The sequence below is a fragment of the Amphiura filiformis genome, chromosome 4 (assembly GCF_039555335.1).
Source record: "Amphiura filiformis chromosome 4, Afil_fr2py, whole genome shotgun sequence".
NCBI classification, from domain to species: domain Eukaryota; kingdom Metazoa; phylum Echinodermata; class Ophiuroidea; order Amphilepidida; family Amphiuridae; genus Amphiura; species Amphiura filiformis.
In genome coordinates this window covers 48,783,809-48,927,987 of record NC_092631.1, presented here as the reverse complement: position 1 = coordinate 48,927,987, position 144,179 = coordinate 48,783,809, and the positions used below count along the sequence as shown (strand labels likewise).

Below are 144,179 nucleotides of genomic sequence, written 5' to 3'. Positions count from 1 at the left end.
CTGAAGCATGTCTTTCTGATATCAAATAATTTTCATTTTTGAAAATCACAATATAATACAAATTTTATGACAAATTATAAAAATTTGATATTTTTCAAATTTTTGATATATAACAGTCCTCGGTAAATTATATAAATCTAATGATATATTATTAAAGTGTATGTAGCAGGGAGGAAAAGCCGACGGTCAATTGAAAATTTAGACCTTTCATATTGAAGATATGGATTTTTTTCCCAAAAAGACCTAATTTTTTTTTGTGTTTTTTTTAAAAAAAATAAATTTTCAATTGATCGTCTGCTTTTCATCCCACCTACATACACTTTAAGTATAAATCATCAGATTTATAAATTTTACTTCAAGTACTGTTAAATATCAAAAATATCAATTTTTAATGATTTGCCATAAAATGTGTATTAAATTGTGAATTTCAAAAAATCAAAATTATTTGATATCAGAATGACATTCTTCGTATTCAGAATGCAATTCGATATGTCTGATGTGCTCTAATGTTCCAAAATAAATACTGTCCAAACGTTCATACCCCAGCCCTTAAGCTTATAAACGCCAAATATCATTCTATTTTGGGCTTTAGCGGATATAGTCTGTATACCTTCCTCGAGTCAGTAATTTAGATATTGTTTTGTATTGTATCTCTAAATGTAATGATGAGAAGTATATAGAAGTATACATTTTCAGAAAGGAAATGATGCAAGGAATCCAACTAGCATAACAGATTCCTGCAAAAAGTGACAGTTTTTGAGAAGATCTCAAAATTTGATTTTACTTTACCGACTCGAGGAAGGTATATGGATTATATTTGCGTGAGGAACACTGTTTGCTCTCCATGAGCGACGAACAAATATGGCAAATAGTGTTACACAAAAGGCAGTTTTGAGTCGGTTCTCTTTGGTTATATTCCCGTTGATTATCATCATTTACTGATCAACTATGCAATGCAGCTGTTACAAGAATGCATGACAATCTTGAAATTATTTTAAAAAAGTAGGAAATGTCGTTTTGGGTTATCAGACAAATGGTATTTTGTTACCCTTTTGACCTGACTTTGATCAGCTGATTAATGCTTGACCTGAAATGAGTCAACTGAAAAAAAATAGTACAAGCAGGGTTCGAATTTGGCTGTTTCGCATAGCAGTTTGCTCCACATTTTGAAGTAACTGCCACCCAATTTTGCATTTGTATAGCACTTTTTATAGTGCTTTAGTATATGGAAGTATCCTGATTATGATGAATTAGCCAAAAACTGCTACACACAATTTTTAAACGAATTCGAACCCTGAGTACAAGTGATATAGGGACCTTGCAAAATTGAGTCGGGATGACTCTGAAATGCGCACCTCAGTTGGTCTACATAATCATTATAATGTGTTCTTAACAGGACTTGTATAAACTATGTACATGTATACCCACGTTTCTTTCAACTTTTCAATGGATTCTGATCAAATGGAAGCATATTACCTGCTCAGTTTTCTTAACCTGATTAGTGATGCTAATTATGCTAGGTTTAACCTGATTAGTGATGCTAATTATGCTAGGTTTAACCTGATTAGTGATGCTAATTATGCTAGGTTTAACCTGATTAGTGATGCTAATTATGCTAGGTTTAACCTGATTAGTGATGCTAATTATGCTAGGTTTAACCTGATTAGTGATGCTAATTATGCTAGGTTTCACCTTATGATGTTACATTGAACATATTACATGCACTGGCATATGAATGCAATTGGGCAAATAGCTCTAAAATCAATACAGTTATGAATTGAACCGGACACCTGTCATGTCGAACCACTTGATACCTCCTAAAAAAATGACAGAGGTGACGTTACGGCTGAAATGGATTAATAGTAGAAGTAATCAAACAGCTTTCTTACCTGCTATTTTGAGTTTCTTGCAATACAAAGGCTGCTTGTTTGCATGTAAGATATTAAAGCAAATACTTATTTTAAAAAAACAGGACAAAACAAAACAAACATTATATAGAATTGCAGATTCATACGTACTGGTAATAAAATGAAAGTTATTAAATTAAACTTCATCACTACTTGCTCACCAATGTCATCAAGTGTGACGTCACTTGATCAGGTTGGTCTCTAGCCATTTCCAAGAAAACATCAGAGCTATCAACATCGGCTGACGATGAGGAAGTTCCTTGAAAGCACTCCCGGTAAGCGAAATAAACAAGTAGTGTTGAAATTTAATTTAATTACTTTCATTCAAAAACATTGTTTATTTGGTGGAAAGTCCATGCAAGGTTTGCTGGTGTAACATGAATGATATGGTCATATGTGATGCGATCAAGCAAAATCAGTCGGAACTCGGAAATTTAAATTTTCAGTTTTTTATAGGATAGTAAAAAGCATTTACAAAGCTGTACATGTATTTTGAAAATAAACCATTGAAATAGAACAACCAGTTCCAAAGATATGAGCAATTAAAGAGTTTCCAAAACAACAGGAAACAAAAGGAAAAATTTCCTTTGTTTGGCTATATCTCAAAATCAATATTTTGTTTTTGATTTTGATTTTGTTTGATCGCATCACATATGAGAAGCATAATGCTTTGATTGAGAGTTTAACTGCTTGAAGGCCACCGACGTCTTTGCAGGTGTTATTGGAATTATTTCCATTGTTTTCAGTTCTCTGCATCAACTTTCCATTGTCAGGCTTAATCTTCCATTAAAGTGATATAAGCTTTGTATGAATTTCAACTGGAGAAGCCCATTTTAAAGTACCGTATTCATTCCATTAACTGCCCATGCCCATATAAGCGCCCACCCAGTGACTTTAAAGGAAATTGTGATATTATAAGTTTATTAGCTACCCATGCAAATCTGATGATGGATGAATATCTTGAGTGTTTTTAGTATTGTATAGGCTTAAACAATAAGTGCCCACCAAAAATGACTTTGTTAAGTGCCCTGGGCGGTTAATGGAACGAATACGGTAAGTTGTGAACAGACTGTACCCATTGTAACTGTACACTGGATCTGCTTAACCTTGCCAACTAGGGTTACTTAATTCATTAATTAATTATTACTTAATTAACTATTACTTAATTAAGAGGGTGTGTAGGCCTATTGGTTGTAAGTCAGTGTTTTAAAATCCTACCTTATCATTTGATAGTGCATATGTGATACAATCTGATCTAGTTAGACCAGAATCAGGAATACTGAAATTGAGATACAGTCCAACCTCTCTTATCCGGCCATGATGGGACCAAGCACTGTCCGGATAAGTGAAAAATCTGGATAAGTGAATTACATGTAATTCTGCATTGACTGGCCCAAGTACTGAAATTGTGACAACAAATATTGTTTTAACATGTGGTAATAAACACTAAAAGATGGCTTTAGAGTGCTTTATGCAACACAGATATGCCATGCTAAGCTATATATATATCTAGTGATATAAAAATCTCAACTTTTTTTTAGAAAAGTGGGGGGATGAGGCTGTGGATCACGAAATGCCCTTTTAAGGCAAAGCAAAGCTTAAAATGACATTAATTAGTCTTAAGAAGTTATGACACAAACCTGTTTTCCACTAAATCACTGAATTCCGTTTTCTTTACCGGTAAAAACGGAAAACCTTGGTCTCCACCTGCTGGGCAATAGCAACTCAATTGTCAAAATGGTTAGCTCTGGTCTAATTTGATTAAATCGTGTCACAGTTTGAGATGAAATGAAATGGTTTTGTCACAAAAATGTAATTAATCTGTAATTTATGTGAAATGCTTTTATGAAAACAGTATGGGATTAAATCAGGCGGCGAATGGCATGATCGAACTGGCAACTTGTGAAACCTCCCGGCCGTATGGCATTTTCCATATACTCGGTTAGTTTTGTGGGGTTCATTATCGAACCCCAACGGTTTTAGCATGTATTTATATTATTTATTAACATAGGCCTATTTGTTTGTGATATTTCAAGCGTTTTGAAATTTCAAAATAATCCCATTCAATTACACGGTTGACTATGAAAATTTACTGAATTTAGAGAATGCAAAGCGACCACCACCTGGGATTAAATGGCTCAAAAATGGTCATCTGTTTAATATATATATTCATGCACAACAAACCCATTCAAACTACTTTCTCTTAACTGTTAATTGTTAGCTATTGATGTAGGCCCCCAGGCTTTATCATTGATGTGTTGCCCCAGGCACGTAGCCACACTTTTGTTCATCCGGTGCAAATGAAATTTTCGTCCCGCTCACATTCATTTCTACTTCAATATACTATACTAGATAGACATATTTATATATTCGCCATCCGCATTTTATTTTTAAATTGTCCTGTAATCCTGGGACTACAATCTCCTTTGTATTTCTTGACAGAATAGAAAGTGTTCAGATATATAATCGTCGTTGGGCAGGAAAAACCTTCTATGTTCTTGTGGCCCCTGAACATGTTTAAAACAGAACTGCCAACAGGTTACATAGGAGGTTTTACTTTAAACATGTTCAGGGGCCAATGACACGACGTAATAATACATTCCAAAGTTTATAACTCATCTCCAGCAACTACTCCACCTGCAACCAATGGGCTATTCCAGTTGAAATTCATACACCCCTATGGATGACATGACCTTAATCTTCCACTCAGGGAGTGTAGATTTCAAATGGAATCACCCTTTCAGTAACCCTGTTTGAAATTCACACTGTGTGGAAGATTTAGATCATGTTTTCCATAGGGGTGTAAGCATTTAAACTGGAATAGCCATGTGCCCTTTTTCCCATCATCGTCAATGCTTCCTGTGCATAATCATCCCACTCAGGGAGTGTAGATTTCAAATGGAACCACCCTTTCAGTAACCCTGTTTGAAATTCACACTCTGTGTTGGAGATTTAGATCATGTTTTCCATAGGGGGTGTAGCATTGAAACTGGAATAGCCTTGTGCCCTTTTTCCCCATCATCGACAATGCTTCCTGTGCTGCCCATCTTAGTAACCTCATCAGTCCCACCTTGAATTCAGCGCAGCATTTCAATTGAATGCCCTCATTGTTTTGGTACAAATAATGATGAGTTATGACACGATTTATGACCACTACTGCATTTTTATTACGTTTGTTTTTTATACAATTATATCAGGGCATTGATATTTTATACACAATTTTCTGTTAATATTCAATCTGTACATAATTTTGCACATAACAACGAATGAGGATGAATATGCAACTGTTGTAGTCTGTAGTATCACAAGGTAACCTATTTATATGCAGTGGCTTGTTTTTTTGCGAGCTATGCAGCAACTTCTCTGATGAACGGTGATCTTAATTTTCATTTGTGTGGCAAAATAGCTCTAACTGTTAAAAAAAAATGGGTGTGTGTGATAATAATTGCATATAACACGGCATAATGCATGATGATTATAATGCATTATGATAACAATGTTTGGCTACGTATTGTTGAGATTTCAACATGTGATTACACAAACAATTGGCTATTCCAGTTGAATTCCACACCCCCTATGGAAGACATGATCTTAATCTTACCCACAGGGAGTGTGGATTTCAAATGGGGTTAGCTGATTGAGTGACTCCATTTGAAATCTACGCCCCCTGTGTGGATGATTAAGGTAATGTCTTCTATAGGGTGTATGGATTTCAACTGGAATAGCCTTTGTATAACACATCATACATAGCTATTCACAAGGTTAAGCTTACTATGTGCAGTGGAAGTAGATGCGGTATGTTTCTTACTTGCTTTATAACTCCAGTAACAAAGCATTCTAGACAATACAAATCATTCCTTATTTGTTTCATTTTTACATGACAAACAATTTGAGACAAGTTTCGTTTAAAATCAAAGCATTTTTTATCAGTTTTTGGCCTCTGTGGAGCCAACAATTTACTGCATCCACTTCCCCTACATGTACAGTGAGAATCTGTTGAACCACCTGACTGTGAAGTTGGGATGGTGATGGTCCCAGCGCTAGTTGCCAGTGAAGTGTAAGAGTGCATCAAATCAGATTTGTGTATAGGACTTTTTATAAAAAAATGTTGGTATCGAAAAATAGAGCAGCATTCAGAGATTTTTTAAGCAAAAAAGGTTAACATTTAATTACGACTGTCTTGACACTATAAACAGCAAAACAATTACAATAACACAGTTCATTATTTGTAAGGGTAACAGTTATATTATTTGTATATTTTATTTTGGAGATTGATTTAATTCCAGTATTAACACAAGAAAATATAGTATAACAAATATTTTTGGTAATATTCTAAGTAATTTGGATATTTCTCAACTCTAATCATGTAAATAAAGAGTCTATGAATTATATAGTATGTAAACCTGTATAAATATGGTACTTGCATAATAAGATATGATTTTATATGAACAAACTACGCATTAAGATACATATATAAGTCGCAAATTAATATATTATATTACCCATCATTGTACAAGTGATCAGTGTTTACAATAAAGTGATTAGACTTCCGAGTCTGACCTCGAAATAGCCATGTGAGTAATGCTATGGTAAATATGCCATATTGAGTTGTTATGCATGGGGTCCAAACGAGTGGATATACAAACAAGTATGAGGGCGCATCGTTTTTGCCCTTTCCAAAGCTAAAAGTACGAAATTCAAAAATGCACAAATAAGTTTCATTTAGTAAGATCTCTTGGAGGAAAGCTCAAATTAGTGAATGCAATAAAAATAATTTTAATATATTGCTTGGAGAAACAATTTTAGTGGATGTAATGCCATCTTCTTCTTTTTTTCAAAACTAGGTATAGGGCTGATAAAATTGATATAGCATCCTATTGTAGAATACTTAATGTAGTAGGTGATTTTATGGGCAAATGCGCCCGGCTCCATCATGTCTTGTAGTGGTAATGTGCAGCCAATCTGTATAGCATCCATGTAGTGTATCCATATGACGCAATTATAAACATAAGTAAAACTAGAACTTTTTTCTTTATTTTTGTCCATTTTTGTTGTTGTTTTTTGGGTGTTTTTTTAAAATAATATCATATGTTTGGCATGTAATTGTTCATGACTTTGACAATGTGCTATGATTTTGCCAATGTTGATAATGTTCATGTAACTTCAGATGAGTAGCCTTTCTCTGTTCTAAAGCATTAAACAAAATGTTTTTTGGTTCTTTTTTTTTTGGGGGGGGGGCATTTTTGTATCAAATTGTTGAAAGGTGATAATTAACAATTACTTCTTTTGTGTAATGGAATGATGATGTTGTTGAATAGGATATCATGAATTAATATTGGGCTATTCTACCCTCTATGGAAGACATGACCTTCGTCTTCCACACAGGGAGTGTGAATTTCAAATGAGGTTAACTGATTGGGTGACTACATTTGAAATCTACCCTCCCTGTGTAGGAGATTAAGGTATGTCTTCCATAGGAGGTGTGTGGATTCTCATCAATGGCAGGTACCTGTGCTTGTGTGGTGAGAATTAAAATAGATCCTTGCCATGCGTTTGACAATGAACCACTTAAGTTGTAGTATTGAAATCACCATTTTAAAATGAAAAAGACTTCTTTCTTGTATCATGATCATTTGCAACTTGTCTCCCTTGCTGTGATCGGGACATTTACCCTCCCCAGACTTAAGCTTTGTCCTTCCCCATGTCGGAATGAAAAAACATCACACAATTTTGGGTGCCAGATTTGCCAATGCCAGATTTGCCAATTTTAACCCCCCCCAGATTTCATTCCCCTCATTGCCCCCTTGGAGAAAATTCTTTATGCTGTTTCTCTTCTCTTGTATTACAAAATGTGTCTTTTCTACATTACAAACAGATGCATGGGACATAGATAGAATGGGTAGTGGATAGAATGGGCATTAGATAAAAAAAAAGACCTCTTCAGTGTGTTTCCATTTGCAAACTATTGTCTAGAAAAAGAATTTTGTTTTTCAATACATTGTTGATCCAAACAGCTTTATTGTGTGTGTGTAACGCCACAAGCATAGGTACCCATTGAGTGACATTGGATGCTTTAGTGGTAATGTATGTATTCATCAGGGCCAATGACAGTAAATGGGCCCTTCCATTTGAAAACCACACTCCCCTTGAGGAAGATTTTGGAATTCCAACCAAATTCCAGATCCAACAATTTTTTTTCCAAAAACAGTAGAAAAGGTTTGGAAGATTTTGGAATTCCAACCAAATCGAGACAGAATTGTGTGAATTTCGACTGGCGTTACACATTTTTAACCAGTTTAAGCTGAATTGAAACATAAAATGCACAAAAAGCCACCTGGATTGACCACTATAGGTCAACTAGTATTGAGATATCTTCCACAGGGGGTGTAGATTTTAAATGGAATAGTCCTATTCTGAACAGAAACTATTTTCAGTGTAACGGTTCTTGACTAACAGACAGGGTTGCCAAACCCCCGATTTGGTAGCCCAATTGGGCGACTTTTGAAGATTTTTCCCGCGACTTTTGACAATGTCCTGTCCCATAGAAACCAATGGTTAAGAAAAAATTTGGGGGACTTTTCAACATTGGCTCCCGCGACTTCCGACAGTTTCCTGTCCCATAGAAGCCAATGGTAAAGAGAAAAATTGGGTGACTTTTCGGTTATTTGACCCGCGATTCGGGCTGAAATCTTTTGGCAACCCTGCTAACAGATGATTTATATCCAAAGGTAAATATAGATCATACAGAGTAAATGTATTGGGGCTCGTACATGTTACCATGGTTTCTTGCGAATGTTAAATTTTATATATATAGTATGAAATGAATATAAAGTATTGAATATGAAATTGTGTACAAAACACTGGTTATTATAATTATGTAACATTGCAGGCTTGTCTGATAGCAAACCCTAAGGGTAGTATGATTGTGTGATTAATTTCAAATTTTTAAATATTAAGATATTAAGAAAATATCATGTGAATTACCTTGATTTTTTGTATATAATAGACACAACTCGCAAGAGCTTTATTTGATTATTGCAAGTCTTATTAAAATGAAATTATTACTGTTTTATTTTTTATAATGGATGCATAGAGGTAGGGTTAACTAATATAGCAAATGATAGCAACACGCAAGGTCAGGCGGCAAGTCTGAAACAATTGATTACTGGTATTTTTTATTATAATTTCTTCCGTTTTGTTATTGTTTTTCATTATTCTTCCATATTTGAATATTTTGTTTGGGATGTTAATGTTTTGGAAGGACAAGCACAAAATTGATATTTGAGATTTTCTATAGGGCGGGTGGGGGCTTTATGGAATTTGGTGGGGAAGGTGAGGCAAAACTATACTTAGTTCTGCTTATAGACGAATCCAATTTCACACATTCCTACACCTCAATGGCAGCCATAGCTGGGTCCCCGTCGGTTCCATCTCACCTAAAATGTGAAATGTTATGCGGCCTTGGAGGGTATTTTAAACTGCATTCTATCACCTGTGTTACACATAGACAAAAGAATGATGACAGTTTACAACACAAAAGAATCTAACATCAAATTTTTATCCACACAATTGGGCAGTCGCAACACCGGTTTGATGCTGCGGGGACCCAGTAATGGCCGACCAAATCCTGACCATGACTTGGCTCATTGGATTCGGCTTCATACTTGGCCTAAATTAGCCAGGTTTTTGTTACTGCATAGTTCATACATCAATTAAGTCCCATCATTACACTCATGAAAATTCACAAAAGCGCGCATCAGCATGCACTATGCGTAGGTAGGTGCTACACCCAGCTGTGCACTAGCCATTCTAATGAACCAAAATATTGTACCTATTATAAGCCAAACAAAGTATGAACTCATTCCAGACTTTCATCTGACATGTGAAATAATTGCAGCATACTTTCGTCACATTTTATAGATGGCAGCATTAGCGCCAATCCGGTTTGAAATGTGGGGGATGCTATCGGCCATGATTGTCAAAAAGTGGCTGAAAAGAACAAAAATGGGTCATTTACCAAAGCGGGGGGGGCACAGCTCCTGTGTCCCCCGGATTGATTCCCATGGATGAATATTGCTCCATTTGTTATTATTTATAAATATCAATCCTAACCCTTTTTAACTCACTTCTTACTCTAATCATTGCTATCAAATAATATGAATCGGCAAACTATAATAGCTTATAAATTATAATAGCTTCACAAAAAGGGCCTTTGAATTAAATGCCCTGCTATCTGAAATTTGCAGTAATAAAGTTATTGTGTATGAAGGTATAAATTTGTACAAATGCATACTTTGATTCAAAAATAGCATACTTGGTTATTCCAGTTGAAATTCATACACCCCCCTATGAAAGACATGACCTGAATCTCCCACACAGGGGGTGTAAATCTCCCACATAGGAAAGTAGGTAGATTTCATATGGTTGGAATTTATGGATTTTAATTGGAATTGCCCATTCACAGCTCAAGGGTTCTTGAATATATAGTGTATACCAACTTAAAAATGCATGATGTATAAATATTCATAAGATAATTTACATAATTGACTATGCAGGTTCACGTTGTAGTACATTAAGTTTATGCTATGTAATGTACATGTCGCATGAAGTAATTATTTGTCAAAGTATTATGCACATCAATTTTTTTTCTAACACAATTTTGATTTTCTTTTCTTGATGCTATAGCTGATACACATGTATGCTCTGTAAAATTTATATATTATAAAAATCAACTTAATTTATTGTATTATTCCATGATGAAAAATCAAATGTGTAACCATACTTATACGAAACAAAATATATGTACTTACAATGATTGTATGATGATAATCAACAAATTAATAAAAAGTTTCAATTCTATCTGGAAGATAGTGCAAGTTGCATTATTTTGTAGTGGCAGTACATACATGTAAGGGTCATTCAAAAAGTTCTGCCTCCATTGTCACATTTCCGCTATCTTACGTGCCAGGATATTGAAATTACCCATGCCTATACTCTTAAATCTTGGCTGCAAAATAAAAGTTATTTGATGCAAATGTGATTTTTGGTTGTTTAGATATGTTGGCTAAAGCAAATATGGATTAGGTACATCGGAAATGATTAAAAACTGAAGCCAAAAGTTTAGTAAGCATCGTACTGTAGCTTTGGATAATCTGCATAAAAATGTTTGTCCAACTGCTTTCTCAGGATAAACATTTTGTTCCTATTTCAGCTCCCTGACATGCCTTGGGACTTCAAAACAAAACAAAATATGTTTTATATGAGAAGAAAACATAAATGGTTCAACAGACACACAAATGTTCATTTGCCAGATTTCAACTAAACCATGTTTTAAGGGTAATTATCAAAAACTGTGCATACGGCTGATTAGATTTTACTTACGAACCAATAAATGCGACTTGAACCAAGAAGTGCTCACCTGATCAAAGTTAACCTGTGGAAAAAGGTCAATATGAAGGATATTATGAACATGTATCGATTTTGTGCAAAAGGGTGCAAAAGACACAATACCCAGTAAACTGTACTATCAGCAAGCAGTAGATATTGATTAAAGGAGTATTTTGTGATCCTGGCATCCCTTTCTGATGACATTTTTCAGTATATATCCACACAAAAACTTATTCCCAAAATTTCAGTTGATTGCTAGTTTGCATTTACATTTGTGAGTTATGCATGATTATGTGTATTACACTGCTCCATAGACAATGTGTTGTAATGTAGCCAGAGGTTTCCAGTGGCATAAAAACCTCAACTTTTTTTAAATAGAAAAGTGTGGGGGGAGGGGGGGGGTGGGAGGCTGTGAATCACAAAATGCCCTTTTAAATTATTTGAGCAAAAATAAAGCAATTGAATCATTTTCAGAAATAAAGCTGTAGTGATTTCCACATTGATGTGGGCAACCTTTTAAATCAAAATTAGCCTTTCTTTTCAGACTGTTTCTGATGTATTCGCTATAACCTACACATCTTTTAAAACAACCAAAAATCATATTTGCATCAAATAACTTATTTTATAGCCAATATTTTAGAGTCATTTCAATATCCCCAGATGTGACGGTGGAGGTAGAACTTTTTTGAAACATCGCAACAACTTCATTATATCACCATGTAGGAAGCATGTATTGATAAGTATTTATCAACATTTTATTGGCATGTTAATTAGCTAACTTGCATAATTAATAAGTATCAAGGTCAAATTTTTCACAAAAATGTAGCTCATCAGCCGAACATCATACAAAGTTCATAGACATGATGCTGATTTGATTTGCCGAGTACCTTTTGGTTTGGACAGAGTTATGCCATTAAAGCCATATTTTAACATTTCCATAAAAAACAGATTATAGTATTTCTTTTCCATAAAATATGTGCTGGTGATAAACAATTTCTAAAAGTTTAAACTGACTTTCAGCACTAAAATTCCATATAACCTTGAATTTTCAATGTGTGGCACACATCTTTATCAGAAGAAATCCCATGATGTTGTGATGGGTGATTGGGTGTAAGCTGAGTGAAAAAAGGGGGTCATTGGGTGGCATATTTGCCTCAAAAAAGGGGGTCTATTGACAGGCAAATGATGCGTACCAATATATGGGAGTGCCCCCCCCCCCGGAAGTTTTCAAAGAGTAGGCCTAGGCCTATATGATTTGTAGAATGAACTTTTGCAAAGCATCAAAGTGTTATTTTTTAGGGGCTGTGCAATAATTATGTGTACCCCCAGGGTGGTGAATTCTCAAAATGGTCTGCCAAAATTGCCTGCCCCCCCCTTTGACGTGCCAAAATTTCTTTGCCCCCCCCAACGCATGCAAGATTTTGGGAACCTGAATTTAATAAAACCTTTTAATATAAATAAATTGCCCCATGCCCGGGATAAATTGTCTTATCATATAATAGAAACCATCAACATCAAGACGCTGACTTCAAAGGGCCACTTCAATATTTAACCATGACTTTGCACATGACTCCCCCCAATGTACGGTATGCGACAACCAGATAATAACAGATATGGTGAATTTGTATGTGAAGCGACAGATCACAGATAAAGATAATGCGAGCGTAGCGAGAGCAAGAAATTGAACATGTTCCTAACGTTTTCATACACCTTTTTAGGGCGTAATATAGAAATGGTGCCCAAAATATCTGTGCCAAAAATTGCTTGCCCCCACCCCCCTTTCGACCTGCCAAAAATCGCTTGCCCCCCCCTGTCGACCTGCCAAAAATGCTCCCCCCCCTTTTGGCCTGCCAAAAAATCTTTGCCTCCCCCCAATAATTCACCACCCAGGGGGTAGGCCTACACATAATTATTGCACCAGCCCTTTATAGATAATGAAAATCGATTGTCTAATCCAGTTCAGTTCAGTTCAGTTCTGGTAATAGTATACCACGAGCTGTCCATAAAGATCTGAATTCATTCAGGGCGCACACCACTAAATAATTGTCCCATTGAAATACGTGTAAAAACACCAGTTTTATTTGCTCGTTTTGAGGCCTTTTCGGCACATTCTGAGAAATTTAAGGATAACCAGTCGATTGCAAATCGATGAAAGTTTAACATATGTTTCAATGTATGGGTAGTCTTCCGTCTCGTTTTCCCGGTAGGAGCCGCGAAACAGCGCCCTCACTGTTTTTGACATGCTCTCATGACTGTAAACCCGTTTCTGCCCATTTTTAATACGCGGACCTATTTTCTCGATAATTATAAAATGCGACTTTTTAGTGATTCAAATTCATGCACAGGCTTTACACTTTTATTTAAGCTATAATTCGCTACTCTTTCTGATTATTAGTCCAAAGAGCAGCCCATTATACCTCAAAAACTTTCTGTATTTTACCGGAACTCAGTAGGGTTGCACAAATGGCGCATTGATTTAGTGGTGTGCTCCTTCAAGGGTTTCTGATGTTCATAAAATTTAATTCTTTTATCTTTTTCTTGAAATATAAAATGTTTTGAGTAAAACGCTCGAAACAGAATTGCTCTGTGACATTCACTTCAAGAGAAATTCCCTTTCAAAGTTACATGGTGGATTCCGAAAATAGGCAAATTTTCAACATTTTGACCATTCATGCTTACTCTTCTATATTTGCATTAAATTCCAATTCTCTAGATAGTTTTTGACCTTCCATCTGATGAAATTCGGTTTTAAATGAGAGTAAATCACGTTTCACAATTGCATGGGTCTACTGTTAATGATTTATAACAATCACCCCCCCCCCCCGCCCATACAAAACCAAGATTTGGCAGCTTTAAACGGCACGCACCGATTTGTCACCTTAAGCCCAAATTGCTTTAAATCCAAGAAATCTTGTTTTCACACAATTTGTGGCAATTTCTTGAACTTTGATGGCCTCTGGTGGAATAATCTTAGCGCAATTTGCATCTAAAACGCATTAAATATATTCACTAACATATAAACTATCTATTTAAATCGAAAAAACTGCAATTTAATCAAAAGCCATTTCAATTTTGGCTGAATCTCTGAAAAGCACGGTTTTACTCCTAGGCCCTTCGAAGGGCGCACACCACTAAATAATTGTCCCATTGAAATACGTGTAAAAACACCAGTTTTATTTGCTCGTTTTGAGGCCTTTTCGGCACATTCTGAGAAATTTAAGGATAACCAGTCGATTGCAAATCGATGAAAGTTTAACATATGTTTCAATGTATGGGTAGTCTTCCGTCTCGTTTTCCCGGTAGGAGCCGCTAAACAGCGCCCTCACTGTTTTTGACATGCTCTCATGACTGTAAACCCGTTTCTGCCCATTTTTTAATACGCGGACCTATTTTCTCGATAATTATAAAAATGCGACTTTTTTAGTGATTCAAATTCATGCACAGGCTTTACACTTTTATTTAAGCTATAATTCGCTACTCTTTCTGATTATTAGTCCAAAGAGCAGCCCATTATACCTCAAAAACTTTCTGTATTTTACCGGAACTCAGTAGGGTTGCACAAATGGCGCATTGATTTAGTGGTGTGCTCCCTTCAAGGGTTTCTGATGTTCATAAAATTTAATTCTTTTATCTTTTTCTTGAAATATAAAATGTTTTGAGTAAAACGCTCGAAACAGAATTGCTCTGTGACATTCACTTCAAGAGAAATTCCCTTTCAAAGTTACATGGTGGATTCCGAAAATAGGCAAATTTTCAACATTTTGACCATTCATGCTTACTCTTCTATATTTGCATTAAATTCCAATTCTCTAGATAGTTTTTGACCTTCCATCTGATGAAATTCGGTTTTAAATGAGAGTAAATCACGTTTCACAATTGCATGGGTCTACTGTTAATGATTTATAACAATCACCCCCCCGCCCATACAAAACCAAGATTTGGCAGCTTTAAACGGCACGCACCGATTTGTCACCTTAAGCCCAAATTGCTTTAAATCCAAGAAATCTTGTTTTCACACAATTTGTGGCAATTTCTTGAACTTTGAAGGCCTCTGGGGAATAATCTTAGCGCAATTTGCATCTAAAACGCATTAAATATATTCACTAACATATAAACTATCTATTTAAATCGAAAAAACTGCAATTTAATCAAAAGCCATTTCAATTTTGGCTGAATCTCTGAAAAGCACGGTTTTTACTCCTAGGCCCTTCGAAGGGCGCACACCACTAAATAATTGTCCCATTGAAATACGTGTAAAAACACCAGTTTTATTTGCTCGTTTTGAGGCCTTTTCGGCACATTCTGAGAAATTTAAGGATAACCAGTCGATTGCAAATCGATGAAAGTTTAACATATGTTTCAATGTATGGGTAGTCTTCCGTCTCGTTTTCCCGGTAGGAGCCGCTAAACAGCGCCCTCACTGTTTTTGACATGCTCTCATGACTGTAAACCCGTTTCTGCCCATTTTTTAATACGCGGACCTATTTTCTCGATAATTATAAAATGCGACTTTTTAGTGATTCAAATTCATGCACAGGCTTTACACTTTTATTTAAGCTATAATTCGCTACTCTTTCTGATTATTAGTCCAAAGAGCAGCCCATTATACCTCAAAACTTTCTGTATTTTACCGGAACTCAGTAGGGTTGCACAAATGGAGCAATGATTTAGTGGTGTGCTCCCTTCAAGGGTTTCTGATGTTCATAAAATTTAATTCTTTTATCTTTTCTTGAAATATAAAATGTTTTGAGTAAAACGCTCGAAACAGAATTGCTCTGTGACATTCACTTCAAGAGAAATTCCTTTCAAAGTTACATGGTGGATTCCGAAAATAGGCAAATTTTCAACATTTTGACCATTCATGCTTACTCTTCTATATTTGCATTAAATTCCAATTCTCTAGATAGTTTTTGACCTTCCATCTGATGAAATTCGGTTTTAAATGAGAGTAAATCACGTTTCACAATTGCATGGGTCTACTGTTAATGATTTATAACAATCACCCCCCCGCCCATACAAAACCAAGATTTGGCAGCTTTAAACGGCACGCACCGATTTGTCACCTTAAGCCCAAATTGCTTTAAATCCAAGAAATCTTGTTTTCACACAATTTGTGGCAATTTCTTGAACTTTGAAGGCCTCTGGGGAATAATCTTAGCGCAATTTGCATCTAAAACGCATTAAATATATTCACTAACATATAAACTATCTATTTAAATCGAAAAACTGCAATTTAATCAAAAGCCATTTCAATTTTGGCTGAATCTCTGAAAAGCACGGTTTTACTCCTAGGCCCTTCGAAGGGCGCACACCACTAAATAATTGTCCCATTGAAATACGTGTAAAAACACCAGTTTTATTTGCTCGTTTTGAGGCCTTTTCGGCACATTCTGAGAAATTTAAGGATAACCAGTCGATTGCAAATCGATGAAAGTTTAACATATGTTTCAATGTATGGGTAGTCTTCCGTCTCGTTTTCCCGGTAGGAGCCGCTAAACAGCGCCCTCACTGTTTTTGACATGCTCTCATGACTGTAAACCCGTTTCTGCCCATTTTTTAATACGCGGACCTATTTTCTCGATAATTATAAAATGCGACTTTTTTAGTGATTCAAATTCATGCACAGGCTTTACACTTTTATTTAAGCTATAATTCGCTACTCTTTCTGATTATTAGTCCAAAGAGCAGCCCATTATACCTCAAAAACTTTCTGTATTTTACCGGAACTCAGTAGGGTTGCACAAATGGCGCATTGATTTAGTGGTGTGCTCCCTTCAATGCAATTCGGGTTAAGTTTAGGTTTAGGTTTATTTTACCCGTAAAATGTACAATAACTACACTTTTACGTTGAAAAAATAAAGTTCATCAAGCTCAGGCGAGGCATTGATTTCAACTTAAAGGTGGGTATAATTGTACTGACTACTGGAGTGATTGTTATTGTAGGCCTAAATTTATTTATTAACATCAAACATCATGGACATATGCAATGCATGGTCATGATGATGGTTATGGTTAAGCTTATTTATCTTGCATGGGCATGATGGCATTATATTACTGTAAAATACTGTAAACCTACAGATATAGAGCATACATTACTTAGACTGCAATGTTGACAAGGTGGAGTTAACAATGCTTATCATGACGCAAATTTCATCCACAAAATGGTGACAAAAGGCTCAAAAGCAAATCGATCAGCAGCCAATCATAGTATACACAAACTGACACTGTGCCTGGGCCCCAGACTGGGGGAGGGGGACCCAAGTTTCATACTTTACACAAGCGCACGACCGGAAAACTTGGAAAAGGTCCTTTTGCTTTTCAGAGAATGTACGCAATCACGTTTTCAATTACCGAGTATTGTTTGGCTTAGCCTTATGTAAGGCGGAAATTATTCGGCTTTTGTTACTGCATGTGTCAATATAGTCCCAACTCATGCTCGCGTTAATTCATGTAAGTGTGCGCTAGTCACGCATTACGCAAATTAATGCACATCTAGCGTAGGCACTGTGCCCATCAGCGTGCACGCCATATCAATACGAAGTGTTTATGAGTCTTTTTATTTTTTCCGCCTTATAATAAAACCGAATAAACTTCAGTTGGTACATTTAGCATACTGTAAATATTTTATTACGTCCGTGGTCTATGTACATGCTGGTGGTCAGCGATGGAATCGAAGTGGTAATTTAAAGTCTCCTGCCCTTCTACGTGCCGACGACCAATGGGTCGTCCATCTTGTTGTCAAGACCGTTGATCAGCCAATCAGCGTGATTGTTTATCTCTAAGTTATACGCTCGTTTACGCCACAGAAGTAATAAAAAATTAACTTTAAATTGATTGTAGTGTCATACTGTCTTTGTATTTTTTATTTGCATCAGGACCATCACCCAAACATTAGGCTACCATAATGAAAGTTGATTTTGAGTTTCCCGTCACCTGCCCTCACTTCATTTTCTGACCCTCACTTAAATTTATTATTGTGATTTGCCAAAAATAACAATCAAAAATTGGTTATATTTGCAAAAAATGATGAATATCCATACATTTTTAGTGGAAAAATCAAAATCAAAACATCCATTTTGCTACCGACCTTGCAGCCTCTTTTTAGTATACTTTTAAACCTCACTTGGGCTTAACATCCATCTTTGAGTAAGTCAGCAGTAAATAACAACATGTTTTACACTCGCGTTTGATCATATAATGAAAATCGCAAAAATAATGAATAATGAAAAGTTACCTCTCTTGTTTTCAGAAATTATGTGATGGGAAATTCAAGATTGATTGTCAGTAGCCTTAGAAATATTAGGAAAAAAACATGTATTCATGCATTGTAAGGGTGTATTTTTCTCAAAAACCTTTCAGATATCCTGGGGGTAAAATTTGTCACAAAACCACTACAGATAAAATATTCCTGTTTAGGGGTGTTTTTTTGTTCAAGCGCTAATCCAATACCGTTCTAAGGGTACAAAATGTACATGTATACATGTAGGCCCTATATGTTTCGAAAATCTCTGGTCACACATTTCTTGCCTTGTCTTGTCTGGTATGTACAAATCACGCATTGCATTATTTGATACAATTTTCAATTTTCTTTACTGCTGTTGATTTGAAGTTTAAAATTTTCATTTTCTTTACTGCTGCTGATTCAAAGTTTTTAAAAGAATTAAGCCACATCAGGATCGAGCTGTCTTGGTACGTATATATGTATTCCAGTGGTAGCGCATTCCATGCTGGTACCGTCCAGGGATAAAGCGAGAATCTATAACAGTCTTTGTTGCAAAGGATGACATTATAATTCAGTTCATGGATTTGACAAGTAGTGGGCCTGGCTTTTTCCATTCTGTGGGCCTGCCTTTTCCATTCAGTTTTGAAATTTATCCCAGTTCAGGTCACTAACATATATCAGGAAGACTATTTAGTAGAAAAGTTCTTTTTCAGATCCAAGAACTGATACTCACTCAGAAATATTTGATTCCTATCAGGAATCTTGATCACTCTGGTGTTTCTAGATGTTAGAAGATGTTAGTAGAAACACCAGAGTGATAAAGATTCCTGATAGGAATAGAGAGTTCCCGTGTTTTGGGTTACCCGCCATCTTGGAGGGAAACCTAAACTCCGTTTACAATTTTCAGAATACCAACACTCGCGGAATAATTAGCAAATGTTATTTTGTAGAATGTAGCACCAATAGGGTCATTGACCAAATCAAAGGAATGAGGAATACGGCGGTGCGAATCACGTTATAAACACTATTGTAGTCCGTTCCGCTTGAAAACACGGGAACTCTCTATTGAAATATTTCTGAGTGAGTATCATTTTTGAAGCTGAAAAAGAACTTTTCTCCTCAATTGAACTATGAGCGATCCTGATGAATTTCAGAATTTGTTTCAAAAGATATCAGAAACACTGCTGGTGCATCTATTGTCATTCTTCACAAATCTGCCTGCCTAAATCGGATGTTTATCTTTGTGGTCATTGATCGTTGTGAAGTTGTTGTACATGTATGCTCTGTCACTGTCTGTGCACGCATGCAAAAAACAAAAGTCACACAGTGTGAGTACAGTGTGTATGCACATGTAGTTACTTTTACAGCAGAATGTGAAATATTTATTTATCTTTTAATCTGTTTTTAAGTGGAAAAAGAGAATCATTATACCTGTATCATGATAAAACAGTAAAAACAATTTTGTATTGTTGTGTAATTGATGCATTCTTTTGATTTCACAAAGGAATACTTGATAAATTTGATGCTATCATTGATTTACATGTCCAGCCCCTAGTAACAGTGGCACAATTGTGATATACCCTTTCGTTGTTAACTTAACATATCTCGAGGTTAAAACAAGCAAAGTGAACAGAACAAATGGCATTTGAGAGCTAAGACTGCGCCCTTGACGTTGATGTAAGCATCATGTCACAACAGTATTTTCTAACTGCCAAAGAGGGTGCTTTTCACTTGCACAATTATTTTTTAGCCAGGCTGTATATGTACACTGCTGAGCAGTGGTGCACTTTAAAAAAGAGGCAGGCCTTCCCAAAATTGATTGATATGCAACTTTTGATGTTAATTATCTTACATTTTGTAAATATTTATTTTGTTTCTCCAGATGGCTGCAACTTCACTAGTTGATCAATATGGCGAAGATCCTGAATATAATCACCATTCTATATCTTTTGATGATCGGGTGAATGTGTCCTGCCTCTAATGAATTATACTGATGAATTGGCCTTTTATCTCAACCAACTGCGAAAGGAAGAGACACTATGCGACATCACCATCATTGTCAATAGCAGATTTATTCCCAGCTCACAAAGCTGTACTTTGTGCCGCCAGTACTTACTTCTCTGCTATGTTTACTAGCGGGTTTCAAGAAGCCAGTCAATCGGAGATCAATATTAAGGGCAGCAGTGCGGCATTTGAACAATTGCTGGATTTTGCGTACACAGGCGTTATAAAAATGAACACCCATTTAATAAGCGATATCATCAGTATGGCAAGTTACATGCAGTTCAACAAAGTGGTACCTCTCTGCTCTGAGTTCCTAAATGTGGCATACGATGAGAAGTTAATCCGTCTTCCGGATGCTTTCAACGTTCTCAACATTGCCACGGCGCATGAGCTCCCTTCATTCCAGAAGCATGCTAAAAAATACTTGGCTAAACATCTAGTAGAGTTTTCTGAGACATCTGTCTTTCTAAAAGATGCTTCTCCTGAATATGTTGAGAGTGTGTTGATTAGAAAGGATCTGATGCAGTGGGCCAAAGAAGAACAGGTAAATATTGACAGCTTATATGCAAGGACATAATTTTATCACACAGCTTCTATTGTGCCATGTTATTTGCATATTTATGAGCTTATTTACAAACATTTGCTACTTACATACCTTTGTGTGGGAGCCACCTTAATTACGAACCACATAATTCTAGTTTTAAAAGTATCTCTTGTCATTTCATGTCACTTTGACCAGATCTTGAGGGCAGTTGTTGCATGGCTTAAACAGGATTGGGACAATCGTAGACTGTATGCAGAAACATTTCTGAGACTAATCCGCCTTGGTCAAGTTCCATTGGCAAATCTGAAGCAACTGATGGATGCTGATATTCAAGCTATTCCTGAGTGCAAGGAGATGATTGAGGAGGTTGAGAAGTGTCTGGCCTTGAAGGAGACAAGCAAGACTCTCTTGTCATACCAGTTTCCACATCTGTTTGCCTCAAGGGGCAGAGTAAGTATCAACTACAGAATTTTGAGTACCGAACCAGTAGTACAGTATAATGCCATACATGCATAGATCAGCAATGACATTCTTATCTTGCAGGTGTTAGACGTATGCAGTGATTATAAAATGCAGTATTTGGGGGAGGGTGCATATTTAACAATATGTATTTAACAATATATATATGTTTTTAATTGTAATTGCAGTGGACATCTGCTGAACGATCTCAATTCTTTGCTGGTCCCTGGGAGCGTGAGAGGAAGTTTGGTACTGAAGATGATAATATTGCAGTCTGTCCCAATGGAGACATTGCAGTAGTGTCATACCATAATAATAGTGTCGGTATGTATAGTAGTGGAGGGTCGTACAAATCCGATCTAGACCTCAGGCAAGGGATGAATCCTAGAGTGGAACCATGTCCTTGGGATGTCACTGTTAATGCTGATGGTATCATCTATGTGACTTGTGATTGCTATGTACTTATGTATACAGCGCAATATGTGTATGAAGGTAGATGGGTAGCCATGTCTCCTGAAAACAAATCCTCTGAGTCTGAATCCGCAGAGCTACATGGTCTGACAATAGATAGAAATGGTCAGCTGCTGGTAGGTAAAGTAAAGAACCCCATGTATATCAGTAAACATAGACAGGATGGCTCTCACATTTCCAGTATCAAGGTTAACATTCGCCCCATCTACATGGCTTCTACATCATATGACACAATTGTCATCAGTGATCATGACAATGTAAGGATAGTAGACAGCATTGGGCAAGTGTTGCATACTCTAAACACTAATAGACAGGTGTCATTCTGGAATCCTTTTGGAGTGAGCTGCTATAATGACATCATATTTGTTTGTAACAGTGACTTGGGAAACACTCATGAGATCTCATGCTTTTCTCTATCTGCTGAATATCTAGGGTCTATTGCTGTTAAAAATAGGTCTTATGGGGTAACTATCATTGCCAAAGATAACTGTAAACTACTAGTGTTATGTGCGGATAAGGTACTTATGTATGTAAACAAATCCTTCACTTTATAAAATACTGTTGCAGATTTGGTCATGTGTTTTAAATGAGCACAATATTCACAGATTCAAGGTGAACTGCCAAAATTAAGCCATAATATGGCCATGTGGCTTGAGGTGGTCATCCAGGGTTGGCAGTTTCTTTGTTTGTTTTTAGAAAAAAAATCAATTTATTTGATTTAAATTTTTTTTTAGATCATTTTTTTTTATTCCAAGAACTTTTTCTCAGATGTTACCAATCAATCGATATTTGGTCCAGCTTTCGACTCATCCGCACCCAAAACGGAAATGCCACGCCGGTGCGCATGATCAACCTTGCGTGACGCTTGGCCTCCTCTGCGAGATTGCCAGCTCCCAGTACGTGTTTAGTTTGTCACACCATAAAAAGTAAACAAAATTATAAAACAAAACAAAGAACAGAAACCAGCTGTGAAGGAGGCTACATAGCGTCGCGATGTTGTTCACTCCAAAATTCAATTCCGGAAACACCAACACTCGGCCATGGAATTTAAATTTGTCAGTATAATTTAACGATAAATCAAGTGAGTAACTTCTACTCTGCAGACTTTGAAACTTGTTTGATTCCACTGTCTGCGATTGAAATGTACACAACAAAAATGACAGCAATCATCAACAACAAATTGAATTCAGGACTTGTTTTTACTCGACCGTGAGACACATTATCAACTGGAAGTGGCGTGGCACCGACCCAAAGAATATTTCCAAGAAATTTTTCAAATCCCATCCCCCAATGTCAAAAAGAAATCTATGCCACTGGTCACTTTCTTGGGTTAACGTTATTACAACTAGTTCATCAGTTCCTGGATCATGACATCCATGAAATGATGAATACAATGTGAGGTCATCGGCTCAGGTGTATCTTTCTATGGTCTACCCTACAGAGTGGACAGTACACTGCATATACTGATATCAAAGTGGGGACAAATTTGGTAGCTGCACTGTGATATCAAAATGGAATGGTCAAGAAATTATTGATTCAATGAAATTTGGTAACTTGAAAAGTTGTAAATTCCATTAGGGTATAAAATTATATCCCCTAGCCATTATTTTCCTGGCCTTACACTTTCAACCCGCCTGAAGGGAGTTAATGGGCAATGTTTGTCGTGCAAAGGTAAGAACAGCACTGCATGGCAGTCTTCAATTTGGAGAGCAGTATGCATGGCTGTATGCCTTTAACTTTTTTGAATCGCATGAAATTTCATTCAATTATGGATCATTCCTGTTTTTACAAGTTTGGTATCATCAGTGAGTTTGGGGAATTTATAAATGTGTTATGTGCATGTGACCCATGGGTGCCTTCCAGGTCATTGACCCTCAGCTTTTAAATGTTTAAAAACAAAACTGAAAAGTATATTTCCAGTTGAAACTATTGCAATTATTTGACAAAGTTGAAAAAGAATGACAAAATTATGTTGCATAATCTGTTAAGAATTGCCTCCTTTTTGTTCAAATTTACAGGAAGACGAGCTGTGTCTAAGGTCACTTCCAGACATACTGCTTACAAGCTGTCATTGCAACATGCAGCAGGTGCCGGTCACACACATATTTACATAATTATATAAATTTCCATATTAGGGGCTGGTAGTTTCTTTGAAAGGGGGGGTCCTAAATATACTGGGGGATCATAAATATTTGGAAAGAAAATGGGGGGGGGGGACAATATTTGATGACCAACTCGAGTCACAAGATGACCACAGATAGTGTGTTTATTTCATTCAAAAAGACTGATTTCAATTAGCCTGTTTAGGGAGGGTAAGGTTGGGGTCATAAAATTGTTGTTGCCGAAATAGGGGGGTCGCAATTTTATTGACGCCGAACTTTTGTAAATTTGGGACCCCCCTTCTGAAGAAAATGCCAGCCCCTTAAAGCTCAGTGATCTCACTGATTATACTGATTATTTCCCATCACGTTTATGTCAATTTTATAGCTTTTGTAGCAAGGTATTGTGCTCAATATGACCCTCAATCAGATTAGTGAAGATTTTGTTGACATGTTTAAACATAATACAAAATTGTTGCAAAAGTAAATGGATTAATTGTTATGTATTATGATAGAAATATTTCAATTACAAAGTATGGGACAAACCGGAGTTAAAGCCAGCACAATTTTAGTGCCCGCTAATTTTAGTAGCCGAGTGTGTGTAAGGAGAGAGATTAAGAGATGAATTTGGCCATGGTGTAGCTACATGTTCTCCCTCCTTACACACAGCTACACTACGGACGAATTCATCTCTTAATCTCCCCAAATCTCCCCACAAGGATGAATTAATCTCTTACTGTTCTCTCAGGTAAAAAAACACAAAATCTTGGTTGTAACTTTTGCATTTTCTGTGATTTCAAAGATTTTTTGTGCTGGTCGGTGACCAATATATTTAAGCTTAGTGCTGGTCGGGAAGACTGTGCCGGATATGGGGACATCCCTCTATCTCTAAGGACCGCTATCTCTAAGGTTCGCTATCACTAACGTGTAAAGTCTATGGAGATCAGAATCCCGCTATCTCTAATAGAGAAAAGGGTTCGCTATCCCTAAAAAAAGGTCCGCTACTTCTAAGGTTCGATATCGCTAATTAAGGTTCGTTAGTTCTAAGGTTCGATATCACTAATTTTAAATAAGGTTCGCTATCACTAATTTAAAATAAGGTTCGCTATCACTAATTTTGAATAAGGTTCGCTATCACTAATTTATTGAAGGTCCGCTATACCTAAGGTTCGCTATCACTAATTTTGTTTAAGATTCGCTATCCCTAATTAATTAAGGTTCGCTATCTCTAAGGTTCGCTATAACTAATTTCGATTAGGGCTCGCTATACCTAAGGTTCGATATCAATAATCTTACTATAAATAGGCGAATGTTGTATGTGTGTATGTGGTTTATGTAAAAGGCTCCGTCAGTTTCGATCCACATGTCGCCAAATTCATACGGGAGATCGAGGAATATACGGGAAATTGCCTCGACTATATTTGGTTGAAATCGGTCAAGAATTGGCTGCAAAAACAGTGAAAATATGGGTAAAAACAGGGTTTTTGTTATGAAAATCAGTTACCAGCCTGCGCGTCACTGCAGCTGGCAGGCAGCGCCGTCGGCGCCATGAGCGTACGCGCGACTACGCCAATGCGCTACAGAACGGCGCAGAGCCACACGACTTATGCAGCCAGAGACCAGTGGACATGATAATACAGAAAGAAGGAAAAATAAATAAAAATTAAAGGACAAAAAGGTACATGGACGGTTCGCGGGATTATGATAAAGATGAACACGTCCGCATACACGCTCTGAGAGGACGTATACGGGAAAAATATGTGTGTTGTATAAACAACAAAAATCAAAATGTATCTTTTCGATGATTCTACCTGTCCAGTAATTCTTCCTGTTATAGTGAACGCCCCATTTACTCATCTAGCGGGGACCAGCAAGCGCTGGTATCCCATAGTTAAGAAATAAAGGGTAATGTATTATCCTTTACACCCAAATAATGTGTCCGAGGCAGTAAAACGTAAATAATGGGTGAGGCGCAGCCGAACCCATTATTTAAACATTTTACTGCCGAGGACACATTATTTATGCGTAAAGGATAATGCTGCACCCTTTATTTCTATTCTATTACCAGAAAATAGTGCGATTTAAAGAGAAAATATCATTTTTTGGAACAAATATTTTAAGTTGTTTACTTCAAGGGTGAGCGCGTACGCGTAAGTGACAGCGCGTATCGCGGAAATATTGCACGCGTAAGCAAGCGTAATGTTGTGCGTAGAATGTGTTACGGCGTTTGACCCATTATTGCAGAATAATGGGCTCTCACGTGACGTGTTTTAACGAATCACAGTTCGCGATTTTGAATAATGGATCGTAAGAGTAATAGAATTTAAAATAAGGTTTGCTATCACTAATTTTAAATAAGGTCCACTATCTCTAATTTTAAATAAGGCCCACTATCTTTCATTTTAAATAAGGCCCACTATATCTAATTTAAAATAATAGCCAACAGCTATCTTCAGTAGACAGTAATGATTTCACAGAACAGTCGGCTATCGTCATTTGATAGTACTGACTTCAAATAGCCATCAGCTATCTTAACATAGCTGCCAGCCTTTCTAAGTAGATAGCAATGACTTCACAGAGCAGCCAGCTATCTTCAGTAGATAGCAATAACTTCACAGAGCCATCAGCTAACCCCAGTATATAGCATTAACATTGCATAGCATAAAACATTGCATAGCAGCAATTAGCTATCTTCAGTAGATAGCAATGACTTCACATAGATAGCTCCTATTGTCAGCAGATATCAAAGATAGCGGGCCCTATTTTAAATTAGCTAGGCCTTATAGCGGGCCTTATTTTAAATTAAAGATAGCAGGCTTTATTTTAAATTAGAGATAACGGGCCTTATTTTAAATTAGAGATAGCGGGCCTCATTTTAAATTAGAGATAGCAGGCTTTATTTTAAATTAGAGATAGCGGGCTTTATTTAAAATTAGAGTTAGTGAGCCTTATTCAAAATTAGAGATAGCGAACCTTATTTGAAATTAGTGATAGCGAACCTTATTTAAAATTAGTGATAGCGAACCTTGGAGATAGCGAACCTTAGAGATAGCGAACCTTAGAGATAGCGAATCCTAGCGATAGCGGACCTTATTTAAAATTAGAGATAACAAACCTTAGGGATACCGGGATGGTTAAAATTAGAAATAGCGGACCTTATTTTAAGTAAGTGATAGCGAACCTTAGATATAGGGAACCTTCAATAAATTAGTGATAGCAGGCCTTATTTAAAATTAGAGATAGCGAACCTTATTTAAGATTAGTGAAATTGAACCTTAGAAATACCGAACCTTATTCAAAATTAGTGATATCGAACCTTAGGTATAGTGGACCTTTTTTGTAATTAGTGATAACGAACCTTAGGGATAGCGAATCTTAGAGATAGCGGTCCTTAGAGATAGCGAACCGGCGCCGCCGGATATCCCCTACCGGCGCGGCTACAACACTGGGACAAACATAATAAAATGCAATGTAAATGTTGGTTATTAAAATTGTTGATTTTAAAATCAAAGATCACCGACTCCGCTAGCCTTTTATTTTGCTGAGGGCAGAATATAGTGTACCTCTGAATTATTCCCATATGCGTCTTACAAATTATGTGCATGCTTGACAATGCAGGTAGTGCCCACCTAATGCAGCGCATGCAAGCCTTTATAACACCCATGCTAATGACGCAACTCTTCCTTATATATTAGGCATAGTGTATACAAATGCCTAAGGTACACTAGTTTGCCCTCCATGGATGATAAAACAAGATGTGACTCTATGGAAACAGACAGGCAATTACATGGGTGGCTTGAAAACACAATCACCTTATTTACAACAAACAAACATGGGATGCTATATCAAGGGATGATGAGTCCTTATTTCAGTGCATCCTTGACTGCTCTAAATGTGAATATTTGTCCCCCCTCCACCTAGTCTTTGTCAAAGACGACTCACAATCCTTGCCGAGGGGGGCGGAGCGAAGCTTGCGACAGCTCGCCCTTAGCAGCGAGCACCAGATCGCCAGCGGGAGCGGCGACCAGCGATGCCGCGAAGCGGCGACCAGTGAGTCCATTTTAACCATGCTATACTCCTACACATGTTGATAGCTCGCGGGTAGTAATCAGTTTTCCAGTCTGTAACACAGACTACCCTCCACCTAGTGGCAATAATTTGGTGCAAATAGAATCCATTACAAGATGGATGTGTGCTGATACAGGGCTATTTTGGACTGAGGCCAACCTGAATGCTACCTTATAAACTTGTTGTAGACGCTAGAACTATTCACCAGATTGTTATATTTTTTGTGCTGATTATTTATGAAGTGTACTTTTGCTGTGTTTTTATATGGATGTGCTGTGGAAGAGCTGTGACGTGTCAGCGATTAATACAAGGTGTTCCTTTGAAGGAGGGATATAAGTAAAAACAACAACGATGGCGGCTTTGACATATAGTGTTACACCAGAGGATGTTTAAAGACATTCCCACAACCCAATGGGGTTTCTGACCTTGTATGTCTGGCTTTTGTACACATGTGGTACAGTTGATCATACCTTGCATTGGGATTGTGTGGAAATATCTGGTGTTTCATCCTATTATTTAACATTCAAAACATCGAGACTTATGAATAAAATTAATGCAGTGGGACAATATGAATGTTTCCTGTAAGAAAATCAAATATCATTCCTAAGTCTCAACTATTAGCTCGTTGGCTGCAGTTTTAAAATTACCATTTTGTGTTACACACAGGAACTTTTGAGTCGGTGATCTTTGTTTATAATACCTTTGTTATAAATACAACCTTCATACAGCTGTTACAGTTAATGCTGTATTTTTTTCATATGTAGTACAAAAGTTATGTAATTTCTTATTTTTACAAATTGAATATTATACGTCGTGAAATATGTAGAAGTGATGCAAATTTATAAGTCATGCAAATATGTAATGTTGAAATGATGCAAATTAAAGCCTTTATGTACGATCTTTTTAAATTTTTAGATTTTTCTTTTTTTCTTCCAAAATGATCAAATAGTTAATATGCAATCATTATGAAAGTTCCCAATACAATTTGGATGCAAAAAACATTTGGTATTCTTTGACAAATACATCATCTCAGCATTATTTTTCTCAAATAACGAAATTATATCTTGTATGACTAATCTTTAATTAGTCAAATTAGACCCTTTTTGACTAATTAAATTTTAGCAGTTTATGGACTTCAATATTTGTCAAAAATAAAGTCGACTTGACTTGTTTGAGACCTAGCTGTGAGACTTAATTTTCAACCAGTTAGTCCATGTTTTTTATATTTGTTTATTCATTTATTGTTACAAAATAAAAAATAATTTGAAGAAAGTTTCAGTTCATTGTGTAAGTCTGAGTCATTTCTTTCAGTCTGTACATATACAATACATAATTATATTATTTGGGAGTAAAATATAAGGGGACTGGCATGGTCACGTTAACTGGGAAATTTTAGACATTATTTTTTGTCTGCCTGATTAAACTATGTCAGGGAGAGACTTGGTGATCACTAAGGCCTCAGATCCATAGGCTGTTCCTTGTGGCGTGTGCCCTTGTTCCGTGCCATGTGACCTGCCACACAGACAACGAACCGTAGCGGCCACTAAGCAAAACAAAGGTTCGTTGTCTGTGGGGCAGGTCACATGGGAAAAAGTAAACATGGAACAAGGGCACACGCCACAAGGGAACAGCCTATGGATACGAGGCCTTATGCTTAGTGGCCGCTACGGTTCGTTGTCTGTGTGGCAGGTCACATGGCACGGAACAAGGGCACATGCCACAAGGGAACAGCCTATACGAGGCCTAAGGTGTATACGTGCATGTTCTGAGCTTGTGAGCTTGGTAGCATGACCAGAGGGTCTCGACCTGATTAGATTTCAGCACAAAATATGGTAATTAAGTACCCAATTTGCATAATTCATGTGTATCAAGCAAAATACCTTAACATAATGGCCATTTAATGGTGCAAAAAGTAGAAATTTGAAAACAATTGAGGGCTTTGCTGTGGAGCAAATCACACATGGCTTTAAATCCAAACGTGTTTAAAATATTAGGGGCAAAAAACTACAACTTTAACAGAATTGGGTTTGTTTTTTGTTTTTTAAAGTCATAGCCAAATAGGTCAATGCCTTTAATTAGCTTAATAAATAGCCCAAATAGGATATTTACGGGGGGCGTTGAGCACTCGAATATGAAAGTGCCCGTACCTGTGCCTACCGGAGTACCAAAGGGGTCATTCAGTGGCGGCTCCAAGAAAATGGTGGTCATTATGTGTGGAAACGCTTAGAATTGGGTGTCACTGACCGTGAAAAATAACTTTCTGGGCAAAAATTTGCTATTTTTCAGCACAAATTGCTACGAAAATGTAAAAATTTTATAATTTGAGCGCACAAAAAATAACTGTTTCAGTGTAAACTTCTAAAAAATTGGACTCATTTGGTCAGTGTAAGCTGATGAAAAGAGTCATTGATGGCAGATAAAAAGGGGTTTATTCAATTGACAGGCACATGACTGATACAAACAGGGGTCTATTGACCGGCACATGACGTGTGATATGCGAGTGCCACCCCCCCACCCGGATATTTATACTGTATTCTGTCGGTCGGACATCCGGGCTATCTCTAGTCTCGGGCCCAAACTGCATGTGGCTCACGGTTTGTTGTGAACAACAGAAACCGGCTGTGAAGGAGGCTACATAGCGATGTTGCTGGAGTGACCCTCAATTTCGGAAAAAACGACACTCGACCATTGAATTTAATTTTAAGTTTGTTAGTATATAAACGGTAAATCAAGTAAGTTTCTTCCACTCTGAAGACTTAGAAACGGTTGTTTGATTCCACTGACTATTTGCGATCGAAATTTACATAACACCAATGACAGAAATCATCAACAAAAATCGAATGTTTTCACTCGACCGTGAGTCGCATCATCAACCGGAAGTGACGTGGCACGGACCGACAGAATACCATTCACGTTTTTAAAACAGTTTAGAAGGGTAGAAACTGTCAAAAAAATATAAAAAAACTTCAGGATGTCAAAAATGTTGAAAGGAAAAAAACCTTTTTCTACATGTACAGTAAAACAACAAAAATCCAACCTTTTTTCCAGATTAGGGTCTGTCGGAAGAGGACAAGCAAACGCCTTGTTGTGCCTTCAGTGCAATATGAAGTTGTACCCAATAATGAAAAGCGACCTCGTCATAAGTGTCCAATTTGCTAACAATCCATTTTCATTGGCCTAACAACTTGTCCTTAAATTGCAAATCGACAAAAAAACACACCTTATTTATGTTCTAAAGACACAAAAACTGCATGTTTGAAAAAAAAAAAGTTGAATTATAACCTCGTTTAGGCCTATTTAAGCTAAAAATGAGCAAAGGTTCATTTTATTTTTGACCAAAATGTGGGATATTTTAAAAGTTTTAGATCCTAATTCAAAAAATGCCAATTGTGTTTTTGTTCACCATAGCAATTTACCCTAATCAACTTTTTCAAATTTTCAAATAGGCCTATGTTAAAGGTCGGCTTTTTCACTCGTTTTTCACTGGTCCTCGTCGATCTTTTTCACCACCAAAATATTCAGTAGGCCTATTTTATAGACCCGCCGCGCCCTAAATTCTATCTCGAGTCATAGCGAAAAACAAACAAACATCAATAACTATACCAAAGACTTTCCCAATAAGCGTTCTGCTAATTGTTTTCTGTATTTATATTAGGCCCTATACGGTATGCTATCTTCAGTAGATAGCGAAAAATCAAATAAATATATACCAACAGACTTCCCTCGCTCCTGGGGGTGCCATGTGACTTCGTCTCCTCTTTTCGTTTCTTCTTTAACTTCCGATAGCAAAAAGCATGTCCGGTGTTAGGCCTAGGTTAGTTGCAGGTATTGAAAGCGACTGTTATATGTGCAGTACCGCGTGCGGTACTGCACACTTCCGCTCACAGTCCCGCACCTTCCGTCACGCACTTCCGCATGCGGGACTGCACATCCCGACCTGCATTCCCGCATGCGGTGATGCAGGTCGGGATGTGTAGTACCGCATGGGATGTGCAATATTTTTGGTGTATTTCCGCTAGGGGATGTGCTATATTTTTGGTGTATTTCCGCCAGGGGATTTGCAATATTGTTGGTGTATTTCCGTTAGGGGATTTGCAATATTTTTGGTGTATTTCCGCCAGGGGATTTGCGATATTTTTGGTGTATTTCCGCCAGGGGATTTGCAATATTTTTGGTGTATTTCCGCTAGGGGATGGTGTATTTCCGCCAGGGGATTTGCAATATTTTTGGTGTATTTCCGCCAGGGGATGTGCAATATTTTTGGTGTTTTTCCGCTAGGGGATGTGCAATATTTTTGGTCTTTTTCTTGGTTTACCTAGGGATATACTTTTTGCGTCGAACTTTGTAATAATTATAAGTTAGAAAGGTAATTATTTAGGCCTACTTTGAACTACTTATAGCTATAGCTAGTCGTCTATTTCATTTGTTTCTTAGTTTACGTGAGATGGTTACGTGTTTCGACATGCAGTAAATGGGCGCATCCAGATATTTTTGGCCCACCCCCTAAAGAAGACATGGGAAAATCTTAATCTTTTTTAAGATCTGACCTCGTAAACAATGAGGTCAGATCATATAGCCAGCAGTAGTGCATAGAGTATCATGCCTACGGATTTCATCACAGTATTACCTTAGCACGCTGGTAAGCAGCGTTTGAGATGGTGTTAATCGATAGCCGATAACCGATAATCAATGATCAATCAGCTAAAAATAATGATCACGGACTCTCATGTTCAAATGCGTGTGTGTGGGTTTGGGGGGGGTGTATACCCCCTCGCATGTTGATGCTCGCAATTGCTGAGGACGGCTTTTTACCCTAAAGAAGACATGGGAAAACGCAAACTTATTGGGAATCCCATGTCTTCTTTAGGTAGGTGCCGTTAATTTCTGGAATAGCCCACGGTCTGCCCCCCCAACTTCATAATCAGAAGCTTTTCCCACCACGCTAGTAGATGCCATTGTAAAGTAGTGCTAGAGTTGGTGCGGTGGGGAGAATATATAATTACAGATAGTCGATAACCGATAATCAATGATCAATCAGTTATAAACGTTCAGTTAAACCCAAACACGCAAATGATGATCAAGGAATCGCTAAGGATGATTTGCTTCTGGGTAGTGGGGGGGGCGGGTGGGTGGGTGAGCCGGAATCGATAGTCGATAATTGATTATTGACTATCGATTATCGATTATCGATGATTAATTATCCATAATCAATCATTAGTTTATCCATATTCATTGTTGAAAAATGTATAGGCCTCCGCAACCGACAAAACTAGGAATCGCTAAGGATGATCTCCTTCTGGGCATTGGGGGGGGGGGGGGAATTGATAATCGATAATTAATTATTGATTATCGATAATCGATAATCAATTATCATTTATCGATAATCAATCATTAATTTATCCATATTCATTGTTGAAAAATGTATAGGCCTCCGCAACCGACAAAACTAGGAATCGCTAAGGATGGTCTCCTTCTGGGCATGGGGGGGGGGGGGGGAAGGGGGATTGATAATCGATAATTAATTATTGATTATCGATAATCGATAATCAATTATCATTTATCGATAATCAATCATTAATTTATCCATATTCATTGTTGAAAAATGTATAGGCCTCCGCAACCGACAAAACTAGGAATCGCTAAGGATGGTCTCCTTCTGGGCATGGGGGGTGAGGGGAATTGATAATCGATAATTGATTATTGATTATCGATTATCGATAATCAATTATCATTTATTGATAATCAATCATTAATTTATCCATATTCATTGTTGAAAAATGTATAGGCCTCCGCAACCGACAAAACTAGGAATCGCTAAGGATGATCTCCTTCTGGGCATGGGGGGGGTGAGGGGAATTGATAATCGATAATTGATTATTGATTATCGATTATCGATAACCAATTATCATTTATCGATAATCAATCATTAATTTATCCATATTCATTGTTGAAAAATGTTTAGGCCTCCGCAACCGACAAAACTAGGAATTGCTAAGGATGATCTCCTGGGGGGGGGGGGTGGGTGAGGGGAATTGATAATCGATAATTGATTATTGATTATCGATTATCGATTATCGATAATCAATTATCGATTATTGATAATCAATCATTAGTTTATCCATATTCAATGTTTGAAAATGTATAGGCCTACACAAACGCCAAAACGGGATATCTGCATTAATTTGAAAAATGATTTTCTCCAAAGTGCTATAAAAGCACACTCTTTGATCATTTCTATGCACATCGTATCTCTTGCAACCTGAAGGAACGAAATTTGTTTCCGTTTTGAATTTCAACAACTTAACAATGACATTTTTCGTAAAATGAGGCTCAAATATTTTGTTCTGAATTGGAAAATACCTCTTGGTATAAAATGAAATCCATTACGGATTTTGATGGTAAATTTCAAACTTTTTTATATCAATCATCATATCCGTGGGCACGTGGTACTGTATTTTGAAAGCCATCCGAGTTTCCATTTTGACAAACGGATAACAGCAAAAATAGTTTTAACATTGTCATCTATGGAAGAAAAATCACAAAACTGCCTTTTTTCTCAAGAAAAAAAATTGGGACTCGAAAATAAATTTTCTTCAAAATCGTTTTATAAGATCTTTATATATGCTTAATAACTTAAAAAAAAAAAAAAAACGAAAACAAATTATAAGCTGATACTTCATGTAAATGATTTCCCCGAACCCAAACCCTAACCCTAATGCTACTCATAACCCTAATCCTAACCCTGACCCTAATTTCGTGTACAAGTAGGCCTACATGATAAAGAAATAAACAAACTATATTGGAATATTGGACACTTACACAATAATAGCCTCATACAGCCAACTCCGCCTGCTGCTTTCACTTCACTCTTTAATCCCTGTTATGGAACTGTGACAGAAGATTGATATACAGCCTCTCAGAGCGTCCGAACTTTTGTGTCACGTGACCCTGCCTTATAATCGGTCTGCCCCCCCCCCCCCAACTTCATAATCAGAAGCTTTTCCCACCACGCTAGTAGATGCCATTGTAAAGTAGTGCTAGAGTTGGTGCGGTGGGGGAGAATATATAATTACAGATAGTCGATAACCGATAATCAATGATCAATCAGTTATAAACGTTCAGTTAAGGGCTGGGGTATGAACGTTTGGACAGTATTTATTTTGGGACATTAGAGCACATCAGACATATCGAATTGCATTCTGAATACGAAGAATGTCATTCTGATATCAAATAATTTTGATTTTTTGAAATTCGCAATTTAATACACATTTTATGGCAAATCATTAAAATTGATATTTTTGATATTTAACAGTACTTGAAGTAAACTTTATAAATCTGATGATTTATACTTAAAGTGTATGTAGGTGGGATGAAAAGCCGATGATCAATTGAAAATTTTGACCTTTCGTATTGAAGATATGGATTTTTTCCCCAAAACACCAAAAAAATTAGGTCTTTTTGGGAAAAAATCCATATCTTCCATATGAAAGGTCAAAATTTTTAATTGACCGTCGGCTTTTCCTCCCTGCTACATACACTTTAAGAATATATCATTAGATTTATATAGTTTACTTCGAGGACTGTTATATATCAAAATTTTGAAAAATATCAAATTTTTATAATTTGTCATAAAATTTGTATTATATTGTGATTTTCAAAAATGAAAATTATTTGATATCAGAAAGACATGCTTCGTATTCAGAATGCAATTCGATAGGTCTAAGGTGCTCTCATGTCCCACAAAAAATACTGTCGAAACGCAATAAACGCTCATTTTAGATCCCTTAAACCCAAACACGCAAATGATGATCAAGGAATCGCTAAGGATGATTTGCTTCTGGGTAGTGGGGGGGGGCGGGTGGGTGGTGAGCCGGAATCGATAGTCGATAATTGATTATTGACTATCGATTATCGATTATCGATGATTAATTATCCATAATCAATCATTAGTTTATCCATATTCATTGTTGAAAATGTATAGGCCTCCGCAACCGACAAAACTAGGAATTGCTAAAGATGATCTCCAGGGGGGGGGGGTTGGGTGAGGGGAATTGATAATCGATAATTAATTATTGATTATCGATAATCGATAATCAATTATCATTTATCGATAATCAATCATTAATTTATCCATATTCATTGTTGAAAATGTATAGGCCTCCGCAACCGACAAAACTAGGAATCGCTAAGGATGGTCTCCTTCTGGGCATTGGGGGGGGGGGGGAGGGGGAATTGATAATCGATAATTAATTATTGATTATCGATAATCGATAATCAATTATCATTTATCGATAATCAATCATTAATTTATCCATATTCATTGTTGAAAAATGTATAGGCCTCCGCAACCGACAAAACTAGGAATCGCTAAGGATGGTCTCCTTCTGGGCATGGGGGGTGAGGGGAATTGATAATCGATAATTGATTATTGATTATCGATTATCGATAATCAATTATCATTTATTGATAATCAATCATTAATTTATCCATATTCATTGTTGAAAAATGTATAGGCCTCCGCAACCGACAAAACTAGGAATCGCTAAGGATGATCTCCTTCTGGGCATGGGGGGATGAGGGGAATTGATAATCGATAATTGATTATTGATTATCGATTATCGATAACCAATTATCATTTATCGATAATCAATCATTAATTTATCCATATTCATTGTTGAAAAATGTATAGGCCTCCGCAACCGACAAAACTAGGAATTGCTAAGGATGATCTCCTGGGGGGCGGGGGAGCGGGGGAATTGATAATCGATAATTGATTATTGATTATCGATTATCGATTATCGATAATCAATTATCGATTATTGATAACCAATCATTAGTTTATCCATATTCAACGTTTGAAAATGTATAGGCCTACACAAACGCCAAAACGGATATCTGCATTAATTTGAAAAAATGATTTTCTCCAAAGTGCTATAAAAGCACACTCTTTGATCATTTCTATGCACATCGTATCTCTTGCAACCTGAAGGAACGAAATTTGTTTCCGTTTTGAATTTCAACAACTTAAAAATGACATTTTTCGTAAAATGAGGCTCAAATATTTTGTTCTGAATTGGAAAATACCTCTTGGTATAAAATGAAATCCATTACGGATTTTGATGGTAAATTTCAAACTTTTTTATATCAATCATCATATCCGTGGGCACGTGGTACTGTATTTTGAAAGCCATCCGAGTTTCCATTTTGACAAACGGATAACAGCAAAAATAGTTTTAACATTGTCATCTATGGAAGAAAAATCACAAAACTGCCTTTTTCTCAAGAAAAAAAAATTGGGACTCGAAAATAAATTTTCTTCAAAATCGTTTTATAAGATCTTTATATATGCTTAATAACTTAAAAAAAAAAAAAAAAAAACGAAAACAAATTATAAGCTGATACTTCATGTAAATGATTTCCCCGAACCCAAACCCTAACCCTAATGCTACTCATAACCCTAATCCTAACCCTGACCCTAATTTCGTGTACAAGTAGGCCTACATGATAAAGAAATAAACAAACTATATTGGAATATTGGACACTTACACAATAATAGCCTCATACAGCCAACTCCGCCTGCTGCTTTCACTTCACTCTTTAATCCCTGTTATGGAACTGTGACAGAAGATTGATATACAGCCTCTCAGAGCGTCCGAACTTTTGTGTCACGTGACCCTGCCTTATAATCGGTCTGCCCCCCCCCCCCAACTTCATAATCAGAAGCTTTTCCCACCACGCTAGTAGATGCCATTGTAAAGTAGTGCTAGAGTTGGTGCGGTGGGGAGAATATATAATTACAGATAGTCGATAACCGATAATCAATGATCAATCAGTTATAAACGTTCAGTTAAACCCAAACACGCAAATGATGATCAAGGAATCGCTAAGGATGATTTGCTTCTGGGTAGTGGGGGGGGGCGGGGGGGTGGGTGAGCCGGAATCGATAGTCGATAATTGATTATTGACTATCGATTATCGATTATCGATGATTAATTATCCATAATCAATCATTAGTTTATCCATATTCATTGTTGAAAAATGTATAGGCCTCCGCAACCGACAAAACTAGGAATCGCTAAGGATGATCTCCTTCTGGGCATGGGGGGGGGTGAGGAGTCATTGATAATCGATAATTAATTATTGATTATCGATAATCGATAATCAATTATCATTTATCGATAATCAATCATTAATTTATCCATATTCATTGTTGAAAAATGTATAGGCCTCCGCAACCGACAAAACTAGGAATCGCTAAGGATGGTCTCCTTCTGGGCATTGGGGGGGGGGGGGGAATTGATAATCGATAATTAATTATTGATTATCGATAATCGATAATCAATTATCATTTATCGATAATCAATCATTAATTTATCCATATTCATTGTTGAAAAATGTATAGGCCTCCGCAACCGACAAAACTAGGAATCGCTAAGGATGGTCTCCTTCTGGGCATGGGGGGGGTGAGGGGAATTGATAATCGATAATTGATTATTGATTATCGATTATCGATAATCAATTATCATTTATTGATAATCAATCATTAATTTATCCATATTCAATGTTGAAAATGTATAGGCCTCCGCAACCGACAAAACTAGGAATCGCTAAGGATGATCTCCTTCTGGGCATGGGGGGATGAGGGGAATTGATAATCGATAATTGATTATTGATTATCGATTATCGATAACCAATTATCATTTATCGATAATCAATCATTAATTTATCCATATTCATTGTTGAAAAATGTATAGGCCTCCGCAACCGACAAAACTAGGAATTGCTAAGGATGATCTCCTGGGGGGGGGGGGGGGTGGGTGAGGGGAATTGATAATCGATAATTGATTATTGATTATCGATTATCGATTATCGATAATCAATTATCGATTATTGATAACCAATCATTAGTTTATCCATATTCAATGTTTGAAAATGTATAGGCCTACACAAACGCCAAAACGGGATATCTGCATTAATTTGAAAAAATGATTTTCTCCAAAGTGCTATAAAAGCACACTCTTTGATCATTTCTATGCACATCGTATCTCTTGCAACCTGAAGGAACGAAATTTGTTTCCGTTTTGAATTTCAACAACTTAAAAATGACATTTTTCGTAAAATGAGGCTCAAATATTTTGTTCTGAATTGGAAAATACCTCTTGGTATAAAATGAAATCCATTACGGATTTTGATGGTAAATTTCAAACTTTTTTATATCAATCATCATATCCAACAATACATCGTATACCCTTAATGAGGCAACACAAACGATCGAATTTGATGTTGAAATAAACAAAATTTTGGAGTTACACCTTTTTAAAGTAAAATTCATATATTCTCGGCAAAATGAAAAGCAATACTTTTCAGTTCTTCAGTAAATATCAGGAAAACACTATAATGCTTGATATTATATAGTAATTTTGTGTAAGATTTTCGATTTTGATAGGCTTCAACTTGGCCCGCGAGCTTTTTTTATCAACTTTTTAGCTTTTCAAAGTAATATCGTAGACTAATGAAAAATATTTCCTCACTTTCTAAAGCACATCATATCGGGCTATATGTCATAGTTTTGTCAGAATGTCGATTTTTATTGCACCATTTTTCAATTCCGACCACCAATTTTGTCAAAATCAACTCGCGAATGTACCCAAGGATGAATGATTTTGCAAGCCACAATAGAAATATCAATTATTTCTGCTGCTTATATTCTTTAGCGAACTATACTAGTTTGAAACGCAAAAAAAATCCGAAAAAAGCTTACGGACGAAGGTAAGGCCTATAAATATAAAAAAAATCTTGCAATAAAAGACACATGCCTAATTTTAACACCGGGATTTTTTATTTTAAATGTATCCAAGGACCATGTTTTTAACTGACATTACTGAAGAAAGAAAAAAAATGCTTTATATTTAACCGAGAATATTAATTTCATAGCAAAGAGGTATATCTCCGAATCATGTGAATTGTGCCGATTTCAACATGTATCGATCGACTTTTAGGCCGACCATGCGTAACAATAGAAGCTGGTGACTAGGGTTCTGAGTGATAACATCTGCAGACTAGACTGACTAGACCCACACCACACTTCGCCATACATACATTCTCCCAGCCACATTTCCCTAACATAATATGAAATGAAAAAAAAAATTCTGCGGAAATTAGGCAGAGGCGGGGCTCGAACCCAAGCTGCACTGCGCCGCTATCACGTATACCATATGACTAGCGCCTTAGACCAGGTATTAAAAGCGTGTGCAGTACCGCAGTCCCGCATGCGGAACTGCACCTTCCGTCACGCACTTCCGCATGCGGGACTGCACATCCCGACGTGCATTCCCGCATGATGCAGGTCGGGATGTGTAGTACCGCATGCGGTACTGCGACATTTTTGGTGCATTTCCGCTAGGGGATGTGCAATATTTTTGTTGTATTTCCGCTAGGGGATTTGCAATATTATTGGTGTATTTCCGCCAGGGGATGTGCAATATTTTTGGTGTTTTTCCGCATGGGGATGTGCAATATTTTTGGTGTTTTTCCGCTTGGTTTACGTGGGGATATAGTTTTGTGTCGAACTTATTATACTATGTCGACAATATTTAGGCCTACAGCTCAACTTACCTGTACTTTGCCTAACCAGACAGTCCATGCCAAAATTGTTACTACACCTTTACATTTCATCGAATCTCTTTTTGATGTCTGTCATTTTGAACATCACACTTGAAAGATGTATGCTATGTAGAAACTTTATTTTGCAATTTCATAATTTGCATATTATTAGCATATTTGCAAGAAAAAACATGAAAATCAATAAATACCTATATTTTTCACAATTTCAATATTTTATTAGAAATTAAGCAAGTAGGCCGTTTGTTATGACTTGATGAATGAAGCTGTTAAAACAGATTTTGATATTTTTGCTTATTTTTCCTTTTTTGCCCCAAAATGTGTAAAAATCAACATTTTTTGGATGACCTATATTTTCTTTGAATATTTATCAAATTTCTTAATTTAGGTATAATACAGTGCAGAAAAAGATGTCAAAAAATCTGTTAAAACAGATTTCAATAAATTGTTCCATTTTCCATTTTGGGTTAAATACTCAATTTTCATGCGCGGGATATTTGAAACATAAAATGAAAACATGTCCATTGCACTTTTTCCTCGAGATGTACTATAATATCAAGGTTACTAATATATTATAAACCCTTCTTATCTTCACTGATCCATCAGATACCTATTGTTATGAATGATCAATGATAAAAATTCCTTTAAAAAGGAAAGCCAGCCTCAATGTAGAAGAGGTCTTGTAATTAGTTTTGGTCAATGTGAAAGGCATTTTTAGGATCACGCTTACATCCATGTTACATGACAGTCCACCAAACCATCAACGATGAGAACATGTACACTGAAACAGCAGAAAACATTAATTCCTAATCTCATGTCAACTCTTTAATTCATTACTCCAAATTGTTCTGGTCTGTTTTTTTTTGTTTTTGTTTTTTGTTTTTTTTTGTCTTTTCAGCTTTTTACCCACGAAATCTCGTTTTACTTTGCGTTTCATTATTTGTATTCAAAAGAGAGTTTTGGAAAGTCTTGTCCGAAAGGTCGGCATAGTATAGAAAACCTAGCTAATAGTTTCACACGCCTCTTTAATGATGACTATTATATATTCAACTTGACATTGTGACCACTTTCTATTAAAGTTCCAACGGAGAATTTCTCAAGTGGATCGATTATCAATCAATTTACGGAGGATAGTAATTTAATTTAGCATAATGAAATGTATATATTTACTGTATGTCAAAACACGTAGCCATCTCACGTAAACCAAGAAACAAATTAAATAGACGACTAGCTATAGTTATAAGTAGGTAGGCCTATATCACCTCAAAAATAAGCGCAGCTGAAAAACGTTATTTAATGTTTCTTCATGAATGAGCTTTATTAAAGCATCAAAAATCAAAAAACGGAATTGAAATCGGTCAATGCATTGTGACGTAGTGTCAATTTTAAGATGCTCGAAAATGGAATTAAAACCTGCCACAAATGGCTATAATGACAAAATTGGCACATTTCGAGATTTTGAAGGTTTATTTGGACGCTTGCTTGAAAAAGCAGCGTTAATTTAAGTACCACAGGTTAAGTGCCTATCTTTCCTAACTTCGTTAAAGGAAACAAAATTTAAAAATCTATCATTGAATAATTATAATAAATTAACCAAATATACTATTTTAGCAAATTCAGCCAATCTGCAGACAAATTAAAGGTGAAAAAATGACTAAGTTCAGCTAATTAATATGCAAAATTGATGCCAATAGAAAATTGTACATGATATCAGGGTGCGGTGTTTTTTTTGCACACATATGTATACAAACTTATTTCAATTGATAACAAAAAAATACACAAAAAGTAATTAATTATGCAAATTAGCTAATTACAGGTAATTATGTATTCATGGTATTTTTATGTAAATTAGGCATGAGTAATTTTGGGTTTTTTCAATATTTAATGAAAGTCTATTCATTCACCATAAATATGTCAAGTATGAACCTGTTATGATGTTGAATAAAGAAACTGCAATTAATTACTGAAATATAATACAAAACATACAAAGTTTGACATTTTGACGATGTCAGGAATAAAATTTTCATTTTTTTCTGTAAACATGATATGTGTCACCATTGCTCAAAGCCAAATCCGAAAAGTAAAAATCATAATTAATTTACAATGAGACTTTAAATGAACATTTTGTTATCTGGATTAACATGGGATGACAAATGGTAAACGGAAAAGCCATTCCCACTGTACCGCGTATACAAAAATAGTATGGCCTTGGACACACAAAGGCTTAGAGCTATTGAGGTTTGGAAAATTACTCCCTAGAAATCTTTGATATAATGTTTTGTTTCAACTAGTTTTCTCGAAGTGTTTCATTCGTTGTCGACGGAAATAATTTACATGCTAAGACCGATTAGTATATATTTCAGCTAAATGGTGGTAGGTCCCTTTATTTCAATAGGCCTATATTTACTGATTTATGAGCGATCTTCAAAAATCCATAAAAACAGGCAGTAGTTCTTAAACAAAACAATTTTTAATTTTGGGGGGACCCGATGGTAGCCTCAGGAAGGCTCACACACCATATATTAAAAATTCAAACAATTTGGATAAATTAAGCATATGAAGAAATTCATTTATCGACATGGATGTTTTCTAAAATTTGCCAACTTTGAAGCGCGCGCTTTTCAGTTCACTGTTATGCTTGCATGCACAGTGTAGCAGAATTATTGTGCAGCCACTGTTACATACCTACTATAAGTAGATCTAAGTAGGCCTAAATAATTACCTTTTTAACTTATATTATTACAAAGTTCGACACAAAAAGTATATCCCCACGTAAACCAAGCGGAAAAACACCACAAATATTGCACATCCCCATGCGGAAAAACGCCACAAATATTGCACATCCCCTAGCGGAAATGCACCAAAAATATTGCAGTTCCCCACGCGGAAATTACACCAAAAATATTGCACATCCCCATGCGGAAAAACACCAAAATATATCCCCTGCGGAAATACACCAAAATATTGCACATCCCCTAGCGGAAATGCACCAAAACATTGCAGTTCCCCACGCGGAAATACACCAAAAATATTGCACATCCCCATGCGGAAAAACACCAAAAATATTGCACATCCCCAAGCGGAAATGCACCAAAATATTGCACATCCCTGGCGGAAATACACCAAAATATTGCACATCCCCATGCGGAAAAACACCAAAATATTGCACATCCCCTAGCGGAAATGCACCAAAATATTGCATATCCCCTGGCGGAAATACACCAAAATATTGCACATCCCCATACGGAAAAACACCAAAAAGGTTGCACATCCCCAGCGGAAATGCACCAAAATATTGCAGTTCCCCACGCGGAAATACACCGAAAATATTGCACATCCCCAAGCGGAAATGCACCAAAATGTTGCAGTACCGCATGCCGTACTACACATCCCGACCTGCATTACCGCATGCGGGAATGCAGGTCGGGATGTGCAGTACCGCATGCGGAAGTGCGTGACGGAAGGTGCAGTTCCGCATGCGGGACTGTAAACGGAAGTGTGCAGTACCGCATGCGGTACTGCACACTTCCGCGTCCCAAAAAATAGTTCTTAGTTGGGTATGCCGATAAAAAATGTTGCATAAAAATGTGCGAATTACTCAAGTTCTGTATTTATAGGCTTTTCCATCTTTTCTCAACTTGTCAAATTTGTCAACTATTAAAAGTTGGCTTTTCAACTATGGGCTTCGTCGATCTTTTTCAACACCAAAGTTGACTTTCACCTTTTTTGGCCTCTTATCTTTTATTTCAACCATCATTTCGTTAAAAAAAAAACCAGAGTATATTTTCTGTTTCCATTGGCGTAGATTTCTTTTTGACATTGGGGGGATGGGTTGGAAAAAAAGTCTTGAAGTAATCCAGGAATATTTTGTCGACATATGAAGTTTATGGTACAAATGCGCGCAAAGCGCGTGAAAAATTGTGCTAATTTGTATAGCTAAACTTATTAAATATGGTGCAAAAGTGGAATAAATGCGCGTGGAAAAAATTTGCACTTTTGGGGCTAAAAATGGGCAAATATGAGGTGAATTTGGTCAGAAACCCATATTCATGTGACATTTTCGCTAAAACTCCGGACTGAAGTTGTAGATAGGTCATATAATTTCTGAATCCTTATTGTACTTTGGGTTTAAACACATTGAGCAATTTCAAATCCTGGTCCCTGTGTAAACTTTGATCCTGGATATCTAGAAATGCCTTTACCCCGGAAATGTAGGTGATCAGATTTTTTCGTATTGTATTTTGTACCTCACCATCGGAGGTCTGTACCAAAATAATCCAATTGTCAAAATTTGAGGTAAAATTGCACTCGCCGTTAATGTTAAAAGTAAAAACATGTTCCACAAAGGCACATAGAACGGTATGTGTGGTATACCACATTTGGGGCTATCGCTTTTTTGTTACAACATCGAAAACGGAATATATTTTAATCCTAACATTTCAGTGGGATTATGAGAAAAATATGAGCTTTCTTCTGATGCCCAGTTTTTTTGTGTCCGGGGACAGCTTGGCCCCCGTACTGGTTACGCCACTGGAGGCTGCCAATCAGGTCACCCATCTTAAGTTAAACAAAATCCTTTAATACCAAAAGACCTGGAAGTTGTTGAAACATTTGAGTTTGATGCAAACCCATTTTTGTGCATTGCTTGTAAAGTGACAAAAGAGTGTGACTCAAATAAGTTAAATATTTCATCCATTTGTTTTATTTTGTCTTTTGCTGACAATATTCTTCGATATCTACCGCCTTCTTTTCACGAAAGTTTTGTAAAAATAAACAACTTCCAACAAAAATCGAAATTATTTGATCATTTGAAACTCCCCGACGTTGCGCGTTGTTGCTCTTTTTCTCAGGCCTTTCTCTTATAGCTTCTTATCCTAGGGCTGGCACAGCCCTCTATCGTTATCTTTTAACTTTTCTTCCGAGTTCCGACACTCCCCCCCCCCCCTCGGCCCATACTTTTAAAACTTTACATTGACTCAATATGGTAACGATATGAATATTATAACTGGCAACCTGATAAATCTAAATCGATGCATCGATTAAAAATATTTCAGGGCTCACGACTCCGCTAACTTCTTCTTCTACTATTCCAGTCGCATTATTTGAAGTGTTGCTATGCTTCTTCGTGAAGTCTCAATCTTCATTAGGGAGTGTCGAGTGTTCATATACTTTGGTGGGGGTTGGAAAATATAGGAAGATCAAAAATATTTTGGGTCCTAAAAAAGGGGGGGGGGGGAAAAAAATCAGTCCTTAATGGGGGGGGGATTAAAAATTGAGGGTAAAACATGCACATCCGAAAATGTTGCGCGCTCGGTGGTGAGCATGAACATGATGATTGATGAATGTAAAAGTATTTAATATTACATAGTACACTCAAGAAAATTATATAACTCCAATGAGTTAATATAGTTTATTTCACCATTAAACAATTTCTACAAAGGTAAAGCAATGTGGTGGGAGGCCAAACAGAACAGACCTCAAACATTTTGGCCACCCTTATGGTCATTTTTAGCTGACTAGCCTGAGTTAATGAATATATTTTTGGTTTTCTTTTACATGAAAAAGGGGGGGGGGGGGATAAAAAATCCACCCTTTTTTAGGGTAGTGATCTAAATGATGGTTCCAACTTTTCCAACTCCCACCAAAGTATTTATGAACACCGTCAGGAAGCTGACAAGCTCTGGACTGCTATTTCTTAGTGGTCTGATTTATTGGGGGAACGGCAGATTTTCAAGTTGGTGCGCATTCATTCTTTCAAATTGCCCTCCCGGCCGCACCCTGCATTTGAGCCTGAACTTGGGCTAGGAAAAATTTCACGCCGATGCTTGAAAAACATGTAGCCTAGGCCTACGCTGGGCTTAAGTAAAAGTATTAGAATTCTATCATTTCATTTCCAAATTGGACCACCTTCCTTTAACCGGTGCTCCCGAATGTGATCACCCTGAGGGGTGGTGCAATAATTAGGGCCTATAATATAGTGTACCCCCGGGGTGGTGGATATAGTGTAGGCCTATCCACTTTAAGTTAAATCTGTGGCTGTGGGGTCGATGCTCATTGTCACACCGTCAAAAAAAAACCGCATAAAGACTGAGCGTGGCCGCACCGTACAAATCGTGCGCAGCTGCCGCGGGGCCACTTTAAGCATTTAGGGGCCTACACACGCATTGCACTGAAATAGGCCTACCTCATACCTCCAGTTTCCGAGGTCTAGGCCTATTTACTCTGCACTTCTGAGTTGACGATGGGGGGGGGGGTTGGCAAGCCAAAATAAGTGGGGGAGCATTTTTGACAGGTTGAACTTGAATGTGGGGGTCGAGCGATCATGGTAGGTCAAAAGGGGGGCAAGGAACACATACAGTACATATCAAATATGCAAAATATCCTGCTCGCTTCGGCACGGTGATCAAGGAGTAGGCCCTACCGGTAGGTTCCCCAAAATCTTACATAATGGGTGGTGGGGGAGATATTGACACGTCAAAAGGGGGGGGGGCAAATGTTATTTGGCACATCAAAAGGGGGGAAGCGATTTTGGCAGACCGTTTTGACCCGAGGGTACACAAAATTATTGCACAGCCCTTCGGGGGTAACAATATCATCTATTGGAAACAATTATTCCCTGAAACAATAAAGCGACTGTCAATGAAGGCTAAAAATAGGAAAAGCCTTGTGCGTTATCGGCATCGGTTGATATCGGTTATCGATTATTCATGAGCTGGCTGTCACAGAATGAATGGGAATTGAATGAAAATAAAGTAAGCTTACATTGGGGGTGAATGAGTAACTGGCAGGTGAATGTTCCAACGTCATGATCAAGGAACAACCTGTCATCAAATAATTATCACCCTATCCTGCGCTTAGCTATGCCTCGTAAGTTACTAGATCATGACTTTTGTGTGATATTTTCAGACGTTCAGAGGCCAGACATTGCCGCGAGCGTTTGAGATCGAAAACGGAAGCAAGAACTTCACGAAGCCCGGATTCTACGGCCAGTCGACTTTTCGCTGCTTCGGTCAGGGTCAGGCCTTTTTAGCTACCGTACTACCTGGAATTGAATTGCAACTGTGAAGCTGGATTATTTATAATTTGTCTGTATTTTATTAAGAGGAAGGATCGTTTACCTGCCAGAGATAAAGACTTCCATCCCAATTCCATCCAGCATTTAATGATAATTAAGGTCAGTGTCTTGTCTTAGACTTTATATTATAGTTTGATAGTTAGTATTTATTTTTGTTTGTAAATTCATGAATTTATAAACTCATGAACTGTATCATGAATACATAAATAACATGATTTACATTGGATGTATTCCTAGTTGAAACTAAGTATCTTTATTTAACATTATGACGGCCAGTCAATATCCGTCCCTATGTTAAAGGAGGACTGGAGGCATGCTGGCAGATCTAGACTATGATGTATTCCACGATTTTTAAAATTCAATCACATACAGGCATTGAGTTTTGAAAATACTAGGTGTGCAATTAATAGCACTCCTTGAAATGTTAAGGTGAGCAATCAGGTGTGCTATAAACCGCACTTGTGAAGAAGCTAAGGCTCTGGCAGATTTTACCCCGGGGGGGCCACTCAAATATAATGATGTAAGCATGCGTGACCAAAAAATGCGTGAAAAGGGTGTTTTTTCGGTTGGGCACGTTCTGCTGCGTGACGCGTTAAGGGGTCAAAAACGGTGATTTTCATGAAAAGGGGTTGTTTTAAAATCGTTTGTAACGCATTTAGGGTACCATTTTAATCCGCTTTTCAAATCTGCTGAAACTCCGATTCGAAAAAGTTTATTCCAGTGTCGTATAAATGTTTAAAGCACTATGTTATGCAAATATATTTCATGACGTGTTACATGTGATTTAACCATGGCCTCGTACTTCTATGTAAAATACCGTTTAGATTAAAAAACGTGCATATTAATTAATGACGTCATGATTATGATGATGGGTATATAGTTCAGTGGAAACGGGGAGACGAAAATCCGGAATGAAAATATCATATGTATTTCAAAAAGATTTTTAGGACCTTTATAGATTCCTCACATTATTCACTACTCCTGCTGGTAGATTTGCGAGTTTCCCCTTCTCTGGATTACTTTAGGAAATTATATATGCAGTAGAAAGCATGAAAAGGGTCGCTGATATCAGGACACGATAATCAACTTTAGGTGCCGAATTCGGAACCAAATACGATGTGAAAACTGCTTTAACGCTATTGCGTCTGGATAAACTATGATGATAAATTACGCTGAATATTGGTATATTCTCACAAAACTACTTTACGAGAATCCAATCAGATTCATGTAACAAGCTACGAATCTGAATTATTTATATTTTAAAGTGGTACGGTATGGTATACCGGAGGGGGGGGGGTAGGCCTAGGCCTATATCCAGGAGGTGGACTCAGTTTTAGTGTTCAATGAAAAGTTACTAACTTAGTAGGCCTACAAATTTGTTCAATTTGTCAAAATCCATCAAAACTTGTAACGTGGGTCAAATTTAGACAAAAACTTGTTTAGGGGGTCAAAATTAGACAAAAACTTGTTTAGGGGGTCAAAATTAGACAAAAACCTGTTTAGGGGGTCAAATTTTTTGGGAAAGCGCTAAAAAACTTGTTTAGGGGTCATTTTGCTCACAGAGGAAAACTTGTTTAGGGGTGTTCAAAAAAATTTGGTCACGCATGCGTACACTCTCATATTTGAGTGGCCCCCCCGGGGATTTTACAAGGTGAGCTATAAATCACACTCGGATGAACAAGTTAAGGTAAGCCATCCGCGAGCGTTGCACTCGCTCACCTTAAAATTCAAAGCCTGCACATAGCATATTATTAGTTATCTGTTTCATGGTTTATAATATAATATTACTCGAGAACTCTAGCTTCGAATTTGCACACAATAGTTACGCATTCGAAGCTAGAGTGCTTTGCTACGGTGCAATTTTTTGCACCGGAGGTTATTTATTCTATTTACATTAATGTTGAAATTTGGATGAAAGTTATTTCGATGAGTCAACTGTATCTTTTCACTTTTGAGCAAGATTTGCCTAATTAGGGCAGTCTATAATTTTGCTGAAGTGTAATTTTAGCAACATTGTTGATGCAATTGCCTGTCGTGATCGGTTGTGTTTACTTCTGAACTTCCATTGCTTTACACGGTGTCATGCTTCAGCGAATCCGACTACATTTTGAATGCTACGGTCTCTAGCCTAGAATGTGAAGCTATCGGTGAGCAAATTCTTGGCTAGACTTCTCGGGCAAGGTTTATATACATACATTGTTGCTTTTGGCTTTACCTAGGCCAGAGCAGCCGATGGTATTTTATAATTTAAATTAAGTTCCGTTTGATTTAGCTTAAGGGTACTACACCCTCGATAAATTTAGATAGACCTATTTTGCATTTTCTCAAAAACTAATAACACAGACAGTAACAAAAGTTATAATGTATATTATAGGGCACGGAATCAATTACTACACTGGAATTTCAGTGACCCAAGACAAGCCGTTCGTTATTTATGATAAGAAAAGAGGTACCGCTAGAATGTACCTCATTTCCGATCAATATACTGAACCGCTTGTCTTGAGTCACTGAAATTTCAGTGTAGTATTATTGGATTCCTTGCCCCAATAATAAACATAACTTTTGTTACCGTACCAGTGTGTTATTATTTTTTGAGAAAAATGCAAAAATAGTCACAAATTTACTACAGGGGTGTAGTACCCCCTTAAAAAAATTTCTTTAAATTTAAAGTTGAGCTTGAGTTAAATTTAAGTTTACAATTTTTTCTTCTTCTCATACGTGCATCCCTCAAATTTTTGAGTATGTATTGTTGCACAGGCTTAGTTCCAATAATTGGAACTCACTGCTCCGACCGTTCTCAAACGTTCAAAATTTGTAGTTACTACAACTAGCACAGGCTTCACGTGCACAGTTTACCTATGCACGATCCTGGAACCTAGGATTGATTGCAGATATCAGAACCGGGGATGGTCCCCCTTCTCTTTTCGAATAGCTCTCAAAACGTGTCTGAATCAGTGAAGCATGACACCATGCAAAGCAATGGAAATTCGGAAGTAAACAACGTCGATCACGAATCACGATGGGTATAGCGCCAAAAAAAGTTGCTCAAATGAATCCTCGGCAAATTGTTAGCCGAAGATACAGATAAGTCATCAAAATAAATTTTGGTACCGGTAACATTAAGGGGGTACTACACCCCTACCCAATTTTGTGCCTATTTTTGCATTTTTCTCAAAAATATAGCGCATTGGTGTCAAGTAAGATATATGGGCAAGGACTACAACTACTGCACTGGAAATTTTATTTCAGTACAGACAACAGTTGTGGAGTTACAGTCAAAAATGAGGGAAACCAATATTTGATCAATAAATCAATAACTACTTGCTTTGAGTTGCTGAATTTTCAGTACAGTAGTTGTAGTCGTTGCCCTATAAGTATATACATATCTTACTTGTCACCAAATAATTTTTGAGAAAAATGCAAAAATAGGCACAAAATTGGGCAGGGGTGTAGTACCCCCTTAAACTTCACAAAGAATTGTTTAATTGGTGACGATTAAATGACTGAAGTAGTTATAGCTACACACTCTATCTTCTATCCACATCCGCACACATGCACAGTAACTATTGTGTCGTCATGGATAGTAGAAAGATTTCTTGATAAATGATGATCAGTTCAGAGCATTTTCTTACTCAATCACACATCAATTGACAAGATTTCTAGTTAAAATTTGGATCTTTCTGAAATGTTGAATTTGAATTGTTCTTATACAAATTACAAGTTGAATTTTGTATCTGAAAATGGAGGTTTAGTTCGAGTTGCTTTTAAGATATTCCCATTGCTAGTGTATAGTACATGTAGTACCGTACATGAACATGTGTAGAGACCCAATGATGAATGTCAGAGTCTGACACAGACAATGGATTTCTTGCTGTATTATAGTGACTATATGAGCAGCATGTCATTTCAGCATTCAGCATGTCTAGATGATTGACACTTGACGGTATCATTTTAAAATACTGATTTAAAAAAACAAACAAATTTATATTGTAAATTATAAAATTAAAATATCAATGAATTTAAAACTTTAAATTAAAAATGCTGCAATGGAATTTGTATGCAAGATTTTTAGTTCAAATTTGGATCTTTTTGAAATGTTGAATTTTAATTGTTCTTATTATACAAATTACAAATTTTGTATCTGAAAATGGAGGTTTAGTCTGAGACCCAATAATGAATGTCAGCGTCTGACATAGACAATGGATTTCTTGCTGTATAGTGACTATGAGCAGCATGTCATTTCAGCATTCACCATGTCTAGATGATTGACACTTGACGGTATCATTTTAATATACTGATTTAAAAAAACAAACAAATTTATATTGTAAATTATAAAATTAAAATATCAATGAATTTAAAACTTTAAATTGAAAATGTTGCAATGGAATTTGTATGCATCCATTTAAAAAAAAAAAATTAAGTACAAAAATAAACAAGAGCAACAAGATTTGAGGTGATTTTGAGTGAGTAGGTTTCTGACAAGAGACTTGTTTGTCTGGTTAAGTCAGGATTGCCAACAAATGTCAGGCCAAATCACCGTCAAATAATCAAAATGTCACCCAATTTCAAGTCGTGGGAGTCAATGTTGAAAAGTCATCCAATTTTGTGTTTTTAGACCTTTCAGGACTGATCATGCAAAAACATGCATGACCATCAAAACATATTCAACCAATCAATTTCTTGCATCGAAGATGCGGTGTGGACATTACCTTCCATTTGCTGCATTTTAAGTCACAGCAACGCGGTACAAGAGTGGTGACTGTAAACATTGTTCACACCACTCATCATATTCACTGAACAATCCTACCGCTACTACCCTCATCAAAATGCGCTGTCTCCAGAGTGTGATTGGTTGGTGCGTTTTTGTTTTTTAAGATGAAAACAAAAACCAACCAATTTCCAAATATTTTCAATCAGCTGCTGAAATGCGCTATTGTTTTCTGTATATGTCAGGAAATGTTCTAAAACTGGGGAAAATGTTCAAAAGTCACCCAATTGGACTACCAAATTGCGGATTTGGCAACACTGCTGTCTGGAATCACAAAGCTGTTAATCTATAATCAGGCAAATCCCATCTAATACAAGAGTATATAAAAAAATCTGATAATCAGTTTAATTGTCATGGTCTAATGCCATACACAGTGTAATAATCACATCACAGGTCTGTTGTAGGGTCTATCAGCGTGTTTCTACTTTTAAGCAAACGGTTGCGAGTGAATTTGTGTGAATTAAGGGTGGTGCGAGGAATGTGCAGTAACAGCCCCAGCAGGAACGGAACAGGTGAAGGTGAATGCGTGGTAATGCGAGTGAATCCGTCAACCACCTGTTGAGGTGGTAATAGCGGCGAATATGCCGTACCTAACATTCGCCGTAGAAACAGTTCGGGTGACAATTTTGCAGGTGACAGACGCCAGAAGTTTGCCGACTACAAAGTATTCAAAATCTGACCTAGAAGAAGTTGAAGGTCACAAAAACTATTTTCTGGACTTCCACCCTCCCTCCCCACTAAATATGTGGACTGGGTAGTGAGTTGTTACCCTGCATTTTACAGCGCAGTAGAAACAACATAAAATTTCTGAAAATATTTATATGGAAAGATTAACAGAAAATCATTAAAAAAATAAATTCAACAAGCTTTATATTTCATAGATGATACTTGATTTCCAGTAAGGAAAATTTAGGGTGGTTCTTGTCGATTTGCGCAACGAATATGGGTGAAACTTGTTGGCAACCCAGCATCACCACTAGTAATAAGACTGTAGTGTACAATATAGGTAGTAGGTCAGTAGAAAATAATTACGAGGTTATTTTGTATAGGCTTAATTTGTTATTGTTTTCAACACTATAAAATGGATTTGACAAATTATGCATATTTCACCAATTCATTTGAATGTACTTGCAGCATAGCATCTGCAGTATAGTATGGCAGGAGTTTGTGTAGACTTTTCGCTTCTGTTCTGTTTTCTGTCAAGATGGTGCCTGACTGCCAGATTTATTATGTTCACTTCACATTCCACCAGATCCATTTAAAATGTAGTAAAACTTCATTGTGTCTACTTGAGGCGTTCTCTATATACTCTTGTGTATACAACAATACATTTTGAAATTATTTGAATTGTTGTGCGGTTTTCCAAGTATTGAAAGACAATCAGTTAGGCACTAGACCCTAAAATTTACCAGGCCTACTGGGTGATTTAATTGGGATGGTGGAATTCCGACACTTGGGATCTGAGGTATGTTTCCTTCCTCTGCACTTGAACTAATGCTATGGTAATATGGTATACCACAATCCCAGGTCAGTGGTTCTGTTTCCAAATATTAGACATCGGAGTTCCTGGTAAATGTATCCAAGAAATTGAATTAGTCAAAAAAGTTAAAAGATCAGAAACTGACAATCCTGATTTGCATTCTTTCTTAATATTGTATTTCCTGTGCTGTAACACACCATAACACACAAGTGTTTTGCTATTTTTGAGTGTCACTGGACTCCGGATGTCAGCGCAAGTGAGCAGTTGACTGAACATTACTAGATGATACTTAATGATTTACAACATTGCTGTTTTTGAAAAATGGCAATAAATAAGTCTTATCCTTTGAATAATTGAGTTTGATATGTTGTTGTACAATAATTATTTGAATCCTTTTTCTTCAATTTGATCAGGACTACAGCATGATTTTACAATTTTGGTTTATAAAATCATAAAATTGAGTCAAAACTTTCAATAGTGTTTGAAATTGGATTTAATATATACGGTATGTTTGCAACTTTGCACTTCAATTTTACTGTGCTTCTAATGGCCTTTATGATTGTATGCTTTACTTGTGAAGAAAATTATAGAATTTTTATACATGGTAGAGCCTACTTTTTCGTAAAACTATTAAATTACAAATAAAATTTCTGTGGGAAATAATTTTGAAATTTGAGGAAACTTGTTTGTTTTCGCATGGGTGATTGGTTTCCTTGAATTTGAAGTACATATTTTGAATTACACCAGATAACAGATCTGTGGTACCATTAATATATCGCTCATTCTACAAAATCCGGTGCCAATAGCCTTTTTTCCATTCTTTGGTCCACAAAAACTTTGACGAGCATTTAGGGCATCAAATATGTTGTTTTTCTGGTAGAACTCAACGAGATCTACACGGACATATATAGTTTTCCATACTTTAAATGCTTTCTTCAGCCTGATTAACCCTTGCAAAGGCTCAAAATCGCTAAAAATGCGTTTCCACAGCTCAAGTGTCACATCTAACCCTGAATATTTTCTTTGAATAAATGCGATTTCTTTACATATTTGTTGTTTTTTAATTAGATAACGCACCATCATATTGTTTATCAACATTATTTTTTAGTGATTAAAATGTCTTTGTGTAATTCTAAATTAAATTGCACTTTCCACCAAAACGCTGTGAGCTACGTTACCCCTTTTTAACACACGTTATTGGAAAGAAGTAAAACAGAGGTTTCAATGTAATTTGCGGTTTTTGAAAGGAAACACTCATAGGTTTTTAAAAATCACAGTAAAAATCGTGATGCTGTAGCATTTTGGCATAGAAATGTTGTAAACATTGAAATTTCGACCGACCATGTTAAGATTGGTGAGCTACGTTACCAGGATTCTATAGTATGCACTTGTATTACATGTACTTCCTAATAATATGTGAAAGCTACCAGTGGTCGAACCCCATTTATATTAGAATTAACCGACATAACGTTCTAACGTTCGCAAATCACATTAAAAACATTAAAAACCAGTGAACTACGTTACTGTGAGCTACGTTACACACTCATTTAAGCATCTTCAAAACTTCTATGAAATGGTGAAATCTGTTTTACATTTCACTCAAGTGATCTTTAATTTGCTTTTTATGACCTTGGATTGAGTAAAACCAGCCCATTTTATAGTCGCAACGTAGCTCACATTGCATTGAGTTTTAGTGTTAAAAAACATCATGACTTCCTGAAAGAAAAATATGCAAGTGGTGTTGGCAATTTTTTACATCTGAAAGTAGTGATACATTTACTTTTAAAAACACAAAAAGCAGGTCTTTTTGAACAACTTTTATTTTTTCAATTTTTTTAGTGGATTGGCACCGGATTTTGTAGAATGAGCGATATAGTGTGATCCTAGTAATTATATAACTTTCATTTGCTAATCGACTACAAAAGAATTATTTTATCTTTCCCATATCAGTGTTCTTAATTAGCCCAATGTCCTTGCTAGGTAACAGCTGATTAAGAATAAGAATAGTCTTTCATCTTTCATTGTTTGTTGGAGATATATGACGCTCAGTTTGCATGCCTGAATGAACCATGTTACAGCACCAAGAAATGAAAATAAGTGGGAGATAGGAGCCGTTTAGCCCCCAGAAACCCTGAAATGTCCCCTGGTCCCATCTAAATTTAAGCTGACCAGGGGACATTTTTCTTCAGAAACTGGCCCCTGGTCACTATACCCAAACATTCAATTCCATAGCCATTAAGGGGGTACTACACCCATCGATAAATTTGTGTCTATTTTTGCATTTTTCTCAAAAACTAATAACACAGTGGTAACAAAAGTTATGTATATTATAGGGGCAAGGAATCCAATAACTACACTGGAATTTCAGAGACCCAAGACAAGCGGTTTGTTATTTACGATCAGAAATAAGGTACCGCTAGGATGTACCTCATTTCCTATCATATATAACGAACCGCTTGTCTTGAGTCACTGAAATTTCAGTGTAGTAATTGGATTCCTTGCCCCAATAATGTACATAACTTTTGTTACCAGCGTGTAATTATTTTTTGAGAAAAATGCAAAAATATTCACAAATTTACCTCATGGGTGTAGTACCCCCTTAATGCATGATGAACTTATTGGGCCCCTTGTTGATTAGAAGTGGCCCCTGGTTCCATGTTGAATGAAGTGAACCAGGGCCATTTTGTGTAAAAAGGAGCCCCTAGTTCATCATTTCTTATTTTCACCCTTGGTTGTTCATGAGGTGTCCTATTTTAGTTTTTCCTCAGCCCATAATTAGCTAGTTTGAATGTCCTCGTTTAACAATACACACCCTTAAATTGAGCCTGTCGCTTTGTATTCTTTTGTCTGGGTGAACATTCCCTACTTGAGTTCAGTTGAATAAATGCATGTTATTTACTTGTATTCAAGTCAAGTATTACTTTGTCACATGGAGTTACATGTGACATGGGTTTGTATGTAATCAATAGTTAAACTTCAAGTGCTCTTCATTTGTATTCCATGTAATTATTATGGTCTGGAGCATTTTAGAAAATGAATTTATGTGAAAGAAATAGTGACATGAAGTAGTCTCAAGTAGACTTTGGATTGGTCTGGTGGTCCAGATATAATGTTTTTTATGACGGATGTCAATATGTGATAAAAAATTGTTTAAAATATTTGTATAATATCAAGTAAATCAAGTGGTCTACAGTGTAATTCAATCTGACAATGCGATGTTTTTAAAATACAACAACAACAGCAGCAACATTGATTGAGTTAATAACTTAAATATGTTTTATTCAAATCAACAATTCATAAGTAAATGACCTGAAATCTTGGCCTTATTTAATATGAATACACTTTTAAATATATCAAGTTCATGATCAAGTGATTTGATTGCTAGTTACACGGATATAAGAAAACAATGAGAAACTTTGGACTGAGCATTCAAGTAATGATTTGGCACAAATGTGACACAGACAATCGGGTGCTTTTTTTCCATGAGTGTATAATGTATACCAGTATAATGTTTGTAACTATTAATACTTCATTTGATAAGATTTTTTTGGAATGAGTTCCTTCTTCTTTTGGCAAAATTTCAATGAACATTTGGCATTGGCTAACTTGAGTACCCCGGTACAATTTTTACAATCAGTTTTAGTTAACATTTTATACATGTGCTACATTTTTTTATACCTGCAGTTTAAAGGACAGTTGCATTGCATAGGCATGTTTCAGGGTAATTTTCAATTTGCTTTATTTATTTATTTCTTGGTTTGTCATAATGATTTTTTAGCATGCATGATTACAGTAATTCTAAGAAAAAATGCCATTTAATAAATTTGCACCAGTTGGGGAGATCCAACATTTGAACTTAATACCAAGTCTTATTTTGTTTTAATAGCTTTATACATCAATTCTTATCAAATTATGAAATTTGGAGTAAACCCCTGTACTGATTTGGGTCATCAGATATATAGTTATTGTGAATTGATGCTATGGGAATACAAGAAACATTGGTGCTGAATTCAGCAGCATAGTAATAAAATGTTGGTAACATTTTGTGAGTCCCAAGAGAAGTCGAGTCTTATTAATAACAATAAATTGTATGTTATTGGGACCATGGAACTAGGTGAGGTAGATGTCATGTTTTATAATATTCTTTAGAAGTCCCAGGATTCATGTAAATGCAAAGATTGAACCTTATATGGGGTCTGCTTGTCTTTTTTTCATTAAATATGTACAGTCATCAGATCTAGTTAAGGCAGTGGCGTAACTAGGGTTGGTAGCACCAGCATAAGCAACAAAATTTAAGCCCTGTACCCCCGAGAATATCTTAGGCGAGGCAATTCTTGAAACATTTGATTGAAATTTTGGAAAAATAAGGCCTACCACTAATTAATTTTGGTTACTAGAAGTTGAATATCGGTCTTAAGTTAAAATGTTCTTTCAAATGATTTTGTGTAGAAATGCGAAAGGAAATTTTGAAAAGAAAATTATCACTTTCATTACTTGGAGGGTGTAGAATCGATGCTGAATTGGTCAATTTGGCGCCCCCTTAAGGGTAGCAGCCCCCCCCCCCCCGTTATGCCACTAAGCTGAGTTAAGGCCCCCTCTTTTATAGACCTGACCCATTTTTTTTGCTATATGCATGTAAAATCAGCCATTTTGGGGCAAACATTGATTGATTTTAATTGAAAAATCATCAGCAAAGTGAGTAAAAGAAATTGGCATTTTTTACAGATTTTTGTGATCATTATTAATGGTCATTTCAGACATTTGATTTGAAAAAAATAAAATGCTCGACCGACTGACCCTACCTGAAAGGTCCATCCGCCCATATATATAACAGGGCCGCGCCTACTCTTTTTTCATAAGGCTGGACACTTCACAGGTTTTTTTTTTACTTTCAAGTGGTTGGCGACTTGGCGTGGTAAAAAAAACCAAAACAAAATGAAACATACAAACAAAATAAAAACAATAAACTATTAAAAAATCCAACAATGTGTCAACTTTTTTTTAAAAAAAAGATGATTATCTGAAATGTTGTGCTTAAAATTTAATTTATAAAATGTTTAGCACATGTTTTAAAGTCTTTCTGAAATTGTTTCATTTAACCCAAGACTGTTACCTGCCATTAACCATTTAACCCTGTGTTCCGCATTTAATCTAAAAACATTTTTAATCATGGCAATAATCTGAAGAAAGAATAATATATGTTGCCGATATGAATCACATGATGGTATGACTGATAGAGGAATTATTATTTGAAACATTTTAGCAATGTGGTTCCCTTTGGTGTTTTAAGGGATATCTCCACACAAAAATATGGGGAAAATGTTATTATATCTGAGATATTGTAACACAAGATTTTGCCGCACAACATTTTCACAATTTGGAAATTAATTTCTGTTTGTCATATTTGATATGTTTCCTCAAACCCTCATGGAAGTTTTTAAATATTACTCTATCTCATCTCAGATGTCAAAGCTTACATGATACACATAACGACACATACTTAATTTGCAGAACGGCTTGTAGCATTTTTAAGTATTAATTTAAAGCATGTAGTGTAACATTTATTTTGTTAATATAATTCAATTATTCTACCTAATTAGCCCCTCTGTCATTTTCATCGGGTGATTATTAAAATGAATAAAGTCACAAATGGGAATTTCCAGGGATAAAACATTCAAAAATATTTGAAGTCAAATTTATTTTATATAACATTTGATGGAATCATGCTGTAGTTTATATGTATTGCAAAGAGAGTACTTGGACAGTGAGTTGTCACTGAAAACAAAATTGGCGCTTATTAGGGGATGAGCACAAATTGGGTTGAATACTGTAGATGAATAAAAAGTAATAATTTGCAGAAAATAGTGCAGGTGCAACCACGGAGAAACTAAGGCCCTTCACAATTAATTCTTAGTTTCCTGTTTCATGGTTGTAAACCAGGGATGAGGCGACTTTTAATTATTAATTATTAATTATCTTTTATTTTCTTTATTTTAAAATAAGTGGTCGCAACCTACATCAAGCCATTTTGACAAGGAGCATGCATTTAATTATTTTACTACTATGTTTGATTTTATACATAAGTAATGGTACAATTAGGTTCTATGTTTATTCATCATTATAGATGATATGATCAAAGTCAGAAAGTAGCAAATGGTAGTCATTAAAAGTAATTTTTAAAGAGAAAATCCAAAATATAAATAAAATAATTAAATATTTTGCAATTCTCTACTTTGGACGCGGGCGGGAAACAGGAAACTAAGAATCAATTGTAATTGGCCTAATCCAATTAAAACTCATCTAGCTGTGGAATATATAATTATTACAAAATATTTTTATTGCTGTAAGAACCTTCATCCATTTTTGGAGACAATCACATTTATTGTGAGAATAAGGTTACTGCGAAGGTCAAAGAGACTGCTGAGAATTAAATCTTCTGTTTTTGCAATCTTGACAAAGGTAGTGCTCAGTGACCATCACCATTGATCACATTAATTGGGGAAAAATGAATTATGGACCACAATAGCCTCATCCCATGGCATAGTTCAACAACCTCAATTACATAATCATAGTGCAAAATTTGACCTCAAGTTGCAGAGTATGAGTTTTTATACCCAAATTTTCAAAGGTCATTCAATGAATGTATAAATGTATTAGTGTTTATGTGCCCCTGATAGATGAGCATGTTGTGGATCCTAGTGATATGAAATCATAATTTGTGTGTAACCTTCACTATATTTTGTAAGATTCAATTTTTTTTTTTCAAATGGCTTTAGTCTAAAATTGTGCCATTGAATTAATTAATATTTATACGAGGCTATTTCGTTAAATTTGGGGGCAAATCTGCCCTGAGCTAGTCTGATGAGTATGACCTGTTGTTTTCTTAGTTACCAAACTATCTACTCAGACAGACTCTGACCACTGAAGAACAATTTACCACAGAAGTCCACTAACCCCGGGGGGTTTACAAATGATCATACGGGGCGTGCACGCAAATATGGGTAGCATTTTCAGCCTCTTGGTATATCAATGACCCCTTTTTCAAAGCCTATTTTGGTATATGAATGGGTGCTTTTTTCAAAATTTTCTCAATTTTTTTCGGAAAATAGCCCAATTTTTCGTTAATTTAGCCAAAATTTTCAACATTTCCCCAAAAGCCGAAAATTTGGACTTTTGGTATATCAATGGGTCCGAATTTCTTGAAAAATTGGTATATTTATGGGTCCACTTTCAAATTCTCAGCGGCACGTCCCTACCAAAACCAAACTTGAGTACCCCCCCCGGGGCCACTAACTGTCCAGCCTGACTCTTTTTTCAGGCGGCCCCGGTCAATGGACTTTTTTATTCATCTTTCTTGCACCATTAAAAAAAATATTTAGTGATCATAGTATAAGAAGGTGTTTGGTATTAAACTAAGCAAAAACAGGTCCTACTCCAGAGCCAGGGTCCTACTCTTGGTCCTACTCGTCAGATAAACCCTGAGCGCCTGACTATTTGGAGCCCTGAGTTTATATTACTCAACTTTTATTATTATTTAAAATTGAAAAGAACTCTTCTTGGAAGGCTACTTGTTTTGTAAACAATGTCCATGATGTAGGCCAATATGGCTGTCAAACCCAAAATTCTGAAGGGTATTCTGAAGGAATTACCTTTTTTTTTACTGTGATTGCAGTCCTGCATATTTCACAATCAGCTGTGAAATTGTTGATCAATAATGTTTTCGTGGGGTATGAATGTACAACATTTGCCCTTGCCGACTCTGTGTGGTATTTGGCTATGAACCAGGTGAAAAACTAAAAACATGTATTATTTTGATCAAATTAGATCCATATGATTGCTATGTTTGTACACCTTGAATGCCAACCAACTAGTGTTGTCAGATGCCATGGGAAAATTAAGGGTTCACATCAAATTTGGGAAACCATTAATATATTCTTTAATATTCTCACAACATTTATAAACTTACAAGTAAATTCACATCAATCCTAATGTGGGGGGGGGGACTTGACTTCAGAAGTGACGGTGATGTGCGGGCAGCAGTTTGAAACTAGGGATCTTTTGGTGAGAGCCTAGGCACCAAAAAGGGGGTCTTTCAGTGAGAAGGACCCAAAAAAGGGGATCTTTCCGTCCGTGAGACTGGGGAAAATCTGACCAATTGGGTCAAGATATGAAAGTTGATACAAAATTTTCAAAAATTCATCAAAATTTGAAACATTTTGAAATAATTTTTGAAAAACTGAAAAAATGGGGTAATTCAGTGAGAGATTATCAGAAATTTAACCATTTTTTTTTTTTAAAAAGGGGGTCTTTTGGTGACAGGAAAACAAAAAGGGGTCATTAGGTGAGAGGGTGTTCAGTCCAGTTGAGGCAAGTGACAGTGTGACACCCATAGCAACTTTATTAATTTAAAAGAACTCTCATTGGAAGGCATTTAAAGGAGTATTTCGTGATCCTAGCATCCTATGACATTTTTCAGTAGATATCCATAAAAAAAGCTTATTTCCAAAATTTCAGTTGATTCCGATTTTGCGTTTGCGAGTTATGCATGATTATGTGTATTACACTGCTCCATAGACAATGTGTTGTAATTTCGTTCTGGTGCACCAGAACGAAATTCAAATTAGCGATATTTTTTGCTAAACGAATTAATCTGCAAGAAATATTTGGTACATAAGTATGTAGCCAGAGGTATACAGTGGTGTAAAAATCTCAACTTTTTTGGGAAAAGTGGGGGATGAGGCTGTGGATCACGAAATGCCCTTTAACACTTTAAATTGTAAACAATGTCCATAATATAGGCCAGTTTGACTGTCAAACTAAAAGTGAAATTAATATGTTTAAAAAAAGAAAAAAACTGACTTGAGTATGATTAAAGATATTAAAGCATGATCAATGTTGCCAGACATGTTTCAAATATTATGATACATGTATAATGTGTTATGTCGATCAAAGCCGTGTTGATGGTCCCCAAAAGGTCCCATGAGGCACACCCCCTGGCTTTGTTTTCAGGTGGAATTTTGACCCCTAGAGCAGTAATTTTTACCTGTTCAATTGTTTTTGAGGGGCCTTTAAAAATCTTAAACCAGACGGAGAAAAGTTCAATGTATTTTTTCCTTTCAAATAATATGTCACTTGTGGCACTACAGGTGCGCAAAGTATTCAATCATAGATTTCAAATGTTTGTGTTTTATTGGAATTAAAGATACTAAAAAAGTGGAAATTTTTGCAGATTATTAGTTTTTTAAAGTGCTATTTGCACTAAATTCAAATAAGTGCAATAAACAAATATGCATAAATACTTTTTTTTTTATGTATGTACGAAAAATTCAAAGTACACAAATTTAAAAACAAGTGAAGTACATTATACATGTGATTCAAAATCTTCAAAGCACAAATAACTAAACATGCAAAAATAACTACTTTGACAGTACTAAATACAAAATGTATAAAGTGGGCTTTCATTTTTTTTTGCTCTATCTAGATGCTTGCACAAAATATTTGTAATTTTTTTAAAGCATGAAAAATGAATTGCACAAAAATTACCACGTTCAGTTTGCATTTCCAGCCCAGTTTTGTCTACAGGCTGTTTTTTTTCTGGAAGATTGGAGTTGTCAAAATATGGGATAAGTAATGTAACCTTTTCAAATGTCAGGATTTTGATTATGATGCATTTCTGGGGTTATATTGTGCATTTTTACTGTGCAATCAAGTTAGCTCAATCAGTATGGCAATGCTTTAAGACTCTGTTACATTGGTGCACTATAAATCGCTGCACTTTTTTTTTTGTGTGTATTCAAATAAAGACCAGAGCACCATGAAATGCATCAAAATTCAAATTTTTGAACACGCATCTAGATGTGCTAACAAAGTGAACAAATGGCAAGTCATTCTAATTAAGACAAAATCAGAGTAAATTGCAATGTTTTATGAAGTAAACATAAAAACATGAGCTATATTGTGGTGAAATTGGCCTAATATGATCGTTGATAGTTTTTGATGAAATATCTGATAAATTGTGTGTAATCATCGAAATAACTTACATGTTTAATATTAACATTAATAATATTAACAGAACTTACAGAAGAGATGCATCAAAACCGTTCTTGATAAGGGCACTTTGCTCACCGAAGAAAAACATGATTTTCACCTAAGTTTGCATAATTATTTAAATTAGCTGCCATCTTGGATTTCAGGGTGATACTTAAAATATTTTGAATGTCAAAAAAAAAAAAGTGTGTGAGATTAATAATGTAGGAATGTGATATATATTTTGTTTTTATGAAATGTTGGAGTCTTTTTTTCAGGATAATTTACAACTAGGGCCTCATACAAGAACCAAAAGATCACATCATTGGAGAGCAATATAACATTTAAATGAAACCATATTCCAGATATGGTGACCCATATCTTGCCAGATCAAGAAGATAACAAAAATGATATTCAACCTTTAAACAGGTGACTCTGTACTTTTTCCAACTTTCTGACTGGAATTTGGGGAAAGATAACCAGGTACCATGGCATGGGTACTAGTACTACTAGGTGTTTCATGACAAATCATTCTAGGTATTGCCGTATTTAGTATTTTGTGATCCTAGCATCCTCTTTTTATGACATTTTTCAAATATCACAGATATACTTTTGTAGGTCCTGTGGTTCTTGAGTTATATTGTAAAGAGGGCTGAAACAACAACACTTAAATTGTAAAACATACATTCATTTAACAACAATAAATTAAGCAAGTTTTCAAAGTATATGATTTTGCAAAACACCAAAGTGTTATTTTTCAATAATATATTGATTCAGATAATCAATACCTCGTATACCCTTAAATATGTTTATTTATAGGTTGTTTCCTTTAATCTCAAGTGCATGGTTGTAAGTTGAGCTTGTAAGCTAGTGTCATATTTTAATCTAATTGGGAAGCATCTTCCTTTTGTAGTCTGTCAGATCAGATTACCACTTTATAAGTGGGTCTGTAAAGTTTGACAATAGTATAAGATATAAAACACCTTGCTCACTTGAAAACATTGATTTTGTTAACCTGATTATCAACAAGCTCCAAATGTTATAGTAACATCTTTTATAAGGAAAGGCTAAAGATAAGCATAGCCAAAAAAAACCCCAAATTGTTTGTTTGCCCTTCCGAGACAAAAATTTGGAGGGTCGGTAGGGCGATCCTTTTTTTTTTTTTTTTTTTCGTGGACTCTTCCTCGATTTTTCCTCCATTTTGAAAAGGCTAGTATTGACAAATGCTTGATCATTTTATGGTAAAAAATTGTGTGTTTTTGGACTGGATTTAAATGGAAATACTTCTTGTTTTCAATCAAATATGCATTTAATAAATAAAATGAGTGAATAACAAATATAAAAGTTCTTGATGTCCAAATTTAAGGTTTCTTCTAAAAAAGTGATAAAACCGACCCAAGATTTCCAGTTTTTTTGGTCGGTCGGTTGAAGGCAACCAAACATATTTTTTTTAGCCTTATAGTTATATTTTGTTACTTTTTTATGAGCTGTCATATATATGTATAAATATGAAGAATGGTTTGTTATCATGGTTATTGCATGGAAGTACTACTTGAAGTGCTCTTGTAACAGATAATTTTACAAAATAACCGAAAACAGGAAGCAATCAAAGTGGAGGTCAATGGATGTATTACTCACAAACAGAACTGGTATTGTATACCCTACTCATGATACAATACAAGGAGAGAAAGTTGAGTAGTTTATTTCGGGGGAAAATCTTCCAATTGTAAGAACTCATATAGATAACTGATTATGCTATTAAATTTATTGGAAAGAAACTTTTTTGTTTTGCTTGTATGATTTCCAGCGGAAGTTTGTTATCTTGCATAGTTGCATTGTGATGATCTATGTGGATATAGACATAGTCCACCTGATTTTGCATTCAGTTGGCTGGTGGAAGCCAGATAGGCAAGTGAAAGGTAAGGTTCATGTTTGGGAATAACATTCTGCAAGCTGTATTTAACACTACTAGTACTATACTATCTATATATTATAGCCTATCAAAAACCCTTTATACGACCATGTGAGAGAAACAACTGGGTACCACTCATTCATGGAAACCAGAGTCACCTCTGTTTGCAGCTACGCCTCTCCCAGTATCCAGTATAGAACCCTACATTGTAACCCTAAAAACCCCAACCTATCCCTAAACCCTATTACATGCAGGAGTGATGGCAACTTTGGGGATTTGGAATTGTAATCGCTCCTCAACTATATTGTCAACAAGCATAAATCACTTTTGCTCTAGATCTATAAGGAAAAAAAAAAAGGTTTGTCTCAAGGCTCATGACTGGTTTGAAAACAAATGCGAAATGCGATTTTTTAAATATTTTTATTCCCGACTTGGTATTTTTATGGTATTTTGAGAAAAAATGTCTGATTTTCAACGAATTTGAGCTTTGAGACCAACCTTTTTTTTTTTTGCCTAATATCTGTGCAATGAAACTACTTCGGAAGATGTTAAGTTTTCTAACGGTCAATTGTCTTTTTTTTTTCCCCTTCTTTGACTACAGGCATTAAACTAGCAGGGATTGAATAAGCTTGGAATACATTGATGCCACTCAAGGAGGTGTCCGTTGGGAAACGAAACCAAGGCATGAATGCTGCCGTAGTTACAGCGGCAACAACAAGCCGCTACAGGGAAGGGGATTTCCACAGCTCATATTCCGTCCTTAATGTACTTGGAAGGTAAGTCATACCATAAATCTATAGCGGGAAGATTTTTTTTTTTTTTTTCGAGCAAGCCTTCAAAATTATCCTTGACTGATGTGAAACTGAATGAAATCAACCACAAAACTGTTCGCGACGATAAAAATTTTGGATGAATTAAACCGTCATGCTAAAAAATGTCCCGAGCTATACACGACTTGACTCAGCTCAGCTTGAAGAAGTCCTGAAATAGGGTACTCCTTTGTGTCTGTCTGGAAGTCAAACACAGCTGTTCTGGTTGCATAACATGCAGACTTTCTGTCTTTACAATGCACACATTAATTTATGCGACTGCTAACAAAGACACTGTGTGTAAAACATGTACGATTGCTAGGGATTCATCTGCTTCCTTAATATGGCATGTTGCATGAGAACATAATTGACCACTGGTTTGTTCCCCTTTAGAATCTATTCATGCCAAATTGCCAATACATTCTTTCTCCCCTTCATGTTCATCATACATGTACCTAATTAAGAACTTCTTCCAGTTCCTTGTGCGCGAGTTAGGACTTTGGGATTTTGTAATGTCAGAGAGGGCCTATCATGGTCCCCTCTGCACTGAACAAGTTTTTTGGTGTTTAGACTATCATTTATTTCACTTTGGAGAGCTTTGTTTTACCAGTCATATGTCTAGAAATTTAACAGCACTATGGTGATTTTGAGGTTTGAGAATACTGAAATGTGTTTTTCAAAGTTGGCAGCCCTGTATACATAGCTATACATGGCTATGACATGGTTATATATGGCTATACATGGCCATACATAGCTATCCATGGCTATACATAGCTATCCATGGCTATACATAGCTATGCATGGCTATACATAACTATGCATGGCTATACATAGCTATGCATGGCTATACATAACTATGCATGGCTATACATAGCTATGCATGGCTATACATAGCTATGCATGGCTATACATAGCTATGCATGGTATTCTGACCATAACCCATAACAAATGAGCTACAGCACCAGTGGTGCTCTTGTATTGATGAAGATTTCCTGGCAGTGCCTTTCATATTTTCAATGGGTGCATCCATACTCTATGAGGTCTACATTGTATGGTCAGTCAGGAAAGGATACACCCATCAATGATCCATATCATTATTGATAAATTATGTAAATTGACAATGTATGTGCATTCTACCACAGAATGATAACTGTGCTAGAATATTTTCCAAAATTCTGTGGAGTTTGATGACCTGTTAAAATCAATTGCCCGTTTCCGGTGTCTCTGGATGTGAACAATTAGTCATGTCCAAACGACACTCATCATTCTGTGTTGCATTATAAGCTTAATATCTTCATTTTAGTGTCTTTGATAAAATTTTAAATCCATGTATTCTTATTTCACCTGATTGATGTGAGTGGTGGGTGTTTACGGCATAATTGATACAGATTTACGGACTTGCTGTCAATTCCGTCATAAGTTATTCTTAGATATGGACACACGAATGTGCACTTCTACATTAAAACCTAACAATGTCGGAATGATCATTGATGTAATTAATTACCCAATTAATTACAATTAATTGTCACTATTGGATCTGAGAATATGGAAGGAAGGCTAGATTATTTATCCTAGTAGTATGTGTACCTTGAGCAAAACTAGAAGTTCAACAGAGGAAAGATATTTCCTGATATCGTCGCACGTGTAAGACCAGTGTTCCCGCTAAAGCCGTATGGGATGTGATTCATGCAGGCCTTGGTAGTATTGGCATAAAGCCTTCCAGGATGGACAGGCCTCAAAATAAGCCAGAATTTCTGAGGGCCATTTGGGCCCTTGATCTTTAATGTTGGAGGGCCCTCACAAATTTTTGTGGGCCACTGGTATTAACCTATGAACCCCACAAAAAAGTGAGAAAAATTGCCACAAATTTTGCGGGCCATTTGGGCCCGCCGGATGTGTCTTTTTCGGGCCCTCACTGATTTTCTGGGCCGAGGGCCTGCTGTGGGCCCTCCTTATTTCGAGCCCTGAGGATGGAAAAGGAAAAAGAGGTTTTCAATACAATATGACCATTCTTATGCTTTAAAAGTTAGTGAGATTTTTAGCCTAAGCTGGGTCAAAAATCTCAATAATGGTCAAATTGGTCCAACAACAAAATGGCCATTCGGTCAAATTGGCCAACGGTCAAATTGGCCCAACAACAATATAACCATTCTTATGCTTTAAAAGTTAGTGAGATTTTTAGCCTGAGCTGGGTCAAAAATGATACGATGAGCAGTGTTCCTTCCTGCTAAGGCCATCCTATTGCATGCAAACAAACATAATACACAAACATTATTCAGGATGATAGGTTTTGAAAAAGAGAATTTGACTCAGGATTTATATGGATACTGAAAATTGTGCAAATTGTACTAGGAATTTATATCAGTATCACAAATGTTGGCTTTTTCAAACACATTTTAATACTCGCTATCTTCCACTGTGCCAAAATCAATTTGTATGAGTTTATTCTGACTTAATGACAAAATGTCAGAATCTTTTGAAATAAACATCAACTTTCTTGGAATAACAAATAATAAGGATTTAAATTTTGTTATGATGCTACATTAAGGCCCCCATCCAAGCGTACTAAATTTAGACTACCTGTATGCACAAGGCAATGCAAGGTTTTGTTTACTTCAAATAAGCATCTCTGCAACTCTGAAGTCAAGCCATGGAGGCATGATGCAGCACATTCAGTCATACAAAGGTAAATATAAGCATTTATATTAGATCTGTGATGGGGCTAAAAGGGATGTTGGTTATTCAAAAGTGCCATTCTCAATTCATCCTCCTCCGCCTCCTCACGACACTCTTCACCCTTATCCAATACAAATTTCCGCTCCGCGAGCTATGTTTTCGCATCTTCCGCCTAGAATAACACAACCGGCCTATTCCGTGGGTATTAATTTCATCACGCACAACCAGCTTTGTCCTGCCACCGAATGGAAAATTATTGAATTGTCCCCGAGGTTATGCAATAGCCACTTATGTGCAATGTAAAGAGATGGTATTAATCTCTCTTGAAAAATAATGCGCAACTAATATTTCAAAATTTAAGAAGTAAATTTGGAAGAGGATTTTAACTTACAATAGAAGCTAATATTTACATGTTTCCCTCTTTTAAACTGAATTGGGAATTTATTAATTCTCGGTATGATCGATGAAGTCATGTTTGGATTACGATTACATGAGTCAAAATTGACATTTTGTGTGTTTTCATTCGATAACATTAACAATAATAATTTTTAAAGCATGTCATTTTCAACTATGTTTCATGTACATGTAGTTTGGAGCCAGATTTTCTAAATTTTGTAGCATACGATATATAATTGTTCTCTTTTTTTAATTGACTAAATGGTAAATTATTAGAGCACTTAATTTAATAGTTTATCAAATTTTAAAAGGGCAATTCGCGATCCACAGCCTCATCCCCCACTTTTCTCCAAAAAAGTTGACATTTTTATACCAGTGAAAACCTCTGGCTACATAATGTTTATGTACAAAATTTTCTTGCAGATTAATTCGTTTAGCAAAAATATTGTGAAAGTTGAATTTCGTTCTGGTACACCAGAACGAAATTACAGCACATTGTCTACGGTGCAGTGTAAATTAATACACGTAATCATGCATAACTCGCAAATATGCAAAATTGGAATCAACTGAAATTTTGGGAATAAGCTTTTTTCTTGGATATCTACTGAAAAACATAATAAAAAGAGGATGCTGGATCACAAAATACTCCTTTAAATTAGAATGATATTTTTGAGAATAAATGTTGTCTGGCAAGGGACTCTTTTTGTTTGGCTCATCACATGGAGTTGTTATTGATGATGTATTTTTAGAATTAATTAGCATTTTCGTAATTGACTGTGAAGATTTAAGGTACCAGTTATGTTTGCAGAAGTACTTCATCTACTTGGCAAAGCAAATATGCTCAGTGTTGTAAACCCAGTGCTCCTTGTGCCTTGAATTGGTGCTAGAGAATAATTGATTACATTTTCTCACAAGTCTAGATTGGTATAGAGATAAATTGTAACTCAATTTCAATTTTACTGATGAATATTGTATAATTATAATAAATATTTTCGGATGATATGATATTCAGACTGACAAGAAATCGTTAACAACTTATTGCTAGGAGCTTGAACCTTCATCTTGCTCTCGTTATGTCATGATATATGAACGAATTTGGAATGTGTGATGACGTTGGATATGTATCTTGCATATTTGGGGAGCAAGTTGTTGATGCTTTGGCATGTTTAGGCTGATTATAAGGGAACAAACCAAAAGATCGATGATGTCCTATAAACGTAACTAGTTTCGTTTCTCAGCCGACCCCCTCTCCCTGCCAAAAACGTAATAAAGAAATGTTAAAAATTTTGACATAATAATAATAATGACACATTCTTCAGACCGATGTTTTTGTACAAACGTGAAACGTAATCGAGTATTTTTACCCCCTCCCCCCTAAACAAAGCTAGTTTCGTTTATAGGACGTCATCGATCTTTTGGTTTGTTCCCTAAAGGATCTATGTTTTTAATATTGGAAGGGCTCAAAGAAAAAGCCAATTATACTAAGAAGAAGAGAAGGGAAAGAATTTCCAGTCTGATTTTATGCATACTACAGAAAAATCGTATCATTAAAGATTTGTATCTTGCATATTTTGGGGAGCAAGTTGTTGATGCTTTGGGAATAGGCAGATTATAAAGGATCTAGATGTTTTTAATATTGGAAGGGCTCAAAGAAAAAGCCAATTATACGAAGAAGAAGAGAAGGGAATTCCAGTCTGATTCCGTAATTGCATTTAGAATTATGCATACTACAGAAAACACTAAATCTTATCATTAAAATTTAAACAAAATTTGAATGTATTCAGTTAATGAAATTAATTACATAAAGCACAAATTATGAGGTGTAAAATTCAAGATGAAACCCACCTTTCTACTCTTTCTGAAACAAGTATAATATAAGGTGGGCTCCACGTATGACATGTTTCTAGTGTGCAAATGGTTGACAGATGATGCAGGGTGATGTGAGGTAATGTGCGTTAACAGCCCCAGTAGAAACAGATCGGGTGAAGGGAGATGTGGGATGATGCAGGGTAAAATCATCGTCAACCGTGTTTGGAGGTGGCTATTAGTCTATTACTGGGGGCAATACAAATGTTAGAAACAGTATGGGTGATGTGGGTACCTTGGAAGTCACAAAAACTGTGATAAGCTACAATATGGAAATAAATAAATTTAATTTGATTTGATTTGATATGCGCGCCGTATGATCCCGACGTGTGATCCAAACCTGACCTTATGCAAATTAAAGGCCACAAGAAGTGTTTCCATACTGATGGCTTCCAATCTTAAATGCACAGGGAACCTCTTTTAGTGGAATGGTTACCATGCTTATAGAGTGGTAGAAACTGCACAGTTGATGGTGAAATATGTGGGAGAAGAATCATAGGACTTGATTCAAGATCATAGCCTAGGTCTCTGTTGAGATTTACATTTAGTTGTTCTCCCAAATGGTTATCAAGTGACCGATGGCAGTAACACATAACATTGCTGACCAACCACCAAAAATTATGTCTCTACTTTCCGATATTGATCGATTCATTCAGTCCCAATAATTTATAAGTAATTAGTACTACTCTGGTGACAATGTGTCCGGCCAGGCAGCTAATAATCATTCTATTTACCACAGGTTATAAGTATTACCACAGACCTAGCAACCAATAAAATTAATATTTTATTGACATGTTTTTAGCCAGGAATATTCCATTGTCAGATACATTGTACATTTGAAGCACTGAGCCACTGACCACACAAATGTTCCTACTTTTGGCTCATCAATGCTTTAGGATTTTTTTATTTCTTTTTGTTGTTGTTGATATTTTAGCCTTTTAAAAGATCCAAAGTTTTGACATCCAAAATTTGAACAACTTACAAAGTCAAAATGTTAAAGATTTTCGGTTATTAAAGTTGTCAAAAATGTTCACGGACCAGGATTTAGACGAATATTGGAATTTGTATGTTCTAGCCTATTATGCCAGCACAGCACTTTCATATGAAGCTCTTCTCTCAGACCATTCTTGAATTGAAAAAATAACACTGAAGTGGGAGGATTTTTTGGATGCAATAGGTAATTTTGCAACTGAAATACATATCAATATTGTGTGAACAAAATTCTTAATGTATGAACAAATGAGCAAATGCATAAGGTGCCCATCTGTGTGTAGCAGAGATCTACACAAATTTAATATCCATGCAAATGTTTCTCTCTTTAATGCGATCATCGTCAACAGATTTGTGACTATGCTACAGTGTAGCAAGCGCATGTCTGACTACCCCCATTGTCTTTAACTATCCTCTTCCATGCCTAATTTCCGAACTTTCTAATATTTCAAGTATGGCTGGAGAAGGGAGCTACTAAGTAAAACAGAGGCTTCATTCACGTGCCACTCTGTAATGTTATCTGCTAGACAGAAAAGGATAAAGGTGAATTAATTTTTAGATGTGGGTTATAATTCGGGGTTTGTTAGAACAAAGTGGCTTAGGGACTGTTCACAAACACTTGTTAGGGGGGACCTGATGCAAAAAGGGGGGCCCCTGAAAATTTGACCCTCCTAGGGGGGGCTGAAAAAATGACCACAAATGTTCCTGGGAAAATCGAGTTTATATGCTTTTCTATGGGGTTGACCCATAATTTTCATGTCAAAAAGGGTGGGGGGTCCTGAAATTTTGAGATCTCAAAGGGGCCCCAAAAAATTTTGCAAAGAAATTTTTTGCATCAGGCCCCCCTTACAAGTGTTTGTGAACGGTCCCTTATAATTGTGTGGCTATTCATCTTTCTTCCCAGGTCTGGCTCAAAATGCAATAAATAAAGCACATAGGTATGTTAAATTGTCAGTAATTTTAATTGCTAATTTTAGTAATTTTAATTACTAATTTCAATAATTTTATTAATTAGTAATATTAATTTTATCATTGTACCATTGCCAACTGTTGGCAACGGTACAATGATGATAGGCATTTCTCACCTGATGATTTCTGGACCTGATTTTTACTCTGATTTTGATGACATGAACTTTTTGCCACAGGTTTTTCGCCCAGCCCGTTATCATGGTTATAGTTGTTCATGTTCATTGTAATTATTGAGTGGGCTGCTTGCACTCACAATGCAAGGGAACCCAGTTGGAATACTAAGCTATTTATGATAATATAAAATTCTGAATGAAATGTCTTTTTAAACATAAACAGGACATGTGCACTTTTAAATTTTATTAGGAGCCTTAGCAAGTCAATTCATGTTTTGAAATAAATAATGGACCTAAATAAAGAAATTATTTTGTAGCTACAGTAATGGGGGGATGGACATTGTCTTTCAAAGAGTGTGTCCTGTATTGAACCAAAGATACTATTGAACCTGCTGTCCCATTTTCTTAACTGTGTATTATTGATTTGAGTCTGATACCATAGAAACCAGACAATCAGAAAAAAATAACTAGATCCAAGGTATTTATTTGTGAATGTTTGAACTAAACCAGATTTTTTTTTGTCCAGGTAACTTTTGCAGTAAAGTGCTAAATAAAGATTTTATTGTATGAGTATGACTCAGTTCTTTGTGATGAACGGAACAAAGTTGTCAAAAAATCGTCTTATGAACTTGTATCAAATTTACTTGCTATATTATAAAACTTGATATTTCAGATAAAGTCTAATACATGTATAGTGGAATTTCTACATTGTAGGGCTTCAACCTATTGTGTAGATTTTAAAGACCTGAGAACAGTATGCTAGCTGACAATGAAAGAAAGCAAATAAATAATCAAATTATTCAGCTTCTTTATAGTCCATAGGAAATAAAATGATAGGAATGTCATGCTTGACAAAACTTTGAATTATGACTAATCGGTAAATGTATTTTGGGGAAGTCCCAAATGAAAAAAATGTGCAAAGCATTGCCTATTTGCCATTTGGTGAAAATTCATCAGCGAAATGTAAGCCAATTATCACTATTTATGCCAACTAGATCATGCGTTGGAGTCCTGAACCTTGATCAAAATGTTCGCCACACTAAGTGATCATTCCAAAATGGGCATGATCCAGTTTCCAAGGAGTTGCGTTTTCGCTGGCAAATACGTGACACAGTAAACTTGATATTTTATGTTGTTGCAAGACTGGAATTATTTTTAGGAGTGGTGGGGTTTTTGAAAAGTGGACTTGTCATGCTTGTAAGGGACACTGATTGTTCGTCTCCTTCCCTGGCTATAAATGCAATACATTTTTACATGGTATAAATGTTTGTTTAGTTGGAACAGATATTAAAAGAATAATAAGCACTGTAAGATTGTTACTTATTGAAAATAAAACTAATTTTTGCACCCGAAACATGATCTCTCAAATACAAATTTAAACTAATTTATAGATAGGTGTACAAGCTGTATGCATTCTGGGACAAGTGCAAGGATGCTGTTCTCACTTGTAGGAAGGGGGAAACATTATTACATGTACAGTCCAACCTCTCTTATCCGGATCTCTCTGTTATTCGGCTGTGAAATCTTCACTGGAAAACATGTTTTTGATAATTTGACACCTTAATCCCATGATCTGAATGTGTAGAATGACATATATTATGTTGCATAAAGCACTCAAATGTCATAGTGTTATTACCCTATGTTGAAACAATCTATTGTTGTCCCAATTTCAGTACTTGACCAGTCAATGCAGAATTACAAGTAATTCACTTATCCGGATTTTTCACTTATCCGGACAGTGCTTGGTCCCATCATGGCTAGTCCATACAGGACCAACGCAATATTTAGCACCATAATCAACGCCGTCAGGCGTTGGTCCTTACAAATCCGTTCGCTACCCCCAGCAGTGCTCCTCATTATAATAAACAGTGACCAAAACCAAACCAGTCGATAAGTTACGTCATGAATCCAAATATGGAAAATAGCCCCGCCCATCATTCGGGCCATCATTCAGCCGCATCTATTACATAACTGGGACTCTCAAGTCATCTCAAGTACTTGGTATCCCAATCGATTGATTTTGATAATGTAATCAAAGCAATACACACTTTTGAGGTCGCTTACCTGTGCATGGAAATAGTAGATATGTACTATTTCCATGACCAGTGTAAATCGGGCGGGTATGAATTAAATGAAAGTTTTTTGTTGCTATATCAGTGCAGAGATAATGTAGGCCTAATCAGTGTTAACAAAAAGTCATTTGTATGATTCTAGGTTTGTTTTCTTTTTTTATTTAATATTGTCACATTTTTCGATAGGCCTAACCGTGATACCATTAAAAACGCTAAAAGAACATCAATTCTACACCCCGTTTATTAGGAACTGAACTTTGATTTATTAAAGTCATAATGTACGATCTTATAATATGAATTTGGTTAATTTTTTTCAAACCTGATTTTATGGCATATTTGTAATGTATACACATGTCACAACTTGCATCTAAATGGAATCAGCCAAATTTGCTGTGTTTGTAGGTAAACAGAGCAAAGTTAGACATAAAGTCATAATTCAAGAATTATGACTTTATGTCCTCCTATGTTTACCTCGTTATTTCAGTTCAAAATGGACAGAAGCCATTCCCGATAATTAGGGCCTATTACTGGTATTATTTCAGCATTTTGAATATATAATGACAAATTTAAAATTGGAAGAAATCGTACATTAAGCCTTTAACACCTAACTGGAAATAACAGAGTGAGTAAAATAAAATAAAAGGCGATACAACTCGCAAGTAGGCCTACTGTTGAACGTGTTGATATTTCAAATGCATGTGAAAAAAAAGGCACGGTCACACTATATTTCTTTAATCCCAAAGGCATGAAAGGGCCTGTGATTACTATTTGAATTTAGGGTTTTGATTTAAACTATTTTAATATCAAATCTTTAAAAAACAACATAGTCTTCTCGTTTTAACCGAGGGGCATGGGATTCACCACTTTTAACTACGTCATTCACGGACGGAGCTGAGGCAACGGCTCTCCGCTCCGTTGATAGTAATACTTTCCTGGTCTTTGTTTTATTTCAAAGTTACAAACAAGAAAAGACAAGACAAGACAAAATTTTAAAAAGTGCACTGCTTTCATCGTTTTTCAATTTTTGGCAGCCGTCTGTTTGTATGAGGCGAGGTCCAAAAGAGGAACACTGCAAAATCTAAATGTTTATAGGCCTAATTTGCCATATTTGGTAGAGATACAGTACTTAAAGAGCTAAGGGAACGTTCATAGATACTTGGGGGGCTGGAAAATTTTAATGTCGGTATGTCAAAACCTTTTTGACCCCCCTACATATGTTAAACTTTTAGATCCACTTTTTTTATAGACTCAAAACTTTTTGGATCCCTTTTTTTGTATACACCAAAATATTTTGTACCCCACACCAAAATCACTAAAAAACACCCGTTTTAGACCTACTTATGAATTCCAAGGGTCATAGGTCAAAAACCATAGATCGCAGAAAAAATGTTATGATTGACGTTTTTGATCCAAACATCCATCTTAGTAAACTGATACACTTTGCAAGATGTATATGTCAATTTTCAAAAAATTTCCCATATAAAAATTTGTTCTTTTGGTCAAAACTGAACAAAAATCACCAAACAAATGCCATTTTTATACCCATAAATTAAATGTATTGAATTAAGCGATGGTCTTTTTTGCTTTATTCCAGGGTCCTAAAATAATGGAGAAAATTTGAACACCATGAAATGAAGAGTTTAGTTCCAAAAGGCATTAAGTCCAAAGACTGTTTTATGGGATGTTTTATTTGAAAATATTGAGTAGCAGTAACCTTGCCACTCTAATAACATTGGCGTAGTAGAATATATAGTTATAACAATTTCTCTTTAACTTCCCACGTGCGAAGAAGAAAAAGGCATCAAGTGCAATGGCAGCCATTTCAAAACCTTGGATTTGACAATTTTAGGGGACAAATCTATTATTGAAAGAGAATAAGCCATATGTGCAAACATATCCATTCCAATCGTTAAATGTCACTTAAACTTTAGAATGTAAAAATATTCCAGCAAAATGTTACACAAGGCAGCTATTGAACTAATGCCTTTTGGAAACAAACTCTTGAAATATTGTGTTAGTAAAGAAAGTGAATAGGCCTACTTCACTTTAATAGGAATTGGACTAAACTACAAATCAAGTAAATGACTACATTTTATGGGGATGTCGACATTTTAAAGAAAATTAACACAAATTGGCGCTGACTGGAAAATAAAGCTCTTCCCATATCCTGTCGGAAAACCATGTCCATGTAAAAAACTTCGTCTGTTGACGGGTAACTTCTTGAATTCCTAGTTTATTCAAGCATGCAAAATAGCGGCGCTATCCATTTTTATATTATTGTAAAACAAATAATAATAACTGAGGCCTAATGATAAAATGAAACGATGGCCACCCCCCCCAAAAAAAACCCTGTATAATGTGCGCAACCTACAAAGTGAAGAACTTGAAAAAAGAACATTTCAGCCCGAATCACGGGTCAAATAATCGCCAAGTATCTTCTTAACTATTGAAATTATATGGGACAGGAATAGAGGTTATCCATGAGCGTGTTTATAGTGAGCCAGATTATGCGGTATTTAGTTGGACTGCCACGCAGTCTATATTTGTTTATGTTTTACTAACCATTGCAAATCTAGACTACGCGGTAGTTTAGCTAAATAACGAAAGATTGTCTCACTATAAACACGCCTAAGTTCTATAAGCTGCATGTCCTATCAACGACTGCTATACATTGTTTAGGACATTCTAAAGAAGTACCTGCATGTGCAACCATGACATGTTTCAAAATAGCCCGCCAAAGTCATGCAGGTAACTCCGAGGTCGTGCATTGAATTAGTTTGAATGAGGAATACTACGGGAACCAGTGCCTTTTGTTAGAAGTCACACATGAGTGAAGTGGATAACCTCTATAATCAAAAGTCCCGGGGAAAATCTTCAATAGTTGCCCAATCATGATTGCCTACCACCTCGCCGGTTTAGTAACCCTGTGAAGAGGTAAAATCAGATCAATGCTCATTCACGTGGATGATGAACATTGATCGCGATTGAAAAGGACATAGATAAATTGAATGAATGAATGAATGAATGAATGGACAGGATTATCGATATTGTTACGCAATAGTGGTGTTAGATCCAAAGCTGGAAGCTAGTAGTAGTTGGCAGGTGGAAGGCAAGTCTAATCTGATTGGCTAAATATCGTCAGTAGCTGTCAGTAGGCGTGGTTAGTCAGTTTGACATTTCCTTGACTTTCCAAGGAGGATATGTCGGATCTATAAGGACCAACGCCTGACGGCGTTGATTATAGTACTAAATATTGCGTTGGTCCTGTATGGACTAATCATGGCCGGATAAAAGAGGTTGGACTGTACTTTCATACCTTCATAGGCTATCTTTTAGAATACCCTACCATTGTTTACATTCACAGTGTATGTGGGTGGGTCGTGCACAAAAGACCCCATTGAAAATCTACAGTGGTAGGGTATTCTAAAAGAAATCCGTAAGAATGTAACTGTAATCAGGGTTTGATTTATTTTGAAAAATTTGCATAGCAATTTTCAGTGAAAACATTATGTAGGTGATATTCTTATGATGTTAATATTGTAAAGAATTGCTACAAGGTGTAATTTGTGTAGCAGGATGGGGAGCATTTTGCTATTCTACACCAGACAAATTGCACCGTAGATGTAACACATTTGCCAATCTGGAGAAGCCGTAGAAAATGAATTAATAAATAATGCGCATAATTTATTCACCATATGTTCTGCTAAGCCTATTATTGAAACTTAACAAATTTATTATATTATATTAAAAAGATGTTCAAAATATGTACAGATTAATATCTGATTAAAAAGTCTTTCAACATCCCACAATCTGGGGTAATTAAATTACAGACAAAAGGTATTCCCGACCCCACTACTACAAGTTAGTGAAATAACAAATATATAATCCCAGCGAATTGAATTGAATGTATGCTTTATAGTATACCAGGGTGGGGGTGGGCCACGTGAATATGAAAGTGACAAGAAAAATTACCAAAATGGGGGGGGGGGGGGACTGGGGCTATACTCAAATTTAATAAAAAATAATTTTAACAACAATTTTAACAAATAATTTTCACTATGAAGTTGACACAAATTATAAGTATGCCTACCATATTGAAGACACAATGTCACATGTGTCGTTGTTTAAAGCACAGATCCTAGAAATAACCATGAATCAGGGGCGTAGCAAGAGCATCAGGGGCCCATGGACAAGGAACAGTACGGGCCCTTTTAACCAGGGCGGGATTAACCCTATATGGGGCCCTTGGACCAGGACAAAATTTGGAGGCCCCGAACTCATGTGCCGAGGAAGGCATATGCACTCAAGTCAGTGGCCAAGTTATGGTTTACGCTTAACATAGACTATTTTAGCCCCAGATCAACATGAATGTTGCAATTTTTACAATTTTGCCCTATTTTGGCCAAAAAGATTGCTGTTATTTTGGGTGCCCTGGACTCGGGCCATGGGCCCAATGGTAAATCTGGCCCTACTCTTCATTATCAGCCCTTAAGGATTTATTTAATTTTCGCTTTTGTGCTCAGGGCCCCTGAACCCTTGGGGCCCATGGACTTCGTCCACCCTGTCCCCCCGCTTGCTACGCTCCTGCCATGAATGATCCTACATGTAGCATTTAGCTCTAGGTCCATGGACACTCCAAATCCGAAAAAATAAAATTTAAAAAAATTAATAAATTTTTTTGAAACAATTCTGGAATTTGTTTTAGAATAGGGTGGGTACTGGCGTGAGTACAGTATATCACAGCAGTACATATTGAATAATGCAGTGGTCCAAGTAAACTCTGCAAAAAACAACACAAATTTGTCCTTGTAGCACTCATATACACTCCAGATTTGAAGTGGATTGTTGGAAGCAGAATAAATACTTGTTATTTTCCTCATGATATGGAGTAGCCAATCCTGCTATTTTTCTTTCAATAAGACTAATTTGAACAAATAGGCCTTGTTTGGAACAAATCAGTGAGTGGTGATTTATAATGTATTCCTTTGTATTTTGAGAAGACCTAGAGGATATGATAGGCTTTGTTAGGAATCTGGGGTTGGATGATTGTGTGGAAAGAGCCCTGATAGAGACTGTGATGAAGACAATATATATCAAGGTTACTAAGTAACTGCAGTTTGGATTCACAGTACAAAAGAAAAATTAGAATTAATTGAATTGAAGTGAATAGATGAATATTAGGTGTTTGGAAAGAAAACACTTCTATATGTCATTGCCCAGCACAGGTTTGACAGAAAATAGATGCACACCCCCTATATAGGAGTTCAGATATCTGGACTTTTTGTCCAGTCATGATTTTTGGAAGTGTCCAAAGTGTCCAAAGGCGAAAAAATCCAGCAGATGGTTCAAAATCAGAAATCCTCAATTTGAGAGCTCATTTTGGACATTTTTATGATTTTTCCTTCATTTAATTGGATTTCCAGGCTTTTGCTAGGGACATTGGCAACTGGAATTCCAGTCGTTTTCAGAAAGCAGACTTGGAAATCCAGATATTTGTTTGATTGAAAAGTTACTCCTCTATAGGGGGTGTGCACTTATTTTCTGGAATAGCCCATTACCACCCTCCCCTTCCCCTTTCCCCCACCCCCTCCCAGTGCTGCCACTTCTCAATAATTTGTAATGCAGTGAATAATCACTGTGTAACATGTTCTATGGTGATTAATATCAATCAGAATCATGCAGACCATTAGTTGATTCCCATCATGCCATTACTGCATTATCAAGGCTTTTAATTGCAGCACAGAATTTTAATTACACACAGCAATGTACTCTCAAAGAAAATAAATACCGGATAAGTCCAATGCATACAGTATTATTAAATGTAAACATGATTTTCGTGGAATTTTGCGGAGTACTGACGTAGGTAATAAAACATTTATATTGGACAATCAGTGTGTTTTAAAGTTTTCAGTAATCATGAATCCTTTCAAGTTTGTGTTGATGGGATAGACAATACGCAATATATGAGACAATTAATCGGAACTCAGTCTATGACCGAATGCGTAACTTTTAATACTTCCGGGGCAGTAAGTTATGCAATGAGGATGATAATAATAATAAACAACAATTACTTTAATACCCATACATAACAGCTGGAGAAAAAGTTGAGATTGAAGAAACAACCCCCTCCATATATAGTTCATAAATATTGTTCATAAAAAAACTTAGTGGGGATATCTGTAGTTTTGATGTCAACATCATAGATTCATATATAATAATTATCAAGAAAAACACTCAGTTATATCATGGTTATGTATATGATTTTTGATAACTCCATGCAGATTTGTGACATTTACAATATTCCATTGGTTTTGGTACCCATAATGTCAAGTATATCCTATCCAAGTATCAGATGACTAGGTGATTTAAGCTAACATTTCAAATGCTATAGGAAATCTACCTGTTGGGAAACATTACGGTACAAATTTAACTCCACATATCGTACATGATGTTACTTTCGAAATGATTTCCAAGTAACATTTTGCATATCAACCTAGTTTTGTGTTGATGGAGTCATTGCACATTCCTTATATCTAATGGGGCAACTTTTGATGTTATTGTTATGTGCCACTAATTGTTTAATATGAATGTACAGGACCTTCTTTTCACACATTCTGGTCCATTTGCTACATTAGAATTTGTTTGGTGCATTTATGTGTCAGATTTATGGATCATTTCTGTTTTAGAATGAAAGAGAACGAAAGTTGGCCAATTTTAGGTAACATTGCACAATGTCGGCAGTGTAGTATAAAGTGTGTTTATGTTTGTGTGGTGGTTGAGGGAAACCTATTATTGTTGACTTACCAGTGTACCACCATTTACAACTTTTATGGATAACCAGAAGTTGAGTCAATAAATAAATACAATAGTATTGTAAGGTGTAGCAACCCCATAAATACAAACTAGACATGCACAATAAGAAGGTCATCACACTTATCTACATTTCTGGCAGTTGTTAGCCAGCTTCTGTGAAAGTGGCAGTAATAATTTTCTGCCATAAATATGACTAAGACCCTGTTCACATTAGAAAATTTCTTCATTCGACGAAGATAAGATCTTGATTAACTAATTAAGCATGCGTACACACTTACGCTGAACAAAGACCGAACGAAGACATTGCACTGTACACATTTCATGAAAAGTAACGAAGCTATAAACGCCCGGCTATTATTAAAGCCGGCGAAGGTCACTTGTCACATGATCACTTTCCTTCATTGAACAAGCGAGCGTTCACATTACAAAATTAGCTTCGTTGAGCGGAGTATTCCTACGTCGAAACAACCTTTTAGCTTTCGTTGAACGAAGCAATTTTAATCTTCATCAAATGACGAAAAGTGCGTACACATTAGGAAAAAACAATTTTTAATCTTCGTTTGAGGTTCGTCGAAAGAATAAAATTTCTAATGTGAACAGGGTCTAAAATTGCTTCATTATGGCTGAAACATGCCATGTATTTGGTTATTTTGTTGAGTGCCAGCTTCTGTGACTGATACAGTGCAATATGTAATCACATTCGGCCATAATTATGACTTAAATTGGCGTCATTGTGCGTTAAACATGCCCTATATTTACCAAGCTATTGTGTAACTGGTAATTTTCATGCCATTATTTTTTCTTTGGATTTGTGAGGGGGCATTGCACCCAGAAACACCCCTGGCTACTGACCTAGATTCAAAGTTACTGTTCAAGTTTTCTTAACTTTTTTTGTTGGGGTATATACTGATTGTGAAGATTAAGTATCATTAGTCCAGGTAGATTTGATCTACCAGTACCATGTGTAGTGGACTTACTTTTTATGATATGCAATATCCAAGATACTGAGGATAGAATGTGATATACTACTAGAAACATTGTCAAAGATTGCGTGTTTCTAATTGTGCAAATTAGAAACTTTCTACATAAACTTTAAAATAAACCTTTTGGCATGCTTTTAATTCCCTGCAACCGCAAGCTTTAAGACCGCAACAATTTGACTTTATAGACGCTAAGTTCAACAGAGGACAAAAAATTCCGCTATGAATGTACAGTATTCAACTTCAACCATTTCAGGTGTTCATTCACTGTTCAAGGAGTGTACATACAATGTACTCTGCAAGCTTGGGGAGTTTGACCCTAGCCCTGACCTTAAACCGTATAACCTGGTGTATAACACTATATAGGCCTTTAATCCCGGGCCTTTAATACAAAACAACCCATACCTAATTTATTTGATTAAAAACTGAACCCTAAATCCAACTCTAAACAAAACACAAGAATTACCCACCAACTAAAATTACTTACCAATTCAAATAGTACATTTCTCGGCCAAGAAAAAGGTTCTCAACCTCATGACACAATAATCCAGTACTCCAGAAATTGTAATGTGCAAGTACATAGCATGGTTCCCCTTCCTCATGTTGTTATAGCTTATTTGTCTAATTTTGAATTCATGTCAATAGGTAGAATAAATAAAATTCAGGATTTCACAGTGACATGACATACTTCAGTTATAAGGTAGCAAAAAATTAATTGTTTGATTCTTGTCCCTGCTTGTGCCCTGCCTCAATTCTGGAATTTGTCAGATTTTTTGTTTAAAAAAAAAAAAAATTCAAACAATTTATGACTTTGGAACGCTTTAGGAAAACTATATGCTCAAAGAGAACAAGGATCACTTCCAACTACTCCTTTCTTCAAGCACGGTTGGAAAAAATTGAAAATTACTAACAATACAATGCTAATTGTACATTGAAGGAAAAACCTCCTCCCTCATTAATTCATGAAAATCCTCTGGACAAGAAGAACCAAAACATTAATTTTTATACTGCCTAATTTGAAATGTCACATTTGGAGGAAAGGAAAGGGCTGGCCCACAGATCTTGGAAAAGTATGTCAAACCATATGGTCAAACAGGTGTATAGGACAGACTGGGGAGTCCAGGTAAGTGTGACCTTGTCCTTAATATAAGGGCACTGAGAATACATGGTGTGATTAATCCTAGGGGAAGTTGCCTTTTACAAGTTTTTGGTTCAAGGGCACTGATTGAGCAGGGGAAGTTGGCTATGAATAGTGGGTACCTGATTCCAGGGGCTGGGAAGCTTTGGATATTGCTTACTTCTCCAGTGCCAAAAAGAGAAATTAAGAGTGCGTTTAGTGAGCCAACTTAACCGTTATTTAGGCTATAAGTACTGCCAAAACACTGAATGTTGCAGTACCCTATTCTTTTAATATTGAAGTAGAATTTGCTCAGTTATTCTCAGATAGCGATGCCCGAATAGTGAGCGAGTAGCACCTGCAGTGAGGTGCTTGTGGATAAATACAATGTGTTTACACTTATTTATGGAATTTAAAAAGATATTGATTAGTTAATATTAATGACAGTGTGTTATGAACTGTACAATTAAATTAACTCCTAACAAAAATCAATTCACCCACTCAGATCAGATTGCTCCAATATTCAGACTGCAAATTTCCTTTAATCCTGCCCAACAACAAACCGAACAAGAAGTGTGACACCAAGCAAAACTAATTTTCACCATGCTAATCAATGAAGTTAAGGATCATTAACATGCCAAATGTAAATTGGATACCTTCCTGTAACAAGCAATATTCCATAAAGTGGGTTTTGTTGGGAATTCGGACAAAGAGATTACCAGCTATATGTACGCCCACTTGATAACAAACATTTTGCAACATGAAAGTTGACTGACTGTCCAGGCCCCCTGCATGTGGGAAAGTCAGTGTCAAGGGTATGATTTAATTCAAACACATGTAGAAAACAGCAGGAATCTTTGTCAAGAACATATTTTATTGTCAATCAATAATTGTGAAGGCATATTTTATGGTTATTTTGTCAATAATATTAAAGACCAAAATGAAGGTTTATTGATGTACATTTGTTAAGTCTTTAATGATATCGACACAAGCATGGGATTTTCATTTTTACCTAAATCTGGTCATAAAAGTACCAGTTTTAAAGGGAAATGTTACTATTTAAGTATTACTTCATGGTTATTAAAGGATAAACACTGACATTTTCAGGGTCTATGACTAAAGCTACAATTTTACTTACTTTATCCCGGCATGTAACTAAGACCCCGTTTAGACTAGAGAAAAGTCGAATTAAATTCGACGTCGAATTAAATTCGACATCGAATTTGATTAAGACAGAGGATTAGCATAAATTAATTCGTGTTTGTGGTTTTTAGTGGTGTTTTACACTATATACCGAATCGAATTCGACTCTGTTGAATTCGATTACGACTATTCGCCCTCTGTCATCCAGTATTTTTTATCAAACCTAAGATTATAATTCATTATATTCTATTTTAAATGCCTGTATACTTTTTAACAAAAAATCTACATGCAAAGTAGTAAAATTGAGATAAAAGTCAGCGTTAACTTTCCGGTAGAAACATTTTGAGTACGTCGCCATATTGAATTTTTAACACGTATTTTCCTCATTCTGAGCATGTGCAGAAGGCGTCACTGCTCAACTTGTGACGTCATAGTTCATATAAAATTCATCCGCGGGGCGGCTCACAGAATTCAGGCCGCGAAAACTTTTATGACCTTGCTTTATGAACTCCATTTGCTCCCTTTGCCCCATTTGCATCCGAGTTATGAGATGATACTTTGACCCATTTACCCTAAATTAAAGTTGAGGATTATTTCAGGTGAACCTAAAACCGCGATAAAATCGGCCATTTTTGTGGATTTACTTCGAGTTTGGAGTGGAAATTGGATGTACACTCACTACAGTATGCTGCACATGTACGAAAATACACAAGAACAGCTGTTGTTAGCGATATCACAGTGCCGTTGCTTAGCGACAAATCGACGGACCGGAAATTCACCTCGCCAGGTCAGCGATACGCATGAAAAAGTCGAATTCAATTCGACTGACTGTTTAGACCAGGAAAAGTCGCACTTCAACCACGACAAAGTCGAATTGAATTCGACTTAATGAACCTCAGGAGCATTGTTGAACAACGACTTTTGAACTCGACTTCGGTCGTACTTGAACAACGACTGTACCTGTTTAGACCTGAATTCGACTGAACTTGACTTCAAAAAAGTCGTTGTTGAAGTACGACTTTTCCCTAGTCTAAACGGGGTCTAAGGCCCCTGTTTTAACGCTACAGAAATTCAGTCAAATTCAATACCAAGTCTGGTGTCACTGTAAACAGGTTCAGACTTCAAAAGTCGCTATCAAGTCAAGAATTAGACCTTGCGACTATCTTGGTATAAAGTCATTCAAATTGAATTTGTGTTTTTCATGTGTTCGCTGAATAAACGTAAAAGTCAAATTTCCCTGAAGTTGACTTCAATTAATATTACTAATAAGTAAAAACCCACCGACTCGAATTAATTGATAGTAATCCTCTGTCGTAATGGAATTTGATGTCCAAATCAAATTGTGACTTCCCTGAAGTTTGTTCGGTTTATATAAGGCGGAAAAAATAAGACTCATAACACCGTGTATTGATATAGAATGGCATGCATGCAGTTGGGCGCAATGCTTACGCTAGTTGAGACTGGTGCACACTTATGAGAATTTATGCGAACGTGAGTTGGGACTTTATTGATGCTCGCAGTAACAAAAGCCAAATAATTTCCACCTTATATAAGCCGAACAAACTTCGTGTAAGCACAGATGTTCCAATATCTGTGGTGTAAGCAGAGTGTGTGCTGTAACCAGACTTTCTTTCAGAGACAGTTCTGTACAAAGGTACAGATGTGTCAGAAGAGATCACTGATTTCATGGCTGCCAAACCTGTGATTTAGTTTGCTTTTGGACGACTTCGGAGCTGGTGAAATGGGCTGATTGTTTTCAACCTTGTCTGAGTGTCATAATACCTTCCTTCATAGAGGAATTACAAATAGTAGTGGGAAATGTTTTTGTAGAAATATTTTATATGGGTCTATTTTTGTCAGTTTCCCATCATTTCTTCAAGACTACCAATGAAGAACATTGGTGTCGGAAATCAGTAAATATCTTGGAAAGAGCTTAGGGAACAAACCAAAAGATCGATGACGTCCTATAAACGAAACTAGTTTTGTTTAGGGGGGAGGGGGTAAAAATACTCGATTACGTTTGTACAAAAACATCGGTCTGAAGAATGTGACGTTATTATTATTATGTCAAAATTTTCAACATTTCATTATTATGTTTCTGGCAGGAAGGGAGGGGGTCTGCTGATAAACGAAACTAGTTACGTTTATAGGATGTCATCGATCTTTTGGTTTGTTCCCTTATACTAGGGTAAAAAGGATCAAGGCAAGAATTTGTGAATTTTCCCAGATCTCCTTAAGCAAAACATTAAGCTTGTTTTTTTGGTGTTGACAATAGAATGCATGGTTGCAGCAGTAAACAATGTTACTTCCACAGATTTCACAACAATGATAGATATTAAAATTTCTATTCAATGTCGTGAAATCTGCTGAAGTCACCCACTTTTCTCAATTGTTGAACTTTGGAGGCAGACAGCGTGTCAAGCATTTGACACAACACCCATAGGTCAGCCAGTGTTTTAAGGAACAAAGTGAGAAAAAGCAATGGAAGTGACAATGCTACGCTCCATTAGAAGTCAAGAATTTCTTTGTGTGAAATTGTCTACCACCATACCAATTGTATCAATACATTCCCAACATGTACTTTTTACTATACTCAACATTTCCAGAGTTACCAAACCCACAATTTTGTAGCCCAATGGGGTGACTTGAAGATTTTCCTGTGATTTTTTTTTAATGTTATCATTTCCTGTCCCATTGAGCAACTTTTTCGACATTGGCCTTCTGCGATTTTCTGTGTATTTCTGTCTTATTGAAAACTTTGAAGAGAAAAATTGGGTGATGACTTTTTGGGTGATTTGATCTGCAATTTGGACTGAATTTGTTTTTGTCAACACTGGAATTTCTGAATTGCATCCCAAATTCCACACTCTCCTGTTGAGTGTTGTTTGGTAGCTAGAAGAAGGTATCCAAATCGATCTCAATGTTGATATTGGCCCACAAAGAGATATAATAGGTATGCGTGCAATGCTTATTGTATTGGAAAAATGGTGTTTTGTTCGTTGTTGAATTAAGGGTTCTAATGTCCTTGTGTTGGTATGTGAAATAATTGATATCTTGATTTCTGCATAGTTGAAGCATTGATAAATAGTCATTGGCCTATCTTTTAATCTCGGATTATTGTTACCCAGTCGCCAGCCCAGTAGGCCTATGAAATGATTGTATTACATTTCTTAGTAATCATTGGTAATAGGTGGTAGAAAATAGATTTGTTTTTGTATGACATCCCCATAATCATTTGTGAAATTTACAACAAAGTTGATAATATTCTGGGATAATATTTTATGACTTATGACTTCAATCATTATAAAGATTATTTCAAATTAATTGCAGTGTTGTGAGGATACTTATATTGAGGACAGTGAACAGTTGACATCTAAAATCCTGGATTATATTTGAAAGTACCCCTCTTTCTTCTCATTTCTAAGACCTTTTGTTTTCCTCTTCCAATATTTATCTCCTCAAAATTTGTATGTATCCGGTACTAGTAAAAAAACAAAAGCTTACCGGTAGTTAAAAACAAAAGCTTTTATGACCTTTCTGGAACCAATGCTGAAAAGTTTACAAACTTATCCGAAAACAAAACATTTTATTTTGTTTACCCTGACCAGACTATTGGTACATAAGGCTTGGTCATGGCGACTGGTTGTCCATGGCAACATAGCTATTGATATGTATACCAAAAGAATTCAGAACCCTTGAAGGCTGATATAAATTGATCCAACAATTACTAAGTCAAGCGAATAGTCCAAGAAATAAGAGAGGAATTACCAAAGTAGTTCTTCCAAATGGTATGTCATTTGTGTGTGGGTATTGTATTGCTACCCACAACAGCAGGAGTCTTGATATGGTTCAATATTGAAATAACTTTATTTTGCATCAGTAATTTTACGATATCCGACAAGTTTTTTCATTGTTATCTAATTTATGATAAGATTCTGATTGCTACTTGAGATATTACTAGTTAACATGCTTATGAGTGCATTGTCTTTTTGTTCACCTGATCACCAGCAATACCAATTAAGCAAAATGCAATTAAAGATATGTGAACTTTTTTCCAATTGTACAATTCTGGGGAAATGAAATTACCTGTGTTTGAAACAATGCCAGATAGTTTACATGTACATGATGGGTAAGCTACACAGGGAAATGCAAATTAAATTATACAATTTCACACCTGGGAATCATTTGTTCTTTTTTGTGCTGTGTAGGATAACTTGTTTGTGACTTGAATCTGCTCTCAGACACATACAGGTGTATTTAAACACAATTTGTGTAGAACTACTGCTGATTTTCTTAAAATTTGGTATAAAATGTGAAGTATTTCTTCTTCTATTTATACCAGTAGTTTTGTGTATTTGATTTGGGAACCCTCAAAGGTAGCGAAGTAAAAATCATATATAGCTGCCTTTTACTGTGTGCCCAAATGTTAGACATGAATGCATAATACGTGGATTTAGGGTTTCTCTACCGGAAGTCAATTTGTGCCGAAATTCCTTCCCACAATGCAATAGGCGTATTGCATAACAAAGGAGACGGATTAACCTCCGAACTGTATCTATTATTATGCAATACGCTTATTGCATTGTGGGGAGGAATTTTGGCACAAATTGACTTCTGCTAGAGAAACCCTGAATCCGCGTATTATATATTTCATTAAAATAATTCTTTTTCATGTTCATGGGATTGGGGCCCGAGGATGGGTTAGATGGGGTGGGAAGGGAATTTGATGTGTTGCAGGAATGGGTTCAAAGATGAGGAAATGATAGCAAACTTCTTTTGAATGTTTATCGGTTACCATGGTTATGTTCAGTACAAATTAGGAGGCTTCTTGAAGTAATGAAACTTTAATACAGGTGGCAGCTTTTTTAGAGACAGCATATTTATCTTTGAAAGGATGACTGCCCTTGACGTTAAAGGCCTCCTCATGAGCACAGTTCAATAGTTGGAAATTACGCCTATTTTTACAAGCTTGTAAACTTGGCATGAGCCATTTAAACCCTCAGCTTAGCTCGTGTCAAATTCAAAATTTTGCCTTAGAAATGCTCAAATCGTCGGAATGTTTACATGGTATTACGTACTTCCTCTCTCACCGGTACATCTATCTCCATATTTAGTGATTTAAAGTTGGTAAAAAGGTGTTTGTTGACACGTTTGATGTCATATGATATTTGCACCTGTGAAAATGAGGGATGCAAAGAAAGAAAATGCAGCAGTTCTTACGTTTTGATCAACTTCATTCAATTTTAGAAATAAACACCTTTCACCTTACTATTGATTTACATTGAAACGTGAGCTTAGTGCTATTAGCAGTGGAGGAGCAACTTCCTAGATAAAGGGGAAAAAGAATCGGCATAATTACATATTATATTCAAATAATTATATTTCATGCTCATGGGATGGGAATTGGGATGGGGGAATAATAAGATTTCAAATCTTAAAATTGTTGTACCAGCATTAATATTGTGTACGTTGGTTCCTTGCTGCATTGACATACTGTAAAAGCAGACATTGTCACAGGACATCAATTATCGCTCTCATCACAGCTACAGCGACAATTTAAATTAATGCATGAATATGTTCTTTGCAGGAAAACACAAAATTGCAAATTAAAGAACAAGCAAAAATGACCCCTTTTACAGTAATAAGTACACTCTCTGTGACTGCTATACTACCACAGTACCACCATTCTTCATTTCCGATAAATATGACATAATTTCTGGTGTGACCTCGGTCTCCGGCCATAAAGTTTGTATTTTGAGCAATATTTATATAGATAGTGCTTGTTTTTCCATCATGATTCATTAAAACATTGTTCTTCTTTCTTCCATGTTTACAGAGGGAGATTTGCTGTGGTCAGAAAATGCATGCAGAAGGAAACAGGCAGGCACTTCGCTGCCAAGTTCATCCGAAAGAGGAAGATGGGGAGGGACTGCAGAGAAGACATCCTGAAGGAAATACACATCCTGGAGATCTCCAAAGATCATCCCAGGCTTATAGAGTTATATGAAGTCTTTGAGACACATGGAGAAGTCATTCTAGTCTTGGAATTGTAAGTTGTATATATTTGTTGCAGTAACATTGGGTTAGATATCGGATAATACCTAATATTTAGTTAACAAGGGGTCCATTTCACTAAACTTTACAAAGTAAAGCCTCAAAATTGTTCATAACTTACTACAGTCGTAACTTCCATTTCACTAAACTTACTTATTAACGGCACCCTTATTGTATGTAATAGGGATTTGCTACAGGAACCCTTCGTAAAAGTTAAGTCTAGTATTTGGTATTCGTAACTTTACGAATGGTTACTTGAGTTAAGAAGGATTAAAAGTTTAGTGAAATGGACCCCGGATCAGGTTATTACAAAGTGACCATTAGACACTCATGGAACAACCTAGGCACAGGCTCTGTGCTGGACTCTGATACCTGTATGATGATCCAAGATACGCTTGCCAGGTTCTAGGAACAGGACATCATCGATCTTTTGGGTTGTTCCATAAAAACTATGTAATGCCGCTATTGCTTTTCAAGATGTTCCATCGTTCTGTTACTTTATTTTGTCAATTAAAGTTTAATAATGTGCATAGACGTTAAACTCATTTACCCATGCTGAGAAATGAATGATTCCAGTTGTGTTGTTTTCTTGCATCCTTGTTTCTCTGTCTGATGGTAAAATGTCCGTTGCTATGTTTTTGTGTTGAATAGTAAATCAGTCAAAAGATATGAGTGAATTTTTAGAGTATTTTAGGGTCCCAGAGCTGATACTCAGGATAGCAAACAAACATTAGTGAAAAAAAGAAACCCAAACAAACAACAAAATTAAATATTATCAATTATTAAAATTAAATACCAATTTATTTGTGTGACAGTAGCCAGAGTTCTTTATAGCTGCAGTTTAACTGAAAATGAGCCTCATCGAATAATTGCCATTGATTTTGAAAAATATGCCAATTCCTGTCTGGACACTGGGCAGCAGAAGTATCATCCTGCTCCATATGGCCTCCATGTTGGAATACCCAAATGATTTCTTTAAGACAAAATATCAATATATCTACTGGCTTGTTTGGGCTATTCTGTTATTCCTGTCCCCAGTCAAGCACTTGCTGGTCAATACAATGCCTCTTGGGAGAGATGTGATGTTAAAAAATGAGAAAATTAATTAATGGTTATTCATTCTCCTGTCTTTTTATGGTGCTGTGACGACAACATCATTTTTGCTGTAGCATTTTTCTACTTCAAATGCTGCATCATTGCAAAGTCCAATTCAGACTCCACATCACAGCACGATGCGATGCTTTTAAAACATCGCAGCATCGTGTGATGAAATTAAAATGTACATTTTAGTTCCGTCAACCTATATTTTCCAGCAGCCAATCACAAACGTGCAGTCGTGCACGACCGCGATATCGCAGCGCGATGCGAAGAAAGTCGAATGAAGCTCTCATAGACAACAAAATTTCTACCTCGCGATGAGAATTTTCACCGCCAAGCTCGTAAAAACCTGGCTCAGATTTCAGCTTTAAAAGCATCGCAGCATCGCATCACACTGTGATGTGGAGTCTGAATAGGACTTAAGGCCTATAGGTTGCATAAGGAAGAAAAATTATTTGGAACATGAACGGATACAATGTCTGATAGCCAAATGCACTAAAATTGTAATGAAGAGCATTTAAGTATTCTTTTACTACTAGTGCTAACTACTGTTGCTTTGTCTGTGATAGCATTACACAAAACTGTATCACTGTCCGTCCAAAGGCATATGGGACATTCAATTTGATACAAAAAAAAAAAACGAGCTCCCAACATCAGCAGATTGTATCCTTCCCCTTTGGGCAGATGTGTATTGAAACAATAAAATGAGCAATATAAATATAATCGTATTGATTTATTTTCTTTGCTATGTTTAAAAGATAACTTGAGGGAATCACTAACACAATTTCTGAAAGATGAGATCGCTTTTCAAGGCAAGATAGAGATTGAAAAGTATCCACTATCGCCATTTCCAAGCAAGCAGATAAAAATGTAAATGATATTTTGCGCAAAAGTTCCACCAGAGGCCCCTCTGAATCCCTAAGAGGACAGGAAGTGATCCATGTAAGGGCGGCATATGGTAAACCGCAACCATAACAAAATCTTAATTAAAGATGTTACTTTGTCAATGCTTGCGCATCTGCAACATTAATTAAATGAATAATGTCAATGGAAATGCAATTGCATGCCTCGGTGAAGATGGTATAAGCATCTTGGATGAGCAGGAGGATTATGTTACCTCTTATCACATGAATTATCATAGTTCAAAGCTGGCTTGGATTAAAGTGGCAAGTTTCCCGTTAAAACTGGAAGAAAAAAAAATCCTCACAGAATTAGAGTATAAAATGGGAAATACACACTTTTTGCAAAATTAAGCTTATTTCCACCTTGGTTATTTTGAATGTACATTCAGTAAAAGGCCCAACCAGTCCAAACCCCATCTTTTATGATATTTTCTTTATTTACGTGCCTTTAGAGCCAATTAGTAATAATTTTTACCATTTTCCCTGTTTTTGACAGATTTCATATTGGATGTTTACATAGTGTTTCTAAAGGTTTTAGGAAACAGAAAAAACACAGAATTTGACATTTAGAAAATGGTAAACTTTCAGTTTTGGTATAGATAATAAGACAAGATAATTTTATTAATATTTCAGATAGGTGTCATGTTATTGTAAAGGAGATATTGCTAATACTTATAAATCTGATTCTAATTGGTTTATTATGCATCAAATTCATTTGCAAGGAAAAAAAGCAACTTTTGACATTAAACAGGTGTGAGGGTGTGACATTGTTTTAGTTTGCCTTACAGGTGTATCATTATTAGCTAGCTATAGTTTTGGAAATTGTATTGAAATTGAAACCCATCACAAACATCAAGTGGAAAACACAAATGTGCAGGCAGAATTTAGGTATCTTTTCAGTGGCTTGAAGCATTGGAATCTTTCTTGTATTCATCCCAGGTCCCAATAATGATTTCGATATATCATACTGATCTTTACCCTTTACTCTTTAATAATGCATGTATCCTAAAAGATTCCTAGAATGTTTTTTAAAATGTCATATGACATAGGAAATTGGATTTAACTAGGAATAGTAACTAACTTAGAGTTCTCTGTGGTGATTTAGGGTGTATAACTTACAAAGTTAAGAGTTAAGTTAACATTCCAACCCATGGGAGGTATTATTCAACTTTTTATAAGTAAAAAGTAGACATGATAGACAAGTGGTTGAGTTACCTTAGATAAACTCAAAACTGTCTTCTTATGCATTTTTTTTATGGAGTCCCGATTTGCAGGGAGGATTAAGGAGGTATCTTATTAAACGACAGGTTTAAAGATCTTTAACAAAATTTAAGCCAGGAAGTTTGCTGCACTTTGGCATCTTTTTGACAGCATGACCAATTTGTGACTTCAGAAGTGCATTACCCTCAATATGCTCAAGAAACAGTGATTAGTACAGAATTAGTCAAACTAATGACTTTAACAGGATTATCACAAGCTTTTTGTTTCACCTTATGATATTCATAAGGAAGAAAGGAAACAATCTGTGCTGGCTCAGTGAAGGGGTTCCTGCACTGACAGACAAACCAATTGGAGATTCAATCAAATGCACGGATGGGCACGGTATTCTCTTGTGGGCACCAAAAGACCAGCCCCTAATTAGCCTCTGCCATTGCCCTTATGTACCTAGTAATGGGTTCAAGGCGCAATTAACCGGCAACTGAACCTAAACCAAACGCTTCTGTGGCACGCCTCGTGTCTTCCTACACTGGCCTAAAGACGAAACTTTGTCTTTTTATTTGATTTGAAAATTGATATGTAGCATCATAGCAATACTTTTTATGGGACATAAATCATATATATGTGAGTATAGTAATGTGTAATCCCTGTGCACAGATGATAAAATCACTGTAATTACACAGATTTAGATCTTAGAAATAAAATGTTTGATAAATGTGGCTCAAGAGAGGCAGTTATCAAAATGTTAAAAAATGTGCAGTAAATATTACTCTCTTTGATAATTTTTTAGCCTGTGCTGTTTAAAAACGAGCAATGATTATTTGGTCTCCATATCATTGATTGAGGGCGGGGGCTTGATAATGAAGGAAAAAAATATGATCGACCTCCCCCTAAAAGTAGATCTCACCATTTCAAATACCAGCAATGTTGTCCTTGTATTCTATTATTTTAAATAAGGTATTGACATTTATACAGTGCCTTTCATGTGTATCAAAGCGCTTTACATTTAATCCACTGTCGTTAGAATATGTCAGCTGCCATACAATGCCCAAGGCATGCTCATACCTTAGGGCAGTACTATGGACAATATTCATAACAGCTCCCCATTTTACACCTGGGTAGAGAGAGGCAAGTAAGGTAAAGCGCCTTGCCCAAAAGCACAACACGATCGCACCGCCGGGGCTCAAACTCCCAATCCTCGGATTATGAGACAGAGCCTGTACCACTGCGCCACTGTGCATGTACATTTCCGACCATTTTTGATTCTTTACATTTAAAAGACTAGGCAAGGTAACATAACTATAACCAGCAATTGTAAAACTTGTGTCTGTTTCGGGCAATTCCGGGTGTTCCAATCACTGAAATGCAAACATTTCTTAATTACGATGAAAACAAACCTCTAGCTTGCCCTTTTCTACACTGCCATTAGTTACATAGTGACTAAAACACTGTGTCCTAAAGATAACACAACACACAAACAAAGGCTGTACTTAAAACGACTTGAAGACAGTTCAGTTTGAAAATTGCATTCAGTTCATGCCAGGTTGGTGTGCCATATATTTGATGCACACATTCAATTGTATCATGGGCTATTCCAGTTAAAATCCATACACCCCCTATGAAAGACATGAACTTAATCTTCCACCACAGATCCTGGGTTTCTTTCCAGATCTGTGCTTCCACACAGGGAGTGTGAATTTCAAAATGAAGGTATCTGAATGAGTGACTCCATTTCAAATTCACACTCCCTGTGTGGGAGATTAAGGTCATGTCTTCCATAGGGGGTGTGTGGATTTCAAGTGGAACAGCCCTATAGAGGCTACCTGGGCATTACCAGGAGAAGCACTGGGGGCACAGTGCCTTCTTGGAAAAAAACATTATGAAACTAAGAAGAGTGAAAGTTAATGTTTGGCAACCAGGAGAAAAGTAACATTAGGGATCAAAAAATTATTAAAAATCGAAAAGAGAGAAACGTTTCTGTTACGCTGTCAATTCTGCACACAGAAATGAAACATGACAACGACTTACTACATGTTTACGATACAATACCATACAAGTTTTTGAGCAAACTGGCTGTTCAAGAGAAAGAAAATAATTAATGATAAAAGCTGACAGCATTTTCCAATTTGTAAACCTTTTGAAAAGTGGATATTTGGTTAAATATTTTACACATTTCTCCCCTGGATAAAACTGAGATGATTGAAAAATGAAAAGAAAGCTAGAAGAAGAATGGAATTGCTAAAGAAGCTGCTTCCTGTTTAATAGCCGAATGTTCCTAATCTGTCAGTAGCTGCAAATATGATGTGTTTGAAATATGCCGCCATTCACAAAATAATATATTAAGCAGGTAGGCACAGCTATGTGCCCTACAAGACACATTGCATCGGTCCCAAGATGATCTCTATTATGACATTGCTAACACATTTGCCCTGAAAAATAGGTTACAGATCCTGCCCTAGATATCCAGAGGTCATGAACTTTGGTGTATGGAAGCATTTCATTGTTGAACTTTGATGTCTAGTGATGGGGTTAAAAGCTGAAGGGAATATTTGCAAGGAGAATGGAGGTTGGAGGAAGGTGAACAACCTGCTGTTATATAGAGATGGATGGATGAATAGGGTGGTCTTTGGTATATCATTATCCCACTCCTATAGTCAGCTTGTTCTGGAGAGCTGTTTCTTTTCATTTGAGGCTTTGGCCATGTTATTTGGAAGGAGCATGTAGGTTATTTGGGGCTCTTGTCTATAAATTAATATATTGTTACCAGGATTAACAGTGACTCTAAAATCTTGGGGTCTGGAAAGGCCAAGTAACCCCCACAAAGTAGACAAAACAGTGCATTTTGGGCTCTGAAACTGCACAAATGTCAAATTTTCCAAGGTTCCTGCTGCAAAAAAAGGTGTCATGGGCCCCCAGAACCCTGTGTAGCACTAACCCTACCTGTTATCATGGAAATGTTTAGACCCAGATCCATGACCAAGATTCACTGAACATTGTTTTTCAAGCATGAGAAATGTTCAGTTTAAAATTGAATTCAGTTTTTTTTAGTCAAAATTTCTGCAGCTTTATTTAATTTTAGCCTGTTTTTGGTACTTTTTGCCCAATTTCACACACATTTTCAGTTTTTCCCATTTTTTCAATGGAGAATTTTACCTCTAAAAACTTTGTAGACGTTGGGAAGCTCCTTGGATGCTTTATCACTAAAAATATGACTTTCTTGTGCCTCAACCTTCCTAATTTGGACCTTTTCTCCCCATATTTTTACTCCCAAAAGGAGATTCTGCTCCTTCCCAGCAAACACAAAACGTTTTCAACATCATTCGCAAAAGGTTATAAAAGGTTGTCAGAAAACGTTTAAATGTCGGGTTATATAAAGGATATATTAAGAGTATAAAACGTTTTCATAACCTTAAAAAACATTTTTTGATAATCTACTGCTCAACAAACAAAAATGTTTTGCAGAAAACGTTTAAATGTCGGGTTATATAAAGGGTATAAAAACGTTTCAATAACATTCCAAAAACATTCTTGTAAACTTGATACAAAACATTCTAAACAGAATGTTATTTTGGGGTTGAAAAAATATTTTGCGAAAAATGTTTGCCTACAATATTTTCAATAACGTTTTAAAAACGTTTTCATGACCTTTATATAACCCGACATTTAAATGTTATTAAAAGGTTTTGAAAAAAACATTTTAAGAACATTTCTGTGTTTGCTGGGTTCAAATATTTTAACATAATGTTATTTAAGTATTGACACAATATTTGGCAAAATGTTTGCCAAAATAGTTTACAATAACATTTTTTGAAAACATTTAAAAATATTGTTGTAGTGTGTTTTCATACAAAACGTTTTAAAACGTTATCAGGACCTTTATATAACCCGACATTTTAATGTTATTAAAACGTTTTTACCTAAACCAAAAGCCAAAATATAAATTATTTAAAACGTTTTTAAAACGTTTTTGTGTTTGCTGGGTTGAAGCAGGGTGAACCAGGGAAGGTGAAGTACCACTTTCATGCTTGAACATAATTGCATAGCTATTGAAAAGAGCTCCAGTAGTACTTTGAACTCCCTGAACTCCAATCAGCACTATCACAGACGCCTACACCTCAGAACAGGTATCATAATAACATCCCATTACATAGGAGTCACGTTGTCACTGAACTTTGACATCTACAGATGAGAACACTGTGGGTTTTAGTACTTTAATGAAAGATATAGATTTAAAATGTGAACTAGGTCTTAGGAGATCCCATAATTGTGAACAACTAAATTCCAAGTGAGTACATTTAAATGTCTGTTGAGGGGTAGACTGCTGATAGAAATATGCCATTAATGCTGCAGTGTTGGGCCTATTTTTTCCAAACCAAAAGTGCATCGGGCACCAAAGGATTGGCAGTCAGTGTTTGATAGCACAAGTTTCTGCAAAAAGAAAAGTCCAAATTTTAATTGGGCATTTTTTACTGAATTCAGCAAAGAAGCTGACTGGTGATTGTCAGGTGGTAGGTTCGAACCCCAGCGGTGCTATATGGTGTTGTGTACTCAGTTAAAACCCTCTACCACAATTGCCTCTCTCCACCCAGGTGTAAATGAGTTGCCATGTATGCTGGAATGGTAACAGACTTGCTGTGTGGGAGGTGTGGTGCCCTTACAGCAAACTTCTCAGGAGGCCCAAAGTTTAAAAGCCAGATCAGTTCATTCTGGACAAAGGGGGAACTTTTAAGAGAAACTTGAAACACTAGCCCAATTTTTAGCACAGAGTGTTAATTTCTTATGAGGTGTAGTAGTAAGCTCATTGAAAATTACCCCAATTGGGCCCGAAGGTGCCTTACTCAAAGCAACGCACTTTTGGGCGAGACTGGATTGCTCCTACACTTCTATAGGCTATTAACATCTTGAACTTTATAACCAGTTTACAAGCAATCAAGAGCAACATGCTGAATGGGGTGATATAGAGGATATAATGTGATGGGAAAACAGCGAAATCAAGATATAGATTAAAATCAACAAAAATAGGGAAATAATAAGAATTTGGGATACTTTTACACTTATAAAATATGAATGCCTTGATCAATTTTAGCAAATGAGGCCGAGGTGCCATTTTAAAGCCTACAAAATGCTTTCAATTAAAGCAAAATTACTGAACTCAAAATTGACTTCATCTGCAAAATCCTTCCTTTTGATGTGCTGCATCACACATTTCCTTCCATGTTTTAAATTATGTGTCAGGTCACATAACTTGTAACATAAATATAGTTAAAAACAAAATAATGGAAAGAAGTTTATATATTTTTTATTCCAAATTGCTTATTTTTCCTTTGCGTTGTGTTTTTCAGTGCTGCAGGTGGCGAGTTGCATCCATACTGTGTGGCGGATCAGGAAGACGCATTCACAGAACATGATGTGGTCAGACTGCTAACACAGATCCTGGAAGGTGTGGATTACCTTCATCAACAAAATATAGTCCATCTCGACTTAAAGGTTGGTATCATTAATTCATACTATAGAAGCGTTGTGCTGCAGCAACATTAGATTGCAGAATCATACTTTGATGGATCTATATGATAGGCAAGACTTTGTGGATTGTGGATTGGTATGGCAACCAGTGTCCCAAAATTGGTCCAATGAGCCTTAAAATCCAAATTTCTTAACTTTTTCTCAAATTCTTGTGGGACAATGATCCACTTGCTTGGTACTCCTCGTGGCCATAGAGGGAACACTGGTGGGGATGGGGTGGGGTGGGGCGGGGATGGGGTGGGGCAGCACCTACACCAAACATGCTTTGTGCATTACACTGTGTGATTTTATGTGAGCGTTGGTTTAATAGGACTTACCGGTAATTGATGTATGCCTGAACAAAAATTAACAATTTTACACTATTATAAGATGAACCAAGTATAACTTTTGGTTATAAGAAAACTCCATATTCTCCCTTATCTATATTTGTTACTGCACATCATGCATGCATAAGGTATACATTTTCAAATAAGGAAGATAAATTCAACTGCATCACAGATATTGGAACACATGCAATATCTGCGACAACATGTAGTACCAGGCCTGGCTACCTCATAGGATTGTCTACATCTAGCCTATGCAACTCTACACTAGTCTCCTTGTCATGGTGGTTTGGAATTCGGACTAACTTGATTAAACTTTGAAACATATCCCCAATGTTGGTCATATTATATGAATTGGGGAAAAGGCTGGTATTTGTTACCGACCACATCAGCTCCAGCAGGTTGATTTTCATTTTATCTGGATACTCTACTCCTGATATTACCTGCTGTAAACATTCTTGCTGCTCTTGCACTTTGAAATATACACCAATGTTGGTCATATGATATGAAGTGGGGACAAGTTGGACATTGGTTACCAAATACCAGTTCCAGTAGGTTTGTTGTCATTCATCTTGGATACTTAACTCCAAAATTGCCCGTTTGTAACATTCTTACTGCTAATTAGCCCTCTTAACACTCAAACCATTAGCAAATAATAGGCCTATATATCTCTTTTTTTTTCAAACTTTCTATCAATTTTGTTGATTTTTAGAAATATGTTTAATTTAGGTTTAAAAATCTGTGTTATATTTAACTTGCGTTAGTATTGGGCGAGTGATTAATTCGATAGATACAGCTTTCGTTTTGGAAATAATGTGTTTTACTTCTATGTAGCTGTAACGTATGAAATTCCTTACTTTATCGCTAATGTACTCCTCCCACACAGAACCAATTTAACACGGATCATTCACAAAAGCTAATTATATACGGCAGACGATGTGCCCAAGGGCCAAGGTGAAAATTACCCAAGTCCATCCCAGGTTTTCCTAAGTTATAATTACCAAAACCATGTTCAGACGGTCTTGATCCTCCAAATGTAGAAATGGCATTCAAAGTCACCCGCAGTTGTGTCCGGGTTTGCCAGTAGACACTCCCTATGTTTGGAGTTTAGTAGAAATAGGAATTGACCAGTCACTATTCAGTGAACCTCTGAATGAAACCAGCAATGTGTCTGCATGGCACAAACCACTAAGTTTGCTCTCAATGCACTTGGGAAGTTCAGCTAAAACCCCTAAATATCTTAGGGGTTTTGAGGTGGGTCAAATCTCTAAGTCTCCCTTGAAGTATCAAACCTCTAAGTGGTCGGCACAAGCAAAACTCCTGACTGAACCTTCATAGTTCTGATCCTCTGAGTTTGCTCCGAGTGTCTGCCTCCTTTGTGTGGACATGGCCCAAGTAGTATAGTGTGTTATGGAGAGAGACCAATGGATTGTACTAAGTAAAATAGTTGGAGTTTAAATGTCATGTGCTCTAGGGTTATAAAGCTAGAAAAGATTACATTTTCAATATTTTAACACCATTTTTGTTGCTATGAAATTTTTGCCCCATTCCAGTGCATTGTACTTGAACATTTTGCCAAACCAAATTTAGTTTTTAGTGGGAAGTTTGATAATAGCCCAACAAGTTTTCCTTCAGGTAAAACTTTCCAAAAATGTCTTGCATGCAATTAAAGCCATGTAGTGTGAAAGTTGATGCTTTAAATACAAGTATATCACCAGCCTGGTTTAGATTTCAAACTTACTTGCAAGGATGCTACATCAGGGACAGACTTAGGTTTCACTTTTCTACTGGCCCTCCGGGCCAGTGAAATGGCAAATCTAGTGGCCCTGCAATACATTTACTGGCCCAGCTTTTTCAATATGTTCCACTGCAAAAAAAAAAAAAACCCAACTTTTTTGTCGGTGCTTTTGGGGAAAATCTATATCAATTTTTAATTATTTTGTCATCATACAATATGTATCATATCGCAAATATCAAAAAATCAAACTTATTTGATATTCTTCGTTTTCAAAATGCAATTCGATATGTCTGATGTGCCCTCAGGTCCCACAAGCCCTTAAAGTCAAGTAAACCTGAACATTTTAATTTGTTTTGTACTGAATGTACTCAATGTAGAGAGTGTAGTCACTAACACAAGTTCAGTCAGTAGTCCTGGCTTTTTTAGTTCCAAAAGTTTCGTACTAGGTGGTATATATTTGCGGTATCGCGATCATCATCAGATATTTATGTAGCGCATGGAAGAGCTTGGAAGTAGTACATAGGCCTAGTATCATCGTAAAAAGCGGCCGTATATTTCCAACTTGCTAGCAACGCAAGAATAAGAATATAAATATACAAAAAAATCATTGAATAAAGATATAAAATTTCAAGTGACAGGCAGAGCAGAAAACTGTGTAAATATGACCATCACCAGGGATGTAAGTTTTCTGTATTTTTACAGAATTCTGTAATTTTTGTAGTCCAGATTTACGCAATTTCTTTTATTTTCAGCCCATTTTGGGCTTTTTAGCCCGAATTTACGCGCTTTTTTCCGTATTTTCCGTATTTTTTCTTCAGGGTTACTTACATCCCTGCATCACTGATATCTTGTCTCATAAGTGTTATATCAAGCTCAAAAATCTAGTGGCCCGCCGGGCCAGCATTGTTGAAAGTTTACTGGCCCGAAGCAAAATCCCCTGGCCCCGGGCCACCGGGCCACTGCTTAAATCTGTCCCTGTGCTACATGCTTACCGTCATTTTGGTAGAGGTGGGAGGCATAGACACTAGGATTCAAAACATGCTCATCTATCGGGGCACAATTCTTTAACCCAATACCCTGGGCCCAATACATCTGTACATTCATTGAACGACCTTTTAAAATTTGGGTACAAAAACTCATACTCTGCAACTTGAGGTCAAATTTTTCACAATGATTGTTTAATTGAGGTTATTGAACTATGCCATTGGGATGAGGTCATTGTGGTCCATAGTAAGAGCACTGAACTTTAGGAACTATAAGAACCGATTTTCAGGCAAAATAGGGGCTTGAAATTTCAACATTTTTGAGGGTCAAAAGGAACTAATATTGGGCCAAATTTTATAGACTGTGAAGCTAAAAAAATCAGCTCGGGTGGAGAGGGTAGCAAAGAACTCAAACGTATTTGAAGGGATACAGTCTCCATATTATGCTGCATGACTATTTTATTAGATGAAAAGCATCTAATTTCAAATAATATGCATTTTTGTTACAAATGGGTCAATTAGGCTGCATCATTAAAACCCAATTAATTTTGCAAAGGATATATAGTCCACTATCAACGTGAAATCAGTATGAACATGATGAAAAGATCGATATCTTGCAACTAAATCTGATAAATTCTCATATTGTGTGTTCTACATGTACATGATATTGTAGTGAATAACTGAACATGGTAGTATTTTGTCAAACAAGTTCAATTTATGAATGCCAAACCTAACAAACCAGCCCAAGGTTAACCCTTAAAACAAGATTTTCTCATTGATAACCCATTTTATCCATAAACTAAAAACTGTGCTCCATTGACTCTGTTCAACTGTCAGTAACATTTTCACAAAAGTACTTTTCTTTCAACAAAAATAAGAAAACAAATGAATTTTGTACTTAAAGGGTGACACTTGACTTTAGCGATTTGTAAAAATCAAGGACAAAAGTTTTGTATTCACCAGCTATTGTGTTGCACAGTACAGTGGGATGTCGCTTTTATGAACCTGTCGTTTCTAAAAAGGGAAGGAAAAGGTGAATTTGTTTGATTGCACTTCCGATGTATTTAGTGGTTTGGTTTAAAATGAGACTATTTATGTAGTGTGACACACACCATAGCTTACCATTTCCACCCTGCCTGCCTGCCCTTGACTCTTGTGTGATTAGATCAGCTGAAATATAAGTTACCTGTTTGTAGTTACTTCACTTGATCAAAGTCATGTCCATGTTGATTTTCAATACCATAAATCTTTCTATGTACTATGTGTTCATGTGTAGTACATAATGCGTTATATTGCGCCTGTATCCACAATGCACAAATGCTCATATACCTGTATACATGACATAGGACCTTTATTCAGTACTCAAAATAAGCCCAGGGCCACGGGTCCTCTGTTTTTAAATCTAGAGGCCCTTATTAATTTTGCACTGGCCCAAATCAAATTGCGCAATTGACACTGGATCACATTTATGATATGTTTTGAGACTCCAAGCTCGCATGTTAACAATGTTCTGGTAATGTCATGGATTGATGTATAAAGTCAGCACTGCACAGAGTGGTACTGCAGTAGACAGTGAGCGATAACCTGTAACCACAGCCGTTTATTACGACCACTTTTATTTAGGGCGCCCTCAATTTAAGGTTTTAGTGATATTACGTAAGCTGAACCTATCTACAACCTGTACTAAACATAAACCTACATTCATAGATTTTACTCTTGCTATATACTACGCACTTATTATGCACTGTGAGTTAACTCATAAAACAAATTCTGATAAATCTTGGGATAAATTGATAAGTACAACTTATGTAAAAACAGTAAGTCTTAAATTGAGGGCGCCCTAGATAAAAGTGGATTACACGCATAGATGGTAAATGGCCTTGTAAGTTGTAACTGCAGTGGACAGTGAGTGATACTGCAGTGGCCATCAGGTGATCTGCAATGGCCATAAATGGGTTTTTCTGAATTTGTTTGAATTGTAGAAAGTACGAAGTTCCGTAATGAGATCGGGAAATTCCGGATGAAAAGAACACCCACTTTGAATGCATATCTTGTATGAAAAAATGAATAGTAGATAATTAAGAGTTGGTCTATTTACTATGTTTACTATCATTCTAATTATAGCATTGATACTGGATGGTAGTCATGGAAACCTGGTTTTGCATTCGATTTCCATTTTGGTAGACGTCACAAGAAATGGTAGAAAACAGCAATACTTATACATAGAACTACCCACCTTCAATGTTGATACAAATACAAATTGCATTAATCTACCGATTATGCGAAACACAAAAACCCTCTCACACAGAGATTTTTCTGACCTGTCCCTAAGACCGACCTATCGGCGCCCTTTGAGTTGAGCGCATGCGTAACGATCCCTGTTCAAAATTTTTGTCACCGCCCAAGAAAGACGTGTTGCTTATGAGCTCCGGCGGTCGTGCTTGTTGGTGAACGATTTTGTGTACTAAAACAGCCGTGTATTGCAATCGGAAGGATAGCAGTTATAGCGGAGAGTGTTAAGTATCATGGGGAACTTTTAAACTCATTAAACTATCGGGATGTGTCCTTTAGTCGAATTTTTTCGATTCCCGATCGCCAAAACATGGCGGTCGCTAATCTAAGGATACGCCCTTTATTACCGTGTGATTGCCTAGCTTTTCGGAAGGCATTGCTAGAGCGTCCGCTGTATAGTTTAATCACACAATTTATTCTATATATGATATCCGTAACTTGTTATACTCATATAGCGTTTTCCCTGTTGTTCTTGGCAGTTGTTAGAATTAGACTAGTGACAACATACCAGAGACGTACAGTAGGTGAAAGTTGTGTGATGGTGGATTGCTACTATCAGTGAAGCTATATCGAAGTCGAGTGACGGGTTTTTATAGTCATATTTTATAGAGATATATTCTATATAATCTCTATTTTGTGCCGTTTCTCTGTGTAGATTGAATAGAATTTAATCGAAATCTAATTACCATAATAAAGATTATACCATCTTGCTAGTACTTTGAAGTGACCTGTATCCCCTATATATATATAACTGGTCTTGTTTATATATAGTGTTTGATTTCCCGTGGAGGACACCATATTATGTCTTCCCGTCGATGTGCTAAGTGCCCATCACCGGTTCCTGGCTGGGACCCTCATTTACTTTGTTATGTTCATCGTGAGTGTTCGCGTTCCGCCAGATGTACCATATGTATAGGGATTTCAGAGGAGCAGTTTGACGCTTTGGAGCGAGGTCAGCAGTTGGGAATTAGACCATCCAAGCAGAGACCTTCAAAAGGTGGTAAGTCGGGTAAGTTAGTTGAGAAACGAGCTGCGTGATAGCAAAGGAGGCCCGCTACCGCTTAAGTTAGGCGGCAAGGGGGCTACCGATGCTAGGGCTCCTGCCCTTTTCTCTGGTTCAGGTTCCCCCGGGAATCCTGAATTGGGGTCTAAAGGCTCAGACACGAGTAGGGGTGCGACTGTAGTGCCACAGAAAATGTCAGAGTTGGGACCAGCAGTTAGTACAGGTGCGCAAGTGCCGGGAACACAGCTGGTCTCGATACAATGAACCCAGTTATTAGTACAGGGGAAACCCCAGGAAAGTGCAGGGTTCATCGAACTTACTCATGAGTACAGGGTCACCCCGGAAAGTGGTTGGTTCCAAAGATCTACCCATTAGTACAGGGGTGAATAACCCCCGGAAAATAGGAGGATCTGATACTGGTTCTCTCGCTAGTAAACAGTCTGTTCTGTTGAACACGGGGGGGCAGGATCTAGTGTTGCCACGCAGTAAGGGAGCGATCCCGAAGTGACAAGGGACCCACTAGGCTTAGTTCGAGTACAGGGAAAACCTCTCGAAAGAAAACGGAGCCAGTGGTAGACCCAATTTCTAGTAACGGGGTCCCCCGTGAACGAGACTAGATCAGTAATGAAAGGATCGGTAGATGCGGAAGGTGCTACCTCGAGCCTATCATTGGCACCCCTGTTACATGCAACCCGGGATATCCAGGGTAGCGTGGACATGGGCGGAGCCCCCTGATAAGTTATTATCATCAGGTATTGATCCGACTGCTCAAGTTACTCATGAGCGGTCTCAAGAGGATGTTCATCCTTTTGATAGTCGATCACCTAGGGTCATGCTTGATGGGCCGAATTATTCAATGATGAATAACTCCCCAAGTACACTACATCAAGTGTTCAATCAAGCAGCGCTGACCTCGGATTCTCCCAATACGGTCGATAATCCTCGAGGTTATACTAGTGTTTATCAATCAACTAGTCAGCAGGGACCCAGCGGTCATTCAACTTTCCCGCAAGGTCGAGAGTTGCCAACCGCGGCTAACTCAGCGCCCAATCCCAACTTGTATACTACTGTACCACAGACCGGACAGTGGCAACAAGCATGGGGGTGCCAGGAGTTGGTATACCCGTTAATCAAGGGAATTTCCCCAATGCTGGGCCGTGGATGAATCCGGCAGCAATGTGGGGATGTGTTCCTCCTTGGTTTAACCCGCAGATGTTCGGCCTTGGACAGACTCAAGTTCAGAATACTCGGGTACTTCGGTAGGGAACGTAGAGCACCTAGGTCGGTACCAGTGCGACAGCAGCCGAGTAGGCGGTCGACACCGTAACGGTAACTAGCGAGCCCACGTTCCCAGTGACACCTAATGCATCGCAAGGTGCAGGCGTGTCCTCCCCTTCAGTTGGCGTTATGTCGGGTCTCCTATCAGGTTACACTGAGGGATCGACCATGACAAACACTTCTGAAACACAGGAGTCTGAATCACAAATCGGTGTTGGGTCGGATTCAGATACCAGTGAGGGTGAGGAAGACTCTGGCGAGGAGGAACGCCACATGAGATGACGCTCATTTCCTCCGGCCCGTACTGAGGCGCAAGTGAGTCAACGCTCTAGTGGGGTAGATTCTATACCACCCGGTTTTCCGAAGGAGACCCGACACGCTACGTCGTCTAGCTCGTAACTTAGACTTGACGTATGGTCCTGAGGTAACCGAGGAGACACCAAGCGCCCTTCTAGGAGGCTTGGGGGTAGGTAGTGGACTACACACATTATCTGGTGTCACTCTTCCTGCCGAAATACTTGGCTATTGGCAGGCTCTTGATAAGAAAGGAGATCATCGTGGATCCTTGTCTTATAGAGGGCGCCCACGGGAAAACGCCCGTGTGTCTGAGAAGGACTATAACGGAATGTTCCGGTGCCCAGGTATAGAAGGGGACGTTGCTAAGTTCTTACCTCACCAAGTGAATAAGAACCACCCACAATCGTTCTCCCCATATTGGGAGGAACAATTAAAGTCGGTGGATAATTCTCTCAGAGTATCTACCAGACTTTCAGCCTTTTATTCTTTGTTGACCTCGAGTGTAGGTCATCAAGTGAAGGAGCTGTGTGGGGAGGATTCCGATCTTTATCGAGATTGTGAGCTAGCGGCAAAGCTTTCCTCTACTATCATGGAGGAATCTATGCTACTGACTCGCAGAGCAGTCCTACTTAAGCGGGAGAACGCTTGTGCCTCGTTGAATCTCGCTTTTCAACAAAGACTTGTCAGAAAAGTTGAAAGAGACTCCGGTGGCACAAGCCTCACTCTTTGGTGATGGGTTTTGTTCAGTGGTTGATACACTCGCAACTAAACTCACCCAAGAGAGAGCTCTGCAGGAAAAGACTTCGTCTTAACCCAGAAAGGCAAGTCTAGGAAGAGGAGGTCAAGAGGTCATGCCAAAGTCAAGGTGACCGGACAAGCCTCTTCCAATGTGACGCCACAAGCTCAAGCACCGGCCCGCGCCGCCTCTTCCGCCCCTCGGGGTACGAAGAGAGCAGGCCCAGGAGCGGGCGGCAATCCTCCAAGAGCAAAGTACGCTCGCTGGGGAAAGTCGTCTCGCACCTGAGGCACGGCGGCCGCGTGTTCACCTTTACTGGTGAACCCTCCACCAGGGTTTCCCCACAGGTGGGCGGCAGCTTACAGACATCACGCCTGGCATGGGAAACCATCAGCCCGGGCTCATGGGTGCTTGGGGTAGTGAGCAGGGGTTATCAGTTAGAGTTTACCACAACCCCTCCGTCGCAGAACCTGCAGAGGGAGACAAGATTACCAGCCTCTCTAGTTCAGAGGCAGGTACTGCTCTCCGAGTTTCAAATCTACTTCAGAAAAATGCCATAGTCCCAGTCTTCCCCCCCTTTCAAGGGGGGTTTTGGTCGAGCTTCTTTCTGGCTCCCAAAAAGACTGGAGACTGGCGTCCCATCCTGAATCTCAAACCATTGAACAAATATATCAAACCACGAAGATTCAGGATGGAGACTCTGGCAACTGTTCTGACATGTCCAATCAAAGATTGTTGGGCAACGCTCAATAGATTTGAAAGATGCGTGCCTTCATGTACCCATCCACCCGAACGACCAGAAATGGCTCAAGTTCAGGGTGAAAGACCAGACATACATGTTTCGATGTCTTCCATTCGGTCTTTCCACAGCCCCACGGGTCTTTACTCGTATAGTAAAGACAGTGGCGGCTTATCTCAGACGAAAGGGCGTCAATCTGTGCGTTTACCTCGACGACTGGCTGATATACAGTCGGTCGCGGTAGAGGCTCTGCACCATATAAAATGGTTCAAGAGACCGTGACGAGTTTGGGTTTTGTGATAAATGTGAAGAAATCAAACTTCGTCCCGACACAGATCCCCCAGTTTCTGGGGGCCCGTCTGCACTTATCGGAGGGCCTGGCCAGGCCCTCTCCGGAGAGAATTATGAACATAATACAATGCGTCAAGATTCTCAGTGCAGAAAGTCACGCTCCAGCCACTGCTTGGCTAAGAGTGTTAGGACTTATGGCCAGTCTAGTAGACCTGGTGCCGAATTGTCGTATGCATATGAGACCAATTCAGCTGCACCTACTGGCGCTTTCCAGACCCAGATGCAACTCAGTTTACAGGATGGTTCCAATGTCGGAACTGATCCGCGACAAACTCAAGTGGTGGTCCACGACGGCCAACCTGAACATAGGGGTCAGATTTCCTGCCCCCTCCTCAGCTTACCATCACGACGGACGCGTCGAAGATGGGCTGGGGGGTCATATTCAGGATCAGACGGCTTCGGGCCTGTGGTCCCCAACGGAAGCCAAGTCTCACATCAACTTGTTAGAACTCTGGGCGGTAGAAAGAACGATCCAGGCGTTTGAAGATCAGTTGATGGGTTGCAAGTTCATAGTGCAGTCGGACAATTCGACGGTGGTAGCATACATCAACAAACAAGGAGGTACAAAATCTCCCTGTTGTGCATGCACACTCTTCGCTTGTTGAAGAAGTGACACCATCGAGGAATGTCACTCAAGGCTATCCACATAGCCGGGTCACAAACATTCTAGCGGACGACCTCTCTCGAGGTCGAGGTGCGGGCCCGACAGAATGGGCACTGTCTCCTCAGGTGGTCCAAACCATCTTCCGAGTAATGTTTTATCCGACAGTGGATCTGTTTGCATCAGCAAGCAACCACCAACTACCAGTATATTGCTCCAGGATGCGAGATCCAAGAGCACTGGCGGTAGACGCACTACACTTGAACTGGAGAGGAATGACGGCCCACGCATTTCCTCCAATTTCGCTGCTACAGAGAGTAATACAGAAAATAGCCAGCGAAGATTGCAACATAATACTCATAGCACCCTTTTGGCCAAGGCATCTATGGTTTCGGCCCATGGTGAACCTTCTCATAGGTACACCTCGGTTCTTCCACAGTTACCAGACCTCCTGAGACAGCAGGATCTGGAGACAGTGGTGCCGACCATTCAGCTGGGTCATCTGAGGTTAACTGCATGGCCGTTATCAGGCAACGCTGCGAGGAGAGCGGCTTTTCACAAAAAGCTGCTAACCTCATCGCCCACGGTAGAAAAGACTCAACACTCGGAATCTATTCTGGACGTCTGGGTCGATACTACAAGTGGTGCGAAAAGACAAATTGCTCTCCTGCCAGAGCAACTCAGTCTCAGATAGCCGACTTCCTCACGGAAGTGTTCGACTCTGGCTTACAGGTAGCCACAGTTAGCAACTATAAATCGGCTATCGCAGCGATCCATAGGGGATTTGAGGACGGATCAACTCTATATAAGAATGACTACATCCGTCTTCTCCTCAATGGCATGTACAATTCTCGTCCCCCTAAACGTAGAATCGTTCCTGCATGGAATCTAAGCAAAGTTTTGGAGCTTCTCAAAGGAGCACCATATGAACCGATGAAATCTGCCACGTTACGAGAGATCACTCTCAAAACGGTCTTTTTGGGTAGCGCTAGCAACCGGCCGACGTAGGTCGGAATTGCAAGCTTTATCGTTCAAAACTCTTGTTTTTTCACGCAATGGCGTCTCTATGACCTTTAAAGTAGGTTTCATAGCTAAAAATGAACGCCAGACGTTTCAACACGGGTCCATCTTGCTTGCGAGGATTGGCACTAAGTCATCCGTACGAGAAGATAGAATATGGTGCCCTGTGCGGGCTATCGAACACTATATTTATAGGACCAGTAATATTAGGGGATCGACTGACCCACTGTGTATAACCCATGCTAAACCTAACAAGGCAGCTTCAAACAGACACTAGCACGATGGTTAGTTTCGCTCATAGTAGATGCTAAAGCGTTGAAGGAACATGTGCCCCTGCGGCACATTCTACTAGAGCAGTTTCAGGCTCGTGGGCATTTCAGAAAGGGGTCACTCTGAACGAGATTTGCGAAACTATATCTTGGAGCACCGCCTCTCGCTTACTGATACATATCTGCGTAATGTCGGAGAGGATTTACTCCAGGGTCAAGTTCGCTAAAGCAGTCTTGACGAGGACTTCGACTAACAGACAATAAGGGTAAGATAACAATTAGCATTAATGTCTTAATCATTGATTGTCTAACCTTATTTGTTTTCAGGAATGACCAGGTCGTAAGTGTATTGAATAACTTTACTTGTAGACATTCTTGAAATCCTATTGTCTTTTTAGTCTATGTTTTGCTTTTTAAGCAATTCTTGTTTTTTGCTTTTCAAGCAATTTTCAGGGTTTTTGCTTTTTAAGCAATCTTCTTGGTATCTTGCTTTTTAAGCAAAATGGGATTTTCCTGACCTCGCGTCTAAATAACAGACCGCACCTCTACCACCTTTTAGCGGTGCTAGTCAATGTTAATGCAATTTGTAATTTGTATCAACATTGAAGGTGGGTAGTTCTATGTATAAGTATGAGTAAAACAAGAGTGTTTTTTCATACTAATAATAGAAGTCTACCCACCTGAATATGTTGATCCCGCCTCCTTAACCCCCCTTGCGGTATGTTATTTCTCTGGGCGGTGGGGAGTGAACAGGATCGTTGACGCATAAACTCAACTCAAAGGGCGCCGATAGGTCGGTCTTAGGGACAGGTCAGAAAAATCTCTGTGTGAGAGGGTTTTTGTGTTTCGCATAATCGGTAGATTAATGCAATTTGTATTTGTATCAACATATTCAGGTGGGTAGACTTCTATTATTAGTATGAAAAAACACTCTTGTTTTACTCATTTTTTAGTATATTCAAAACGTGAGAAAATGAGAAGGATCATTTATGTTATTTGTGATAAATTAAGGGTCTTTAGATGTTGGTAAATATTATGCAATATTGCTACCAGGATTTTTTGACCCATCAATTTTATCTCTCAATCTTAGCTCTGGCTCAGTTTCGTGGCTTGTGATGCCCTCAGAAAAGAGTAGGAATCAATGGTGGCTAGGGAGTGTGCCGTAGACTCTTGTGTCGGGGTGGGTTGATACGAAGGCACAGATTCAGTGCTACTAAATCCTTGCAATTGCATAATATGAGGTACCACTTTTACAGAAGATAAGATAAAGCTGAGAATGGTATATTATTTATACATCGTTCAGTCAGTGATGTAGGTGCGTTTTCCAGCGGTCGTAGTGGGGGTTATAGTAATAAATCACACATGTTGTCTGGTATAAATTTCGGGTGACCAAATGTGGCAGATTTTGCCATGTGCGTCATAGGTACGTCAACCGATGAAAGAACTATGATACGGGCAAAGCTTTATTTAGCATAGTAAGTGTTGTATGTTGTCAAGGTAAATAGAGGATCTGTGTAGTTGGGCATAGGTCATCTGAGTTAGCTTTATAGATTAGTACCCATCTAGGATAGGAGGTGAAGTTCATGGTACTCTAAATGACTGATAAATGTATAAACAAACACGTCATTTATCGCTCTCTATTTATTCAAAGAGATTCCCACTAATCAATGTTTAGGTTGCGTGACAATTATTTATTTCCGTAACAATATGAGAACTACCTGCCGATTGGCCAAAATGAATATTTTGTCCAATTTTGAACCAATCAAGGAGGGTGTTAATAAGATCATCTGCAAACGCAAGTTTGACCATAAATTGTTTAAAGCCTAGTCATAATTGGCAATTGAAATGAGCATTTCAAGTTATCAACCAATCAGAAATGCTGTTAGATGACCAGTAGTGTCCAGGTGGTTAATGGTATCGTTTCAATACAGGAAATAGATCAGTAATTTATTTTGAATTGATTATGTTGTCGTAGTAATTATTATTAAATATTATTGCAAGAAATTGGACAAATTGGATGACTTATTTAAAGAAATAAAGATTTTAGAATAAAATGTGTAAAATTGTGTATCTTATAATATGAAATCTGTTTGGTAAAGCAATAATCATGAAAATGAACATGCCAGAGAGAAATATAAATGCAGGATTTGTAAAAATTACTTTTCCTGTTATTATGCTTTGCATGTTTTTCTTGTCTTGTTCACCAGCCTGTCCTACAGACCTTCCTGGCCAAGTTTTCGTTAGGTCTCCCTATGGTCGATAACATTTCCTTGCCACCTTGCTGGTTATGTTTGTGTTTGACATACTTTGCTTTGACATCCCTCATGGCATATGCATGGACAGGGAGATCTATCACAACATTGCATCAAATCATGGGTGGTTGGTTGTTTAAGCACTTGTTATGAAAATATTTAATAGCACTCTTTTATTATGTGCATTGAAGAGTTAGTCCAATAATTCACAACAAAATATTATGGCATGCTTAAAGGACCTGTTGTAGGCCAGATGAGGTCTGGTGGAGAATGGGCTTTGCTAATGTAAAAACCCAGCTTTAACCCCAACCACACTATTAAAGCTGACTAGGAAAACCAGTGAACATACATGCATCCCACATGATGCAATCACCAGCAGCCATATAGTCACAGAATCACTGGCCAAGCCATGCCAGCAAAACCACTGTGGCTATCAGTCAGTGTGCTTGTGCTTGGCACATGAAGGATCTAAGGTTTGATTCGCTGGGGTACCAAATGACTTCTTTGTTCACCTTTCGTTTGTTCCTTCTTTCCCTTCCGATTACCAAAACCATGGGTTGGGTTAAGATTAATCTCAACATTTACTATCATTCACTACTTAAATTAGCATGATGTGTATCATAATTAATGCGTTTGAAATGTTTGTTGAGACTGCCATTTTTAAACGCAACATTAAAAATTAGAAATACATGTTGTACATTGTACTTGTCCCAAAATGATAACCAGTCAACAAAGGGGTTGGAACTTTAATATAGTGCTAGCATTAGTTAGTCATTGTCTAATTATGAGATTGGTCAAAAGGTATACACATCTCACTTTATGTGCATTAAAAAAGCAGGAAGATTTTAATTTACGTATGTTTGTGGTTAAAGTGTACCTAACATAGGCTTTGTCATAACGAGTATCCTTAATATGGGTGCAGGATGTCGCATCATCAAATTTCCAGCTAGGGTCTAACACACTTGCTATATAAGCCTTTAAATGTAAGGCGTTCCTTTTCACATGATCAATATTGGTCATCATACATCATGAAATTCAATAACATCATGGATCATGAATCATCAGGGTTCTGTTTTTGCCAGGAAAACCCTGTTTTGCCTGTTTATGATGGGTTAAACAAGAAAAAATGGACAAAAGTAGAAGAAACTTATTTAAGTAGGTCAAACATTAAAAAGTAACACAGAAAGCTCATAAACTGTTAACCCTAACCCAACTAGGACTCACTAAAGCTCACTATTAAAATCACTCTGCGTGCATGCATTCCACGGGACTTGATGACGCAAACAGACCAAGTCATATATACCCAGGGAATCGTTGGCCGGGCCAACATCACCTGTGTAGCTACATGCTGGGGATCTTCTGCGTGGCATGCGAGGGGTCCGAGGTTGAATCCCGGGGTGCCAAGTGACTTTCTTCTTCATCTTCTCTCCTTTTCATTCCTTCTTTCCTTCCGATAGCCAAAAACCACGGGTAGGGTTAGGGTTAGTGACCATGCATGTTTTTCCTGTATGCCTCCTTAACCCTAACCCAACTAGGACTCACTAAAGCTCACTATTAAAATCACTCTGCGTGCATGCATTCCACGGGACTTGATGACACAATCAGACCAAGTCATATACCCAGGGAATCGTTGGCTGGGCCAACGTCACCTGTGTAGCTACATGCTGGGGATCTTCTGCGTGGCATGCGAGGGGTCCGAGGTTCGAATCCCGGGGTGCCAAGTGACTTTCTTCTTCATCTTCTCTCCTTTTCGTTCCTTCTTTCCCTTCCGATAGCCAAAAAACCATGGGTAGGGTTAGGGTTAGGGTAACTTTCAATGATTCATTCAACATATTTTTGTCTTTTATCAAACGTTTTGAATTTGATTTGACACATTTAAGTTATTGCACTAGTGGACAATGAAACCCATGTTTTCAATTGCTTATATCTTTACTTATAAATATAAGTTTTTATCTTACTGCCTTAAGAAAATTATTTTTGTAACCTAAATTGTTTTCAGATGAAAAAGTGTAACATTTGTGACTTGTTTAGTTTTTGCCATTTTTTCCAGCAAAAAGGTGTTTTTGCTTGTGGGCAAAAACGTGGTTGAAACAATGAGTTTTCCACTTGTGGCAAAAACCTGCAAACCCTGTTCAGAATCATCTATGTACTTCAATACCATACCAAAGACTGCCTCTGTACTATAATGCATTTAAAGTGGACCTTCCTCTTTTCTTAAAAACAAAATTTCTTACCAATGCAGAGCTCCATCCTGAGCTCCATTAGCTTGTTATCATGATGTATGTTAAAATTGTACAAGTAATATTGGAATCTATAATAGTTTCATTTAATTTTAGAGGAACTAAAACTCTGAAAGTGGTAAATATCAATCATGTGCATTGCGGAGCTAGAGCCAGTACATGTACTTTGCCAAGTTGGTAACTTCATATCACCAAATTAGTGATACACTTGTCAGTGGTTCAACTAAATTTGTATTTGTTATGATATGAGTGGTGAGGAAACTCATTTGGGTTAGCCGGTTCCTGTGGTTGTCATCAGGAAAGTAAAAGGCCTAATCAGGAACCGATACATTACCAACAACCATGTTACAAACATTAGGTCCTGGATATATCCAGAGTTACGGCATGTAATAGGGATCTGAGACAAAGGAGCAGTTGTTATTGTATGTTGAGTTGCTAATTATCCATTATGTGATGCACATGACTGTATGCTTGTTTGGATTTGAGTATTATATTTTTTGTTTCAATTAATCTTTGTGTCATTATGAGTAATTCTAGACTAAAATAAATTTTTATAATGTTTACAACTTACTACACCCCTGGCCAATTTTGTGCCTATTTTTGCATTTTTCTCAAAACTTACAGCGCATTGGTGACAAGTAAGATATGTATACTATAGGGGCAGGGACTACAACTACTGCACTGGAAAATTTATTTCAGCACAGACAGCAGTTGTGGAGTTACAGTCAAAAATGAGGGAAAACCAATATTTGGTCAATAAATCAATAACTACTTGCCTTGAGTTGCTGAATTTTCCGTGCAGTAGTTGTAGTCCTTGCCCCTATAATATACATATCTTACTTGTCACCAATGCACTATAATTTTGGAGAAAAATGCAAAAATAGGCACAAAATTGACCAGGGGTGTAGTACCCCCTTAACAATATAGAATAGAAGATTCACAATATAGAATTTAAATCATGAAATTCAAAAATACTGTTACGAAAATGTATCTTTGGGAGTAGTTGGTGTAGCCAGTGGTGGGGCTAGGGGGCTACAGCTCCCAAGTTCACGATGACTGTATGTACTAACAGTCCATAATAAATGTTGATATTAACAAAACTTCTGTTTATTATTTTACTAGCCTCCATATTCCACCCCAAACCATCTGTATAATTATGGGTCGCTTCTGAAAAATGGCAACCGTGCATGTGATATTCTTGAAGTCAAACATATATAACTTGTCAGCGTGTGTCGTTTATTGTTTACACCTAATTGTTGTCTGTAAGACCTGGGCTTTCCAAACAACAATTCTGCGTGATTGGACAATTATGGCAGAGGTCATCAAGTGATGCAGTTGAAAATTTGGTTAATGCATGATCATTGGAATTGCACAATAATTGCAATTGTTTTCCATGTCTGACTTTGTTTTAAACTATTTAATTTGTAAATAATATTTATATACGACTCAATTTGGCAGGGGAGGGTTTTTAGACAATAGAATATGTTTACGTTAAGTTTTTGTTTGCCTACTAAAGATATCAGCAGCATTTTTTGGAAGGGAGTTGTTCTTATTTTGTTCACATGAATGGTTTCATATTAGACGTTTTCCCTCAATTTCAGAAAATGAATACTATTTGGTGAGAAACACAAACTAACATGTGAAATTCCAGTATTGCTTGACCAGTCCCATGTTTAGTGTGTAGTGACCTATATTTTTCTCCCAAAGAAATTGTCATAAAACGAGGGACCTCTTTATACCAATACTATAAGGCCATTGTGGAGTAGTGGTATGGGCTCAGACTCATAATGGCAGGTTGCGGCTTTGAACCTCAGCAATGGTGCTATCGTGTTATGCCCTTTGACAAGTCTCTTTACCTCAATTGTCTCTCTCCACCCAGTTGTGTAAATGGGTACCGGCATAATATAAATACAGCACTAAATATAGTGGTGACCCCCCCCCCCACACACACACAACATGTTAATTCAAGGAAGTGTGACCCAAATGCCAAGGAAAATGAGATTAGGACTTTGGCATGTGAGTATTCCTCCGACATGACTTAAATGGAAGTACCTTACCTCGTCTTTACCTATGAAGTTTTTTTTGTTTTTTCTTTTAAGAAATTTATATCTGCTTTTTGCTGTAGGAAAAATATTAAAATACTTTCACTGAAATTCCTAAAAATAGCAGAAATGTTACTTTATATCATTATAATGAATGCACAAACATCAGCTCACAATTTATCAGAACCACCAGCAGTTCCAAATTAAATCATTCCCAAATGCCAGTATGCATTAAAGCATCCCATACAACTGTGTAGATAACGACTAAAAGCATCTGGGTGAGATAATTGAGAGGAAGTAGGGGGCTGGGAGGAGGTAGGGAGGGAGAGACGTGATTATAGATAGGATATGTGAACAATGTCTTGTGTCATCTTATTGAAGCTATGTCATTTACCTGAGAGCAAATGTCTATAGGAGCAAATCTGGAAGTGGTTTGGATTGATGACGTCCAGAGAAATTTTTCATTCTTTTGCGCTTTCTCCTACATGCTTGTATTTCCACATACTGTAAAAGAGGTAATTTAGGCTGGGCACATGCAATTTTTGTGCTTTGCCGACTTTGAACTACTTGGCTTGTTCTTAAATTAACGATTTAGGAGTTTTTGCATAGACTGAACCTATTAAAAAGAAGATATTGGCACATTTAAAATGTTGTTATAGCTGTTTAGACTAGAGTGAGAAAAGAACAAAAATTAGTGTTCTGCAAAAAAAAAGTTGATCTCTTTTTAAAGTAATTTCGAAGTGAAACTCCAATAAGGTAAATTAAAACTACATACCAAAGAACAAAAATAAAATAAAACAATTAGATAAAAATGGGACTTCTCTATTGTCAATTTCATTTATTTTCTCTTTTCTCTTTCCTGTCAATATCAATATAATGCGGCTATTGTTTTTGTAATTAAGTATAAACTGCTTCAACCTAGAAGTGCAAACCAAATCTGTGGCATAGGGGGTTGATGCTTTGCATCACACATGTGACGCATAAAGAGCGTGGTGCGCTCGGCAAGTACACCCCGTGCAGCAGTTGACGCGCCAAAGAAGCATTTACACACACATTGCACTGAAATAATTATTCTCATACCTCCCGTTTCCGAGGTCTATCAGGTTATTATGTCTTGTGAAAGTAACACTAGTATTGTTTGTAAAAAAAGAAAAGAAGCATGCTCTGCTTTAAAATTGCAAAGTCACTCAAACTGAAGTTTCCACAATGAAAAGTGATCTGTGTCCTTCATATTTTGATATTATCGTTGCAGGCATCTCCTCAATTCACATCTTATTTGCTTTATCTACTGGTGGAAGCCTGAGGTGGAAAGGAAAATATGTGATAAAGGGATGCGCAGCAATGTGGTTGAAAAAGGTTAAATTCCAAACCTTAATACTTTTATAGTCTCAAAGTTCCTGGATATAGTCTTACAAACGCAAGGCGGGGGGAGGGAGCATTCCTCCTCAAATATGTAAAATCAGCCTATTTTCAACATCGAGAGTTCAGAACCAGAAAGCCATATCTCACTATGGTCATCTCTCACAAAATGAGCAAAAAGTTGGCTCATTGCTTTGGACTCAAAAATCAATATTTCCTCCAATGTCTTTCGTTTTCGATCGAATTTTGTCACAATTAATGGACTGCATCTTCTATAGTGCCTTGGCGACTTTATGCTCATTTTGTGGGAGTGGGTGACTATAAGTTGGGGCTTTCTGGATATCAACCCTTGGTATTTTAACCTCTACTGTTAAATGATGATAGTGAAAACCTGATTAAAAACCTCGCGTCGAGGTTTTGCCAAGTTTTAAAAATAACGGTTACTTAATGAAATAACGGTTACTTCATGAAAAAGAAGATGGGAAATTGAGCAAAACGCGACGAGGTTTATTTGCCCGTAAGAGAGCTCTATTGTTCCGCTATTGTATCCACTATTGTATCCACTATTGTATTCTATTCATAAAAGCTACTGCAAGAATCGCGGCAATCCCTGATATTGCTGGTGTCTACCGCCGGCGTTTCGTATTTATTAACATTCAAAATGATCCGATACTCTTTCATTTATAGACTTATTCCCACCTTTTATATAATATTCAGAAATTGCAGTTATGAAAACTACAAACTTTGAAAGTGAAAATATATTACCATCGAAAATATATCATACTTAAATTCTATAGAATCTATAGAGGCATTGCATGTGACGTATCATCCCGTAAATATGGCAGACTACTCAAATGCATTCAACAAAAGCATGATTGCAATCTACCGTGACAGTTCGTCTCACACACATAACCCTGCACTACGATCAAATAGGTTGATGACAACATTTGATTGAATGGACTGTACTCCGTCATAACTACGGTGAAGGACACCGGTTCAAATTCTGTGTTTGGAGCCAATCAATAATTTCATGCAGGGCCTCTATAGATACCCAACCCAGAAGTGCCCATTTATTTTCTAATTTTTTGTAATCGCCCAAATATCCCCGCAAATATCTTATACACGGTTTTATTGATTCATTTTGGGCATTTCAAAAGTTAGAAGTCGTCAAAATGGCAACATCCATTGATAGCAATGGTTGAGTAAACATTGTCTAAACACTAGATAAAAAGACAGCTTTGTACTACAGAGAAGATGTGAGGAAAAGGAGATAGATCCAGCTATCCTCAAACAAAATATGTGTGCTGCCGCTCATTCAAAAGTAATCACGCTATTCAGGTTTAACAATAAAATACAATAAAGGGGTTCGAACCCATGATGGGTGTGATACACAACTTGCTGCTTAATAGTTTTAGGGAAAGGTCAGTGTCTGTATATCATCATACTATGCATACCATGCATGCAGACCCTAACATCCAGTCATATTTCAAATAAAATATGACCGAAGTTCCATGGCAAATTATAATTTCTGACGCTTGTTGACTCTTTCAATACGATTTATGATAAAGACTATTTTCAATTATCAAAATATCTTTTTTAGGTTTGCAGGAAATGACAGGAAAATACATATATAAACTATAGGGTTCATCTATTATTTTTTTAGATAATTCTTTTACCCCATGCAGCTGATTGGGGTGGTTACGGGTCGTTTAAAAAACACTAACCGCGAAATGAGGATATCGAACATAGGCCCCATGAAATACAAAAAACTGCTAACCGCAAAATATGGATATCCAACTAGTTTGCCCTCGAAGCTGTGAAAATCACTTAGCGGGAAATATGGATTTCCAACTAGTTGACCCCGCAGGGCTACAAAGAACCACAAACCGCGAAATATGGATATCCAACAAGTTTGCCCAGAGGGCTACAAAGAACTGCTAACCGCGAAATATGGATATCCAACTAGTTTGCCCTCGAAGCTTCAAAAACCACTCATCGCGAAATATGGATATCCAACTAGTTTGCCCGCAGGGCTACAAAGAACCATTAACCGCTAAATATGGATATCCAACTACTTCGCCTCGCATGGCTACAAAGAACCACTTACCGCGCAATATCTTTTTACCTCAAAAAAAGAATTAATATCTACCAAAACACGTTTCAAATCGTAAAAAGGAAAAAAAAAAAAAAAATCTTTCCTGTGTGGCTTTTCACCCTTTTTTTAAACTTGGTCCCATTTATGAAAGTTTCTAAAGACCCACACGAAGTCATCTTTAGGCTACTTGTTTGTTTTCTTAGTTGTCAGTGTTCATTTCGTAGAGTAAATTAATTAATGTTCGTGCTTGATTGAAGTTTTTCCGTAAAGACGTTATAATGTATTTTGATTTAAGCAAAAGTAGCAAATACTCACTTTGTTAAATTCTTCATCGTCTTGTGCGATCCTGCGCCTCATGTACAGATGTAGGGCCTATAATATGTAACAGGCTGACAGGCAGTCAATTTGCTAAGTATATATAATACTCTACTACTCTTTATGAACATGCAATATAATGAAACATAAACCTTCAAATGTTTTTGATAATACATAGCCTACGTCATATTCCACCGCTTTCGAACAGTCTTAAACCTAATTGTTGCATGTAGAAATTAGGACTCATTCTTCATGTTATTACGGTACCACTTTACTGAATGGGACCAAGTTTAAAAAAGGGTGAAAAGCCACACAGGAAAGATTTTTTAAACTTGGCCCCTTTTTACGTTTTGAAACGTGTTTTGGTAGATAATAATAGCGAATACCTGTTCCCCAAAAGACCACCACCTGCATTGGGCACTGTAAATGATGGTGTTTGCTGATAACTACGTAGGCCTAGACGTAATTGTTATCATTGTTACAATCCATTGTCTGTTTTGTTTATTCATCACAACAATTGAAGATGGTTTGCATCTTTGTATAATTAGCATTTTCTGGAATTTCCAGGACTGTTGTTTTTAATGATGATCATTTAATTGTTATCAATTTCAACAGTGTCAATTATATGTTTTACCAACTACATCTATCCTCGGTTATGTTATTGTAATTGAAATAACTTTGTTACAGTTTCACAACTATATGGCATTCTTTGTGCAGATTTATTTTTACAAATGAAATAATGACCTGTCAGTCAATAAAAGTTGTGTTCACATTGTCGGCCCTGCCAGGAGTAGTGGCAGTGTGAACAACGGTCAGCGTAAGTTCAGCCAGGTTATGTCCGACGATTTACTCCTGACAAAAGTCAGGAGTAGCGAGCTGGGTGTAACCTCCGCCAGGCGTAAGTTGCAATGTGAACGCTGCTACTCCTGGCACCCGGTGTAAGTTTGACCTTTTGTTTGTCGGAACTAAGACATAACATACCGTGTGGTTGAAAAAGGTCACAGAAACACCGGAAGTGGTAGCCAATGTTTACGCCGACCAGAAGTGAATGCTTGGTAGAACTGGTCGGCGTAGTGCTAGGAGTAGGCTAGGTTTGGACACGCGGTAGGAGTAGCGAAATTATTTGTGGAATTTTTTATCAATGTTAGTGTAAGTTTACGCCGGGTGTAACTCAAAATGTGAACACGACTAAAGCATACTCATGCTACAAGCATTGTCTTTAACCGTCCTTGAATTGTGCTTGTTTTAGCACCTTGGTTAGAGGGAAAGAATTCTGTTTCTTTGTAACATTTTGTTGTCATGAAAACAAGGTGGTGCAAATTGGGCTATTACATTTAAAATACACACTACCCCTGTGGAAGATTTAGTGTAAGTCTTATACAGAGGGAGTATGAGTTTTGAATAGACTAGACAATTGGGTATCTTCCATTTGAAATACTCACTCCAGTTGTGGAGGTAAAGCCATACTACAGGGGGAGTATGGGTTTCAAAATGATTAACCCTGGCCGATTACATTTGAAAAACATACTCCCCCTGTGGAAGATATTTCCAAAATCTTCCACAGGGGTAGTGTGGATTTTAAATGGAATAGCCCAGTCTGAATACTGCAAAACAAGGCAAAAGGTTATGTGGCAGTTAGGTTGTGCAATTAGCTACTTGCAGTTCAAGCCATTATGCACTATGTGCGGGAGAGCCTCGAACTGGCAGCATACATGAATGGGAATTGAACTAGTCATAACGTTCTGTGTAACCTTACACAATTCTTTCAATGCCCCTTCCATGTATGCTGCCAGTTCCAGGCTCTCCCATACATAGTGCATAATGGCGGAACCAACTGCAAGTAGCTTAATACTATTATTTTAAATAAACGCATGAGGAATCATAGATTTGATATCAAACTTCTTGATTTAAGGGAATGGATATTTTTTGTGGGACATGAGAGCACAGCAGACACACCAAATTGCATTCTGAATATGAGAAATGTCTTTCTGATATCAAATAATTTCGAATTTTTTTTTATAGATTTACAAATTTTATGGCAAATTATTAAAAAATTTAGGTCTTTGGGGGATAAATAAAATTAAACTGTGACCGAAATCATATATCATGACTTTAATACCCGATCCAATCTTTTGTGGTGGTGTCCACTAAATTGTACAGGTAAAGAAAGTTTACCTTTGTGGGGATTCATAACAACAAGCATTTACAGAAACGCAATTTGCTTTAAGAATTGTTGTGAAATGATTTTATGTGATATTAATTCACAGAATTGAAGGTTATAATTGTGGCAGCATTATCAAGCTATTGCATGCCTATGATCATGATGATGTTCATATTATCATGATTATAGTGCCCACGCATTTAGTTGTCTAAAATTTCCTTGAGACCAAGACAGGTACACATCTTTTTCCTGGAAACTCAAATACCATTGAAATATTAAACAATGACACAAAAGCTCTGTGACACTAAAATGTACATCTATTATTTCTTCTATGTTTTCTGAAATACAGCCGCAGAATATTCTCCTAACCAAAGGAAGGCCAACGTTTGGTGACATCAAGTTGATAGATTTTGGAATAGCAAGATGGCTACATAAAGCAGAGGAAGTTAGGGATATAGTGGGAACACCCGATTATGTTGGTAAGATTTTTGGAACAAAGACAGTTTACTATCTTTTGCCTAATTAGTGCCCTTCCCTTCTCCCTTAACAAACACCCCCTACAGAATTGTTCAAGGGGGAGATGGCCAGGAAAGGCGAGATGGCCGAGCGGTTAAGGTGTTGCGCTGTCGGCCGGGAGATACGATCGGTGAGGGTTCGGGCCTTGGGCTTGCCTTAGGTGAAAATTCTCTTCCCTTAGGTGAAAATTCTCTTCCCTCCCAAAAAGTTCCTATATGGTTGGGGATTCTTCAATTAAAGTCCAGTTTCATCACAGAATTTAATTGTAGAATTTCTTCTCGCCCCCATACACTGCTTAGCATGTGCAGATACAGGTAGTGTATGTGCAACGTCCATGATTCAGAAGTCACATAAAGCTGTTGGTCCCGTGTCACAGGAAGAGTCCAACCCTGTGCACGTTAAGTGTCAGAGCTATTCGAAAAGAGAAGGGGGACCATCTCTGGTTCTGATATCTGCAATCAATCCTAGATTCCAGGATCGTGCATCTAGTCAAAACTGTGCACATAAAGCCCATGCGTTGATACTCAAATCAGTTGAGGTAAGCACATATATGGAAGGAAGGAAGGAAGTAATAAACTCTAAGCGCCCCCTTTTTTCAATGCACCTGTACAACTAACAGTCATCAGAAGATTACCTACTAAACCTTCCAGTTCAGGTTTTACGATTATGATTTCAGATTTGGAATATTTATTCCCATTTGTAACTTTTATTTCATAATTTGAATAAGCGTCCCTGAAAATGACTGACTTTGTGCCCAGTGTGCTTATTAGGTTGAATATGATAGCTTTATAATACAATATATCAGGCTCTGAATCTGATTACTTGTATTAATTGAGATCCAACAAAGAGGTTTTGTTACTCTAATAATTAACAAATTAACAGAATACTTTCAAAAGCTCAGTCACTAAAAATTTCATTCTTAAAAGTTGTAAGATACAATTAAAACTTCATATCATTTATTTTTGTTCAATTTACAGCACCTGAAGTACTAAGCTATGAACCAATCAGTATAGCGACAGACATGTGGAGCGTCGGCGTGCTGGCGTTTGTCATGCTCACCGGTTTGTCTCCGTTCGCCGGCGACACAAAACAAGAGACGTACCTGAACATCTCTCAAGTGAATCTGGAATTCCCCGAGGAATACTTTGCAGACATCTCACCAGAGGCTGAGGACCTCATCAGAAAGCTGTGTGTTAAAGAACCACAGTAAGTATAATATGATAAGCCATTTTGATATATGAAAAAGACCCCGGGTGATGGGCAAATATTAATGTTAAGTAATAGAAATAGTGAGTGTAAGATTCTTATCCACATGCATCAAAGAAACATTATCTCACTAGGATCCACAACATGTTCATCTATCAGGGCACAGTTCTTTAACCCCAATACATTTGTACATTCATTGAATGACCTTTGAAAATGTGGGTACAAAAACTCATACTCTGCAACTTGAGGTCAAACTTTGCACTATGACTGTTTAATTGAGGTTATTGAACTATGCCATTGGGATGAGGCCATTGTTGAGAGAGGATAGCGACAGCTTTCAGATTCAGAACTTGGCCTCGGGGCTGATAGACAAGTTTGATGCAAAATTATTGATAAACCTGGAAGTGTAGGAGACTTCATTTTATTACAGAACAACATTATCCCATGATGTATAGGAGCTTTTGAATAGGGTTGGCTTCAGAATTGAAGTTGACTTGAAAGTTTAGGTAGGCGGAAAACCAATGTGTCTGGAAAATACAAAATATCTTTGTGCTTGGTGATTCACCTTTTCGGTAAATCCCATAAGCCTTTGCGAGTACACCTGAGACCTTGTCATTTGACTCACGCCGATCTGTGCCGATGCGCACATTGTTTATCGAACATCGTTACTGCGCATTGCAAGTCGGCGTGACATCAAATGACGAATTCTCAGGTGTACTCGCAAAGGCTTATGGGATCATACAGTTGGAATTGGGCAGGTTCAGGAGCAATCAGAATTTAATGAACATATTGTGATACTCTAAAGTGTATATCATACTAGGCAACAGCAATGAGCGTAGCATTTTTTGTGATATAACTTCCGTCACTTATCGGAAAAGCTATTGCCGATATCTGATTGCTAGCATGCCCTTGCATCAAGTTGCAAGTAGCTGACTGAAATGCAACTTTTTTACTACGTCACTAGCCACGACTGAATGCTAGTAGCGATTGTGAAAACGGTACCAGCATTTGATAACTAGCAATTTTTAAATCGCATACTGCGACTGAGTCTGTTAGTATATATGTCTTGATAAACTTGTGATTCTGTATTGAAATAATCGCAAACATGCAGATGATCACCAATTTGCAGCTAGGCCGGTTTTGTTAAAGTTGATCAAAAGCACCTTGTTCAGACCTCCCCTTTAGATTAACAAGTCACTTTCCTCATACGTGACACAGGAACAGAGAGGGAGTCAAATAGCCTGGTTAAAGGTAAGGTAAACCCTGACCTGATCCAAATTCTTGACAAGATACCCCAAATGTGTGCTATTATTAACCCTTTTGGAAATTCTGATAGGAAATTGTTTATTACTATTTATAGGGGGAAAAGTGAATAGTTAGTGTATATATTTGCAAAAAAGGGGAAGTCTGTGCCCTAATTATGTAAGTCATGACTCAATCTGAAAATAAAGGCTTGCAAGACTTCAGCTTTTGTAGTTGACAGAGTGTTAATGTTTCTGCCAAAGAAGAACGGCACTTGTTTACATTTTGAGAGCGTGCAGAGCGGAAACACAGAAGTGGGGTTCTGATTGGCTGAATCAATCGTCTGACAATCATAGCAACAGTCTAATCATCTGATTGGCCGATTACGCATCACAACGTTTGTCGGCGCAGATTGGCGCCCTTGAAGGACACACAAAGCTCTGTGTATGTCGCTCATTAAGAGGGTGCTTGTGTCAATCTGAGCAAGGGAGTGCCGTTATTCTCTGAAACACAGTGCAGCTAGCCACCCATCCACCTGTTATTTTGGATGGGCAGTTTGGTCCTGGGACAGGCAAATGAATGCCTGTGACATATGCTACATTGTAAATTCTTAAAAAAATGCTTGAATAAGTTCTGTGAACTCAAAACAAGATTTTCTATATCTGTTATTAAAAGGTTTAAACTTCCTTTTCTTAATATGTGAATCAAGTGTGAGTTTTGATATGATATCTGTCAAAAGGAATAAATGAGTTTCAATGCCCTTGGACCAGTGTACAAATTAAGTGGTAATCCGGTAGTCCTGACACCCAGATTTGCCGACGGATAACCAGAAATTCACTGCAGGTTATCCATCGGACAACCACACTTTTTCACCTTGCCATGCAGTATAAAAATGATTTAGTCCCGATATTTTATTAAGCTTACGAAAAATCACATAGCTTTCCAGTTCTGTCAAGTCTTCGTACTCCTCAAAGCTTTCAAGTTTCAAACCACCACATCCCCACATAATTAGTTAGGGCTCGAGTGTGCGCTGTATGGCCTTCTTTCAGTCCAAACTAGTACTGTGGCTTTGTGGGCGCAATAGCGGCGCCTGTGATGATGATGAGGCTTTGACATCAGCCAAAAACTTAGGGGTCAGTCCATGTCAAAACAGATTGAGTGTACACCCACCCTCTTGGATTTTGCTCTCCTTTGGCTCAGGGATACCTTTCATGGACCCCTAGGTGAGGTCACAAGAAAAAAATTCAAATTCAATTTCGTTTCCGAATGGCGGGCCATCTAAGTTTGGCGACCTTGACCAAAATTGGGAATTTAAGGTGTCCAAATGACAAAGCGCTCTCTTTGAGAGGCATTTTCTTCTTAATTAAATCAGTTGTGACCCTCTTTTTGAATGTGGTCACTCACTGGCTGTGTCTGAAATGCCTAATGCCAAAAAGATTGATTTCGGCATTTCGTTGGGATTTCAGGGGGGTCAAAATCAGCACTTCGTACTGTTTAATCAAATTATCTTTGATTTTGAAGGACCCATGATAATGTCACAGTGCACTTATAGGTCCTAATTATGTTCAGAATGGATTGACCATGTGCCAATGTCTATGAGCAATTAAAAAAAAGAGAAATTTCTAGACCCCCTACAGAATTTTAGGCCCCCTAAAGTGGTTCAGCCACAAATGGCGCTTAAAATCAGCAAATTTTGACACCTAATAACTTTAGGTGTACACCAGATATGAATTTCTAGTCTTTTGCATCTGAAAGAATGTAGTCTAATGTTACTAGGAACATAAGATGTGTTTTGTATTTTTTGTGTTTTGATACTAAGTTGATGGTCCCAAAAATCCCAATTTTTGACTAATAATGTACAGCTTACATGGGTTATGGGTACAAAATGTCAATTTCACATACCCTTTTTTCTATTTTTGATCATTGTCTTATTTATCCTGTTATTACACAGTTAACAATGTCCGATTTTGGTGTCTAATTATGTTTTCTTGCATGAGAAATACAACTAAGCAAATTAAAAAAGTGTACAAGGAACCAATGACCTCCTTATTACAATATGGACGCTTTTGGCAGACATATTGCAAAAGAGGGTCATAGGTTCCTTGTATAGTTTTTTAATTTGCTTAGTTGTATTTCTCATGCAAGAAAACATATATAATTAGACACCAAAATTACCAAAATCAGATGTTGTTAACTATGGTCAGAATTCAAAAAGGTCGTTGACCTATGAACATTTTTCGTCATAGCGCCCTCCTGAAAGGTCTGACACATAACAAACTATACATTTTTGGAATCCTCATGACCATACGAGTAATTTGATATATTACTTGACATAATTGGGAGCATTCTGAAAATTTGACCCCCATAACCTGTACTTTGCATGTGCATCGTTGCCAGGAAGTGCATTTTTGACCCCCTTAAAAATCCATACAGAGGATTAGAAAGTAGTTTTTTCTTATTACTTGACTCAAGAGCAACTTGAAATATCAGGATAAATAATACAAATGGCTATAAAATGATCAAAAATATAAACAAATATCATACTAAAATTGACATTTTGTACCGTATCCTGTATGCATGGTATGTAAGGCAAAAATGACTATTTTTGAAAGCGTCAACTTAATACTAAAACACAAAAAATACAAAACAAATCTTATGTTCCTAGTAACATTAAACTACATTCTTTCAGATGCAAAAGACTAGAAATTCATATCTGGTGTACACCTAAAGTTATTAGGGGTCAAAATTTACCGATTTTAAGTGCCATTTGTGGCTGAACCACTTTAGGGGTGGCCTAAAATTCTGTAGGGGTCTAGAAATTTCTCTTTTTTTGAATTGCTCATAGACATTGGCATATGGTTAATCCATTCTGAACATAATTAGGACCTATAAGTGCACTGTGACATTATCATGGGTCCTTCAAAATCAAGATAATTTGATTGAACAGTACGAAGTGCTGATTTTGACCCCCTCTGAAATCCCAACGAAATTCCTAAATCTATCTTTTTTGGCATTAGGTATTTCAGACACAGCCAGTGAGTGACCACATTCAAAAAGAGGATCACAACTGATCCAATTAAGAAGAAAGTGCCCCTCAAAGAGAGCACTTTGTCATTTGGACCCCTTAAATTCCCAATTTTGGTCGAGGTCGCCAAACTTTGATTGCTCGCCATTCGCAAACGAAATGGAATTTGAATTTTTTTCTTGTGACCTCACCTAGGGATCCATGAAAGGTACCCCTGAGCCAAAGGAGAGCAAAATCCAAGAGGGTGGGTGTACACTCAATCTGTTTTGATATGGACTGACCCTTAGATCTTATGACACTAGATTTTATATTGATTTGTGTCTTTTATTTTATTTTGAGTACCGGTACTTATTACTTTATTAGTAGTTATGATATTTTATAAAATCCCAATTGTGGCGGATATATACGGATTACCAAAAACTCTGGTGGATGACCAGATTTCATGACCCGGTCATCCGTGGGATAACCTGATTTTTTTTCTTAATTTGTACACTGCCTTGGACCCGTCATCAGAATAACAATAATAATCAGCAAATTAATAGACACAGAAATGACAGAATCATTGATGAATAGTTTCACATTCAATACTAATGCCATGGTTGATTGATGGATTATACTTTTGATTGTGTCTCTGTCATTTTTTGTAGTAATTTTTATATAAAAAGTGACATATTTGTATCTGATTGATCTGCCACAATAAAAAGGCCTTGCAATGTGATGGATCAATTTCTTTTGTCAAGTGTCTTCACAGACATTAAAATTTTAAATTGCTGATTTTCAGCTTGCAGGGGTGAAGGTTGAAGATGTTTTATCATGTGTTGCGATTGTATTATTGTATTTCAAAATCAAATTGGGTATGGTCTTGTTGTCTCGCCTGATAAGGCAGGAGACTATATAATCACTTTTCCGTATGTATGTGTGTAGGGGTGTGTGGGGGTGTGTATGTGACAAATTTGGTTAAAGTTTTGGTTAAAGTTTGCCTTCCGCCTATTTTCTCGGAGACTATGAGTCGCACGTTCCTCAAACTTGGTGGGTGGGTGCATCTTCACCCGAGACAGAACCGGTTTGTATTGGTTAGTGCGTCAAGGTCACTGAGGTCATGTAGGGGTCATCTGAGGTCAAATTAGTAAAAACTGTCGTATGGGCATGAAACTTGGTTGGTACAGTCAACATTTAAAGCCAAATTTTTGGAAGGTCATTTCAAGGTCACCAGGGGTCATCTGAGGTCAAATTAGTAAAAACTGTTGTATGGGCATGAAACTTGGTTGGTACAGTCAACATTTGAAGCCAAATTTTGGAAGGTCATTTCAAGGTCACCAGGGGTCATCTGAGGTCAAATTAGTAAAACTGTCGTATGGGCATGAAACTTGGTGGGTACAGTCAACATTTAAAGCCAAATTTTTGGAAGGTCATTTCAAGGTCACCAGGGGTCATCTGAGGTCAAATTAGTAAAAACTGTTGTACGGGCATGAAACTTGGTGGGTACAGTCAACATTTAAAGCCAAATTTTTGGAAGGTCATTTCAAGGTCACCAGGGGTCATCTGAGGTCAAATTAGTAAAAACTGTTGTACGGGCATGAAACTTGGTGGGTACAGTCAACATTTAAAGCCAAATTTTTGGAAGGTCATTTCGAGGTCACTAGGGGTCATCTGAGGTCAAATGAGTAAAAACTGTTGTCTGGGCATGAAACTTGGTGGGTACGGTCAACATTTAAAGCCCAATTTTTGGAAGGTCATTTGGAGGTCACCAGGGTCATCTGAGGTCAAATTAGTAAAAACTGTTGGTCGGGCATGAATCTTGGTGGGTACAGTCAACATTTAAAGCCAAATTTTTGGAAGGTCATTTCGAGGTCACCAGGGGTCATCTGAGGTCAAATTAGTAAAAACTGTTGTACGGGCATGAAACTTGGTGGGTACAGTCAACATTTAAAGCCAAATTTTTGGAAGGTCATTTCGAGGCCACCAGGGGTCATCTGAGGTCAAATTAGTAAAAACTTTCAGATAGGCATGAAATTCGGTGGTTACAGTCAACATTTAAAGCCAAATTTTTGGAAGGTCATTTCAGGGTCATCTGAGGTCAAATTAGTAAACCTGTTGCATGGGCATGAAACTTAATGGGTACGGTCACCATCAGCCAGATAATCGTGCCCAGCCGATAACCACCAAATTCATTTACCTCTACCAAAAGTAATCGCGAAAGCAGGCGAGACTCGTGGTTCGAGAACCGCCTTGTTTTTATCACCTCAAGGCACTGGCATAAACACATTTTCCAGTATTAAACTGTTAACTGTGGTCATATAATATTGATATTTTCTATAGAAGAAAGGGAAATGGACATATTTAACCCCTCCCTCTGTAAAAAGTCTGTATATGACAAGGGCATTGATCTTTTTTTTTAGGTTATTCTAACATTAATCAAGTACGGTACATAAGCTCATGTACCATTGGGAAGAAAGTCCATTGCAATGTTAATGGCCAAAAACAGGATTCAATTTCCCAAGCAAATTGCCTGTTGCAGACCACCTCAGAGCACTTTGCAACTGGATTGCGCCATATATTGGATTTGTAAGATGAAATTGATACCCTGAGCAATGTGCAAAAAGGTAGAGACATGCTCTACTTTCAAGTATGTAGCATGCAATTTAAGTAATGTAATGTGAATGAAGAGGGCTTGTGCTATGTCTGTCAGTAGGCACATAGTACATAACTCACCCACTAATGGGCCCTGCAATTAAAGCATACCCCCAAAATATACTAAAGTTGATGAAAAGACCCAAAAATTTATTTTATTATTAATTTGCAATTATTTCTGTTAAAAATTATGATAGATTTGCCCCAATTCAAGAATTCTGGGATGATATTTAGATGGCAAAAGAACTATCAGGAAAAAAATGCTTTGTGGATTTTTAAAATAATTACATACATATTCTTCTGCTATTAAATTCTGTTAATGCAAAATATTTTGGATGAGTTGAAGTGACATACATAATTGTATTGAATTTGAAATGGTCATCATTCTACATCCTTTACTTTGGGTAGTGTTATTGTTTTCATCAGGCCGTTGCAACTCGTATACCAGCGCAATGCAAAAAGGTGGCGACACCGTCGGCTTCCCCCGTGTATTACCCGCCAGCGCCATTGATAAGTCACGGCCGCTGCCATTAATATTGAATATTGCTACAATTCATTTGTTTATGTTTCTTATATTCTTTCTTTTATAACTGTGACCATTTATACATGTACTTTAAATATTAACTGTCATTACTGTATCCGTTTGTTTGGTAAATTTTCATGAAATATTGATAAATTGAAGAATTTGTCATTAAACCCTGGGCGCCGCCATTTTAGAAAAGTGAAGAAAATGCTGCTGCCACCACGATAGTACTAAAAGCTACCTAAAAAAAATATGCGTAGTGCTGTGGAGACTTACGTTAACATGACGTCACGAATATGCTAATTAAAGAAAAATGCTGCTGCCATCTACGTCCACATGTTGCAAGCGTGACGATCGCTGACCTCACATCGACGATCGGAGTTGCAATTCCATCGCACTTCGTGCTCTATTCTTTATTCCATGTTTTCGTTAACCATTTCTCTCATATGAATGCTCCTCAGTATATTCTTTTCCAGTCCTAGAGATTAAAGGCCCATTCATCATAAGATTTTATCAACTAGCATGTTAATAGTCGTACAGATCATTTTCGTGATTTTTTGACTACATGTATGACTGAGCTTGTTCATTTTAGAAAATTTGTTGCCTCTACGAAGATTAGTAAAACTTTATTAACTTGAAAAAATGCTTTTTAATCTTCGTTCAAACTTTGTACAGGGCCTATGAGTTTTATCAGGGATAAGGAAAGTTGGGATAAGTCTCCTAGTCAAAAAATATATACAGGTATGGAAGCCGCCATTACCCTGCCATCGCGTAGGCCTGGAACACTACCGCAATTTCTACCGGCTGCATCGCGTCCGTACTCCAGCGTTCAAGTAATAAAATTACCCGTAAAAATCACGGCTTGCTGCATCCAAGGTTAGACTTTTTCAAACCTGCTACAGTACAGCTAGTTTTTCAAATGTTGAACAGCTATTTTTGATATTTTAATTACATTTTTAGCGCATCCATGAACTAATTTTTATTAAATACATCCAATCGACCAACAATCCCGCTATCCGGGCCAAGATATACAAGAAAATACTGTTTTCAAATATGAAAATTAACCCCGGTTATTCGCCTACACGTAAGACTTGGCGATAGTCTATTTAGATCATCGTTGTCAAGCTCGAGGTGATTGACCCCCGGTGATTGACAGCTGGGAACGCGTACTGTACGCATAGCCATGGTAGTAGCGGGGGTGCTAACGGACGCGCTTGTTAGCATCCCGACGCGCTTGTTAGCACCCCATGGCGTCCCCCATACGTGTGTCAAATTTTGTGGTTTGAGGCAGCTTCTGTACAGCATACCGTAGCGTGCAAATTTGGCCAAATTTGGCGAATCGGCGAATCACTGACAACCCCCTGGTTTTATCATGAAACTAATTAACTTTTTATATGATTGATTCTGTGTTTTCAAGCTGCTTTTATAAATGTATACTTAGAAAACAAATCCTCTACTAGAAGTGACCGAATGTGCCTTTAATTCGGTAATTTAGTTTTCATCCCTGATCAATCAGGGCATATTGATTTCCAATCCAGCGGACTCTCATTTACCCACCAGAGTTAATTAGTAAAGCTTATCTGTGCACACTAATAACTTTCAGTGATCTAAATCAGTTTTAATATAATAGGCCATCGGTCAAGGTAGGTGGATCAAGTTCTGATATAATACACCACAACTTAGCAAAAGGTCAAGTTTGCAACAAACCCTAAGGATTGTTGGCTCATTGATATGTACTATGAAGGAAGAAAAGTATTACCCATCATTTTGTATGATTAACAACAAAAAATTGAGAACAGGATTCATTTAAAGTGCAATTACGGTTCACCGGCATCATTATCACCCATTATACCCTATTATAATTGAGATAGTTATGCACAAATCAGTTTTATTCATTCAGTTGTGGTGGAAATCATTTTCATGAGAAAAAAAGTGTGGGTGTCTAATTATTGCACTTTTTGCAGTAACGAGCTGATTTACATTATTATTTGACTGATAATAGGACTGTTATTAGTGATTTGTATTGTCTTAGGCATTGGTTATGCACAAATCAATTGTAGTCCCGGCCCCCCAGGGGCCTGGGATAGCGGGGACCTACCCGGGGACTTGGCCGGGGATGTAACAGCTCAATGTGTCCCCGCAGTGTGGGGACGTAGTGGGGGAGTGTCGGGGAAGTAATGCCTCTCAAACAGGCCGGGATCTACCCTGGGAGTGTACCCGGGACGTAATAGAAGAGTACTCACAACTGTGCCGGGTCGTATCTTGGGGAAACACTCATGGGACTTGAACATGGTGCCCGGGGCTAGGGGCGGGGACTTGGCGAGGATGTACCCGGGATGTACACAGAAATAGTGCCCCGGCCTGCGGGGACTAAGCTGGGACTGTAACATGTTTGTAACAGTTTCCAAAATTACATCCCTGGGTAGGTCCCCGCTATAATTGATTTGTGCATTATGGTGTGGCAAGTGACGAGTGAGTGCGTCAATGTAGGCTTCATCATTAGTTGTTTTAATTGGGCATTCTGTAATGTAGTGTCTTGAGAAATATCCTAAACATTTCTGCAGAGTTGAGAATCATACTATTTTATTAACTCTAACTTTTTATACCGTGTGAAGATGGCTTTGTATTTGTGGGAAATCAATCTAGCATGATCATATGGGCACTTCTTTTGGTACATTTTGGTTTGTAAACTTGGGATGCATATTTTTTCTTTCCTTTAAATATGGCTATTGGATTTAAAGGACTGATTTAAAGGAAGGAAAAAGTATGCATCCCAAGTTTACAGACCAAAATATACCAAAAGAAGTGCCCATATGATTGAGTTTAACAAGCAATGTTCAGTTTTCCCACACATATAAAATGTAGCTGATGTACATTTGTACATTTTGTCATGCCATTTCCCATGAGAAGAATTGTTATCTTAATCTATAGTTTATACAACAAACTGATTCTAGATGGTCTATCAAAGTTCTAACTAGTAAATGCTCATGTACATTTACGTAAATATTGGTAAAGAAAGGTGCTTATCAACAATCAACATGTTTTATTAGTTACCTCACATAGCACAATTTTATAAACTAAAATAGGACCAACATCAATGTTTTATGATGACCATGGCTTCTTATTTAACAAATTGAGCCTGTTAATGTGAAATATACAACACCGACTTCATTTAAATCTGGTTGAGAGGTGTTGAATTGCCATATCAATTTTAGATTGCAGGAGACAAGTGAAGAAATTCTTTGTTGCACATAGGTATTTGGAATGGTAGTCTTCATCTCTTTTTTTTTGTCTCTCTCCTCCCTCCTTCCCTCCCTCACTCCCTCCCTCTCTCCTCCCTCTCTCCTCCCCCCTCTCTCCCTCTCTACACACACACCCCCACACACCCCCCCCACTCGCCCCCACACAGACACCACTCTCTCTCTATCTCTCTATCATGCTCTGTCTGGCTACTCACATACTAGTTGTGTGATGGAACACTATTAGGTACTACAAAATACTACTTGATATATGCACTGGGCGTGTGTGCATCCCACGTGATGTGATGGTGCAACCACCCTAAGTGATATATAGGCACGCTTTCGCTGACCAGGCCAGCAGAAGACCGGTGGCTAGGTGTCGGCGACCTAGTGCTTGGCATGCAAGGGGTCTCGGGTTCGAATCCCATCCAGAGCAAACAAATTCTTTCTCTGTTTTCCCTCTTTATATCTTCCTTCTTTCCCTTGCTGTCACCAAAAGGCCCTTGGGGTGTTAGGGGTAGTAATGTTGTTATCACTCTGTAATAATGAATATTATGCACTCCCTGCCCTCTTTCATTTTCCCTCTCCTCCCTCTATCTCTCTCTGTATCTGTCAATCTCTATCTCAAATATGTTCTGTGTATGTCCATGCAACTCAGTTTTAATATTTAGGAATTTCATAAAATTTGATGCAGAGGAACATTTACTTCGTGCAGAGTTTTACACCATTATGTCAGTCAGTCAGATATCATGTTCTGTTTCAAGGGACTAAAGGCATGTATAATTTATGTTAGACAATTCCTGTTCTTGACAAAATGAGTCTAAGGGTGATGTGCAGTCTATTACCCTAAAGTTACCCATGTAACGAAAATTCCACAAGGTTGTCTGTGGTATGATGATAGTCTGTAAAACATGCATATTAAACAGTTGGTGCCATCCCTATGGAGGGTGATGTCCTGCCCTGTCTGGCTAGGTTGGTTGAACTCACAGATTCACAATGGGAGATTGAGGGCTCTTTACTCCTTCCTTAGTAATGATGTTACCTCTCTGGAATTTAATAGAAGATGTATAATTATCTTGTTGTAGATGTAGTTGTTAAAAGATGTGCATGTCTACAGGTTTTTCCTCACTTTCATTGGATGGATGAGACGAGCAATGTAAGGCCAAAAAAAACCCCATGTTTGTTTCCTGTAGTAGGTCTAAAAAGTCAAATGCGAAATGAGTTTTTTATTTTTTTATTTTTTTAAAATCCATGCCTTGAAATGAAAAAAAACCAAAAAAACTTTTTTAATGCAAATTGGAATGGGAATTTACAGTGGGTCTTTCCGACACCCACAAAAAAAAATCACATTTCTTCATATTCACGAATATTTATGATCCCCTTTCAACCTGCAGATTTAAAAAGTATTAAAAAATTGTGTGATGTTTTCTTCAGTAGTTTTTCACTATGCTCATTTGTTTAATGTGTAAATGTTTTCTCCAGTAGTGTTTTATATTATTTTTTGCAATTTTCTGTGGGTTTTTTTTTTTAGTTGTTTCCTATCCTTTGTAAGTGAAAAAAAAAAATCCAATGCGCAAAAATAAGCCGTCAAAAACAAAATGCTTGCACTACAGGAAACAAACTTGTTTTTTTTTTGGGGGGCCTAATCAGTCTGCAGTAGTGTGAGGGGGGAGTTGCCCTGTAATCACTCTGCAGTGTTGTGAGGGAGGTGCACTTGTAATGTACTCACTCTGAAGTAGGGGAGGGATGGAGGTAGTTGTTGCACTGCTGTGGATGGGGTGGGTATGTGAGAGGCAATTGTCCTCTACTTGCTCTATGATTTGAGGGGAGGGGCAATTTTTCTCCAGTCACTCTTCAGTAAGGGTGGGTGGCAGTATGCCCAGGGTTGTAGTAAGGTTTGTTGCACATTTGCATATTTTCTGAAATGCAGCAGAGCCTTTCCTGTCATCCGCTAATATTATCAGCTAATACATGTTATAACATTGCAGTCAGACAAATGATAACAGACTCTGTAGAGGCTCTTGTATGTCTAGTCTTAAAGGGGAATGTCCTGTGGTTTGGCCGATTCAGTTGTAGATGGCGCTACCATCTGCTTATGCAACAAGAGCATAGTAATGGTAAAACAATGATGCCAGACTCAATGGAGACTGTTATCAGTATATGGTGGTGTATTTACTCAGATAGGAAAGAAGATTTGCCATAATGAGGTGTCAATTCCCAGCGATAACAATGCTTACATAATTGATCAGATCCGTATTTTGTTGACTATAAGCTTACCTGGTTAAATGGAGAAATTGATGAATTGGTCATTCTAGATTTGAAAACAAACATGAGCTGTATAAATCTGAAATGTGTTGTCAACTTTTTTTTGGAAAGGAAGGAAGACTGCACTTCTGAACTTTCAACCTGTCAAGTTACCTGAATTAACTGAATCTGAATGATTCCATTTCATCATCATAACAGTCAAATTAGTTTTGCTAGCTTTTGTCTTGTGTTCCATACCTGCACTCAAATATGTTCTGGTCCCCTTGAGTACCTAAGGTTTTTTCATTTAAAAGTGTTATATATTCCACCATTATACCTGCTCTGAATTTCCCATTCCCCCTGACTGGTTGAGTGGTCCCTAAATTTGAGTCAAGATCACTAAATATTTAAGTTGAGATATTACCAAAAGGGGTGTTCTTTTGAAATTCATTGTTTTCAACATCATCATACCTCAACTCCATTTTAATTAGGTTTTCAACATATCATTATCTCCTGTATGAAATGAAGGTTGATCTACCAAGCAAGAGATTCACTTTGCCTGTCACATTAATAACAAGCTATCAGTAATTAGTGTGCGAGTTTAAAATCACATGCCTTACTTCTTCTATTATATAAATCTATAAAAATTAAAATATAATAATCACTAGGATCCACAACATGCTCATCTATCAGGGCACAGTTCTTTAACCTCAATACATTTGCACATTCATTGAATAACCTTTAAAAATTTGAGTACAAAAACTCATACTCTGCAGCTTGAGGTCAAATTTTGCACTATGATTGTTTAATTGAGGTTATTGAACTATGCCATTGGGATGATGCTACTGTGGTCCATAGTGAATATTTCAACTTACAGTTGACACAATTGTGACTTACTGTTGTTTCTTTCTTTTCTTTGTTTCAATTTTAGGAACAGATATACAGCCAGGATGTGTCTGTCCCATCCGTGGATCATGAAATTCAGAGAAACAAACAACTCATCAAGTCATCTTACCAGGACAACAGAACCAGCAATGATTGATAACAACAACCATAAGGACCAAGAATTAAATCTGTCCAACGACAAGCACACAGTAACGCCACCTGTCCCGCCCTCACCGAACAACAACAGCACAGCAACGCAATTATTCCAACCCAGGAGTGAGCCCTCAATTCAAGACGATTGCGAACTAGAGCATGCCACAAACGAGTCGCCCGTTTGCGACGATGTGAGCAGCCAATCACAGGACTTAAATGCAAACGGAGAGATATCGGGAAATGAACTTAGACCTGGGACAAGTGACAAGGAACAATCAGAGGGTGTTAGTAAATCGCCGATGCCAAGTCCGTTAGGAACGCGGAGGGCGCTGTCGCACAATAAAGAAAACCTGCCGAAAGAAGTGCAAGAGCCAAAGAGGTTCTGTATGCAGATGTCACCACAGCATCGTGGAGAGGTGGTTTGTTAAGTTATCATATGCAATAAGGAGCATTAAACTTTGAACAATTCTACATAGCTCTTGCAGGTGGTTTTGCTATAAATTCAGTAATATCTTTTTTCAATTTGGCATGGTATTCTGTGCTATCATAAATTACAAGGATAATACTGGACATTTTGGTGATCAAATTGGTAGAATCGCTACGAAAGATGTATGTAGAATTGAAGCAAAATTGATGAGGTCAAATGTCATCAGCCATAATTGGTATGATCTTAGTGGTGACATTTGTAAGCAATCTACACGTGAAGCACCTTCTCAAACCATGATGATTCAGGTTGATTTTGAAGGTGTAAGGAAAATCATATCTAATTAAATTGGTGTTGCTGAAGATCCTGCATTGGTTGTGGGTCAGTTGACATTCTCTGAGTCGAGCTGTTTGCGCTGCACTGCACAGTTCAAGGGTGCTAGTTCAACATGCTGGTGATGAAGCTCAGCTAGCTCCAGAGATCAAATAATCGTACCTATCACTTTTCAATAACAGTAATTATATAATGTAATTTCCTTACCTTGCAAGAAAGAAAGTTTTCATGTCAAATCCGACAGCTAGAATTATTGCCGATAGTGATAATATTACAGATACAGTGTTGCCAATCTTCAGGAAATTTCCTGATTTCAGGACATTTTTCTTGGATGATCCTGTACAAATGTATAGGCAAAGTACATTTTTCAGGAAATTTTTTGCCATTTCAGGATTTTTTAACAATGCTGACTGGCATCTCTGCAGATAGGACATCTTTATGGACCATGTTCTTGTCAAGCTAGCAACATACTGTGGCACTTGAATGAATTACTGATGAAGGTTGCCAATTGTGTCCTTTTCAAGCAAAAATGATATGAGGAGGATGCCATTTTGTTTTTGATTTATTGGTTGATTCAACTTGTGTGAATCAACTTACTTGGTACTTACCTCAATTTACAGAGTGACATGGCCACTGTAGGATACAAATCAAACTAAAGCAAATTAAATAATTCTTTTGTGCATAGATCAAAATATTCTGTCGTCATCATCTTGCTTGATTTGGTACATTTGGTAGTCTGCTTCATCAAAATGTTCCAAGTTATTTGTACACAGAATGTGGTCTGTAGATCTATCATGGGAAAATTGAAGTAAGCCTCATCTTTTGCTGAAAGTACACATTGAGTTCAAGACTGATTCTATTTTATTAGTATCAGAGTCTAGAAATCTACCTACTGTATAAGCTAGTATTTTCAGGATCAGATATTTTCACGGTTGTAAGCTTCATAAACATTATCACGGGGATAATTTGTGGTTGAAGATTCCTTAGTTGAAAGCTCCATTATCGAACACATTCTTAGGGTGTTCAATTTGCAGGCTTATATTATGTCAAAGCATGAAAAGCACCAAAATAAACCCTGCCTATATTTTGGCTTATACAGTAGCAACGATGATGCAATGATGATGTACTTCAGTCACTCCTAGGAGTACCCTATTTGCATTAAATGAATCTCTGTATCACTTCTATGTCGATCTGTACATTACGGGCTATCCAAAGTCAGTAAAAGAGACTGTGTAATCATAGCATAATTTGGTGTGTGATCTTGAACCGTTCGATGTTTTTTATACATCATTTCTGGGTGTCCCATAGAAGGGTTCTAACAAATGTGGTGATATTTTAAAATGTGTTTCCAACCATCATGCAGTATAATTTGCAGAAAACCAGAACTCATTTGATAGCACTGTTTTGAAGATATGGTCTCAGATATTAGAAAATGGTTGCAGGATCAATTTTGCAATTTTTTTCTTCTTCTTCTTCTTCCTTATTAGTGCAGGCCTCATATGTGTGAGTATTATCCCACTGCGTACAGTCGCACTGAACTGGTTTATTGAACATGCGCAATGCTAACTCACTGGAGAACTTGAAGACATATGTTCATCTGTTTGTGGCTCCATTCGTCTCATTTTTCTCAAATATCAAATCCTTTTTGTAAAAAGTTACACATTTTGGAACCCACTTTTTATGGCACACCCTGTATAGGTGTTTCAGTTTCATTGTATTATTTGTACAGATTTAACTGCAGTAACAGGTATAGAGTGTTCAATGTTATTGGAGCAACTACTCTTTTGTTGACCATGATGTAGATCCTATGGCTCATTGAAAACTATAGTGTGTTCAGTGTAACAGAACCATTGACATATAGAATGAACATGATTAACTCTTGTCAAGTTTGTTGCCCCTATGTGATGTTGAATGTTCAATATTCTGTAATGTCCAGATGTAATGGACTTTGCTGTACTAGTCATAAGTAAAAAGACAATGCATTCTACAAAGCAAGTATTTTTTCTACTCCACAGTGAAACCGTCTTTAACCTGTTATGCAGTGCTGACTTCCAAAGTTGTACGGTAGAATACAAAAATGTCACTAGAATGCACAAAAATGTAGTAAGTGCCTCTGTATTACATTGTCAGTTACTGACGCTTTTGCATTCCTCTGGCAAAAAGCGTTTTATTATTAGTCTATGCAAATGCAAACCAAACCAAGACAGATGTTGTTATTTTGTATTGTTGAATTAACAGGTGTTTATGAAATGTCTATGCAAAGAATCATTTTGATTGTATTTTGATATGGTATACAGTTGAGCAGAGAAACAAGTTAAAAGGATTTTGCATGTTGCATGATTTTTTTTGAAAAATGTAAAAGAAGAATGTTGGAATGGATGTATTGTAAACTAGTGGAATTTCAATTTCAAAAGTATGGGCATTCCCCAAGTAGTTCGGACATCTAATAAGTGTATATAATGGAGCTATGCATATGGTTGCATCATAGTCCAGTTCTTTGCTAAGGCCAAACAAAAATAATGGTTTGTCTCAAAGCTCACAAGTGGTTTGAAAACAAGTGCGAAATGGGAAATTTTTAAAAAAAAATTTATTCCCAACTTTTTTCATGGTATTTGGAGAAAATCAGTTTTTCACGAATTTTTCCGAAAAACTAAAAAAAAAAAAAAAAAAAAAATTTCAGGGGTTAAATCTCAACATGAAGTGTGTATCAGCATGGAACAAATATGTTAGCTGGGACCAACCATTCAATGATTCCCTCTGCTTTGCTTTTAGCTTAGTCTTCCATATCATTGTGTATTTGAACAAAATATACCTCATATATAATCTTGAGATATAAGAAGACCTATCCTCTTTCCAACTGACAACAGCATTTGGGCTATTCC

General features: G+C 37.1%; 2 protein-coding genes across 2 annotated transcripts; both read left to right on the top strand.

Annotated features, from left to right (window-relative positions):
• Positions 1-17,067: 17,067 nt before the first annotated feature.
• Positions 17,068-22,671, top strand: LOC140149848 (kelch-like ECH-associated protein 1). Its single transcript, XM_072171879.1, has 4 exons — positions 17,068-17,194; positions 20,399-21,064; positions 21,260-21,514; positions 21,712-22,671. The coding sequence occupies exons 2-4, from the start codon at positions 20,510-20,512 to the stop codon at positions 22,546-22,548; spliced, it is 1,647 nt and encodes a 548-aa protein (XP_072027980.1). The 5' UTR covers positions 17,068-17,194; positions 20,399-20,509; the 3' UTR covers positions 22,549-22,671.
• A 24,849-nt stretch (positions 22,672-47,520) lies between these two features.
• On the top strand, positions 47,521-143,858 carry LOC140150999 (serine/threonine-protein kinase 17A-like). The gene is made up of 7 exons (XM_072173186.1): positions 47,521-47,956; positions 66,645-66,819; positions 91,824-92,036; positions 100,602-100,746; positions 125,226-125,355; positions 126,370-126,598; positions 140,434-143,858. The coding sequence occupies exons 2-7, from the start codon at positions 66,686-66,688 to the stop codon at positions 140,966-140,968; spliced, it is 1,386 nt and encodes a 461-aa protein (XP_072029287.1). The 5' UTR covers positions 47,521-47,956; positions 66,645-66,685; the 3' UTR covers positions 140,969-143,858.
• The last annotated feature ends 321 nt before the right edge of the window (positions 143,859-144,179 follow it).

Bases quoted from the DNA above. Each gene is read 5' to 3' on its own strand.
- LOC140149848 (XM_072171879.1), top strand. From the start codon at position 20,510: ATGAATTGGCCTTTTATCTCAACCAACTGCGAAAGGAAGAGACACTAT. The intron at 21,065-21,259 runs GTAAATATTGAC...CACTTTGACCAG, and splicing joins AGTGGGCCAAAGAAGAACAG to ATCTTGAGGGCAGTTGTTGC. The intron at 21,515-21,711 runs GTAAGTATCAAC...TTGTAATTGCAG, and splicing joins TGTTTGCCTCAAGGGGCAGA to TGGACATCTGCTGAACGATC.
- LOC140150999 (XM_072173186.1), top strand. From the start codon at position 66,686: ATGCCACTCAAGGAGGTGTCCGTTGGGAAACGAAACCAAGGCATGAAT. The intron at 92,037-100,601 runs GTAAGTTGTATA...TGTGTTTTTCAG, and splicing joins GTCATTCTAGTCTTGGAATT to TGCTGCAGGTGGCGAGTTGC. The intron at 100,747-125,225 runs GTTGGTATCATT...TCTGAAATACAG, and splicing joins TAGTCCATCTCGACTTAAAG to CCGCAGAATATTCTCCTAAC.